The following is a 143,838-nucleotide window of genomic DNA, read 5'->3' on the forward strand; positions in this document are numbered from 1 at the left end:
ATGATGCCCTGACTGATCCGCCAGCCAACCTGATTTGAGAGCCTTCCAGGAAAGAGCCCTCTTGAGTGGTCCACACCCCATCCTGCAAAGCTGCCCCTGTCTGCAGTGTGGGTTGAGTTCTGAGATGGGTCAGACTAAGGGAGGGGATGGTAAGTCTAAGAGGAGAACTGGGTCAGAAGACTGGTGGTGATATTGTGTAAATCAGGAGCATGGCCCCCGCCAACCTCTAGTCCAGTGGCATAAATGGGGGCAGGGGGTGGCAGGAGGGGACTGACCTGGCAGGGCCAGCTTCCAGGGATGCTGAGGCGTATGGTCCACTTGGAGCACAGTGGTGACATTGAAGTGGGAAGAGTGACTGGGTCAGGGGAGTTTTGCCCAAGTCTTAGAGATGGTAGGGAGCCAGAGGAAGCTGAGTGAGAAGCGAGGGCTGATGTGGGCCGAGAAGAATCAGGGGGCAGTGTGTGCTGCCAGAAGGAAGCACAGATGGCAGCTGGTAGTGACTGTGGCCTGTGAACTGTAGGTGTGAGGGGAGTGGTAAAGTGGAGGGAGAAGCTAACTCACTGGGACATGGATTCAGACCTCAGGTGTGCATCCATCTGGCTGGGACTCATCCATCCTGGTCTTTGCCTGATGAGGTAGGACAAGAAACTGTGAAGATGGAGTCTGGAGCAGGACCCACCCAGCTCCACTCCCTTGTCATGGGCTCTTGTGAGTGCCCCTGCCACTTTGGCCTGGGAGTCCCCCGTGGCCCCTCTGCCTGTATCATTGGGCATGTGCCTGCACCTGCCCTGATTTGGGAAGTAAGTGGCTTGTTTGGTTCTGATTTGACAGAAAACTTCTAGGCAGCATGACCAAGATGCTTATCAAGGGGAAACTGATGAGTTTCCAACCAAGTAGTGGGAGGTCCTGAGCTGAGGCCCAGAAGAGGTAAGGGCCCACCCCCCCAAGGCCTGTCAGTCAGTCACCAGCCTGAGACCAAGATCTCAGATGGCTAAATGGGCTGCTCCTGGGGCTGCTGGGATGGGTCAGTGGGCAGTGTGGTCCTAGGATCACCTCCGGAGTGAGCTGTGATGTGGCAGCCTTAGTGCAGGGCTAGGCACGCAGGGCTCCCACTCGCAATGATGAGGTGCCATTCCTGGCACGCGGCAGGCTCAGGCCTCCTTGGCTGCTCAGTCAGTGCAGTTTATGGGAAATCCAGCCCTTGCTGACATGGCAAATTTGGTTTGCTCTTGGCGCCCTGCCCTGCCCTGCCCATGTTACTGTGCCCCTGACCTTCGTGAAAACATGTCCTGGACTTGCCAGCTAGCAGCATGGCCCAACTGCTCAGGCCCTGGCCCTGCAGGGGCCCAGAAGATGGCGGGCCTCTAAAAGGGAGACCCTTGTGCCTAGGGCTGTGTGGGCAGAGCCAGGGGCTCTGCTTCCTGTCACGGCCACTCACCGAAGCCTCCTGACCCGCTCCTGAGGCCCAAGGGACAAGCTGTGGTGGGTCAGTGCTTTGACTCAAGCCATCTTCAGTCAGTTCCATCCTGGAGAGCTAGCTTCCCTTCTCCAGCCCCTCCTGGACCTGGGAGGCCTCAGAGACTACCATGGCCTAGCCCTCACAGGCCACGGAAGGGCAGCACTTGCCTCAGGGGCAGAAAGGCAACAATGAGGCTAGAAGACAAAGTGAGGAAGAGAAATCAGAGCACAGAACACCTCACCTGGTGCCCAAGGGCTTGCCCATTGGATACAGAGCCTACCCTCGAGCCACACAGGGCTGACACCTCCAGGCCATGCTGACTAAGGACAGGCTAAGAGTCACTATGATCACTGTGCTAGGTTGTGCTGGGCAGTTGCAAGAATATTGGTGTCTTCTGTCCTCACAGCAGTCCTGAAAGATAGACTTTTTTTTTAAATTCCCATTTTATAAATGAGGACACTGAGGCAAGTCAGAGGGAGAGGTTAGATGACCCCTTCAAGGTCTGTCAGATGGCCACTAAGGAGTGAGAGAGACAGCCCAACCCCAAAGAGACTGTCCCCCAGCCTCTATCCTTCCCCCATCCCTCTTCCTGGATCCATCCCCCCAACAGACAGGCCATGCGTTCCCCAAGGTGAGTGGCCCTGGGCAGATGTACGATGTGCTGCCCAGAGGGGCCCTTTGGCCAGACTTCACCAGCTCTGGCTTCCCCATGCCCAGAGGACAGTCTGGAAGGTCTCAGTGTGCCAAGGACCTTATGGTGATAAGCCATTATAAATACAAGAAGTAACAAACCGTGTGCTTGCCTTTGCCCCCAGGAGCCCTGTTGAATCTACTGAGAAAGGACGTTCAGAGTGAACGCCATGAACATCTCAGCTCTTGGAGGAAGCAGCAAAGGTGAGGTCTGGGTGCCCCCTGGGCCTGGACTTGGCCACAAGTTAGCAGAGTGAGAGCAGTGTATGGGGAGGGCTGCAAGCAGGCCTCAGGGCCCTGGGGTGGGGCGCCCCTGCTGAGGCTGTCTGGCCTTGCCACCACCAGGGAAGCCTCTCCCAGCAGGCGAGGAAGAGCGCAATACTGTCCTCAAGCAGATGAAGGTTCGCACCACGCTGAAGGGGGACAAGAGCTGGATCACCAAACAGGATGAATCGGAGGGCCGCACCCTGTAAGTCTGGGAGGCTGGGAGGGCTGGCAGCAACAGGTTGGGCATGGGATGGCACTCCATGGGTTACATTAAACCAGTCCCAGGGTGGGAAGAGCCCACTGCCAGAGTGTGCAATGTGGACACGGGCTGGGGAAGGAGAAGGTGTGATGGGAATGGTGGGCCAAGTTCCTGAGGTACATGTAGCAGTCCTCTTTTGTGTTCCTTCTCTGCTCAGTGAGCTGCCCTCCAGCTGGACTCGTGCCACCTCGCCTTCATCAGCTGGGGAGGTCCCGAAGGCCAGGTGAGAGGTGCTTCCCAGATGGCAGGTGGGTGGGCCCGCACTGCAGTCTTCGGGGGACAGGGAGGCCTTTGAACTCCACTGGAAGGACGGCTTTTCCACTTCCTGGGAAAAGGAGCACAGGAATGACTGGATGCAGGTCCCCTGGGGCCAGCTGCCTCTCCAGCTACACCTCCGTGACTTCAGCTGTGAACTGAGACCAAAATTGTCACTGAACACCCCCAAAGGGGTGCAGACAATGTCTCTGAGATCCTCTGGGGTCTTCAAGAGTCACATATGACTCCATTGTATAGGTAATCAGAGTGCCAGGGCAGACTCAAACACTTGCTCCAACTGTCTCCACGTTCAAGATGACATGTTTTGACAGCTGGCTCTCCTCTCTATTTCAAGCACTTTTGCATAGAGGTGTCCAGGGCGGTTCTGAAGTGTCAGCACATCCTGCCCAGATCAGGAGGAACTACTCCTAAAAAGTAGGGGGTTAGCATTACGGGATAGAGAATTAGGGTTAGGGTTGAGGTTGGCAGGGGGTGGGGGCGCTAAATTCAGCCTTGATCCTTGTTCCAAAGAGCCAGCGGTTGGCAGTTGAGGACAGTGGCCACAGCTGGAAGGGTGGGGTCCAAGTTCAGTGGTAGCCCAATGGGCTGCCTCTGGTCATGGTGGCCTTGCCCAGAATCTCTCAATGACTCAGCACCTGTCACCTACCAGGTCCTGTACTGGGCACAGAGGACACAACCCTTTCCTCAGGGAACTGACATCCTAGCAGGGTAAATGGGCCTGACCCAAGTAGAGAGATGAGCTTAAAGGATAGAATTGCCGACTGTGATAGCAGTTGGCAGTTGGCAAGAGCCTGAGCATAGTTCAAAGATAATCTACTCATTGTGGGGTATGTTTACTTTGAGGGTGCAGTTCTCAGCCTGGGCTTTGGTTTGGTAGTATGTTTGGAAAACACATGCGATAAGTGACATTTTTTGCTCTGCTCCCAGCCCAAGTGAGTTGTGGGGATGGAGGGCAGTACCCGTGCCACCTGCCTATGTAGGTCCCTTTAAAGGGGTGGTCTTAAGACCATCCCACGCTACTCCAGCCTAATCTTCCCTGCCCACATCCCTCACCCGACTCCTCTGAGTACTCCTGGCCGCCGAGGTGGGGAGTGAAGGCATCCCACTGGAGCTGGAGGAGGGAGGCCGGAGCTGAACGGGAAGTAAAGGATAGCTGGCCTTCACTGGCTCCTGGTTGGGCTCCACCCCTTGGGTCCTCATGAGTCTTCTTGGAGAGTACTGGGCAGATTGGGGCATCAGATCAGGTTAGGGGTTCTACCTAACATGGCTTCAGCCCACAGCCTCTGACCATAGAGCCTCCAGCCTGAGCTGGGTCAGCTCTGAGGGTAGAGGTAGGGAGTGTTGTCATCCATCTCAGAAGAACACCTGCTCAGGGGAGCACTGGGGCCCAGCAGAACAGGGAGAAACACGACTTTGGATGGGATACCTCTGTGTTCATGCCCAGCCATGGAACATACCTTCCTGGGCACCAGCGGTGAGCCAGGGCCCAGAAGAATCAGCCTTTCCTGGGGAGCATGAGGGAGACAGGCAGACCAGGACAGGCATCCTGGCTAGGGATGCAGATGTGGCTGGCTGTCTTGAGAAGCAACCGGCACCTCTTGCTCCCCTTGTTCTGACCACACTGGGACACCCACCAGCCCACCCCTTTTACTGTCATCGGGCAGCCTGGGCCCACCCATGAGACTTCAGTTTACATCCTACCTTCTCTTCCCTCAGCAGGCCCCTGAGCACGAGGGCTCCCACGGGCTATATCATCCGGTAGGTGACCGCAGGAGCCTGCCCGCCTCCCCATGCCCACCCACATGGCCCTGGCTTCTCCCAGGGGGCTCACCAGGCTGCTTCTCCCGGACTCTCTTTCAGCGGAGTATTCACCAAGCCTGTGGACAGCTCGTCCCAGCCTCACCAGCACTTCCCCAAGGCCAATGGAGCCCCCAAAAGGTATGTTCACAGGGTGCTGGCCAGTTGTCCAGTGGGAGGTATGGGAGTCCACTGCCTGTCACTGGGGGTGGTAGGTGTTAGGTCTCTTCCTGTGTAAGGAAGGGCCCTGGACCACACGACCAATGCCCTTGTCCTTGTGCCAGTCGTGGCACAGGGTCACCAGGACAGAGTCACAGGGAAGAGGCTGTGCAGAGCCCAGACTTGCTGATCAGCTGTGTTGAGTTGTGTGCTTTGGGCCGCCATCTTCTCAACAGGCTGAACCTGGTGTCAGAAAAGCAGGACCAAGGGGGCTGGGCCTGTCTATGGCAAGAGGGTGGCCTTGCTCAGGGTGGTGCACATGTCCAGGGTATCTGGCAGGGCTTAGAGCAAAGAGGAAAGGGCACCAGCACCCACTTGTCCACCTGTCATGTGCCTGCTGGGCCATGGAGGCAAATGTGGAAGCAAGAGGGGGCCTGCGGGTACACACCTGAAAACTCCTTGTCTCTCTAGCATGGCCAGTCTGGGGAAAGCAGCTCCCACTGGCCCTCCCCGCCCCTCCTCCTCTGGCTACAAGATGACCACAGAGGATTACAAGAAGCTGTGAGTAGGCAATCGCAGACCCAACTTGGTTCCCTCTTTCTAGGGCCCAAACATGGGGCCCGCTGAGGGCAGCTGCCTGCTTGCCTCTGAGCACAATGCAGACTGCTGCCCTGCCACTCTGACCTCCTTGCCAGTTGCCACTGTGCCCTGGACCCCACCAGAGGGTGGCAAGCCCCGGAAAGTTGGACATTGTACACCTTGTACTTCTGATCTCAGGCAAATCAGGGGCTGTAGGAAGCTTGCAGAAGGAGCTGGTGGGTCTAGAGAAAGCGTTTTGGGTCATGGCCCTGACTGTTTTCTGGACTGGGCCAGGCTGGCCTAGCACCTGATGTGTCCAAGAGTGCTGCTGGCCCTGGCAGCCTGTCAGCTATGGGCACTTTGTAACTAAATGTGGGTTGCTTCTTGTATGTCAATCTTTGGGGTCCCCCTTGGAGCTCCCCATGTGGCCCCACACAAGGTCCCCTCCTGTAGACCTAGCAGGGCAGGGTCTGGACAGATGTGGATTGTGCCTGCATTCCCAGGGGCCCAACATCTTGCTTGTCCCCTGTCACCATCATCCACTGACATGGAGCAACTAGGGAATCTCTCTGCAGAAGGGGATGAGGCTTGAACTGGGTCTTGGGGGACAATCAGGGTGGGAACAGGGAGAGATAGCAAGTCTAGCTTTCCAAGAGGGAGTGGCTTGAACAGAGTCCAGGGGCAGCCAGGCTAACACATGTTGTTGTTCTTATAAGTTAGGAGGCCAAGCTGCAGAGGGCATGACAGAGAATGGTGTGAGGGTGGTCGAGGGAGGAGGGGCCATGACTGGCAGCATCTTCAATCCCCCACCCAGGGCCCCCTACAACATCAGGTGCAGCTCAGCATCAAGAGCTGCTGAAGAGGAGGAGGTACGCTTCTCTTCTGATGAGCAGAAACGGAGGTAACGGTGCCTGCTGGGTGTCCCATGGACAGGGCAGGGCCCAAGTCTCCACCACCTGGGGAGACAGGGATCGTGCATGACATATGGAGCATCTGTCTTGTCTGTTGTTGGAGGGTGGCCGCCAGCAACAGGGAGCATTCCTGGAGTCCCTGAACCACCCACTCAGCGCTGGGCCTGCCTGGGGGCCCCCTCTTAGGAACTTTCTACGAGGGCAGAACCGAGGTAACGAGGAATTTCTCTATTAGTTTGTTCAAAAGGGTCCTGAGCAAATTGGACCAAAGTAGGCAGTGCCTGGTGCCCAGGGACAAGCCACCTGCATATGGCTGGGGAGAGGGCCAGGCTCTAGAGGGGCCTGTGCCCCTTGTCCCAAAGTGAGGGCTGGGTGCTTGGGCACAGCTAGGTCCCAACCTCAGCCTGTTGCCCCCCAGTGCCAACATCTGCTGGCCTGTCCTTGACATTGGAAATGCACCGAAGGCCCCCATGCTGAAGGCCCAGCAGACGGGCAATGCTAAGGGCAGAGTCAACAGTAGCAGAGGGAAGAGCTAAGAGCTCCAGGCCAGGCTGCCAGGCACTGATTTCCCACTGTGCAGCCTGCTAAGTGTGGGCTCTCGGGTAGGTCACTAAAGCTTTTTTCTGCTTCCTGAGTAGCTGCCCTGCCTCATGCATTAGCTGCCCCCTCTCTGTGCCACCCCAGGTCCGAGGCTGCCAGCAGTGTGGTGAGGAAGACAGCTCCCCGGGAGCACTCCTACGTCCTGTCAGCGGCCAAGAAGAACGCTGGGTGAGCTGCTCAGCAGGGGACCCAGCAGGGCCACCCACCTGCTCCATACTCTGGGCCAGGTCCTTTCCCCTCAGGGCTCTGCTCTTTCTCTGCCTGTGACAGTGGGTTGACAGGGACCCCACGTGTACTTTCTGGGAACCTGAGAGGTCTGGCTGCTGCCATCAGGGCAGGCAGGGTGCTGGGGATGATGTCACATGTTTGTGGCTTCTGCGAACACGTCACCTTTCTGCCTCCTTCAGCAGCCCTGCCCAGGAGACACTGGCCCCGTTCATTGCCAAGAGGTAAGTGTGGGCAAAGGGAGGTGAGCTCTTGCATTCATAGGGGTGGAGTGAGCTGAGAGTGGGTGCAGGGGAGATGGAGTTGCTATACCTGAGCAGAGGGAGTTGTGCAGAGTTGGTGGCTTCTGTTTGGAAGCCAAGGAAGCCCATGGTTGGCCATGGTGGCACAGAAGACCCTTGCAAGCAATGCTGCATAGGCAGGAGCGTGACTCAGAGAACACGGCTGGTGACGAGAAACTTCCATTTGCCAGTGGCCAATAGGACCAGGTCCCTGACGCAAGATGGAGCTATAGTGTTTCTTGGAAACACTGGGGTTTTGCACACTGGCCTCTGGGGTTTTGCAGCAACAGTAGGTACCAGGGAAGAAAGCAGTTGCTCCTTGGCACTCCTTCCCACCCTACCAGAGGTTGGCTGGACAATGCCTTGGCAGGAGGGGTAATTGAGAATCCCTGGCTGACCAGGCCCTTGGAAGTGACCATGACATTGGAGATGGGTCCTAAAGGCTGAACAAGAGCCAGTGGGCCACGATCAGGACATCAGGATGCTTCCGCTGAGTGAGGGGACAGGACATCTTCTGGGAGAGGAGAGTACTTGGGGAGGACAGGGGAAAAAAACTTCTGGAAAGCTGAACTTAGGGCTATTCTGTTGGATAGAGAGGGAAGACATCTATGACAAGCTGAGGACTGAAAAACAAGGGGAACTTGGCATGCCAAGTGTTCCAGGCAGAGGGACCAGCTGTGCAGACTCAGAGGTGGGAAGACCAAAAATGCTGACCAGAATACAGCCAGCATGATCTTAGAGACAAGTTCCCACCAAGAGTCGGTTTGTAGTACTTTGTCATGGCAGCCTCAGGAACCTCATAGAGCCGTCCCAGGCCTCTCTCCCACCTTCTGGTGTCGCTGGCAGGCCTTGCCTTGCAGACACATCACTCCTACCTCTGCCTCCACTGTCACAACACCTTCTTTTCTCTGTGTGTCTGTGTCCAAGTTTCCCTTTTATAAGGACACCAGTTGTTGCATTTAGGGCTCCCTCTACCCCAGTATGACCTCACTGTAACTTGATGATAAATTGATTGCAAAGACTATTTCCAAATAAGATCACGTTGCCAGGCTCCAGGCAGACATGAATTTTGTCAGGACACTATTCAACCCCATGTCCTGTCCTTATCCCAAACTGCAGTCACTCAGCCACCAACATGACTGAAAGAAAGCATGTCATTCAGGCCCCAAGTGTATCTGTTTCTCTTCTTTCCCAAAGGGTGGATGAGGATGGGTCTTCTGAGAAAAGCCAGGACCCACCTGCTCTGGCGAGATTCCCTGCTGGCTCAAGCAGGTAATCAGTTGCTCACCTCTGCCAATGGCTGGTGACTGCCAGGTCATCTCCTTACAGGGCCTCAGGGTCAGTGTCCCCATGTGCCCAGTGACAGGATGGGACACTGAAATCAGTAAGGGCCTGTCTGGCTTGATGTCCTGAGGTTGAAAGGAGCAAAACAGCCTGGTCTTCTGGGAGAGAGTGCTTCAGTCTTGTCTGTCTGGTGCTTATCTGTGTCAACTTAACCCTTGCACCACTGAGCACTGTAGTGGCCAACTGTGGGATGTGAGGTGGTCTGCAGCCAGGGTACTCGTCTAAGGCTCTCCTGTAAGTTGATCAAGTTTACCCTGCCAACGCTGTCCTCCGCCTCCTTCTTTGCCAGTGCAGACAGGGGCAGAGCCAAAGTGTCACGGGCCATTTGGGTGGAGCTCATGCTGAGCCCAGGTGGGTGCCAGGAACTGGCTCTGGCCCATGAGCCCATGAGATGGGAGGCTCTGGCAGTGGGGTGACAGGGCAGGGAGTCTGATTGCGGGTGATCTCACTCCAGGCAGCGCTTTGATTTGCCCTGATTTCAGAGCCCTACAGTGTTGGGCAGATAATGGTGCTCTCTTTTGTCTGCAGGCAAAAGGCAATCAATACCTCTTTGTACTCTGAGCTGAATCATGCTAAGTCCTGTGAGAATGCCACTGCCCCTGGAGCTGTTACGGGTCTTGTAATGCCACTGCATGTCCACACGCCCCTCCTTGACTCGAGCCCCTCAACCATTTGTATGTGACCTTGGTCCTTGGGGCCATCTCTTCTGTGCCAGGAGAGAGATATGATAACCTGCTACAGCCCAGATTGGTGGAGGACAGAGAAAACTGCAGGAGTTCAAGGCCAGTCGCAGGTCACAGCCAGAGCAACAGGAAAATTTAAGAGCTCTTCACGAGGTAGCATTGATGGAATACGAGGGCTTAGTATGCCAGCGTTGCTGGAACAAAGGGTCACAAACTGGTTGACACAAATAGCCAAATGTATTGTCTCCCAGTTCTGCAGGCTGGAAGTTTGAAATCAAAATGTCAGTAGGGTTGATTTCTACTAGGACCTCTCTATTTGGTGTATAAATGGCTGTCTTCTCCCTGAATTTCTTCACAAGGTCTTCCTCAGTGTGTCTGTGTCCTGACCTCCTCTTCTTATAAGGACATTAGTCATATTAGACTAGGAGCCACCCTACTCCAATATGACTTCATCTTAATTATATCTGAAACATCCTTATTCCAAATAAGCTCACATTCTGAGGTACTGGGGATTACGATGTAAATATATAAATTTTGGAGGGGACACAATTTACCAAAAACAAAGCACATTTTTGAAAAGTGAAAGTGAAAATCTCTCAGTCCTGTCTGACTCTTGTGACCCCATGGACTATACAGTTCATGGAATTCTCCAGGTCAGAATACTGGAGTGGATAACCATTCTATTCTCCAGATTCCCCAACCCAGAGATCTCCTTAATTTCTGTTTTGGAAAAAAAAAAAAAAAAGCAATTAATGTTGGTTTCACATGCTTTCTTAAAGCACAGAGAAGGAGAACTAGGTTGTGTTATCAATTGACAGGCATTTTAGCATTTATTCCAGAAAACTCCTTTGGATGTTTACTACCTACCACCTGGCTGTCACAGCAAAGTGGCTGTCTGTCTTGGTCGGGCCGCCATAACCAAGTCCCCCACCATAAGTATGCGATAGTGGTTGGTCAGGAAGGCTCTTCCATTAGTGTTTGCAAACCACAAGGTACCTTTGCCATGAACTGCTGGCTGGTCCCAGGCAGCCTTCCTGTCTGACGCTTCCCCCATGAGGCCCTGCAGTGACTCAGGGGGTCACCATCAGCCCCCCATGCCCGGCTCCTGCCTGCCTAGTTATCTAGAATTCCAGGTCTGGTTGTATCCCTGAAGGAGCCCAGACCACTGGGGAACAGGGATTGAACCAAAATAGCTGGTTTGTGGCCAACTAGGAGGGGCACCCCTGTCTCAGGCGCCAAACCCTACAGGGGAACAAAAAGAGTGCCACAGCAGGATGCCCCATCCCACTCTGGACCCCTGACCTGCCTGGGTGCCCCAAAGGCCCCTCAGTACCAAGTGTCCAAATCTGAGCTCCCATCTCCATCATCTCTTCCGTCCCTTTCCCTCCCCACCTCAACAGCCCACCTATGGCAGTGGCCCTGGCTCCATGTACCATGTGGCCTAGTTTCTTGGGTTCATCTCATTTCCCCACTCTTGATGTGAAGGATAACTCCTGCCCATCTTCCAAAGTGCACATTCTCGGATACCCCCTCTCATTGACACTAGCCTGTGTGAGAGCCCCAGGCCTGGCTGCTGCCCCCATCACAGCACGGCTCAAGCTTTCTTGCCTCTCTGCTTCACCTGATCAGGTAAGTCTGGGCCCCAGCATGCTGCCTGGCAGAGGAACTAAGGAGCCGTCAGTAAGAGCACAGCTTCTGGTACGAGGCAAAACCCTTGCATTGCCCTCTATGGGCTGTGTAGCCTTGAGTAAGTCCCTTTACCTCTCTGTGCCTCAGGGTCCTCATATGTAAAATAGGGAGCAATAGGGAGCAGTGATACCTATCTCCAGAGGCTGTCCAAAAGACTAAATGGGATAATGCACGTGAAGTCCTTTGTGCAGTGCCTTGGTGCTGGTACGGTTGTGTGCTTCTTGAGCTGCAGAAAAAGACAGTGAAAGAAAGTGAAGTCGCTCAGTCGTGTCCAACTCTTTGCAACCCCATGGACTGTAGCCCGCCAGGCTCCTCTTTCCATAGAATTCTCCAGGCAAGAGTATGGGAGTGGGTTGCCATTTCTGTCTCCAGGGGATCTTCCTGACCCAGGGATTGAACCGGCTCTCCTGCATTGTAGGCAGACCTGTCTGAGCCACCAGGGAAGTCCATCATCAAATGAAAAGGCCAATATTGCCCTCTATTGGTGTCAGAGGGAAATGCTACCATGGGCAGCCGAGAAGGAGCTCCTCTGTCCTCCCTCTCTGAATTCTCTCCCTCTTTAAGCTGGATGAGTCCTTTGGCACAGGCCACTTGCATTCCCACCTGCAGCTGCGGCCTCACTGGATAAGAGCTTCTGGCCTCCAGCAGCTCTCAACCTGGCCGACCACTTCAGATTGAACTAGAGCTGTGGGTGGTTGAGGGTCTGGAGAGGGGCGAGGCTGCTGGCTGCAGAGGAGGAGAGGCTGGAAGGCCCCTGTGTGAATTTGCTGGGGCTTCCCTGAAAGGGTTCTAGAAACTGGGTGGATTAAACAACAGAAATGCATGCTTTCAGAGTTCTAGAGGCCAGAAGTCCTAAATCAAGGCAGGTGTCAGTGGGGCTATGTGCTCCTCCGAAGGCTCTGGAGTAGAGTCTGTTCCAGGCCTTTCTCTCAGCTTCAGTCCTTGGCACCTCTTAGCATGTAGATGCATCACTCCGACCTCTGCTTCTGCCATCACATGGCTGTCTTCCCTCTGTGTATTTGTCCCCTTTCTATAAGGCACCCTCTCTACTCCAATACAATCTCATTGTAAATATTTACCTCTGCAAAGACACTATTTCCAAATAAGGTCACATTCACAGATACCAGGGGCTTTAGCACATCTTTTAAGATGGACACAATGCCACTCATAGCAGGATCCATGGGGGCTGAGCCTTTAAGTCAAAATCGCTCTGGAGGCAAGCGTTGAGGAAGAGGCGCCAGCTGAGGCAGCGCTTGGTTCCTGTTTCCTGTCTGACAGAACTAGAAATGCCAGGGAGAAGGTATGCTTTACTTGCCTGTGACATCCCCAAGTGGAACGTGTCCTTGCTCCCTGGCACAAAGGAACAACAGGCTGTCTTCATGGTCATCACGAATGGAGATGGGCTGAGATCAGAGCTACCCATGTGCACCAGGCCCCCTCTGGGCTTTCGTGTGTAGAGAAGCCCTGTCCGCCGGAGCCCTTCCATTTTCTCTCGTCATCTCAGTGCCCAGAAGGTACAGAGATGAGCAGTTCACTGACCTGCCCTCCAGGGGCTCCCTGTCTCCATCCTGCCCCCCACGCACCCCTCCTCCTCCTGGGACCCCCGAGTGTCCTTCCTGATGTGCCTGATCATGTCAAGGCCCCACCCCCACCTCAAGCACATCTTGTGGACTTTCTTTGCCACAGTCGATCTGGTCTCTGTCTTTAAGAGCCCTGCTGGCCTCTACCTCCTCCCTTCTCCCTCTGTCTCCCTCCAGTGAGTTTGGGCTGAGCTACTCCTCCATGGAACTTTCCAGGTGCCTTTGGGGCTTGATTTGGGCATGGCCCTACAGGTTACTTGTGTCAGCACCCATGCCACTTGGCCCTCATCCCCTGTTCCCCAGGGCAGGCCTGGGACTCACCCCTACCTGTACCCCAGTGGCCAGGGACAACCAAAGGAAGGAGTGAGTGGCTGTAATGTGGACATAATAGGTGTGGTTTGGAGTGAAGGGGAACCCCACAAAGCCAGAATGTTCTAGATTCTCTCCAGCCCTAAACATCAACACAGCCAGATCCTCCTGGGTGTCAGGCCCTGCAATGGGGACACAAAATCCAGTGGAATTGGAGGGCTGTGTGCAGTCACTCTCAACCAGGCTCTAAGCAAGGGAACGCTCAAAGGGACCTTCTGAGGGCTGAGAATGTCTGATCCTGCCCGGGCTGCTGCTCATGGACACCTGCTCTCTGACCTTCAAGCCCTGAGTCTCCCCTTTCACTGGCTGTCACTCCAGATTTGGTGTGTAGGTTTCCTGGGCATCTCGCTCACCATGTGTTCCCATCAGCCCATGAACTAACAAATTGCCACTTTGGATGCTGCAGTGCGGCCACCAACAGGGCTCACCTCTGTACCCAGAAGGCCCCTCACTGTGTCTGAAGGAGGCTGGGATCAAGAATACAAGACTGCTAAGAGATCCTTTGGTCCCCTTCCTCTGGGACATGGAGGTCAGTGGCCCAAGCTCAGCTGCAGCACCAAGAAGACTCAAGTCTAAGGAGGAGACAAGAGAAAAAAAGGGAGGGGCAAGGTCTGGGTGTCCCACTGCACTAGCCAGGACGCTCCTGAGAGAGGACAGCCTGGGACCCCCAGCACAGATGGAGAAGGGGAGGCCTTGCTTACCAGCAACTCTCTACCTCTCTCTTTTGGCTGCAGTGCAAGAGGTGAGGAGACTGTCCGCCTGCAGATCACAACACTCGGAGCAGGACTCCACCTGGTGGCCCCACACCTGGAAGGAATGAGGTACACATGATTCTAGAGATGGGCGCAGCAGGGCCAGGCTGCAAGTGATGAGGTTTGTGGGCTTGTTGGTGGGAGAAATGAGCAACCTGGATTCTTTGCCCCATCCCATTTCCCTCCAGAACTCCTGGGAGCAAGCACTTGGTTCCATGGGAGAACAGATGAAGCCCTGGGGACCCCCTGTCTGGAGTTGCTGACTGTCTGCCTGATGGGGGGAGGCAGACACAGACACATGTGTGGTCAGGCCTGAGATGCCGACCTAGCCATGTGCCAGGAGCCCCTGGAAGTGATGGCTCACCCAGCTGGACCCTGAGGATGGGAACAGCCAGCTGTACTGGGTGGGAATCTGGGCTTTGTGGAGCCCCACCCCCGCCCCCAGGCCACTAAGGAATGGGGCAGGGTCACTGGATCAGCCTCAACAGTTCAGGAGTAGGGCGGTTTAGGGAAATGCACAACCAGCAGGGAGCACAGTGGACTCAGGCTTACTTGGAGGTAGGGGGCAGACAGTCAGGTGACATGCAGGCAGGGCTTGGGGGATGGGGGGATGGGTCCAGCAAAGCTGAGGTGGGAGCAATTGGAAATCTGAGCAGGGAGGAGAGACCTGCAGAGGGAGGGAGACTTCTGCGCTTCTCTGTGGCACTTTGACTCCTGCTCATTTAGCTACTCACCTGCCTCCATGCCAGCACCTGGGAGGCTGAAATGAAGCAGACAGATTGGGACCCCATCTAATGAGGCCAGAGTCTGGAGAGTGATGCCAGACTGGACACCCAGGCTAATCCTTGGGGCAGTGGGAGCTCCAAGCAAGGGCCTCTCACCCTCATGGTGGTGGGGGTGGTTAAGGAAGGCTTCCTGGAGGAACTGACATCCAAAATGACTCCTGATGGATCTGTGGGTCCCTTGACTCTCTTCTTTGGCTCCTCCCTCTCTACACCCCAGGCCCAGTCAGGCACTGAGTCCTGTCCATTCGTTTTAGAGATATTTCTGTCCCTACTCCCTTCCCTAGGGCCTGGCCTCCTCTATCACTCACCTCATCCCAGAATCTTCATATTTCTACCTGGGTGCCATTTCTAAAGGGCAGCAGTAGTCCTCTGCCAGGCCTGGCGAAAACCCCTGCAACACCCCCTTCCTTTTAGGCGCTGCAGCCTGAACTCTACTTTGCCTGATGGGGCCCATCCACCCCCTCCTGGCTCCTTTTATATACCCTCTTCCCTGGACCTTGCCCTCCAGCCTTCCCCAGCCCCACTTGGCTGTGCAGGTTGTAGGCTCTGCTGGGGATGCCCTTCCCATTTGCATTGTTCAGTCTCAGCCAGGACGTCTCCCATCTGCTGCACCTCCTTCACCTGTGTGTCTTTCTGTGAAGGGCTTTCCATGCTGAGCTCACACAGAGAGTCTTCTACAGAGTCACGATTGTCCACACACAGATGGCTCTGCCCCAAGAACCCCGATTTCCTGGAGAGCCCAGAGCCTGTCCCAGAACAGGACCACAGTAGCATTTATTGCTGGAATAATTGAGAACCACCCAGTGTGACAATGTCTTTAATATGGCAACACTGGAAGCTGCTTCACTGGTTTCCTTAAGGTGACCAGTACCTGGGAAACAAGGGCAAAGTGACCCTGAGAGACACAGAAGGAAGCCAGGCTGTCTCTGAGGAAGGTCTGCACTGTGTGCCCCTTACGACCTCTGACATTTTGTCTGAAAGTGGCAAAGCTATAACAGCCCACTGAGATCCCCTGGAGTGCCCTCTCCCACTTTCCAATAGAAAATCAAGTTGGAGAAAAGGAAGAAAGAGGGAAAACTCTTAATCGAATTCACTAAGCCCTGCCCTGCCCTAAACAGCCCACGTCCCCATGCAGGATGTAGATGCAATCACTGTGTCCATTTTACAGATGAGAAAACTGAGACCCTGAATGGTTCAGTAACTGCTAAGTCCCATGGTCAAGAGCAGGCAGATCCACAATTCCCACCTAACCTGCCTGACTCCCACCCCACACTTTTTGCTCCATAACTCACTACAGTAGTGGGGCTAGGGGTAGAGGGCAGGGTAGGATGCTATACTTAGTACTTTACAAATCACTGTTTATGATGACCTTACTAGGAGGCCTTTCAGAGTTTGTGGTTGAGCTTTCAGAGAGAGGTCAGGGCTCAAGAGATTTCCATGTTCTATGCAGAGGGATGAGAGTGGAAATAATGGGGTTCAAGTTTTATGTTTACATGGGGTACAATGTCAAGGGGCTCGAGGAGAGAGGAGCCAGCAAACTGAGCACAGACCATATTGTGGAGGTGGTGGCTGCCTGGTCATTCCCCTGGAGGCAGCTGGGGAGGGTGGTCAGTTCTGGCCATGTCGAGGGTGAACTTCCTGAGGGCTAGTCCAGGAAGTAGTGAGTATATGGAGAAGTGGGGAAAGGCAGATGTCATTGGCTTCAGAATGACAGTTGACACCATGGGAGCAGAGGAGGTGACCAAGGTCAGTGGCAAAGCATGCAGATGGTGAGGAATGCCAGAAACACCAACATTTAAGGGGCAGAAGAGGAGAAATAGGTGGAAGAGATAAGGAAGGTGTGGCAAGGCAAGTAGGAAGCAGTGACACAGAGTCATGATGGATGGATGGGGGAGAAAAGGTGGAAGTTACCCACTGGGTCAGTGGTCCTGAATGGTCACAATGACGGGAGTGTTTCTGTTGGAGTTGGCACCATGAGACTCCCTGATGACCTCAGAGAGAATGCAGGGAGTTTGAATCAAGAGGGTAGGATCAATTTTACCCCATAGAAGATTATAGTCCAAAACTCTGAAGAAGCCAGACTGCTTGGGTTCAAATCTCAGCTCTTCCTCTTGTTACTTGTGGAACGTGGGAGGAGTCACTCCAAGTCCTCTGTGCCTCATTTTGCTCATCTGGAAAGTGGGCATGGATAAGAACAGTGACCATGTTGTGGGGTTGATGTGAAGAGCTAATGCACGCAGTCATGAGAATGGGGTCTGACAGTCAATCAATAGTAGTTGTTAGTAGATTTTGATAATGAGCCAATCCTGCAACATCAGGATTTAAGCTCTTTGGAGAAAGTTAGCATTTGGGGATGAGGTAGCTGCCCCCACTTAAGTGTGGGTGCTTAACTTCTGTTTCTTTCCACTATAGGTCTTCCTCAGGTTCCAAAGACAAAGAGGTCCCTCACCCCAGAGAGCCCAAGAGAAACTTGACTGGTGAAGGAGCCTTCAGGAGCCCTGATGCAGACTCTGAAAGGTAACTCAGTGCAGGGACCAGAGCCCATGTGGCCCCCCCATCCAAGGTCAGTGGATGGAGCTGGGACCAGGGCTGTTCCATTCCTCACTGTGTCCCCAGTGTCTGGGGTGCAGGTCCACAATGAATATCTGTTGAAAGAATGAATGAAGGAATGCATAAGGCCTGGAGAAGGTTTGGCCTCTGCCAAGATCCCTCAGGGAGCCACTTGGACAAAACTCTGCTGCTGCTGCTGCTAAGTCACTCAGTCATGTCCGACTCTTAGCAACCCCATGGACTGCAGCCTACCAAGCTCCTCCACCCATGGGATTTTCCAGACAAGAGTACTGGAGTGGGGTGCCATTGCCTTCTCCGGGACAAAACTCTAGAGGAGGACAAAACTGTAGGCCAGGCCACCCCAACCCCAGCCCTCAGCCCAACCTCATTCTGCCTTTACTCTATGGAAAGCAACCCTGTGGACAGCCATGGCAAGCAAGGCCACTGAGCTGGAGGTTTAGGGAAGTCAGTGATCAAAGGATGTGTGGGCCCTTGCAGAACACCTCACAGGGACTTCCAGGATGGCCGGTGGACAAAGGGAGATGTAGGAGGGGTGCAGGGATGGGAGGCAGAATGATAGAAGGGAATGATGAGTCCAGAGGGGCTGGTTGTGCCCAGCATCATGCAACCATCCAACTCACCTCTCCCTGAAGTCCGACCAGGGGAGCCTGGGTGTGGTGGGCAGGGACTGAGAGTTGGGCACGTCCTCAGTGAGAAGCTGGTAGCTAGTAATGGAGAAGAGCCTACAGGCTTGTCCACCTGCCATCGTCTTCTTATTGTGGAACCTCAGCCCTGAGCTCTGTGGTTTATTAGTGGCCCCAACCATTTTGCCCTTTTTTCTGTTGGTCATCCCCCCACCCACCTCCCATTGTGCCCCCTTGCTCTGTTTCTTGGCTCCCAGCCCATCAAGTTTGGGATGAAAGCTAAAATAGTGCTGGTATCATCCTGGTTTCCGTTGAAGCAGTACAGCGTGGCAACTGAAGGCCTGGGCTTCTGGTCCTTGAGGACTGCTCTCAGGATGCCTGAAAGTGAAGGTCACTCAGTCGTGTCTGACTCTTTGCAACCCCATGGACTATATAGTCCATGAAATTCTCCAGGCCAGAATACTGGAGTGGGTATCCTTTCCCTTCTCCAGGGAATCTTCCCAACCCAGGGATTGAACCCAGGTCTCCTGCATTGCAGGTAGATTCTTGACCAACTGAGCCACAAGGGAAGCACATTAAATTAAATTAATTTATGTTAATTTGAGTAAAATTAAAGCCCATTTTTCCAGTGGTCATGTATGGATGTGAGAGTTGGACTATAAAGAAAGCTGAGCGCCAAAGAATTGATGCTTTTGAACTGTGGTGTTGGAGAAAACTCTTGAGAGTCCCTTGAACTGCAAGGAGATCCAACCAGTCCATCCTAAAGGAGATCAGTCCTGGGTGTTCATTGGAAGAACTGATGTTGAAGCTGAAAGTCCAATACTTTGTCCACCTGATGCGAAGAGCTGACTCATTGGAAAACACCCTGAATGTTAGGAAAGATTGAGGGCAGGAAGAGAAGGGGACAGAGGATGAGATGGTAGGATGGCATCACCGATTCAATGGACATGGGTTTGGGTGGACTCTGGGAGTTGGTGATGGACAGGGAGGCCTGGCGTGCTGTGGTTCATGGGGTGGCAATGAGTCGGACACGACTGAGCAACTGAACTGAACTGAACTGAATTAAATTACATCAAATCAAATTTACATTAAATTACATTAAATCAAGACCCAGTAAATCAGCAAATGTTTATTTTCCCATCCAGATCAATTGCACAGTCAAGTGATGGCAACATGGGATCGGAAGCCATGGGCGCCCCAGATGAAGACTTGGTTGGAGCAGACGTCAGCTCTGGGAGAGGAAGGTGAGCTACCCTGGGGAGGCCAGTGGCCCCAAGTTGCTGATTCTTTCATGTTCCTGGTGACAGTCCAGGGTCAAACCTCCACAGCTGCTTGGGTTGCTGGGGGCGGAGCACTGCTCATTTTCCATAGTCCTGCCCACTGCTTCTCCCATCTCCAGCACTCCCACCACCACCACATCCTTTGTCCCTGGACTTTCCACTCTCGAGATTTACCTCTCTTTGAATCTTGCTTCTTCTCCTACTCTCTTCCACTGGCTCTCAAGTTCCTCCCAAGTAGGCACAAAGTAGACATGGGGAGCTAGGTTGATCTGTGGGAAGGAGAGAATGATGGGTGAATCACTGCCTTCTTGCTTCTTGGCTGAGCTCTAATGGTAAGCTAGAAGGAAGTCCTTCATCTCTGCTTTTTCCCTTCCCTTCCAGAAGCCCCAAAGCCTCCTCCCTACCCCCACCTTTCTCCTCTGGCCAGCTCTGCTCTCAGGTTCAGTGAATGGAAGAGCAGTGGCCCAGAGAGAAAAAGTGGGAGACGAGTGTATCCACCTGGGCTCTGACTTCTTGTACTTGGATGGAGTCAGGGCCCATTTTCTCAGGTGATTTGTGGAGTGGCAAGGTTCCACCTGTCCCCAAGTGGTTCCAAACCAAGCATAACTCTTGCTGGGGGGAAAAGTCCAGGTGTGCAGATGTTGGCAGAGATAGTTCAGCTCCAAGCTGTACTACAGCCCTCATGGTTCAGAGCAGATGGCCACAGAGGAACTGCGAAAGTGATGCCTGCAGAGAGCCACTAAAGCACTTGCCAGCCAGCACCCCTGCCCTACAGCAGTCTGTCTGAGGAGGGACTCCTCTGCTTTCCCAACTGGCCCTCTCAGCTGCCCCTACTTGTCCGAGCCCACCAGGAGCTGCTGCCCTCCCTATGGTTACTAGTTTGCAACTGATGCCTGAACCCTGACCCCCACTTCCAAATCAGGAGCACAAGACCACCTGGGAAGAGGGTGGCAGGCTGGGGCTTCTGGTGCCAGGAAATCCCACGGGGCCAGGGCCTTGGTTCTCTGAGCTTCCCCTAGTGGGGAGGGCTGTGCAAGAGCCCCACACCCACAGCCAGTATCACGGTGCTGGCCAGCATGGTCCTGCAGGTTGACTCCATTCTCTTGTCCAACATTACTGGACTTGGTTCTTGATTACTTCATCTTTGGATGTTTATCCAGATCATCCTTCTTGTGCATGCCCAGTGATAAATTGAAGTCTTTGATTTCTGTTTTCAGTTTCCTTAAAATGAAGCTGAAGCTCATATTAACTTGCAGAATTATCTGAAGAATCTTCTAGATTTTTATGACTTTTAATGCAGTGTTTTACACTGTTTTTTCTATAGTTATAAATTTTGACAATGACTGTTAAGAGACTTGCTTTTATGATCTTTCCAAAGAAAAAGTTGTTTGTCATGAACAAAAAAGCGCTCTCGTTTTCCATTCATTTTCCTGATTTTACTGATTATGGTGGGTTTGGAAATAAACATAAGGTGGAGTGTGCAGGCTAGTACAGGTGACCAGGTGCTCCATGAGCCCTGACTTTGCAGAGTGCTGTGATTCATGCAGAGACAGAGAACTCAACCTATACCTGGGAAGGCTGCATAAGACAGCACCCACTGAATCTGTATCAGACTGATGGGCACAAACAGACTGCAAACGGTTGCTGCTTCTACAAATAGCCACAGGGCCCAGTAATAATCACAAGAGCATTTTAGCATGTGTTAGGGCCCAGACTGATGCTGAAGCCGAAGCTCCAGTATTTTTGTCACCTGATATGAACAGCCAACTCAATAGAAAAGAGCCTGATGCTGGGAAAGATTGAGGACAGAAGGAGAAACATTGAGGGCAGAAGAAGAGGGCATCAGAAGATGAGATGGCTGGATGGCATCACCAATGCAATGGACATGAAATTGGGCAAACTTCAGTAGATGGTGAGGGATAGGGTAATGCTGGGAAAGAGTGAAGGCAGGAGAAGGGGATGACAGATGGTTGGATGGCATCACCTACTTGATGGACATGAGTTTGAGCAAGCTCCGGGAGTTGGTGATGGACAGGGAAGCCTGGTGTGCTGCAGCCCATGGGGTCACAGAGAGTCAGACACGACTGAGTGAGTGACCTGAACTGAACCGAGGGAGGCTTGGCGTGCTGCAGCTCATGGGGTCGCAAAGAGTCAGACATGACTGGGCAACTTAGCATACTTGCACACATGCTGTTCTCAGAAAACGTATGAGGCAGACACAGTTATCACCCCATTTCAGAAGCCACTCTCTTGGGGGAAGTAGACATAAAGACACAAAGTCCTGAACCAAGACCAGGCTTGGCCTCCTTCCACAGGCCGTGCTCACCTGCTGGCTTCACCCCTCTCCTGGATGATCAGGAGGTGCCCAGTGCCGACTTACAACCTTGCAAGCCTGCACCAGCAACCACCAGGTAAGGGTGGGCTAACTGCCCAATGATCAACCTCTTTGCCTCTGGCACCTCAGGTTTCCCCTCGCACTTCTCAGCTCTATGACATCTTCACATCAGGCAATCATCACAGGACAGGGAAGCCTAGAAGGGGCCCTGACATAGCCCACCCACCGGGGGCAGTGGGAGAGGAGGTACAGGTGATAAGTCAGGTGACCCAGACAACTTAGCACATAGCCACAGGGACTCAAGCTGAGGTGGCAAAGAAGAACACATTGGAAGGTGGAGGTTAGAAAGAGACCCTGCTCTGGAGTAGTCAAGGGGAAGGATCCCAGGGACAGCCAGTAGAGGGCTCAGTCCCAAGGAGCCTTTGGAGGTGGCTGGGGAGGTGCAAAAGTGCAATGGGAAGAGGTTGTACATTCCCAGGCTGCACCCTTCTCTGCCCTATTTGATCTACCAATCCACCAGTGGAGAGAAGCCATTTTGCTATGGATTTGTGGAGCATTTAGTAAGTAAAGATCTTTCTGGATTTCCACAGAGCCCTAGGAAATGTAAGTTGTGCAAAGATGCTGGAACCCAAAACTAGCAGGACACTTCCCTAGGGATTTCAAGCTGGTCATGACTAGTGCTTAGTCTTGAACTGCAGTGTTAAGGCCACAGCCAGGGCTCACAGGATGCTCTTACTCACAGCAGCCTTTATTGGCACATGTAGGTCCCCCTTTCCTGTGAGAATGCAGCCAGGAAAGGGAAGACCCGGGCCCCCAGTCTTCTTTGGTCTGAGGCTTCAGCAGGCCTGTGTGCTTCCTCCCTCAGCTCTGATGCCATTTCAGCCTCTGCTATCCTAGCCAACAGGAAGAGCAACAGCCTGGCAGACCTGGAGGATACGGAGACAAATCCAAAGGGGTAAGGCATCAGCCAACAGTGCTTCTGTGGTGGAGAGACACAGCTCCGGTATGCATTAGCCCTTGGCTGGGAAGGTGAGATCAGTGATGCCTACTAGCCAAAGGGATGTGGCGAGGGCTGAAGCTCCAGCTACAAACCTCTGGCCTGTGCCTCCAAGGCCACAGAGCCTCCCAGTACACCTTGTTGCATCTAGCCAGAAAGTCCTCCATAATCAGGAAGTCACCCACTCTTTCAATCAGCACCCACTTGGACGGCACCTGCCCTGTTCTGGAGGTTGGAGCACACAGACAAAACCCAGCCCAGACTGGAATAGGGGAAGTGGGGCTGAACACAGCCTTATGCAACAGGTGATTTTGAGCTGAATTTTGAAAGGTGAATAGGAATCCTCCAAGCAAAGGTAACAGTATATACATAAGACTCCAAACAACCTGGTATTTACTTGGCACTGTATGTAGCTGAGTGTGGAACAGGCTTATCACAGTAGGCATGGGCTGACTGGCCTTTATTACCAGATATCATTAATAATCACAACAGCCACTTCACTTTGGGGAACCTCATGTGTGCACAGACCTGTACTTAGTTTCTCATACAGTCCTCCCCACAATCGTGAGCTTTGCACCTAATTATAATGAAGAACAAAGGACTAGAAGTCACATCTCTGTGACTCCTGGGAAGAACAGTGCTCTGAAAGAAATAACAAGGTTGCTAAGATAAGAGAGTAATGGTGGCGAGGAGGGTACTACTTAGATGAGTGGAGTGGAGCGATGACTCAGGAGAGCTCCTCTAAGGAGGAGAAGGAACCAACAACTCTAGGAAGAGCAAGGAGAAAAGAACTGGAGATGGGGAAACATAAACTAAAAAACTCTGAGGTGGGAACACACTTAGCAGGTTCCAAAGCATCGAGTAGCTGGAGCCAACCTGGTGAGGGGGATCACAGATGAAACTGGGCCCTGGTAAGGCATGAGAGGGAGACTGCATCTTATTTCAATTTTTAAGCCAGAGAGGGATGTGGTCTGATTTAGGTGTTTAAAAAGTGAGTGAATTCCTGCAATGCCACACCTCATTACAGCTACATTTTTTTTTTTACATTTGTCACCCCTACATAAACCACAATGCTGTGGGGTGGGTGGGTAACAGATCTCTAAGGTATGAGGACCTATTATGTGACTTTTTAATGTTTTGAATTGCACTGAAAGTTAACAGAGTGAAAACAAAAACTGACACCTGTTACCAGATTTGGGGAGGGTTAAAGAGGACCTTCTTGTGGGGCTCGGTTCTTGGTAAGGAACCAAAGAAGAATCTGAGGTCTTACCCATGGCAAAAGAAAGTTTATTAAGGAAAAAAAAAAAAAAAAAAACAGAAAGTACACCTCAACTGAGACATGGGCCAAACCAAGAGAGGCACTGGCAACAGAATGATGAAGTACAGGGGTTTTTCAAGAGAGAGGGCTTTTACATATTCACCTAGGCCAGCATGGACTGACAGCTTTGATTGACAGTTGGAAGTTGCATAACAGCAGGCTCTATCACACATTCTTTCCCATAATTCAGTCTGTTATAATCATGTATGTATGTATAGATAGATGTAGGTATGTATGTATAGATGTATGTATGTATAGAATATTTATGAACCCTCAATGGACTCCTGGATCCCTTAGGTTACTTGAGGACACACCTGCACATCAAGGGCACATGTGCAGGAATTGAAAAAACCCCTGTGGGTTTTGTATGGACTGTCTGCCTAGGGCACATGTGCTAGAGCTGGAAAAGTGTGGTTATTTTGTAGCATATTGGTGAGCTCTCCTGGGCCACAGTGGCACATGTCTGGGGGTGGGGTTTAGACATCAGCTTGAATTATCCATTATCTTATGTAATATTCCTCAAACCTAGAGAAGGATCTTGCTTCTTGCTATGCAATTTGACAGTGGAGGAAACAGAGGGTTCCTGTGAAGAGCAGAGCTAGAGATAGAGCTCAGATACAGCTAACTCTGGGCTTCCCTTGTGGCTCAGTGTAAAGAATCTGCCTGCAATGCAGGAGACCCAGGTTCAATTCTTGGGTCTGGAAGATACCCTGGAGGAGGGAATGGCAACCCATTCCAGTATCTTGCCTGGAGAAATTCATGGACAGAAGAGCCTGGCAGGCTATAGTCCATGGGGTCGCAAAGAGTCAGACATGACGGAGTGACTAACACTTTCACATGGCTAACTCTAGAGCCCAGGTTTGCAACTACTTTACTCTGCTTAAAAGTTTGCAAAATCAAAACAAACTTTATTTATCAGTGTTTCACAAATCTGGCTGCACTTGATAACCACCTGTGAAGTTTTTTTTTTTTTTTTTTTTTTTTTAAGTATCCAGAACCCATGCAGAGATTTAGACTTTATTGTTCTAGGGTAGCCGTTCAGAACACGGGACATCTCCCCCACCTCCAGCCCCCGAGTCGCTTGGCAATGTTTGGAGACACTGTTGATGGCTACAAATGGGAAAGGGTGTTACTAGCAAGTAGTAGGTGGAGACCAGGGATGCTGCCCAATGGCTGACAGTGCACAGGACAGCTCCCATCACAGTTATCCAGTCCAAAATTTCAATAATGGCGAGGTTGACAAACGCTGTCCTAAAGCTGATCTCTACGGAAAGTCAGAAGATAGGGGCTGGAAAGAAAAAACGGCGCGCAGACTCCTCACCTTAGCTGAAGATATCTGAGCAGTGGGCACAGAACGTATGCGCCTGCACATGCGCACACCTGCACACCTTTGGCTCTAGGCCAGCGAGAGGCCTTCCTGTGTGCGCCTGCGCGTGGGTGCCCCGCGGGGGGGGGTGGGGGGGAGGTGAGAGTATACGTCCAGTTCCTGTGCGCCTGCGCGCGCCGCCATTTCCTGCGGCCGTGTGCTCGCGTCGCGGTGCTTATCGGGAAATGAGACAGTCCACACTTCGAAATGGCTACCCTGGGCGAGAGAATCCTTGCGGGCGGTTCCTGGAAACGCCGCCAGATGGCGCGCGAAGATAACAATTCTGTCTGGCCGCCCGTCTTGGCGCTTTGGGCTCTCGCTCCTCATCCCGCGATGGGCTGGAGGATCTGGGCGGTCCCACCCGCATGGAGTTGACCCAGCACCGTCACCACAGTGCAGGCGGAGGCGGGAGAGAGGAAGGGAGCTGGGTGCCCGCAAAGATCCAAAGGGGCTGTTTGGCGAGCTGCCCTGGTGATCTCTGGACGCCAGACGCTGGTCTTCAGAGCTGGCCGCGGCCAGGACCCATGGACACCAGGGGAGGGCGGCTCGACTCTTCAACCCCGAGAGACCCTGGGCGGACCTGCCAACTCAGGGTGCTGGGGCTCCGTGGGGAGAGGACGTCATTATCAAGAGGTCTAGGAGGGAGGTGAACAGGTTGGGTGGTCTGATGCGCACAGCAGTGCCTTTGTCCCAAAGTTGAAGAACTGCGCTAATGGGACTTTGGTTTTTCTTCATCACGGTACATGACAGGTACAGGAAGAGGTGGTATAGTGTAATGAGCATGTACGTACTCCTGTGCCTGGGCTCTAATGTAAGCTCTGTCCCTTACTTGCTGTGTGGCCTTGGGTATCTTACTCATCTCTGTGCTTCAGTTTCCTTACCTGTAGAATAGTGGCAAAAATACATCCTACGACGCAGGGCTGTTGTGAGGGTTAAATGGTTTTGTGTGCAGGTCATTTCCTGGCACAAAGTACTACATACATGTTGGAGTCTCGTTTTATTAAAAGTTAAAGCTAAATAACCAGCCTCAGAAGAATACCTCTTTCCACCAGAACTATTTAAGGACATGAGGAATGCTGGCCTCTGTTCCTCTTTTCCAGATTTATTGGCTTGACGTCATTTAATAAGACACAGAGTCGATCACCCCTTCTCCAGTAAATTTTTGTCATTAGACTTTACATTTAAAGCATATGCTGTTTTCCTCTGTGTTGCAAGTCTGGGCCTTTCAGGTTTATGTTCTCTCTGCATTAGGAACAGGTGAACTTTAAACACATGTATTCACTGTGGACAACTGCTGTCAATCATTGGAAGAGTCTAATGGAGGTACCACAAGAGTGGAAGGAGCTGTTGTCTTCCATGTAAAGAGTATGACTGTGTCCACGATTGGCAGTAGCTGGACTAGGCTTCCAGATTTTTGATCTAGTTACAGCCAGAAGTATAATACCTTTCCTATCTCTAAACACTTGACTTCTAGGCAATTTATTAGGGGCCAGGAGGACTTCTCGGTTGTTACATTGCTCAGCAAGACTTCTTGTGACTGTTTTACTAACATTTATTTTTCATGGGTCAGGTGGATTATACCTTCTATAATTGTAGTGACTCTGCTCTGAGGCCTAGGGCAAAGCAGCTTTATTCATCTGCTTGTCCCTGTGTCACAGTGGACATTCAAATTGCTCTTTGCTGAGAATCTTGGCTTTATTCGCAAACTTGGTGAAGATAATTTCTATTATCATAATTCTACTGGAGCCATGGGTTGGTACAGGACTCTGATTAAGTAAAGTTAGCTCATGGGGTTCTCAAGGCAAGAATACTAAGAACTAAAGAGCCTCTTGATGAAAGTGAAAGAGGAGAGTGAAAAAGCTGGCTTAAAACTCAACATTCAAAAAATTAAGATCATGGTATCTGGTCCCATCACTTCATGGCAAATAGATGGGGAAACAATGAGACACTGTTTTTTGGCCTCCAAAATCACTGCAGATGGTGACTGCAGCCATGAAATGAAAAGAGGCTTGCTCCTTGGAAAAAAAATAAGACCAACCTCGACAGCATATTAAAAACGAGAGACATTACTTTGCCGACAAAGGTCTGTCTAGTCAAAGCTATGGTTTTTCCAGTAGTCGTGTATGGATGTGAGTTGGACTATAAAGAAAGCTGAGTGCTGAAGAATTGATGCTTTTGAACTGTGGTGTTGGAGAAGACTCTTGAGAGTCCCTTGGACTGCAAGGAGATCAAACCAGTCAATCCTGAAGGAAATCAGTCCTGAATATTCACTGGAAGGACTGATGCTGAAGCTGAGGCTCCAGTACTTTGGCCATCTGATGTGAAGAACTGACTCATTTGAAAAGACCCTGATGCTGGGAAAGATTGAAGGCAGGAGGAGAAGGGGATGGCAGAGGATGATATGGTTGGATGGCATCATCAACTTGATGGACATGAGTTTGAGCAATCTCTGGGAGTTGGTGATAGACAGGGAAGCCTGGTGTGTTGCAGTCCATGGGTCACAAAGAGTCAGACACGACTGAGACTGAACTAAACTGAACTGAAAGCTAGCTCAGGGCTTCCAGAGTCAGGAAACATGCTCTTTAGGCCATTTTGGTTTGTCATTGACTCAAGCCTATATGTCATAATGGGATGAGTGTGTCAGGGTATTCTGGCTAAGGGAGTGGCACTTTTGGAGAAGAGCATACTTTCCAAAAGTTATGAGTTCCGCTCCTCTTGTTATTCCAGCTTGAAGGCAGTGAGTCTGCCTACTATGCAATTAACTTCCATGAATAAAGAGCCCCAAGGCTGGAGGTAGCTGGTGGTATGAACTTCTTGCACTAATATAGCCCCCCCAATATAGCCCTCAGCAATTGGAGGCAGGCTGCTGATTGGCAGGGTTGAGTTCAGGATGGACCAGGATCAAGGTGATGGTGGACTAGATAGTCATTTTCTGGAATGCTAGGCTCATGTTCTCAGTAACCTGACTCAGTCTTGGCCACTGGCCTAGTGGGCATATGACATCTTTGGTGCCTGAGGCCATCAGGCACCAGCATCATCACACAGAATGTGGAGGAGGCACCAATGATGAGAACAAGGCCCTTGGAAGCATGCCAGGATGGGGATGGTGATGGGAGGGAAGTGCAAGTATAGGTGTGATGTCAGGCCAGGAAGGATGGAAGATCTCCCAAAGAACTTGATACTGCGGACAGCTGGGAGGCCACTGCCTCCTTGCTGGATTCAGAGGGTGGCAAAAGCATCTGGTCTCAGGCTTCATCTTATACAGGGACAGCCTTTGTCAGTTGGAGGGGAGCAGCGGTGCTGGGGTCCTCCTGAGGAGGACATGAGCACTCCCTGAAGTGGGGGCCACGCCAGGCTCCTTCCCCGCCCCCTCCGGGAGAGGAGCCTGCTGTGGTCACAGAAGGTGATATGGATGTGCAGTGGATGATCAAGGACTCATTCTTCCTCAGCACCTTGGTTGTTTTTGAGGAGAAGAATGTGGTTACCAAGGTGGGAGAGGCGTGGCAGGGGAGGCCCCGAGTCCTGCAAGATGATCAAGGAGACGCAGCTGTGCCCACCCAGCAGTGCACAGACCCCAGCACCTCAGAGCAGAGCAGCCCCAGAAATCCTGAGCAGCGCCTGGAAGTGGACAGCCTGGTCAACAGGTAAGGGCTACTCTCTGCCGGGCTCCTGCTAGCCTGCTTGAACTGGAGTTTTGTCGGGGGCCATGACCAAGGTAGGACCCACTTTTGCCCCACATCCATGCCAGTGCCTGGCACATTGCACACCTAGATACTCAGGCTCCTGCCTGATGAATGCAGTTAAAATGGTGAGTCCCGGGCACAGAGCAGTGTCAAGGGGCTTCTTTTGGCATAAGGAACTGAGATGGAGCCTGTGATTGGAGCAGTCATCTGTTCCCAGAGGTAAGAAACCCTGGCTAATTTCTTATATGTGGAGGAGGAAGGAGGTCTCCCAGAGTATAGGAGCACCACAGATTGGGGTGAGGGTGGTCCCAGGTAAAATGAGGGTGATATGTGTGTGTAAAAAGCATCTGTCAGAGAATTAGAAAGGATGGGGGGAAGGGGAGACTGTGAAAGAGTACAACAAGGTGGAGCAGAGAGAGAAGGTCACAGTGACAGGGAGAAAACAGGAGAGTGCAAGCATATTAGAGAGGTGCCCTGATACTGGCAGTAAAGGTGGGAGTGGGATTATGATTGGTGATGTGTTGGTGTGTGGTATGCATGAGTGACAGGGCAAGTGTAATTGTCACTAGAGATGACCTTGTGGTGTGGGTGTGAGGTGTTCAAGTCAAGGCTTTCCTGATGGCATCTGCCTGGCTGAACATTACATTCATGCCCTATAAAGCTTATGGATGTGCTGACATTGTATTGCTTGGAAATTTCATGGAGAGCAAATATGCTTTCATAAGCACTTATCACTTCTACAGATCCAAGCAAGAGCGAAATGCTAGAAGGGAACACAGGAGTGTTTCACCAACCCAGGAAACAGGGAACAGTAGCTGTGGCTCCTATTGCAGAGACAAATAGAATAAAAACTTAAAGCTCAACTTTGAAAAAACTAAGATCACGGCATCCAATCCCATCACTTCATGGCAAATAGATTGGTAAAAAATGAAAATAGTGGCAGACTATTTTCTTGAGCTCTGAAATCACTATGCATGGTGACTGCAGCCATGAAATTAAAAGACACTTGCTCCTTGGAAGAAAAGCTATAATAAACATAGACAGTGTATTAAAAAGCAGAGACATTGCTTTGCTGACAAAGGTCCATCTAGTCATGATTATGATTTTTTCAATAGTCACGTAGGGATGTGAGAGCTTGACCATAAAGAAGGCTGAGTGCTGAAGAAGCCTCTTGAGAGTCCCTTGGATAGCAAAGAGATCAAACCAGTCCATCCTAAAGGGCATCAGTCCTGAATATTCATTGGAAGGGCTGATGCTGAAGCTGAAGCTCCAATACTTTGGCCACCTGATGCAAAGAGCTGACTCATTGGAAAACACCCTGATGCTGGGAAAGATTGAGGGCAGGAGGAGAAGGGGGCGACAGAGAATGAGATGGTTGGATAGCATCACCAACTCAATGGACATGAATTTGAGCAAACTCTGGGAGATAATGAAGGGCAGGGAAGGGTGGCATGCTGCAGTCCATGGGGTTGCAAAGAGTTGGACATGACTGAGAGACTGAACAACAATCTTCACGATACTGGGGTTTTTATACATGGAGGTTCCATACTTAAATAGGAGGCTATTTTTAGTGCCAGGTTCATGTGTTAGATGTAACAGGTTTTTTATTTAAGAACATCCAACTGGTCTTTGTGGAGAAGGCAATGGCACCCCACTCCAGTACTCTTGCCTGGAAAATCCCATGGACGGAGGAGCCTGGAAGGCTGCAGTCCATGGGGTCGCTGAGGGTTGGACATGACTGAGCGACTTCACTTCACTTTTCACTTTCATGCATTGGAGAAGGAAATGGCAACCCACTCCAGTGTTCTTGCCTGGAGAATCCCAGGGATGGGGGACCCTGGTGGGCTGCCGTCTCTGGGGTCGCACAGAGTCGGACACGACTGAAGTGACTTAGCAGCAACTGGTCTTTGATTCCTTTTGTCCATCTTTGACTCGAGGCCCTGTAGAGGCCCAGACCAAGATACTGAATGAACAGCTTTGGACTTTGTGCTACAGTACTCAGTGTGCTCTCTGGTTAGACAGGGTGTAAAAAATGCAACCTGTAGGTAAAGGAGGATGTGATTGGGCTTTGGCGGGGGGAGTTAGGGTGGATGTCAGGAGAGTCTTTCTTTATAGGTGGGATGAGGTTGAAGCCTGAAGACTTTGACAGAAAGATAGATACATTGTGATGGAAATATAGACTCAGGGTGGCTGCAGTGAAGGAAGAATTAATGGTTGGCTTGGTGAGAAGTGATGAGAGAGGCTGTGCAGGCACCTACTCCTAGACTGACAAGCATGACCCACCTTCTGAGGGCCCCAGGCACCACTGACAGGTTTTGCAAAGGAGAGTCTAAAGACCAGACATGACAGGCAGGGTGGATATACAGCAACACAAGGGAGGAGACCAGTCAAGAGGCTGTTTTCCCAGCCAAGAGATAGCCGGCAAGTTGCTTTATCAAAGGTGAATGAAAGTGGTAGCCAAGGCTGCTCCCGAGATTTCACGTTTGAGCAACTGTGTGTAGTGATGGCCCCAAGGTTTGATAGGAACTAGCTGATGGCTGGTGAGGTTAGTGGGGGTTGGTGTGCAGAGATGTGATAAGGTCATTTGGGCCTGTGAGGATGACTATATGCTGAGTCCTGGGAGTTCTAGTGAATCATTGACCCTGAGGGTGGCCTTAGAGATGCCAGCACACTACACACTACATCAATCCAGTAAAGGACAAAAACTGTGATCACAAGCACAGGTGGGCAGGGTCAGAACCTTATGCCGTAAGGACTTGGACTTTTTGCAGAGGACAAAGAGCCAAGAAGATTTCTTTTTAAATTGTTATAAAATACACATAACATTAAAATTACCTTCTTAACCATTTTAAAGTATGCAGTTAAGTGGCATTAAGCACATTCATAGTGTTGTACAGCCAATGTCCAGAATTTTTCCATTAAACAACAGCTTCCCAGCCCCTCTACTCCCAGCCCCTGGCACTTACCATCCTACTATTTGCCTCTATAAATTTTCTACTATAGATACCTCATAGCAGCGGAATCATACAGTATCTGTCCTTTTGTAACTAGCATCTTTCTCTTAGTCTTAATGTCTTAAAGGTTCATCAGTGTAGCATATCAGAATTTTCTTCCTTTTTAAGACTGAATAATATTCCACAATGTGGACATACTGCTTTTTCTTTGTCTATTCATCTGTCAGTGGACACTTGGGTTGTTTCCACCTTTTGGCTATTGTGAATAGTGCTGCAGTAAATATGGGTGTACAAATATATTTTCAAGATCCCGCTTTCAGTCCTTTTGGGTATATACTCAGAGGTGAAATTGCTGGATCATATGATAACTTTAAGTTTTTTTAGAAACCACTGTACTGTTTTTCCACAGCAGCTGCAGCATTTTCCATTCCCACCTGCAGAGCCAGAAAAGTTTAAAGCAGATGATTGATGTGGTCAGATTTGTGCTTTACAGTTATCTCTATAGTGTAAATGAAAAGATTGGACTTGAAATGGGCAGGTACAGGCAGGGAGAAGAGCTTGGAAGTTATTCCAGTCCTCCAGGTAAGAGATGATGGGGTGCTAACTAGGATAGCAGCTGTGGAGATGGAGACAGAACTGTTCAATAAGAATAATGAACCCAGAATTTGGGGAGCAATGAGGAAGAGGGAAGTGTCAAGTCAGAAAGTACATGGCTAGGTGCAGTATGTGACCCCTCCTGGCTCATGTGGTGGGGCAACTCTCCAAGTTGCCGCTGCACTTCCTGGAGCCATCTGAACAAATGCCCACTTTACAGACATACCAAACCAAGGCAGCAGTCTCAAATGGGCCAACAGAGAAGGGCACCTGAGGCAAGGCTCTGGCTTCCAGGTGTGGCTGTGGACAAGCCCTCTTGACAAACCCAAATAATTCTCCATTTCCAGTCTTTGGGTCTAATCACTGGCATGGTATCTCAACAGACTAGGTTTATCAGAAAATGTGGCATTTGGAGTGTGTGGGCCAGGGAATTAAGGGCTGCTTACTCCTCATAGTCTCAAGTAACAATCAATTCCTCAGCCCCAGCCTGGACATATGTCAGAAGGAAAGGTAGTTTATGCACCCTTCTAGTGGATGAGGCTCGACCAGCCTGGGATTCCAAGAAGCACAGAAGAGGGCAGAGTGAGAACTGCAAGGACACAGGCAACAATAACAGCAGAATTGTGAGGGAGAGTTGGATGGAGGATAGAAAAAACTCCAATCAGCATCTTAGAATGTCTGAATTGGCCAAGTTAGAGTAGTTGAGAGCTGAGACAGAATAGAGAATTCTTATATGTGGGTTGCATATAATTTCACATAAGGACAGTTGGTATGGCCCAGCAGAAGAGGACCAGAGGACAGTCACTGCCAAGGCTAAAATCTCGGGCTGTGGGAGATTGTTTTTCCATCAGTTTAGCAAGCTTTAATTTTTATATTTTATAATTTTTATTATCTTCATTACCTCCACCATAGTTAGGTCTCAGGTCAAACAACAGGGAGGAAACACAGTCACACCATGAACAGAAAATTGGATTGAAAATTTACTGAGCATGGCCCCACCCATCATAACAGACCCAGTTTCCCCCACAGTCAGTCTCTCCCAACAGGAAGCTTCCATAAGCCTCTTATCCTTTTCCATCAGAGGGCAGAGAGAATGAAAACCTCAACCACAGAAAATGAATCAAACTAATCACATGGACCACAGTGTTGTCTGACTCAATGAAACTATGAGCCGTGCCATATAGGGCTACCCAAGATGGACGGGTCATGGTGGAGAGTTCTGACAAAATGTGGTCCACTGGAGAAGGGAATAGCAAACCACTTCAGTATTCTTGCCTTGAGAATCCCATGAACAGTATGAAAAGGCAAAAAGATAGGACATTGAAAGATGAACTCCCCAGGTCTGTAGGTGCCCAATATGCGACTGGAGAAGAACGCAGACATAACTCCAGAAAGAATGAAGAGGTAGAGCCAAAACGAAAACAATGCCCAGTAGTGGATGTGGTTGGTGATGGAAGTAAAGTCCAATGCTGTGAAGAGCAGCATTGCATAGGAAACTGGAATGTTAGGTCCATGAATCAAGGTAAATTACAAGCGGTCAAACAGGAGATGGCAAGAGTGAACACTGACATTTTAGGAATCAGCAAACTAAAATGGACTGAAATGGGTGAATTTAATTCAGATGACCATTATACCTACTACTGTGGGCAAGAATCCCTTAGAAGAAATGGAGTAGCCATCAAAGTCAACAAAAGAGTCTGAAATGCAGTACTTGGGTGCAATCTCAAAAATGGCAGAATGATCTCTGTTTGTTTCCAAGGGGAACCATTCAATATCACAGTAATCCAAGTCTATGCCCCAACTAGTAATGCTGAAGAAGCTGAAGTTGAACAGTTCTATGAAGACCTACAAGACCTTATAGAACTAACACTCCCAAAATATGTCCTTTTCATCATAGGAGGCTGGAATGCAAAAGTAGGAAGGCAAGAGATACCTGAAGTAACAGGTAAATTTGGCCTTGGAGTACAAAATGAAACAGGGCAAAGGCTAATTAGAGTTTTGTTAAGAGAACGCACTGGTCACAGCAAACACCCTCTTCCAACAACACAAGAGAAGCTCTACACATGGACATCACCAGATGGTCAACACCAAAATCAGATTGATTATATTCTTTGCAACCAAAGATGGAGAAGCTCTATACAGTCAGCAAAAACAAGACTGGGAGCTGACTGTGGCTCAGATCATGTACTCTTTTATGCCAAATTCAGACATAAATTGAAGAAAATAGGGAAAGCCACTAGACTATTCAGGTGTGACCTAAATCAAATTCCTTATGATTATACAGTGGAAGTAACAAATAGATTCAAGGGATTAGATCTGATAGAGTGCCTGAAGAACTATGGATGGAGGTTTGTGACACTGTACAGGAGGCAGTAATCAAGACCCCAGAAAAAGAAATGCAAAAAGGCAAAATGGTTGTCTGAGGAGGCCTTACAAATAGCTGAGAAAAGAAGAGAAGCTAAAAGCAAAGGAGAAAAAGAAAGATATAGGCATCTAAATGCAGAGTTCCAAAGAATAGCAAGGAGAGATAAGAGAACCTTCCTCAGTTTGAGGAAGAAATGCAAAGAAATAGAGGAAAACAATAGAATGGGAAAGACTAGAGATCTCTTCAAGAAAATTAGAGATACCAAGGGAACATTTCATGCAAAGATGGACACAATAAAGGACAGAAATAGTATGGAACTAACAGAAGCAGAAGATATTAAGAAGAGGTGGCAAGAATACACAGAAAAACTATACAAAAAAGATCTTCATGACCCAGATAACCTCAATGGTGTGATCATTCACTTAGAGCCAGAAACTCTGGAATGCGAAGTCAAGTGGGCCTTAGGAAGCATCACTATGAACAAAGCTAGTGGAGGTGATGGGATTTCAGCTGAGCTATTTCAAATCCTGAAAGATGATGCTGTGAAAGTGCTGCACTCAATATGCCAGCAAATTTGGAAAACTCAGCAGTGGCCACAGGACTGGAAAATGTCAATTTTCATTCTAATCCCAAAGAAAGGCAATGCCAAAGAATGTTCAACCTACTGCACAGTTGCACACATCTCACACACTAGCGAAGTAATGCTAAAAATTCTCCAAGCTGGGCTTTGATAGTACATGAACTATGAACTTCCAGATGTTCAAGCTGGATTTAGAAAAGGCAGAGGAACCAGAGATCAAATTTCCAACATCTGTTGGATCATAGAACAAGCAAGAGAGTTCCAGAAAAATATCTACTTCTGCTTTTACTACACCAAAGCCTTTGATTGTGTGGATTGCAACAAATTGTGGAAAATTCTGAAAGAGATGGGCATACCAGACCACCTTACCTGCCTCCTAAGAAATCTGTATGCAGATCAGGAAGCAACAGTTAGAACTGGACATGGAACAACAGAATGATTCCAAATTGGGAAAGGAGTACCTCAAGGCCGTATATTGTCACTCTGCTTATTTAACATATATGCAGAGTACATCATGCGAAGTGCCAGACTGGATGAAGCACTATCTGGAAACAAGACTGCCAGGAGAAATACCAATAACTTCAGATATGCAGATGACCCCACCCTTATGGCAAAAAGGGAAGAGGAACTAAAGAGCCCCTTGATGAAAGTGAAAGAGGAGAGTGAAGAAGCTGGCTTAAAACTTAACATTCAAAAAACTAAGATCATGGCATCCAGTCCTATCACTTCATGGCAAATAGATGAGGAAACGATGGAAACAGTGAGAGACTTTATTTTGGGGGGCTCCAAATCCCTGCAGATGGTGACTGCAGCTATGAAATTAAAAGATGCTTGCTCCTTGGAAGAAATCTATGACCAACCTAGACAGCATATTGAAAAGCAGAGATATTACTTTGCTGGCAAAGGTCTGTCTAGTCAAAGCTATTATTTTTCCAGTAGTTATCTGTGGATGTGAGAGTTGGACTGTAAGGAAAACTGAGCGTTGAAGCATTGATGCTTCTGAACTGTGGTGTTGGAGAAGACTTTTGAGAGTCCTTTGGACTGTAAGGAGATCAAACCAGTCCATCCTAAAGGAAATCAGTCCTGAATATTCATTAGAAGTACTGACGCTGAATTGAGGGTCCAATACTTGGGCCACCTGATGAGACGGACTGACTCATTGGAAAAGACCCCAATGCTGGGAAGGATTGAAGGCAGGAGGAGAAGTGGATGGCAGAGGATGAGATGGTTGGATGGCATCACTGACTCGATGGACATGAGTTTGAGCAAGCTCTGGGAATTGGTGATAGACAGGGAAGCCTGGTGTGCTGTAATCCATGGGGTCACAAAGAGTTGGACAGTAATGAGCGACTGAACTGAACTGAATAATTTTATAGTTCTGTCATTCCCGATGCCTGAGTATAACAAAGACAATGTAATTTGAGGTATAAAGGAAGACCTAGGATTTCTTGGATGACTTAACTGGTGAAATTTATTCCTCAGTTACTTGAAAGAATCAGAATTCCTCATGAGGGAATACTTGTTCCAACAAAAGTTTAGCAGCAGTAGTTGCAATGGCCCTTTTAAAAGGGAAAGCTTCAAGCCAGTGAAGGAACAGACATGGTAGTAAGAACATATTTAAAATCATGAGATTTCGGAGATGAGTGAAATCAAATTGCCAGTGAAGGAAAAGGTCTTGAACATATGTATATTAACAAAATTCCATAGGTAAGTGATAAAAATTTCCAGTAGAAACCCACTGGCTTAGAATACCAGAATTTAAATTTAAAAAGTAAAATTGCAACCAAATTAACAATTTAAAAATAATTGAAATTATGACTGATAACATTGTGCTGTTGTTTTCTAACATCGGGCAATTCAGGGCAGCACTGGGACTCTGAGAAATAAAAGCATACCATGGACAGTGAGAGCACTGACAAATCTCTAAGAATTTTATATGATTTCTGAAATATTTATGTAATTAACATTTTACCCATTAAATTTAGGAAATGCTCTGCATTAGTATTATTGTTATTTATTATTATTGGATTGATGCTTCTCATGTAATTTATATAATATAAAATATATTGTACACTGTACAGTATAAAATACAAATATACAACTCACAAGACAGCTGTTTTTATTAAATTAACAATATTAGACTAGCTTTGTTTGCCAAGGATTTACCTAAATTCTTTGAATTTGAATTTTTAAAAAATTAATGTTAGTTTATAAAAAAATTCTTAGAATACTTTTTCTTCTGTATATTCAAAGTACTAGAAAATTTTTAATGAGTTTTAGAAATATTTAATTTATATAAGTATCCCTAAGTCAACTGGAATAAAGGATAAGTGATCTTGTAAGTTTACTTGGTAATTCTATTCAAAAATAAAGAGATATTACACATATATAACATACACGTGTACATAATGTTCAGATAGACTCAAATGGAAATCTTATGGCTTTAATTCTAAAATTTCAACCATGTGTCAAGTATAAACACAAATTAAAGACTCATTGGTTTGTATAAGAGCTGGTTCTCCTTTTTGCCACATTTTATATTTTTATCAGAATTCTGTTTCTGGCACATGGGACAAGTTGAGGTCACCTGCTCAACATGAAGGCTAAAGCTTCCTGCTAATATTTGTACAGGAGGCTTTAAATTTTTTTGCCCTAATATATAATCTTATGGAGACTGTAGACTAAATTTTGGGTGAGGGACCAAGGAGAAACTAGTCAGTTGGGGTACCTTAAAAGTTATCTACCTGGACAAAATATCGAGAACATTTCCAATTAGGTTTTTCAGCATATTGTTTTTAAGCTTTGTGACCACGGAGAGCTCCCCGCCATTGAAGGGAGGACCTAGAAGGCAATATATTTGTCCTAGACACTTAGGGGAAGAGAAGTCCTTAATCACAGTTACTTTGGGATATTGGGAAGCAATAGTAGCTTCTGTGGAGAGTTGACAGGGAGATGGGAATGAAGAGACGAGAAGAGCTAGTGCACCCAGCTCTTTCAAGAAGCTTGGCTGTTGCAGGGGGGAGAGAAGCCATGGAGTCGGAGTAGGGTGGGACGTTTGAAGTTAAGAAAGACCTTTTTGTTTGCCTTTAACGGGCCGTCTAAGTTATTAGCCCATGCTTCTGCTTTTATCCCACTTCTATCTGCAGACTTAGTGATGGGAAGTGTAGTGGCAGCTACTTGGTCAGACTAGGGATGGGAAGGGCAGTCGAAGTTACATCCTGAGAGCAATTTGTGACCTGCAAGCAGACCCTCTCCCCATAATTTTCACGTGTAGGGGGAAAATGAAAATGCTGTTACTTCGTTAAAAATAACTATGACTGCTTGGCAATAAAAAAGACAAGGAGATCCTAACTGCAATCAACAAACGTGCAACAACGGTACGTCTGTGCTTGAGCCTGTGCATGTGCCTCGGGCTCATGCTCAGTGGAGTTTGGCAGGTGTGCCCCTTCAACAGCAGCCATTTTCTGCATCTGAGAGCTCTGACCACGATGTCTGTCGTGAAATACGACTATCAATAAAGAAAATGGCTGTCCTGGGCGTGCTCAGCTTTGGCAGGGCTTATTCTGGGCTTTTCCCATGTTAGCCAGCAGATGGCAAGCAAGGATCACCAGTGGGTTGAGCCTCACCTGTTGGGCATGCTCAGAAGCCTTTTGATTTTCATGGCCCTTCCCCGCGCATTGCAGGGTGTTTGAGAATGTAGAGAGCCCTGATGATTCTCTTCCCACTCCTTTGCCCTCCTACCCACCCCGCCCGCCCCCGCCCCCCACCCCGCCCCCCACCCCGCCCCAGCCAGCCAAAGCAGGACATCCCTTTAGCTCAAACAGTAAAGAATCTGCCTGTGATGCAGGAGAACAGAGTTCCATCCATGAGTCAGGAAGATCCTCTGGAGAAAGGAATGACAATCCACTCCAGTATTCTTGCCTGGAGAATTCCATAGACAGAGAAGCCCGGTGGGCTACAGTTCATGGGGTCACAAAGAGTCAAATATGACTGAGCTACTAACACACACAGCCAGCCAAAGCAGCTGAGGGGAGAAGCCTCTTGCCAGAGAGCTGGTGCCCTGCTGGATTTTTGTGCACAGGCATTTTGAGCACCTCAGCCTGGGGAGAAGACAGGATGGCTTGGGACTATTTAAGCAGGACAGGTGAACTGGGACTGGGGAAATTTGGAGAAAGGAGCGATGGTAACAGGATGAAGGGGACAGAAATGCCACTGTTTCCAGCTAAGAGAGGTCTTTGTCTTTTAAAACATCACTGAGGTCATCCGTAGTCATTTCCAGTAGTCATGTATGGATATGAGAGTTGGACTATGTAGAAAGTTGAGCACTGAAGAGTTGATGCTTTGAACTGTGGTGCTGGAGAAGACTCTTGAGGCTGCAAGGAGATCAAACCAGTCCATCCTAAAGGAAATCAGCCCTGAATGTTCATTGGAAGGACTGATGCTGAAGCTGAAACTCCAATACTTTGGCCACCTGATGAGATAAACTGACTGATTGGAAAAGACCCTGATGCTGGGAAAGATTGAAGGCAGGAGGAGAAGGGGATGACAGAGGATGAGATGGTTGAATGGCATCACTGACTTCATGGACATGAGTTTGAGTAAGCTCCAGGAGTTGGTGATGGACAGGGAAGCCTGGTGTGTTGCAGTTCATGGGGTCACAAAGAGTCGGACACAAATGAGCGACTGAACTGAACGGAAGTCATCAGGTGTTCTTGGGGACTGTGTTTGTGATGGGAGGGGAGCAGTGGTGCTGGGGTCCTCCTGAGGAGGACATGAATGCTCCCTGAGGCGGGGGCGATGCCAGGCTCTTCTGTGCCCCCCAACCCCACCTCCTGGGAGAGGAGCCTACTATGGTCACAGGAGGGGATATGGGTGTGCAGTGGATGACCAAGGACTCATTCTTCCTCAGCACCTTGGTTGTTTTTGAGAAGAATGTGGTCACCAAGGTGGGAGAGGCGTGGCAGGGGAGCCCTGGAGTCCTGCAAGATGATCAAGGAGACGCAGCTGTACCCACCCAGCAGTGCACAGACCCCAGCACCTCAGAGCAGAGCAGCCCCAGAAATCCTGAGCAGTGCCTGGAAGTGGACAGCCCGACCAACAGGTAAGGGCTACTCTGTGCCAGGCTCCTGCTAGCCTGCTTGAACTGGAGTTTTGTCAGGGGCCACACTCCAAAGCAAATCCTAACACTAGTCATGCCCATTACCTTCTGCAGGTGTGATTGGCTAGGAGTCCTTGTGAAGCTGATCAGCAATGAGCATACCAGGGGTAGGTCTCTGTGGGCTTGAGTATGAAGCCACAGCATCAAATCTGTTACACCAAGCCTGACAGCCATTTGTAGCATGAAGATCTGGGTTGGCAGAGGGATACAGAGTGCCTTTGCCATTCATGGGGGTGGAAGATTCCTGAGGACAGTGTGCTACAATGTGAATAAATTCTTCCACTGCCACAGCCACCAGGATGGCCTTGCATGGCAGCATATCCATGTTCCTTAGCTCCCCAGAGATCTTTCCCCAGAGTGGCCACAAGTTTGGGAAATGATATACAAATGAACTTCCGTGGTAGCTCAGATGGTAAAAAATCTGCCTGCAGTATAGGCAACTTAGGTGCAATCCCTGGGTTGGGAAGATCCCCTGGAGAAGGGAATGGCAACCCACTCCAGTATTCTTGCCTGGGGTATTCCATGGACAGAAGAGCCTAAATATTCCATGTGATCCAACTGTAGGTAGCAAACAAAATGGCCAGCCCTCTATCCCCACCCTCATGAAGCACACAGTGAACCAATGACCAACTACTACAGCAGTAACACCACAGTAATAGGCATTAGCATTTGCTTCGAGCTGAGAATGTGCAGGCGTCCTTCTGATGCTTTATGTGTACTCACTTAATTCTCACACCAACCATATGGGAAAAGTGCTATTATTATTTGTTCTATAGATAAGAAACTGAGGCAGAAGTAGGTTGAACAGCTGGTCAGTAGTCATCCAACCAGGCAGTGGCCTAATAGGGATTAAAACACAGTCAGCCCAGGGCCTGTGTTGCTAATCACCATGTCATATCTGCAGCCTCTCCATTTTTGATAAACTGGCTCATCATATCCTTCAGGTCTCCTTGCTGCTTCAGCTCTTTTGTCGCCTGAACTATTGTGTTAGGTGTGGATAAGTGGATGCCAGACACTTGCTAGCTGCTCAGTCAGAAATGGATGCTGTTTCCTTCCTCTTGTACTCAGTCTTCTTTCCACTGTCTGGTTTTGTACTTTATCCTCCCACCTGTCTTTCCAGGTTCCCACGGGGCTTCCCCTCCCAGCCAGTCCACCTCCTCCAGTCTCCATGGTGCATTCCTATGTCCTAGAGTGATATAGGAGTAGCCCAGGGTGACTGGGCACATTGAGGCAGGGAACCTCGTCCAGAGTGGGGTGAGAAGGCAGGTACCCTGGAAGGGCTTCCCAGAGGAGAAGGTGGTGTTGTGTGCAAATGTACCAGAGAGGTCAGGTGCACGTGACATAGTCCCTAAAGATGGGGCTTGGGATCTGGGCAGGTGCTAGATTATGATTGTTTCCTACAATCCCCACTCTTAAACTAGTTGAAGTCCTGTGCACTGGATTCTCTGGCAAAGGGGTGGTAGCCCAGAGGCTAGGGCAGGTGGATGAAGCCACAAACTCAGGACATGATCTGAGTGGCACCATGTTGGAGAGAAGCCAGAATTAACCCAGGGCAGTGTGTTCCCATAAAGCTGGGCTGAAAGTGTTAGACAGGGAGTTGACATGAGGTGATGGCACAAATGGGGAAAGCTCAGGGATGGAACCTAAAAGAATTTCCTGAACTGTAATAGGCAGGCAGCTGCAGCAGCTTTTGGTATGAGACTGCTGATCCAGGAACAGGCAGAATAAAAGCAAGTAATGGCCTGGCCAGAAAAACACCTTGTGAGCTGGCTAGGAGGTCCAATTCCAGGCCAAGGGTTGTGTGTTACACCAAGGGGTTGAGATTCAGAAAAACCATTATGCCCGTAAGTTTTCTTCCTCTTCTTATGGCAGGTGACTTCCAGAATAAGGTCCATCCACATCTCTTCCTTGGTGATGCCTAAGTTAATTTGCCCCTCTCTTCCTCAGCTTTGTATTCTCCAGAGACTTCACTGGAGGAAGGGGGCAGGGAGCTCATTCCAGGAAGGGGCTGTTTGTCAAGTCTGTGCAAGCCCTATAGCTATGCTATAACCAAGTGAGTCACAGGCCAAGGCCCTTGGCTGTAGGAGTGCTGGAAGGCTGGGGTCTTGCCTCTGACTTATAAAATGAGTGCTTCTACCCATTGATTTCAGGAGCCTCAAAGAACAGAAGCTCAGTGATCTTCAAGGTTTGTTTAAAAAACATTGGCATTCTTTTAAACTCCTTGACATGGCAGTTTGGGCATTAACCCCTGATAACCCTGTGTGACTCTGCAACACATCAGTTCTCAATATTGATGTACTTGCCCCTCCCTCCACTTCTTTCAAGGACTTCCCTGGTGGCTCAGACAGTAAAGTGTCTTGCTTACAATGTGGGAGACCTGGGTTTGATCCCTGGGTCGGGAAGATCATCTGGAGAAGGAAATGGCAACCCACTCCAGTACTCTTGCCTGGAAAATCCCATGGACAGAGGAGCATGGTAGGCTGCTGGGAGCCAGCACGGGAGATCCCACCCATGACAAGGTCATGCGGAGGAGACCTGACAGGCAAGGCGGGACTTCCTGGACCTGCTCAAGCATCTACCCCAAATCAAAATCTGTCTGTCTACTGTTTACTATATTATGCCTTTCACCAACTCTTCTGACATTAACAGGGGGCTATCCCCGACCACCTTTCTCTGGAGAAAATCAACTTAGGGCTCTAGCTGATAAGTCTCCTGGGCATAAAAGGAACATTTCAATTCAAACCCCCTATTAGCATTCTAGCTTGCTTGGCAGGTTTATCCAGACTCTTGCAACTATGCATATGATTGTTCACAAACCATGACACAGGAAGCCGAAGCATTCTAAAAATAAAGAGCCCTTCGAGGGGTGAAAATGTTTTATTAAAATAATACTGGTGACGGGTTTCATTGTTGAGCCAATGCTTGCTGCCAAGTTCCCATATCCCTTATCCATTGTGTGCCTGGGAGTGCGTTAGTTAATATAGCTGGGATGTAAGAAAAACAAGTAGTAGCCTTGGTATTAACCACATCAGACCTTTGAGCTAATAAGTTCTCTTTTTTTGTTGTAACCCACTGCACCTTTGCTCCATGAGAATGTAACTCTGTTTAGTACTTTCTGAGGCTGACACAGAATAGAGCTATAAAGGAAAAACACTTCAAGGGAAAACAAGTTTTCTGGTTGATCAACCTTTATCAAAAAAGGGTCATAAAATGTCAACAGGCCTCCAAGGCCAGAAGATAATGTACACAACATAAGACCCTTGTTTATGGGAAACGTATGCAGAAAAAATCCTGGTTTCGATAAGGGCAAAACTGCTGGAATGTTTGAGCTGACTCTGCATGACTTTGCATCTTTCACTTTCCTCTATGTACAAGTCAGGATATAAAAGCTCCTTTTGAAAATAAAGTTATAGGCCTCGCTCACCGAAGCTTGGTCTCCCTATGTCATTCTCTTGTTCGCTGATACCATTCATCCTGAGGGTATCCCTGGACTCTACTGAGGCTGGACCCTGGCAGTAGGCTACAGTCCACGGGGTCGCAAAGAGTCAGACACGACTGAGCGACTTCACTACACTTCACTTCACTTTCACTTCTTTCAGGATGAGAAACTCCTCGAGCTGTATGGTCTCTGTTCCCAGCCCTGCCCCTCCTGAGCAGCATCCTTTTCACATGCCAGCCTCCCCAAGTGAACTGGAGCCCAACTCAACCAGGTAAGAAGAGACCATCTGGGAGATGTCCTCTGGGCTATTCCCTGGAGCTAAAGGACTCAGCTTTTGTCTCATGCTACTTCCTTGACATTAGTTCTAGTGCCTCCTGCAATTCCCAGCAGCCTGCTGGTTAAGGGGCCACAGAGTGTAGCCTAGGTTCCCCTAGTATAAACTCCTGTGTGGAGGCCTGAATGGAGTCTCCCAGTGAGAAGGTGATGTGTCACTTTCTAGGGCTCTGCTATCCTTTGGACCTTGCTAGTGTCTCTTGGGGAACATGATTGAAAAGGCCAAAGAAATACCTCTGAGGCCAGGGCCTATGTCATCTATCTCTCACACATTATCTGTTGTGAGAAGAGGCACATACCTACTGCCTCACCTCTGCTCCTGGCCCCCATGCCATGTTAGAGTTCAGGAAGAGAGTCATTGCAAGGAGGCTGAGTGAGGTAGGGGTGTGTGTGTGTGTGTGTGTGTGTGTGTGTGTGTGTGTGTGTGTAGGAGAGATCAGAGGAGCCTCTACTGCCATCAAGCCAGCAGGATGGAGTGCAGAGCATGGAAATGGGGCCAAATTTGGGGTCATTATGAGTCTATCATGAAGTAGACCTTGTTTCTAATGATGCCAGTGGCTTGTCCAGGGCGAGGCAACTTCTCGACCTCCAGAACTCCATGAGTGAGAAGGGAGAGAAGAGAGAGATTAGATTGCAGGTAGAGATTTGAAAATCTAGGATTGAGGCTTATAAGCAACCTCAGTCCCAGACAAAACAGAAACAAAATGTGATGAGAAAGTAGGATAGAAAATCCACTGGACTGAAGTCTCAGGAGAGTAGTGTACCACCACTGGCTGTAGGGAGCCTCTTTCTAGCACTTTCAAATCTGCACACAGCCAGCTATACCCATGAGCTTTGATTTCAGCCCAAGTCCACTAAATGGGGGTTCTTCCTGCCCTGGACCCCTACTTTAGATCAGGCCCAGTCCCCTGGAATCTTCCAGTATACCTATTTCTGTTCTGTTATGCTTTTTCTACAGCAAAGGGATTCTCTTTGTGAAGGAGTATGTGAATGCTGGTGAGGTATCTTCCAGGAAGCCACTGTCTTCATTCTATGGCCCGTAAGAAGTCCCAGATCTTTCATATCATGGCCTTCTCCTACCAGGCCCTGTGCTGTTCTCATTCCTGCATCCCCAGTACCTCACTAAGTACATGGCCCAAGTACCTTCATTTATCATATAGATGGATGATTTAATTGCCCATGGACATGATATACCTTTCCAGCTGTTCTACCTAACTTGATGTCTTGTGCTCCCCTTTTATCATTACTTCATCCTATGCTCCACTTCCAGCCTCATCCATTTCTACCTGTCTTTCTCAGTAGACTACAAACTTTCTTTTTGTGAAATCCTGAGAGTATCACTCTTGATAGAGCTGTTGAGGCCCTTAAGAACTGTCTAGTTAAGTCCATCCTTCCAGAACTCAGAGCTCCTCTCTTCAGATCCCAAGCTCCTTCCAGCATGCCTATTTGCTTCATTTGAACACACATTTGACTGTGTGTGTTCACACAGATACATGCATAACTTTTCACTCATCTTCTCTTTGCTTGCTTCCTGATGCTGTATTGAAGTCTACCTCTGTGCCACCTCAGCTAAAAACTAACCCACACTGAGACAGTGTTCTCCTGGGAATTTTAAAAAATGACACATCCCCTCACTTCTGTGGTTAGGATTTTAGTAACAGAAAGGAACATCCTGGCTTTATTTCAGGATTCGGCCTCTGGGGATTCCAGGCCAGCTTTCACTGCTGCTGTGGAATGATGAGCATGGGCATGGGGATCAAGTTCAAGTACACACTCAACCCTCATTTGTTAGGTCATTTTGGGAAAGATGGTCAACTTTTATGAGTCACAGTTTCTTCATTTGTAACTCTTTAGAATGATTTTTCCCCAGTAGCTTTTTTGAAATACAATTCATATATCATAAAATTCACTCTTTAAAGTGTACAGCCCAGTCATTTTTGGTACATCCACAATGTTGTGAGATCATCACAGCTATCCAATTCCAGAAATTTTTATCACCCAAAAAGGGAACTGCAGACCCATTAGCAGCTCTCCCCCTCCTCCTGCCTGCCACACACACCACCAGCCACAGCCCTTGGCCACCACTATTTTCTGTCTCTATAGACTTTTCTGGGAGGTTTCTATATGAGAAATACTGTTTACTGTTATAAACCTCCAGCACCCTCAAGAGAGCTATCTTTGCCTCTATGAACACTGTCCATCTGGTATTTCTTCTTCCAGTCTCACCAGTACTTTGTTTAATTGGACACTTAGAATTGTGTAGTTCAGTGTGTTTTCCCCTTTTGCTTTACATTCCAGGAGGTTTAGAAATAAGCTTAGTGCTCAAAAGAAATCAAAAGCTGGGCTGAAATTCTAGTTCACTCCTTTTACTGCAAGCATGACCTTAGCCAGGTTACTTACCTCAGGAGGTCATCGCACAGCTCCTATGAGAATGGAAGCTTCACCAAAGCATATCCTAGAGCTTGTAGCTAGTTTTCCTTCCTTGGAAATAGTTTTTAATCATTAGTTTTATGTAAGAAGTCATATTATTGAAAAATAAAGACATAAAAAGGAAAAAAAAAAAGCCACCCTGAATTGCACTCTGTAACTCAAGCACAGGTATGTTGGAATGTTTCCTTCCTTTTTTGTTCCTATTCTTAGTGTCTGATTTCTGCTGTGAGTGGGCTTCTGGTGACTGTCACATTATAACCCAGGTATATATGTGGGGAGAAAAGTCATGGTCCTTTCCCCCTGGTCAGTGAAAGTGACAGTTCTGGTATGCACAGCCTCCAGAATCCTAGCCACACACTTGTCATCTTCCTCATCATGGCAGGTCTTCTTTGCCCCCAAGGCAAAGGATCTTCTCTGCAAGAATTATGCCTTGGTGGCACGAGGTTTAAAGCTTCCCTTACCATTTAGCATAACAGACAATGGCAAGTCAGGCAGTCACGTCTCAGCTTGTGGCCACAGGGTTAATCAGAAAAGCATTCTCCACTAATGACTGCAGTAGTGATCTGCCTCCCATTTTTTTCCCTCCTCTCTCCCATCACACTCCCTGCAGCATTGGCAGCAATGAGGACTCATGCAACATGGAGGAGAAACTCCCATATGATGGTACTCCATACTCTGAGAGGTAAGTCTGCTGTTACCAGGGAGCACACAGGTCTACAGACGAGAAGCAGCTGAGGGAGATGTAGCCATTAAGTCCATTTGCTTTTGTCTACTGCTTTGCTACTTCTGATCCATTTCCAGATGTGATGTGTCACACCACAGCATAGGGCATGCTTCCCTCATCCAGGTGTCACACTTGTGGCAACCAAAGCCTTTGAATCCAGCTAAGACCAGAAGGCAAACACAGTGAATCAGTGACAGAGCTAGGATGAACCCCAGGGCCCTGACTGCTCTGCCGTCTAACTGTGAGCTGGAACTGGTGGTGGTAAAATACGAGGGAGGAACAGAGCTGTGATGAGGGCAGGAGTCTTTAGTAACAATATCAAGAAAATGAGCCCTGGGCCAGCAGCGGGGCAGGCAGGGACATTCAGCAAGTTCTGTCTGAGGGGGAAAAGCAGGGGTGACTCCAGGAACAAAGGCAGAAATCCTGGAACTGGAGAGATACTCAATCTACAAGTCGGTATCTAGGACTCCAGTATGAGGTCCCAGCAGGCTCCACAGCCACACTGACATTGTGATAGTCCTTGCTGTCCCTGTGATATTCCAGGCAGGACCCAGTGGTCCCAGGCATGTATAGAAGGATCATGAAGACAGGGAGCCAGATAGGGCATATAAGAACATGTCTCCTGTAGGAGAAGACATGGGTCTTCCCATTCTAGAGGGGAATAGCCCACCATGCAGATATGTTTGGCAGGGGGAGAGGGAGAAGCAAGCTGCCTGGAATAAGAATCACATTGCAGTGTCCCCGTGTACGATAGAGTAGGGTGAAGATATGTGACTGGTTTCTGGAAACAGTGTGAGGGTCTACAATGGGCTGAGGTCCAGCGTGGCCCAAGGCTATACATGGCCAGTTGCACACCACAGGTAAAGGTGTCAGGCTGCCTGCATCAAAGCACAGAGTCTGGCTGTATCACATCAGTAGCCTGTATACCAGCCTAACCGTGGATTCTTCTTTTTCATTTCCCAGAACAAGTGGAGGGATCTGTACATACTGCAACCGGGAGATCCGAGACTGTCCAAAGATTACCCTAGAACACCTTGGCATCTGCTGCCATGACTATTGCTTTAAGGTAAGGAAGAGGGGTCAGAGAAGGCAATGGCACCCCACTCCAGTACTCTTGCCTGGAAAATCCCATGGACGGAGGAGCCTGGTAGGCTGCAGTCCATGGGGTCGCTAAGAGTCAGACATGACTGAGTGACTTCACTTTCACTTTTAACATTCATGCATTGGAGAAGGAAATGGCAACCCACTCCAGTGTTCTTGCCTGGAGAATCCCAGGGACGGGGGAGCCTGGTGGGCTGCCGTCTCTGGGGTTGCACAGAGTCAGACACGACTGAAGCGACTTAGCAGCAGCAGCAGTAAGGAAGAGGGATGGTGTTGCCGAGAACATCATCCAGAGCTGAGGATTCCTTTTGGGTTCAGAGAGTGTGGAGAAGGCTTGATTTCTGAATGCTCATGCTCCATCTCAGGGGCTTTGCAGAAGTGGGAGCTGAGTGAGCTCTCAAGTCTAAAGGAGCTAATGAGTGTTGGCAATTCTATGTGCTTAATACTGTGAGGGAAACAAAATCAGTCTTATGGGGAAAGTCTATTCCCAACAGAGGGCCAACAAGTGCAAAGGCCTTGGGGCAGGAGCACGGAGTATTTTAGCTCACATGGCCTGAATAGCATGAGTGAGAGATTAGTGGTAGGAGATAAAGTCACAAGGATGCCAAAGAACTGGATCATGTAGGTGTTGGAGGACACAGAGAGACTTTAGATTTCATTCTAAATGAAGCTGGAACCTACTAGAGGGTTTGGGTGGTAGAAACACAAGGTCTAACTGAAGCTAGAGAAAACAAAACAGTCACTTTATTAGGGAGTTGGCATGGCAGATGTCAAGATGGTGGCTGGATTGGGGATACTGTTTGAAAATAGAGCTGGCAGTCTGTGGGGTGTGAAAAAATGAGAGGAGTCAAAGGATACTCCAAAGTTTGGGGCCCAGCTGTTACCTGAAAGGATAGTGGTACCTTTTACTGAGAAGGGAAATACTGGAGGGGAGCAGGTTGGAGCAAAGGGGAGGTGTAGATGAATGAAATTTCAGGGAGAGCTACATGGGGAGCACCTGTGGTCATATGGATATGTGTGTTTGTGTTCCAGGGAAGGGCCAGGGCTGATGAAATCATCTAGGGTGTGAGTAGGTGGGGATGAGGGCTGATGTTGAGCCCTTGTGTCTTTCTACCATTTAGAGGTTGGGAAGAGGAGGGGGTCTACAGAGGAGGATGAGAAGTCACACAGAATATAATGCCCCAAGTGACACAGTTTCTACAGAGACTCCAGTGGTCTCCAGTGTCAGTGGTTGCTGAGAGATTGAATGGGATGAAGCCTGAGGACTGCCCTTGAACTTTGCAGCATGGTGGTCGTTGACCTCAGTTGGAACAGTTTTGGTGGAGTGATGGGGATAGAAGCCTGACTGGAGTGGGCTCATGTGGGAATGGACAGAGTCACTCTGAAACACTCTCCTGATGGGTTGGCTTTATAAGAGAGCAGTGCAAGTGGACAGTGGGGCAGAGGTGCCAGGCATGGGTTTATGCTAATGGGAGTAGTAAGAGTAGCAAGAAGACACTGATGATGCAGGAGAAATGGATGCTGATGGTGATCCTGATGTACATCTGGAGGAGAGAAAGATGGGCACCAGTTAACACATGGCAGGGACAGAAAAGGCTGAATCTGTGGGTCATTATGGAGAGGTTCCCAGGTTGATGGGTGGAAGAATGAGGAACTTCTTCAGTAGTTGCCTCTGTTTTTCTCAGTGAATGAGAAAACAGGATCACCTTTGAGGGGTGGGGAGGAGTGTTGGACATTTGAGAAGAAAGGAGAGGATTTGAAAATTGTCTCAGAGACAAGGATGGTGGATGGGCCCTGCAGAGCCTGCTTGAGGCGAGGACTCGTGCATTACTTTGGAGACCAGTTAGCATGTAGTGTGTTGTTACCCAGCCAGGTTCAGCCACAGAGGTGAAACAGGGACTACTAGCATTTACTGGGGCAGAGGCTATGCCAGGTGAGTTGGCATGGTTTAGTCTGTGCTCAAGGGAACAATAACAGTGAGGCGATGGCAGAGACTATCCAAGTGAGTTGGAGGACATGAGAGGGGCAAATGACTTATTGGTTGTGATGAGGTCTAGAGAGCAGTTCTCACACTGGAGCATGTGACTCACACTTCACTATCCCCTGAAGGGCTTCTTAAGACAGAGTGCTGGGCCCCAGCAAGGTTTCTAACTGAGTACGTCTGGGTGGGACCTGAGAATTGGCTTGTCTAAGAAGTCCAGACAATGCTGAAGCTGCTGGTCCACAGAGAGTCTGGCCAGAGCAGCGGCTGAGGTAGAGAGGGGCCCAGAACATTGGAGGAAAGGAACAAAATGCTAGGTGTTGGAAGCCCCTCTGTCTGTGCAGATGCAGAGTTGACTCAAGAGTAGAGGTGCAGAGAGAGACTGTGACAAGTGGTTTGGCAAAGACCCATCTGTTTTCATGATTCCTGGACTTAAGTGAAAAGTTATTAGAAACAGTTATCAACAATTAAATACCAATAAATTGGATAACTGGGAAGAAATGGATGCATTCCTAGAAACATACTAAGATGGAACCAAGAAGAAATTGAAAGCTTGGAGAGACCAATAATAAATTGATTAAATCAGTAACCAAGCACCTCTCAAGAAAGAAAAACTCAGGGCCAGGTCTTCACAGGCAATTCTAACAAATATTTAAAGAAAAAAATAATACCAATCCTTTTAAACTCTTCCAAAAATAGAAGAAAGAACACTTCCAAACTCATTTTATGAAGCCAGCATTATCCTAACACCACGTCAAGCATATTAGAAATAGGGCTATGCTATGATCCAGCAATCCCACTTCTATGTATATACACAAAGGAATTGAAATCAGGCTCTCAAAGCAGTCTCTGCACTGCCTGTTCTCTGCAGCATTGTCAACAATAGTCAAAACATGGAAGCAATCTAAATATGCAGTGACTGATGGATAAAGAAAATGTGGTATATACATTAAGATGGGATATGATCCAGCCTTTACAGACAGAAGGAAATCCTGTCATTTGCAGCAACATGGATAAAACTGTAGGACATTGTGCTGAGCAAAGTAAGCCAGACAGAGAAGGGCAAACACTTCTTAGTACCACTTATATGAGGAATCTAAAATAGCAAAATCCTTAGAAGAGAGTAGAACAGTGGTTGCTAGGAGCTTGGGGAGGAGGTGAAACGGGGAGGTGATGGTCAAAGGATAGACTGTCAGGTATGCAAGATGGGCTAGTTCTAGAGATCTACATGGCAGTGTCTGTAGTTAATAATATCATATTATATAATTAGAACTTGGCTAACAGAGGGAAAGAACGTTAAATAAAATATCCCAGAGTATTGTTCAACTTTTATTTATATACCTTAATCACAGCACTCCTGTTAAACACAGAGCAGAATTACTTAAGCAACTCTTGGCACATTTGGTGCCACAGAGCCCAGTGTTAGAGGAAAGGTATAGTTGGAGTGGGTGGGCATCCAGGGAAGGCTTTGTGAGGGGGGTGGGTCTGGAGTCAGAGATGAAGATGTATCCCGGGGTGTTTTCCAGGTGGCTGAACAGGTATCCATCATGCGTGCAGAGGGAATACGAATGAAGAGGCCAGCAGGAGGCTGGCAGGCATGGGAGGAGGAGGCCCACAGTGGCAGGAATTTTAAACTTGCCCAACTGGGTCACACACAGGGCAGGGGAACTTAGAATTGTGGCAAAACAGTGAGACCTGGTATTCTTGGGAAATTCTTAGAATGTGGGCAGGGTACCTGAGACCCACCCCTGGGGGCCATGAGCACAGAGGTGGAAAGGATATCAGTTTCACAAGATCACAGAGCTGCTCAGAACTGAGGGTCAAAATCCTGGCTCCAAAAATCAAAGTGAATGTTGTCCGAGCTGTACTCTGCGGCCTCTCAGGAAATGCCAGTCCACTGCTCAGGTTCATCTGTATAAATTTATCTGTCACTGTCCTTTATTGGAGATTTATCTTACCTCTGTTAGATTGGCATAACATTTTAAAACACTAATTTGTATTGCTACATTTAGGAATAAAGAGAGGACACTTAATGTCCACAGCATCATAACAGCCTTTTAGGCTCCTTGTTCTCCACAGTGTGAGGGACGTTGCAAGCCAGGGTTGTTGATTTTTTTTCTGTTTGCAGAGGTTATCCTCCAAATGCATCACCACCACTAGTTGGCTAAGTTGAGGTTCAAGCTCTGGCCTACAGTAACTAAAATGACAGAGGGCTCATTAATTTACAGTGAAAAAATGGCCAGGAGACAGGAACTGAAAGGTAGAAGAAGAAAGACGTTAGAGAGGTGCTGGGTGAGAATAAGCAGAGGGACTTAGGGATCCTAGCAGCTGATCTCCACTACTTTCAGCTGGAAGCAGAAGGCTTGTCCAGGGTGTGCCTGGAGATAGCTGGAGCCCCAAACATATGGGGATTCTTGGTCTCCTCTTATTTGAGACTGTCTGCAGGCCCCTCTGCTCTAACCTCTCAGAACAGGAGGGGCTGCAGCAGATGGATAGCCATTTCATCCTTTAGAAGTTGGCTGGAGAGGCAGGCCAGAGGGGCTGGACTGCTGAAATCACCTTCCCTCTCATTGCACCTTCATATCACCTTCATTTCACTTTCAACATCACAATTAAAGCTCTCCAATAGATGAGGAAAGAGCCTCAGTAACCCACCCAAGCTCAGCCAGCTAAGGAGCAGTCGATTTAGGGCTCAAACTCAGGCCCAATTCTGAAACCTGGGCTCCTAACGACCGTGTGATCATTCTGCCTATTAGTTTTTGTTTTTGCTTTACTGTTGCTTTTGTTTTGGTTTGAGATTTGTCTCTGTTTATGCCATTTTTAATTGTCTGCTTCAAAGTCCAGGATGTGGCATCAGCTTGGTGCCTGCGCACTCCACTCATTTAGATTGCTGCACTTGTATGTTGACCTCTAGCTTGTTTTCTCTTTCAGTGTGGGATTTGCAGTAAACCAATGGGTGAGCTTCTGGATCAGATCTTCATTCACCGTGATACCATCCACTGTGAGAAATGCTATGAGAAGCTGTTCTAGGTGGGTGCTGCTAAGCAGCGGGAAATTTACTAGGGAGAAGAAATGTGCCCTAGCGTCTCCCTGAGTCTTGACCTGAGGCACTGCTATCTCTCCTAGCCTTTATGTTCAGGGTGCCTGAGTCCTCATGTCCCTATGCCCTGTGACACTTTGAAGTCTTAGGTGGTACAGATGAAGACCTTTCCCATGGACATTTGCAAGCTGCAGAAGCCACTGTCTCTTCCTCTCAAGGAGCACCTTCCATGCAGCACCTCACCTAAGCCCCCTAGCTGCCCTGCTAGGTCATTGGCCCATCTGGGGACAAGGATGTAAAGACCTAAAGGAAAAGGACATGGAGAAGCACTTAGATGGTAGATGGCACAACTAGGACCTCAACCCAGGACTTCAGATTCAGCTTCTCTGCTGCAGTCCCCTGGGCTGCCTCCACTATTGCTCAGATAGCATCAGATCAGGACTCAACAGCCAAGATATTCAGTAAAACAAGATATTTAGCTGGGGACCAGCAGCAGGTAAAGGCCAGGATAAGTGGGCATGTGTGGGAAGTGATGGTGCTGTCCTGGTGCTTGGGCAGCTTCTGGTCCACATTGTCAACTCTGCTTGAACACAGGTTTGCATGCTAAAAACCAGTGGAATTGACCTCAGTGTTTGAGCTTCATGGGGACTGGTGATCCTGGCAGCCCCTCCTCCTTAGTACCTGTTCAACTAGAAGCACAGGACATAGTATCTCTCTTGAAGGCAATGGGAATGGGTAACAACCAGGCCCTCCACCACCTACGAGCCTGTTCTGCCTTTTCTCCAGAAGACACATCCAAACATTGATCTGGACTATTACTTCCCATGCCTGGAGCAGTCGCCCTCCCCAAGATATTCTGACTGCTCACTGGATTGGGTGTGTGTTTCCAATCTCATGGATACTTCTATTTTCTTTTACTTCCTCCAGGCTGAGAAGAAAGTGATGACTCCTGGACAAGTTTGACTATCCCCGGTTGCCCCAAGTTTCTGGTTCTTCCCTCACTTCCTTCCTCATGCTTTTGATTTTTCATGTTTTTGCCCTTATTAAGTTGAACTTGCTTACATCCAGTAGCATATCTTGATGATGCTATGATAATCCCTTGTGTGTGTACCTTTTTATAGCTGAAAAAGTACTTCCCATCCATGATCTTACTTCAGGTTCAAGCAAAGAGTGTTGAACCATAATTCCGTTTTGACTTCCCTAAGACTGGTCAGCTTCCTGATGAGTTTAGGTGGCCTGAGTGTGACTTTGGGACTTGAAAGCAGAAGGAGACCCCCCTGAAGCTTCTTAGGGACCAGGTTAAAGAATGTCGATGATCCCTGCTGGGTAAATTGCACACACTGAATGCTAGGGATCGACATAGGCTAATGTTTAGCTTGTCTATTTACCATATATATATTTTTTGAACTTTCCATATCCTTTTACAACTAGTTTGTTGCTTTGAATTGAGTTACATAGAAGATTTTAGTTACCTCCTCCTACCTACCTTTCAATATAGCTGAGTTCTTCCCTGTAAGCATGGGGGCATGTATTAGAAAGTTTACACATTAGGTTTAAATTCTCTATGATGTAATTCTGAAGAGCCTACTGACCAAATGGACATCTGTGTCTGAATTTTGATAGCTGATTGATACATTTGACCTCAGTTTCCAACCCCTAAACTTTACACAGGGATCCCCTAAAGTAGGTCTTAGAGTGTATAGACTCCAGCAAGATTACGAAGGGGGGGAAATCAGCTAGTGTTCTTGAGGCCTTACTACATAGCAGGCATTATAACAGAGTGATGGCATTAATCCCCATTCTAATCTTGTGAAGAGGGTATTCTTCTCCCTAGTTTGCAAATAAGGATATTGAGGCTCAGATAAGCAATCAGAACCATTGCTGTGTCTCTCCAGTAACTGTAGCCATAGTCCTGAGCCTGTGTGGAGGTTACCTAGTCCTCCCGGGGAACCTGCCCCCCTCAGACCTTTCCTGAGGCACACTTTTACAAAGAGAGGCAGGTGGGAAATTGCACTCCTCCTCTGGGCATCCTGGGTAAAATACAAGAAGAGCCAAACTGGGCTCCCTCACCCTCCTTTTCCATGAAAACACTTCTGAACTGAAATAATCTTAGCTGGGAAGAGATTTGACTCACAGATCTTCCCAAAGAAGAGCTTGTCGACCCAGGGGAAACTCCAGTGGGCTCACTGATCTGAGCACAGGGCCCTCAGTGATGTCTCATTTTCCAGTCCAGACTCTGTCCCAAGCTAACAGCAACTACCAAGACCCTAGGAACTTGGAAGAGGGACTCCTGTTGGCCTGCTGGACAGATGTAGGCCAATGCAACTGGGCTTCTCCACCTTTGGGACCAGGATTACTGTGTAAATTGGGCTTCCCTGGTGGCTCAGTTGGTAAAAATATGCCTGCAATGCAGGAGACCCCAGTTTGATTCCTGGGTCAGGAAGATCCACTGGAGAAGGGATAGGCCACACTCTCCAGTATTCTTGGGCTTCCCCTATGGCTCAGCTAGTTAAGAATCTGCCTGCAGTGCAGGAGGCCTGAGTTTGATCCTTGAGTTAGGAAGATCCCCTGGACAAGGGAAAGGCTGCCCACTCCAGTATTCTGGCCTAGAGAATTCCATGGACTGTGTAGTCCATGGGGTCACAAAGAGTAGAATGAGACTGAGCGACTTTCACTTTCACTGTGTAAGTTCCACAAAAGGACAAACTGACAGTTTTTCTGATTAAATCATTTTTAATGATTGGCCTTTTTAAAATGACCTTTTCTCTTGATTCCGAAGAGTTTGGGCTGCCTTTCTGAGTGTCTGGTGTCCTCTACTAGCGTTCAGAATTTGTTTTGTGGATGTTTCTCCACATTCAAATAATCTTTTTTTTTTTTTTTTTTTTCTATGAGCCTGTGGGGGAGAAAGTGGTCTCCCCGTCCTATTCTTCCACCATTTTGGGACCACCCCTTCTCTTGACTTAATTAGAAATCTCTGTCCAGTTTCTGAGCTCTGTGCACACTGGATGGTGGACTTATTCTTTTTGCCAAATGATCAGAGAATATTCCATTTATTTACATGGATGTGCATCAGATTTGGTCTGGAGGGGAAAATTGGCACAGCATGCCATGTCCTGACACAAAATATGAGCTGATTTTCCTCAAGACTAGCCCTCAGCCTGGGACTTGGCACATGATAGGGATTGACACATAGGTGCTGAATGAATTAGTGAAAGGGAAAGAGGTCCAAGACAGGCTGGCTTCCCCACCTTCAAGATACACTCTGTCTTTAAGGGAGTTTTAGAACCAATGTGCAAGATACTGATTTTAATCTGAAAAAAATCTTTAATGGTTGAAATGGCTCACAATTCTGCAGACTTAAGAAAGAGAGGTGGTTGCATTACACTTTGCTTCTTTTTATTTGCCTAGAATTTTTAATCATACTTGCTTGACTCACAGAAATGTACACAAACATAATAAATGGTGAGATACTTTATGTGTAAATGTTAATGTTTCCTTTTTTAAATGTAATAACTTGGTGCATTTGGCTGTGTGATTAATTTTCTCCTACTACTTGAAGCCATTCTCTTTACAAAATCAAATAAATACTTTTAAAAGTATCAAATATAAAGAGCAAAAAAAGCCCCAGCATTATCTAGAAACTATACATGCACTGGAGGTGTGCAATTCTAGACTTGTCAGATCTCTTTTTTTAAAAAAATTATTTTTATTGGAGTGTAGTTGCTTTACAGTGTTGTGTTAGTTTGTGCTGTACAGCAAAGTGATTCAGCTATACATATACATATATCCCCCCTCCCTTTTGGAGTTCCTTCTTATTCAATAGACCTGTCAGATTTTTTTTTTAGACCTGTCAGATCTTAATGAGTAATGTTTTATTCTTTTGGGCCCATGCTTTCATTGCTGATAGGTGGCTGCTTTGTCCTTATTGAGTACTTGCAATCACCAGGAGCACAGTCCCTTACAAGCCCATTCTGTCTCTGGAAATGCATTCCTCAGTTGAGTTATAACCTGTTTCCTTTAACTATCATCCACTGATAATCTATAATCCCTCTCTTGTATGCTAGCCTCTAAAATATATTAATATGCTTATTGGATTCTTCCTTTGTCAACTCTTCCCATTTAAATACCCCTGTTCCCATCAACTCTGGCAGTAATTCTGAATAGACATCTCTCAAACCCTCTCCTCAAAGGTGCCCCCTCAACCATACATCCCAACCCATTCCTCCAGATGTGTACCAACAGGAAAGACTTTTCATCTTGTTCATTAGTGCCAGTGGCCAAGGCTGTCAGAATCCTATTGAACAGCCATTCTTCATATCAGGTGATCCATGCTTCCAAGTTTTGTACCCAAAAATATAATTTACATGCCATCTATGTCTTGATCCCACCTGGGGCCAAAAAGGGTTGATCAGGAAATCAGCTCAAAGATAGAAGACATGACAGAAACCCCTCCACTACTGAGTAGGGACTTTGGGATCCAGTATTCAGTAGATATTGAACTAGTATCCTTGTAGCTACATTCTCACCACAACCTCAGCCACCATCTTGGCTACATGAGTACCATTGGGAAATGAAGAAGATGCTTTACCAATTCAAAGGACAAGATCTATAACAATAGCTCCTAACCAGATATTTCCAGGACTCTATTGGTGATAATAAGTGACACAATCACCCCGCCCCCCCACCCTCCGCCCAAACAGGGTAGTGTTATTTTGAAAAATGACTTAGCAGAGCAGGTTCCCAGCAAGCCACTTGATCCCCATACTCAGCCTTTGCTATTCCTCCTCCCTCTTTACAGATCCACACCTATGAGGGCCCCCAACCTATACACCCCACATGGGGTCCTCTGGGGGACTCTACTTATGAAGGTATTTCACCTGTGAATTTCCACACAACACATTCCTCTTGTCCTGTTTTTCTGCACAATATCTTTTCCCCATGAATTTCCCAGTAGAGGAAATCTTCCACCAGGGGACCCAACAGTGGTTATATTGAATTTGAAGTTGAGATTGCCACCCAGTCATTTAGGGACCCTCTTGGCACTGAATCAACAAGACAGGTATTTTACCCGCTGGCTGACTGCTGCTGATTATTGAGGGGGAATGGAGTTACTACTACACTGTGGAGGCAAGAAGGACAATATTTGGAACCTAGGAGAAAAATATGAAAGTGTCTCTTAGGGTTCTCATATCCAATAATATAATATAATGGATGACTATAATGACTCACGCAGGCAGGAGTAGTAAGGGATCGGATTGGTTAAGAATAAAGATTTGTATCCTACTGTCACATAAACAACCACAATCATCTAGATGAGGTCATAGGGAACTGAAGTGTTAGTGGAAGAAGGAAGTTATAAATACTGAGTATGACCTCATGGCCAGTTGCCCAAATAACAACTATAGAAGCTACACATACTTTGTCTTGCTTTGTTATTATATGGTTGAATCTCATGCCCATTATTTTTTATTTCTCACATTTCCAAATGCTGTGTTTGAATTGTGTGGGTGATACTTAATAATATAATTTAACCTGTAGAGTACAGTATATCAAAGTGTAATTATAGCAGAACTAGAGAAGGAACAGACATCCCCCAGAGAATGAGAGTGTATCTAATGGGACTTTTGCCGTCCCGCCTTCCTGGAGAAGACAGAAGTGCATTCACCTGTATGAGGAATGGTTGCATCATGCTAAGCAGAAGCATGGTGTTGCTACTGTTACCATTTGGAAGAAAATCATGGAGAGAAAAGTATTATGGATGATGAATGGTCAAAGAGTTGGACCGTGCTGGATTGGCTGTTAGCAACTAGGCCACATCTCTGCCCCTTTGTACATTTTCTACTCAATATAAGGGATAGTCCTAGGAACTACATGTTCTAGAATCCCTCATCAAAGTGCCTCCAGGTTTGATTATCCAGCTACTAGAGTACTTTGAGAGAAGAAGAAGCCCTTATTCTCTGGCAGCAGCACTGGGCACTAAGGAGTCTCAGAAAGAGGTTATACCTGGTTTCTTTCCCAGTGACTTATGGGAAACCTCCTGAGAATCATCCATGACAGTCCTGCCTGCAGCTGAAATCAGTGGGGGCTTTTTCCTAGTGTATCAGCAGCAGCCTCCCTCCCCTTCACTGCTCCAACCTTCTACTGGTTGTGAAAGCCACTGATTTCCTGTTCTCAATCCTTCCTGCTTAGGAAAGAGTGGCACTGCTTTTCTGATGGGCTACCCTGTAAATGCTGTCTCCACCCAGCCTTCCTCTGCACCGTATACGCTGCCTGTGAGTGGCTTCTGCACCATGCCATCTGTCCCATGAAAAATCCCTGCACCAGGCCTTCCTCACTGTATACACTGAAGACCTTCCGCACAGTGCTGTAGCCCAAGAAGCACCTTGTGTGCCAGGCCCATTATCTAATGACATCTGCAGGATTCTTTTTTCTCTGAACATCCTCTGAACACAGCTTCAATCATGAATGCTCCCTGTGTTCCCTCCTCATCCCATCCCCTGCTGCCCAGGAACTCCTGTCTGCTGACCTGCTCTTCTGGGTGCCTACTATATTGTTAAGAGTTATAGATAGGTTAAGATAAATGAGAAAGTGTTTCTTTTATCCAGAATATAGAGCATGAAAGCATCAGCAATGTTCCAAACAAAACCCATAATCGTCCTTCATCAGTTCATTCAGTCCTATGTAATTAATTCTTGTTCTGCTCAGTCTCAGGTTAGCAGTCTCATGAATCTATCAGCTTATACCCTAGAGTTCTGGAAACTCTGGCTCACTGCAGTGATAGGATTTCAAAGTTATTTAAGTAATGGCATCAGAAACTTGTGCCTCAGAACATTTGGCAAAGTCCTTTACCTGAGGATCTGAGACAGTCCCTTTTTCTTGAAGATAAAGCATTGTGGCCTATAGGTGATTGCAAGCGCTTTTGGGGAAGCATAAGTGCAAGACAAAAGATTTAAAATGCCATAGTTAAAGATCTGATGAGAGTTCAACACAAAAATAATGCAACTGACAAGGAAATTTGGTTGTTTCTGTGGCGTGCAACATTTTAAAAGATAACTAGAATTATGATTGATAACACTACACTGTTTGTGGCTGTTCAATCCTAAGTCGTGTCTGATTCTTTGCAACCCCATGAACTGCAGCATGCCAGACTGCCCTGTCCTTCACTATCTCCCAGAGTTTGCTCAAACTCATGTCTATTGAGTTGGTGATGCCATCCAACCATCTCATCCTCTGTTGCCCCCTTCTTCTACTGCCCTCAATCTTTCCCAGCATAACGGTCCTTTCCAATCAGTCAGCCCTTTGCATCAGGTGGCCAAAGTATTGAAGCTTCAGCTTCAGCATCAGTCCTTCCAATGAATAGTCAGGGTTGATTTCCTTTAGGATTGACTGGTTTGATCTTGCAGTCCAAAAGATTCTCAAGAGGCTTCTCCAGCACCACAGTTTGAAAGAATCAATTCTTTGGTGCTCAGCCTTCTTTATGGTCCAGCTCTCACATCCGTACATGAATACAGGAAAAACCATGGTAGTAATAGTGTTAGTCACTCAGTCATGTCCGACTCTTTGTGATCCCACAGGCTGTAGCCCGCCAGGCTCCTCTGTCTATGGGATTCTCCAGGCAAGAATACTGGAGTGGATTGCCATTCCCTTCTCCAGAGCATCTTCCCAATCCAGGAATTGAACCCAGGTCTCCTGTGTTGCAGGCAGATTCTTTACTGTTTGAGCTACAAGGAAGATCAGAAAAACCATAGATTTGACTAAATGGACCTTTGTAAGCAAAGTGATATCTCTGCTTTTTAATACGCTGTCTAGGTTTATCATAGCTTTCCTTCCAAGGAACAAACATCTTTTAATTTCATGGCTGCACTCACCATCCACAATGATTTTGGAGCCCAAGAACATAAAATCATGGTTTCTAATTTTTCCCCTTCTATTTGCCATGAAGTGATGGAACTGGATGCCATGATCTTAGTTTTTTGAATGCTGAATTTTAAGCCAGCTTTTTCACTCTCCTCTTTCACCTTCAACAAGAGGCCCTTTAAGTTCTATTCACTTTCTGCCATTTGAGTACTATCATCTGCATACCTAAGGTTATTGATATTTCTCCTGGTAATCTTGATTCCAGCTTGTGATTCATCCACCCTGGCATTTTGCATGATGTATTCTGCATATAAGTTAAATAATCAGGGTGACAGTATACAGCCTTGACATATTTCTTTTCTAATTTGGAACCAGTCCGTTATTCCATGTTCGGTTCTAACTATTGCTTCTTGACCTGCATACAGGTTTCTCAGGAGGCAGGTAAGGTGGTTTGCCATTCCCATCACCTGAAGAATTTTCCACAATTTGTTGTGATCCACACAGTCAAAGGCTTTAGTGTAGTTAATGAAGCAGAAGTAGATTTATTTTTTTTTCATGCTTTCTCTATGATCCAACGGATATTGGTAATTTGATCTCTGATTCCTCTGCCTTTTCTAAATCCAGCTTGTACATCTGAAAATTCTTGGTTCATGTACTGCTAAAGCCTAGTGTGAAGGATTTTGAGCATTACCTTGCTAGTGAAATAAGCACAGTTGCATGGAAGTTTTAACATTTGTTGGCATTGGGATTGGAATGAAAACTGACCTTTTCCAGTGCGTGGTCACTGCTGAATTTTCCAAATTTGCTGGCAAATTGAGTGTAGCACTTTAACAGCATAATCCCTTTGGATTTTAAACAGCTCAGCTGGAATTCCATCACTTCCACTAGTTTTGTATGTAGTAATGCTTCCTAAGGCCCACCTTACTTCACACTTGAGGATGTCAGGCTCCTGGTGAGTGATCACACCATCGTGGGTCATGACTTATGACTTATGCGGGTCATTAAGACCTTTTTTGTATAGTTCTGTGTATTCTTGCCACTTCTTCTTAATATCTTCTGCTTCTATTAGGTCCTTGCTGTTTCTGTTCTTTTATCGTGCCCATCTTTGCATGAATTTAAACAGTTTAATATCAGGCAAAGCAGCACCAAGACATATCATAAACAGTAAGGGCACTGACAAACCTCCAGGAAATTCATACTGTTTTTGAAACATTCATTTCAATAACATTTTGTCCACACAAATGTAACCTAGGTTAGGCATCTCTTGTGATTTGACAAAGCCTCCCATGAAACTCAATATATCAAATAAAATTTTTACAAGGTGAAGGATCCTTTGTGATTTTCCAGGGTCTTTATGGGAAAACTCAAATAGGGTTTCAGAATAAAGACTATATCACTCAGGGGAATTTCTTGGTTGTCCGGTGGTTAGGACTTGGCCCTTTCACTGCCAAGGGTCTGGGTTCAATCCCTAGTCAGGGAAATCAGATCCCAGAAGCCTCCTGGCATGTCGGGGGAAAAAACCAAAGAATATATCACTTAGGATTTGAGTGTGGGGAAAGTAAAATAAAAGAGTTGTCAGGAAATTTGAACACTGGGTTAAATAAGATCATAGGTCCATAACAAACACTATTTGTCTATTTAACCAAAGTGACAAAATATTTTGAAAGTACATATTGAATGAAATGCAATTATAAAGAACCTTAGTGCTTTCAAAATTGACAACAAGTCTTGATTGAAGGCCATAATAAAGTCAACATAAAGGAAAGAAAATTATTCTGATAAGAAAGAATCTTTGCTTTCTAGGAAGATGACTCAAAAAGTAAAGAAAAACATTTTACAACCTTAGTAATTTTACTACCAATAATCTAAGGAAATGTTTCCAGTTTAACAGAGAAAATCAAATTCTAGTTTTGCATTAGTGTACTATTTGATATCATAGCTCAGTTTTTAAAATATTATATACAAATCAGTTGATCTTTAGCCAGCTTAGACCACAAGAAAGAAAATCACTTTTCTGAGAACCATATCCATTCAGGTTTTGTCCTGCCCCTTCATCTTTTTCATTCAGGAACAACCAGTCATTTTACTTTAGGAAAAAATTATTCTTTTTCCTTAACAAAAACATATCCTGCACATCTTGTATAGTTAGTTTAAGTTCAAGTTTTAAGTTAGCAAAAGATCTTGGAAACTATCTTTAAGGCTGACATAATATATATAAAACATAATTACTGCTAAAATAAAGTTGTGTGAGAGCAAATTCACTTTCATTAATTTCTGAGAACTTTAAGAATATTCAATTCATAAAAAGCACTTTATCTCTAAACCAATCATAACGGAGCTCCTTGAAGGGCTTTCATAATCTAATTTGGTAATACCATCAGGGTAGGACATATTATATACACATACACACACATAAACATAAATGTAAGATAAATAAGTCCTAGGGATGTAATGTACAACATGGAGACTATAGTTAAAAAAACTGTAATGTACTGTGTATTTTTGAAAGTTGCTGAGAGGGTAGATTTTTAAAAATTCCCATTGCAGGAAAAAAAACTATGTGCATTGATAAATGTTAACTAGACTTATCATAGTGATAATTTTGCAACATGTACAAATATCGTTATGTTATGCACTTGAAACCAATATAATATAATATGTTTTCAGACATGTTTCTTAACCTCCACTGTTTTCTAGGATGGCACTAAGAACACCTCTTCCCATGGTATCACCTTTTGTGATACCTATCATACCTTTAATGCCATGTGGCTGAGTGGGGGTTTCACAGAGCCACAGTGGATTTGTGTTATGAGAGCCCTCAGGTAAAATGCCCCACTTCAGGGTCTGTGACTTTCTGACACCAGCAGGTAACCACTTTTTCTTGGCATGGGGAGGAGACTGATTTAACAGGCTTTCAATAGTACTTTCTAGTGAAGTCAGGCATATTTAGGTCTGTGTTCCCCTTCTCAGACATAGGAAATACCTGCACTTAAAGGGGATTCTGCAAGTATCTTGCTCAGTAACCACCCAGCTTTCTAGAAAGGAGAAACACAGAATCTCAGTCCCACTCCAGTCCTCCTGAATCAGAACTTGCATTTTTATCAAGATCCCCTGGAAGTGGGATCCCACTATATCAGGCCTGATGCACCAGGACCATGCCGTTTATCAGGCCTGGCACACACCAGTACTGTGCCATTTCCAGACATTGTGACCAGCTTTGGAATTGCAAGGGAACCTCTTGCACACCTAACCCTGCTCACAGCCATTGCGGTCAGGACTGGTAGCTCTGGGCCTTACCCTGGAGGGGAAGTGGCTTCAGGCCTTTCTCTCCTGGCCTCTACCAACTTCCACTGATCAGACGTATTCCTGCTCTGGAATGAGGGGTGTTTGAGGTAGAGAGTGTGTAAAGGGATTTAGGAAGGTGGCCCTGGGTGAGGGTGGGGACCACAGGGAAATGAAGGCGGAGGCTTTGGGACAGTAGTTGGATTTGAGTGAGGTCGGGGATTAGGACAGGCATTGTGCTTGGGAAGAGGTGGGGACATGGCTTGAGTGGGAGAAGGGATCGGGCTTAGGTAGTGGCAAGGCTTCCTTAGGGATGGGACTTGAATGGGGGTTGGGTCACGGGAAGGGGTGGGGCTTTGTGGGGGCAGAGATTGAACTTCCATTGGGGTGGGGATTGGCATCAGGGGCTGAGCTCAGTTGGGGGTGGGGCTTCATTGGAGGTGGGACTTGGACGGGGTGGGGCTTGGTGGCGACCTGGGTCAAACGTGCAGGGAGGCTCTGCGTCAGGGTTGGGACTTAAGGCCAGTTGCGCTTTGGTGGAGGTGGGACTTGACAGCGGGGGCAAGGTTTAGGAGCCAGTGAGGGACTGCAGTACTCTTGCCTGGAGAGTCCCATGGACGGAGGAACCTGGTAAGCCGCAGTCCATGGGATTGCTAAGAGTCAGACAGGACTGAGCGACTTTAATTTCACTTTTCACTTTGTGTATTTGAGAAGGAAATGGCAACCCACTCCAGTGTTCACCCGGAGAATCCCAGGGACGGGGGAGCCTGGTGGGCTGCCGTCTATGGGGTTGCACAGAGTCGGACACGACTGAAGTGACTTAGCAGCAGTAGCAGCAGCAGAGGGACTGCAAGTCGCTCAGTTGTGTCCGACTCTTTGCGACCCCACGGACTATACAGTCCATGGAATTCTCCAGGCCAGAAGACTGGAGTGGGTAGCCGTTCTCTTCTCCAGAGGATCTTCCCAACCCAGGGATCGAACCCAGGTCTCCTGCATTTCAGGCAGATTAAGGTTTAAAAGAGGGCTGGAATTGAGGGCAGAGTAATAATAATTGAGGGCTTCCCAATGGCTTAGCCATTGGGCAGAAGAATCTGCCAGAGATGCAAGTAGACACGGGTTCAATCCCTTGGTTGGGAAGACTCCCTGGAGGAGGAAATGGCAACCCACTCCAGTAGCCTTGCTTGAAAACTCCCATAGGCAGAGGAGCCTGATGAGCTATGGTCCATGGGGTCGCAAGAGTCGGACACGACTAAGCACACGCACTGCAGTAATAATCTTAACTGCACTAGCACTGAATGCCAGTTGAGCAGTTTCTTGTACCCCTGTACCAGAGTGCTTGTGAGCACTTCTGTAGACTCAGAATTGGCACAGCTTGAGTAGGGGCTTGTGAGGCAGAACCTCGGCCTTGCCCGGAACAGATCCAGTGAAGCAGTGTCCACCACCCCAGCACCAGGAACTGCCTGTGGTGAACAGCTGTGAGGTGGAAGAGGCCTCTGTAGCCCTGGCAAAAAGCAGGAAGGGTGGGGTTGCCTGCCAAGGTTTACAGGGTCTGCAGGGTAGGGACACACCTAGGGTCAGAGTCATCTGTTCCTGCAGTGTGGCACTGGAGACCCTTTTTGGGTCTCTTTTCTGCCTCTGATTCTAGCTTCCAAACAGCTAGAAACCATAGGTTCCTGTTTTCAGCTCTTGATACTTGCTGCCCACTCCCCATCTTCCCTCCTCCCCAACAAACAATACTTCTTTGGTTAGAGGCCAATGACATGACCTGTTGCTCCTTAACCTTACCTACCACATGACACCCCTCAGTGATGCAAACCCACGGCCCATGCTGTTCTCAGTATCCATGGCAATATGACAGCTTGTCACACATTCTCTTCACCCATCAGTTCATTGCCTTGTGCAGAGCTCCAGTCATCTTTCTCTTCTGTCAGGCATTTTCTAAGAAAGAAGGGAACTGTACCTCTTCATCCTCTAACCTTTGCCCCAACAGCCCTGAGCCAGGGCATGGGTGTGGACACACACACACACACACACGCTTTGTCAGGCCCCACCTCCTACCTCTACCTCTGGCCTTTTCACCACAGGCACCTCCAGGACAAACAGCAGAGTCCTGGGACTTTGAGGAGGAGCCCACAGCAAGTGGAGGTCAGCAGGGACAGGATGAGCTGGGGGAAGCTGGGCCTAAAGAAACCCTGCCACCAATGACTGGGGAAGCCCTGGGAAACAGGGGCTGAATCCCTGTGACCAGAAAGGGGAGGGGTAGTGGAGGGGGTTTGGTGGGGGGTTGGGAGGGTGGGCATTAATGATGTTCTCACTCCATTTGCATTTATAGGCTGTGGAAAACAGAGACGACTCTGCCTTCATACTTGGCATTGACCCAAAATTCCTTGTCTCCTCGTCACACTTTGTGAGCTGATTACTGCCTTTAGTATTAGATAGTCCATAGAAACTGGGAGCAATGGCTGTGACTGTTGGAGGACTGGTGCAGAGGAATGGACCTGGACCCTAGGAAGGACTTGCTAATCATGGGGATCCCCATGGAGTGTAGTGAGGCAGAAATTAAAGAGACCCTGAGGAGGGGCTGAGTCCCTCTGCACCTACAGGGTGCTGGGCACAATGTTCAGAAGGGAAGACCACGCTAAGGCAGTTTTCCTTGAATTGACTGACACCATCAATTATGCTACAGTGCCTAGCTGGATCCTACGAAAGGGAGGTACCTGGGAAGTGGTAAAACCTGTAGCCCAGATGAGGAATTTATCAACAGACTGAAGTACTTCCTAAAAGATGAGAGTCGAAGAATGGTAGATGTGGCCAAAACCCTGGGATACAGCACTCATTCTGAGGGTGTAGAGCTGGAGGGCGTGGATCAAGTCAGGCAACCAGTCTCGCAGCCTCTGAAAGAAAGCCTGTGGTACTGAAAACTCAAGACGTTTTCAGGAAACACTCTCCCAGGCCCAGGTGAAGAGAGCTTTGAAACCTGGCTAGAGCAGATGACTAAGATGATGCAGCTATGGCAGGTGTCTGAGATTGAGAAGCTGCGGCATTTGCTGGAGAGCTTATACAGCCCTGCCCAGTCCATCATGCAGGTGCTCAGGGTCAGCAATGACTCCATGACAGTGGAGGAGTGCCTGGAGGCCCTGAAGCAGATCTTTGGGGCTAAAGAGGCCCATAGAACCTTACAGTTTAAGTTAGCCCAGACCTTCCAGAAGTCTGGTACAGTTAAAGCCCCTGATTCAGAAAGCAGTGCAGCACAGCCCCTTATCAGTGAGAAGTGCAGACACGACTTGCCTGAAATTCATCCTAGCTCAGGCCTCCATGACCACTGCCCTCCAGGGCAAGCTTGAGCTACTGGATCAGTGAAAGTGTGCGCCCACTTTCCTGCAGTTAATGAAGCTCATTCGAGATGAAGAGGAGTGTGAGGCCACCATGGCAGTGACTGAGGAGAACCAGAGTCAAGCAGAAAGGGTCTGCAGGGCACCAGAAGACAATGTCCTGATCCCTCAGGTCATGGTGCAGGCAGGGACATTTGCTGAGAGCAGTACTCAGACCATCCAGGAAGGAATCGTCCCATTTCTGAAGTGTAGGTGGCTGTCCTCCAGCTGTGACACTGGGGAGGAAGGCCACAGCCAGGCATTATTTCCTAGGGCCGAGAACCAGCCTCCAGCAAAGCCCAGGCCCAGCTGACAGCAGAAGAGTTGGGGAACAAGAGAAGGGCTGGAGCCATTGAACCACCCCAAGGCCTAGGAAGCATAGGCTCAACATATCCAGGCACACCCTCTGCTAGCAGGCAACAGAAAAAGTGTAACGGGGGAAAAGGCAGTCCACACAAACAGCAGGGGCCTTGAGTGGGGCAGAGGGGCAGGGAAGCCAGGCCCAGCCCCCTCAGCCTCCACCAGCTGGAAGATGCTCCACCAATGAAGCCAAAATCAGTTCAGGGAGGCATGGGAGGCCCAAGTAGGGGGCCATCAGGTACAGCAAAAGGGGTGCCTGCACCTCAGACAGAGACCCCAACATAGCAGAGGCTGAAGAAGGGCAGTCCACACAAACAGTGGGGGCCTTGAGTGGGGCAGAGGGGCAGGGAAGCCTGGGCCAGCCCCCTCAGTCTCTACCAGCTGGAAGGTGTTTCACCAACCAAGCCAAAATCAATTCAGGGAGGTGCGGGAGATCGAAGTAGGGGGCCATTAGGTGCAGCAAAAGGGGTGCCCACGCCTCAGACAGAGATCCCAACATAGCAAAGGCTGAAGGTGTAGTCAAGGGCTCTGGCATTGGCCCTGGCTTTTGGCCACCTGCAAACGCCCATCCAGTGGGCTCTGAGCTAACAATGCTGATGGTCCCTCAGGTCACGTGGGACCTAGAGGAGCCTCTCTCGAGGCGATCTCTGCCACAAGGTGCCAGCACTGGCAAGGAAGAGCTGTGGGGCAGATGGGAGATGCTCCAGGGGGGAGACCACAGGATCCAGCCTGTCTTCAGGATCATCTGCCCTAGGGCGTCCCCTGGAAGGCAGAACCCTGGAGCCTTTCTGCAATTGAGGGCAGAGAACCCAGAGGCCCACGGGCACCCAGCACCAGCCTACAAGCAGTCTTCCCCCACCCCGGCCCCTGCAGCCTGGAAGGACTGTAGGGACAAGGACAGCAAAGACTGTGAGGAGATGATAGGGCCCTGGGTACCTGGTGGGCCAGTACCCCACAACTGGCTTTGGTGTGAGTGGGTGTGCGTGTAAACTTTTGTTCCAAAGGAGGAAAAGGAGAAGGAGGAAGAAAAGGGGGAGGAAGAGGAAGAGGAGGAGGGGGGTGCAGGAAGAGGAGGGGGATGGAGGAAGAGGAGGAGGAGGAGAATTCATTGGTGGGAAGGAGGGTTCTTTTGTTCTGCTTAGGTTTGTGCTTGGTCACTGGAGACCTGGGACTGGCCTGGAGAAGTACCACTCACCAGCTGCCAATGCCAAGGTCAGCCCCAAAGCCTGCAACTGGGAACAGCCCTTAGTGGGCAGTCCCTACCTAGGTGAAGGGTGCCTGCAAACAGCTGCTGCCCACACTGGCCTGAGAGACATTAAGGGCCATGTCATGGTGCCTGGGCCTCCCCCACCCAGAGGGGACCCCTATTCAGCATCCCCTGGGGCAGGCTGCTCCCTGTCCTGGGAAGTCCAGATGTGTCCCTGTAGGCCCCCTAGTGACCCAGGTCTCAAGGAATCCCTCCATGCCCCAGTCCCCTCTCCCCTCTCCAGCAACACACACTCCCAAGCCATCGTCCACTTCCCCTCCCACCCCCCCGCAGAGCCCTGCGGTGCCCATGAACCTGGGCTGGTTGTCCCCACCTACCCAGTCAGCCACTCCTGGGCCCTGCCATGTGTCCTGAGCTTCAGCACCAGCCAAGGCCCTACCCGCTGTGGTCCCGAGTCCTCAGCTCAGCTAGTGCTTTCCCGGTGCAGATTCAGGCCCAGTTCTGCTGGCTCTCCTGGAGACGTGCGTGTGTTCTTCTCTGAGCACTTCTCCCCACTGTGGTGCAGAGACACCGTAGCCCACTCTCAGGAACCGGTGGGAAGGAGGGGATGGACGAGGGCTCAGCCAGCATCCACCCCAGGATTCGTGGAAGGAAGATCTGCATTGGTGCCACAGTGGGGCTTCGGGAGGCCCCCAGGACCTGTGCTCTGCTTGGCCATCTTGTGCTTCCTCGGCATTCTGCGTCCTCGGCTTGGTGCACCGTGCCCTGCTGTGTGACTGATTTGTGCCCACCATAGAGCATGTGGGCCCAAGTGGGAGGAGCTGCCCTCGGGGGATCTGGCATTGCCAGCGCCCACCTTCCTGGCAAGACACCACCTGCGAGGCCCTCAGGAAGGGAGAGTGTCGGGGGAGGGAGGACTGCTGCGTGGGGGCAGTGCAGGTACCTCGTTAGGGACCCTGGGAGGAGAAGAGGGGCCAGGACCGTGATCTGTGGCCGTTAGTTCTCTGTGTTGTCATTCCCTGTCTTCAATGGTTTCAGTCAGTGCTGCTCTTAAATAGTTTCCTGAAAGTTTCAGCTGTCTCGTCTCTGCTCTGGACAGTGGAGGGGAGGGGCTGCCTGAGGTGGGGGTGCAGTGGCCTGGTACCCCGAGTCAGCACTGCAGTATGGTCCCGGCAGGGTCCGAGATGGTCTGTGTGGCCCCCTGGGCTGGACGGAGCTTGGCGACAGGGATTTGTGGGCAGGGACTGTGGCTGGTTGGATCCCCAGGAACCTCAGGGAGCCTCCAGGAATAAGTGAGTTAGATGTGGGGGGAGGGCAGGGTCAGCAGGTTAGGACGCCAGGCTCTAGGATCCCTGGCAGCTCCATGGGGGCTCCAGGCACCCAGATGGTTCAGAGAGGTCACATGTGCCATCCTAAGGACCAGCCAGCCACAGAAAGGTCCTGGTGTGAGATCAAAGGCCGCTCTCAGGAGTTGGTGCAGGATTCCAGGGCACGGGTGTTTGCCCACCTTCCTGAGATCAGTCTACCCCTGCTGGCCAGTGGTGGCCAGCCCTGCTCTGGGCACCCGGGGATGCCCACCTGGGTCGGGGGGTGGTAGTGTGATGTCCGAGGAAAGGAGGGTGGGCCAGCAGGAGTTCCACAGCCCCCTTTCCTCAGAGACGGGGAAAGGCTGGCAGCACTGTCCTCTACCTTGAGTCCAGGGTAGGGTGGCATGGTGACAGGCAGGGGCACCCCTCTCCCTGTCCCACTCCCCCGCACTAGTCCTGTGTTCTGGGAGCAGGCAGGAGGCAGGGTGCAGGGCTGTGAGTAGGAGGCTGCAGACAGGGGCCCATCGATGGCCCCTTCCTGCCCAGAGGCTGACTCGGGGTCTGTGGCTCCTCCAGAGCCCTCGGTGAGCAGTGCAATCGCCAGGGTGGAAGGCACTACTGATTCGGGAGACATCTTCTCTAGCGTGAGGCCATCCTGCGTGCGTCTGCGTGTCTGTGCCCCGTGAGGTTGCGCGTTTACGTCCGGCGCCTGTGCGCTTGCGCGCGCCGCCATTTCCTGCAGCCGCGACCTTGTGTCGCGGTGCTTATCGGGAAATGCGACCATCCACGCTTCGAATGGCTATCCTGGGCGCGAGAAGCTTCGGCGGCAGTTTCCACGACGGCCGCCAGATGGCGCGCGAGGATCACAATTCTGCCTGGCCGCCCATCTCGGCGATAGCCATCCCGGCGCCCTGGGCTCTCGCTGCCCATCCCCCGATGGCCTGGAAGCTCTGGGTGGTCCCACCGGCCTAGAGCTGACGCAGGCCCCCTGAACCCGAGTGCGCTATCACCACAGTGCAGGCGGAGGTGGGAGAGAGGAAGGGAGCTGGGTACCCGCAAAGATCCAAAGGGGCTGTTTAGCGAGTTGCCCTGGTGGTCTCTGGACGCTAGACGCCAGTCTTCAGAGGTGGCCGCGGCCAGGACCCATGGACATGCGGGGAGGGCGGTCGACCCTTCGACCTCGAGGGACCCTGAGCGGACCTGCCAACTCGTGGCGCTGGGTCTCCGTGGGGAGGGGACATCGTTATCAAGAGGTGGAAGAGGGAGATGGACTGGTTAGGTGGTTCAATCTGCAGAGCAGTGGCTGGCGCCTTTCGTTTTTCAGTGGTAGAAAGTGAGTAGAAGAGAACTGAGAGGATTACACTGGTTATCGAGTTGTAGAACTATGCTTAGATCTGCGACCTCTGTTACTTTCATCACAGTATATGCTGGTTCCAGTTTGTGGGTAGTTACTACTGCTAAGGGTTTGGTGAGCCTGGTGAGCATGGTGCTCAGGCAGTCGGTTCAGCCATGAGAGAGAGGTGCCTCTTCAACTGTCCAATTTGTTATCTAACCTCCTGCCTCCCAGATGCTTATGTGAGTGCCAGCTCTTCTATTTAGACATCTAACATGGTTATGCCTCATGTTGTCTTCCTTTCTGCAGTCAGGTTCTGCTTTTCTGCTTTAATTGATTTTTATTTCTTCTAGCAAAAGCTCTCCCTGAATTAAGACCAGGCACAGCACAGGCCATTTTGAAGTTTATATTTCCATATTTCCAGCCCTAAGGGCCTCCATTTCCCAGAGCCCCAGCAGTGCAGGGAAGAGTACCACTCCCATCCCTTATCATTGGTAGAATTTGGCCTTTCCTTTTTCAGCTAGCCCTTCCTCTCCCCCTTGTGCGTGATATCTGGGTAAACTGGGAAGAAAGCCTGGATGCTCCTTCCTTTAGCACCACAGGGAGATCAGAACCATGTATGCTGGTAACATGTGAGAACTCTCACTTTGGCCCCACCTGTCCTCCATGGTAAAATCCCAGGCCACTCTCTGTTCCTTGCTCTCAAAAGTCAGTTCACAACTGGTTGAGAGGCTTGTCCTGCTCTCTTCAGAACCCTTGATTCTGAAAGTAATGAACCATTTCTTGACTTCTTGATGTGGGTGGGATATGTGTGTGTGTGGGGTGGGGGGAGTTTCATTGGTCTCCACATCCAAACCAAATTTTAGGGGGTCTTTCATTGTCTTTACATTGGTGAAAGTTATGTGCAAGTCTATGGAACTGCACACCACTCACACCCCTTCCCAGCACCCCCCCCACCCCACCCCAACACACACACACACACAACCAAGAGAGTCAATTACAAACAATATCACTGGAGACATGACAGAGATTAGAACCACTTTTAAAGATTTAGGGGTGGTGGTCTCCATCATATCTACATTTGCATTGGTAGTCTGTTGACTGCAGAAATTGGTTGAATTCTATAGAATGACTGTATACTCCAGGCTTCACCAAGTAGTAATTCCAGTTGTGGATGCTGTGTGCTGGATGTGGTATAATTGCTCAAGCAGACTAATAGGCCCTTAGGTCCATGTTATGTGGCCATTGATTTGATGAGTACATTCCTTTCTATTCCAACCAATCAGAGAAAGAGGATGAGAAGTAGTTCACAATCATATGGACAGACATCTCTATTTAAAGTTTACTCCACTGCTATGTTAACTCTCCTGCCCTACATCATACCCGATCTCATAACAGTACAAAGAGATGTGGATCATCTAGACAGCCCATAGAACATCACTCAGATCAGTTAAACTGACATGATATCGATTGAAGAAGATGAGTAGAGGGGCCTGTAAGACACGTGCTCAAGAGCATGAGAAGTAAACCCTATGAAAATCCAGGGAGCTGACAATTCAGTGAAGTTTTTAGGAGTTCAGTAATCAGAAGCATGCCAGGATGTTCCCTCCAAAGTGCAAGACAGATAATTGCATCTTGAATCCTCCACCACAAAGAAGACAGCAGGGTTATTGCTACAGTCCATATGATGATGCAGAAGGCTCACAGCTGGGGTGCAGGAGAGGAACCTGCAGCAGGTCCAGGCTGCAATGGAAGCAGTTGTGTGGACCATCTTTTATGACAGTCTTTATGGTGTCAGATGTATCAGTAATGGGCAGGGATGCAGTGTCAAGTTCAAGGCCAGCCCCTGTAAGAGAATTGCAACCTAGGTCCCTGGGGTTCTGGAGGAAGGCCATGCCATCAGCATCAGAGATTATATGTCTTTCTAGAAATAGCTTCTGGTGTGCTTCTGGGCCCTGGTAGAGACATGCTTGACTATGGGACACCAAATGTTTTGGCTTTTCTCCTACTTTTGCCATGAAAGAGGAGAAGGAGAGGTACTCTCTACCCTCAGATGAAATGTGTCAGTTCAGGTCCTTCAGGAAGCCAAGCTGTAGTTGGAAAATGTGAAAGATGTATGTTTCACCATGAATTGCCTCAAATGTCAGAGATGCAGTCTATTAAAAAGCAGAGACATTACTGACAAATGTCCATCTAGGCAAAACCATGGTTTTTCCAGTAGTCATGTATGGATGTGAGAGTTGGACCATAAAGAAGGCTGAGCACCAAAGAATTGATGCTTTTGAACTGTGGTGTTGGAGAAGAGTCTTGAGGGTCCCTTGGAGAGCAAGGAGATCCAACCAGTCAATTCTAAAGGAAATCAACTCTGAATATTCATTGGAACGGCTGATGCTGAGGCTGAAGTGCCAAACCTTTGATCACCTGATGCGAAGAGCCAACTCGTTAGAAAAGACCCTGATGCTGGGAGAGACTGAGGGCAAGAGGAAAAGGGGGAGACATAGGATGAGATGGTTGGATAGCATCACCGACTCAATGGACATGAGTCTGAGCAAACTCCAAGAGATAGTGAGGGACAGGGAAGCCTGGCATGCTGCAGTCCATGGGATCGCAAAGAATCGAACATGACTGAGCGACTGAAAAACAACAGCAATGAAACACCACAGATGCTAGAGATACAAGGGACATTGAAACTACTCATGGTTCCTGCCATCATGGAGCTTAGAACTGCTGAAGGAATTGCAGAAATACACATGTAATCATTGTGTTAAGTGCTTAAGAAAAGCAAGTACTCCAAGATTGTATTAGAGAAGAACCTAACTTAGATGGGGACAGGAATCCAGTTGAGGTGCTGTTGGTGAAGGGACAGGAATGCTGAGACATGAAGGATGAGTAGGACTTGGCCAGGCAAAGAGTGAGGGAGGTTGTGCTCAGGCAAAAAGAAGAGAGTATGCAATAGGCAGAAAAATGACCTCTACCCCAGCCATCCACTTCCCCTGGTCACTTCCCAGGTGTTGTCATCTCGTATAACTGCCCTCTCCCACCTCAATCATCAGTGATTCAAGTGTCCCACTCTCTGATTACAGACTCCTCACTGTGGTCATTTTCCAACCTCTTCAGAGCCTTCAGGCATTTATTTTTTCTGTCTCTGTCAGCCATCTCCTTCTTCACTTAATCTTTTTATTTAAAAGACCTTTCTCAGGTATAATTGAAATGCACATTCTTAAAGAGTACAGTTTGATAAATGTTGATATCCGTATACACCCATGTAACCATCATGACAATCAATATAATAAATATGTCCATCCCCCCAAAGCTTTCTCATATCCCTTCAAAGTCCCAGACTTCCCTATAGCTCAGATGGTAAAGAATCTGCCTGAAATGCAGGAGACCTGGGTTCAATCCCTGGGTCAGGAAGATCTCCTGAAGGAAATGGAAATCCACTCCAGTATTTTTGCCTGGAGAAACCCATGGACAGAGGAGCCTGTCAGGCTACAGTCCATGGGGTCACAGAGTCAGACACGACTAAGCGACTAACACACATGTACCCTGCAACCTTGCTAAAGTCACTTATTACTTCTAGGTTTTTCTTGGTAGATTCTATGGGATTTGGGGGCTTGCCTGATGGCTCAGTTGGTAAAGAATCCACATGCAATGCAGGAGACCAAGGTTTGATTCCCGGTTCAGGAAGATCCCCTGGAGAAGGGAAAGGCTACCCACTCCAGTATTCTGGCCTGGAGAATTCCATGGACTCTATAGTCCATGGGGATTTGTACACGACTGTGTGACTTTCACTTCATGAGATTTTTATATATATAAACTGTTGTCTTCAGGTAATAGCAGTTTGACTTCTTTTCCAATAATGAATACCTTTTATTTCTTTTTCTTACCATGAAACAAATACTATTATCTGTCTTAGAAAGGCTTTCTGCTTAGCTCATTAGCTTCTGACTACAATGTGACAGACTCAGTCCCCCATCTCTTCTTTCTCATGGCTCAATCTTCATCTCTCAATCAGTAAAAGAACATTGCCTATCACCTAAAATATATAGTAGACTTTTTCTCAAGTCTCTGACTCCCAGGCTTAACCTTTAAAGCCATAACACTTTTCATTCATACAGAGATAAAAAGTTGCAGGACAGAAAATAGCATTTGTCTTCTTGAAGGTTTACAGGAACTTCATGACCTGACCTACCTGGACACCTGCAAGAACAAGGGATTATCACATTTCCTCCAGGGTCTTCCTGGCACCAAGAGGTCTACAACAACCAGCCACACTCTCCCCTTTTACTATAAAAGAAGCCTAAATTCTAACTCAGATAAAATGGTTCTTTTGGATACTAATGAACCATTTTCTTGATCTGCTGACTTTCTGAATAAAGTCACTATTCCTTGCTCCAACACTTTGTCTATTTATTTGGCCTGTCATGTGCTTAGCAGTATGACCTTGTTGTACGTGTGTGCATGCTAAGTAGCTTCAATCATGTGCGACTGTTTGCGATGCTATGGCCTGTAGCCCGCCAGACTTCTCTGTCCGTGGGATTCTCCAGGCAAGAATACTGGAGTGGGTTGCCATGCCCTTTTCAAGGGGATCTTCTCGACACAGTGATTGAACCCACGTCTCTTACATCTCCTGCATGGACAGGCAGGTTCTTTACCACTTACGTCACCTGAAGCCCCATGAGCTTGGACTTGGTAACAGATCCACCACACAGGTGAGCTTTAGGTACCCTCCTCATTTATAGTTAGTCCTAGTCCACCTTCATGCCATTATCATACATTATTCTTTTTTTAAAAAAAATCCTTTAAATTCAGATATAATTGACATATAACATCGTGTAAGTTTAAGGGAGTTGGTGATGGACAGGGAGGCCTGGCATGCTGCGATTCATGGGGCCGCAAAGAGTCGGACACGACTGAGCCACTGAACTGAACTGAAGTTTAAGGTATACAATGTATTGACTTTATACATTTATTAACACATCTGTCACATCACATAATTATCTTTTTTTTTGTGGTGGGAATACATGATGTTTTAATGGGGTGTTCCTGTTGTTCTCTGTAGGAGCATTTGTCTGCCAAAAATGACCCTGAAAACTGAAAAAAAAAAAATCAAAAACATTTTTAATCACAATAAACGGCATTTGCTGAGTTGTGATAATGCTCAATGAACCAGGCAAGCACTATGTCACTTTTCAGAGTAATGCAAATAATTATTTCCATTATTTCCCTTGTATATACCAATAAGTAAATAGAAATCTATAAAGTTTAATTTAATTGGTTGAGAACACAGAAGTGAGGAAGCTGGAATTCCCAATCAGGCCTTTTCGGCTCCAATGAATGTGTTTGAAACACAGACACACATATCTATATCCATATCTGTATCTATATCTGTATCTCTGAATTGTTCAGTACAAGCAGGTAGGCTGAAGATGCAGGGAAAAGTTACTTTTACAACTAGAGTCCAAAGGCAGTTTGGAGGCAGAATTTCTTCCCCTTTAAGGGACCTCAGTCTTTTTCTCTTAAAGCCTTCAACTGTATGGATACAGCCAACTTAGATTATGGAGAATAATCTATTTATAGCCCACTGATTTAAATGTTGATCACATGCAAAAATAACTTCACAGCAACATCTAGGGACATGTTTAACCAAGCAACTGGGCAGTATAGCCTAGCCAAGTTGACACATAAAAAGTTACTATGCTCCCTAACTATATTTTCTTTTTAACAGTTCAAACAATGGGAAGAATAGAGAAGAAATAGTGTCACACTCTCACCTCTGTCCCCTTCCCTTCAGAAAGAACATTGTCAACCTCTTAGTGAACATCCTTTCAGAACTCTGCCTATTCCTTTAACACTCATACATATATATATATATATATATATATATATATATATATATATATATATATGTATACAATATGGTTTATTTAAATGGGATCATTCTACAGGTATTGTTTGTATCTTGTTTGCCCTCTTGAATGGTAAGTCACATATATTTATCCTTTTACTTACTTGGACAAACATTTATCTAATATTTATAATATTAAATGATACAATTGAGTAAAAAGCAAAAGTCCATATTTGACCCTTTTCCTGAACCTCACTTTCATCCTTAAAAGTAAGTACTGTTATAATTTAAGGAAGCAGATCACTTAATTGGCTGCCTGTCCCAGGATCCAGATTCTAGAATCTCCAGACAGTATTTATTGGGCACCCCGACCCTGGTCTGAGAGGCCCTTCTGCCCTGAGCATTCACTGCTTGGGTAGAGAACTCTCCTGAGCTAGACTGGCTCCATGGCTAGTCAGAGTTCCCATGAGGCACAGGCAGCCCAGCTGGCCCCATCAACTGATGGGGAACCTGCAGCAGGGGACTCCTGTGATTCCTCCCCAGATTGAAACGTGGATTGAGGGGAGGTTTTGGAGAAGCAGGGTGAGCAACCCGAGAGCCAAGATCAACACCTCCAAGATAATCCGCCCCACAGGGCCTGAACCCAAAAACAGCCGAGGAAGAGAAAACGCCATCCTCAGGCTGTCCTTCCCCAGGAAGCTCTGGAGGATCGTGGAGGATGCAGCCTTCACTTCTACATGCTGGAACGATGAGGTCATCGAAGTAGATCTCTCCCAGATGGAAGTCCTCCAGCGCAGAGGCTTGGACCAGATCTTCAAGACAGACAGCATCAAGAGTTTCATCAGTGAACTGAACCTGTATGAGTTCAGTAAAATCCACCCTTCGGGTCGCTCTGCAGGGAAGATGATGATGATGGTAACATAGAAAGCCCTTCCAGGAAGACTAGACTAGACGAGCTGAGTGCTGGATGGGTTTCATTTCCCAGGAAAAATTTTTCTCATGAGAGGGTGGTTAAGGAAAGAGGAGAAAGCAGGATGTGTTGTGTTCCACCATCCCTCTTAGACAAGACCCAAACAGGACCCACCCCTCTTAGACAGGGGTGACCCCAAACCTTGAGGGGCCACTTGATGTCAGAGAGGGCCAGTAATACCTCAAGTAAAGACAGCCCTGGAGGGAGCTCTAGGGAGCAACATGCTAGGGCCTCATAACCTGCCAGGAATGAAGAGACCTTGTCTCCACAGTTAGGCAAGGCTGGGATAGTGGTGGGGAGGAGGGCAGCAAGGAAGGGCTCTTCTCCCACCTGATGGTTAAAGTGATTCGTTTCTTTCAGATCTATCCCAACTCCAACTTTCAGAGAGACAAGCCTCTCCTGCAGAACATCTGGAGGAAAGGCGACCCCAGAACAATTGCTCAGCGTACTGCCAGTGCAACAGCAACCACAAAGACAAAGAAGTGAATGGTGGCAACCGGACACTCTCCTCGACTCCACCGCAACCAGTACACCGGAGAGGCAGGCAAGAAAGTCCAGAAGGGAACACCACCTGCTCACAGAACCCCCAGCTGGTGCTCATTTGTGTTCTCTGGCCTTTGGTCTATGGGCAGTATAGTCAGGCGGGCTGGGAGAAACCATCTCCCCAGCGAGTAGGGCAGTCCCAGTGGAGAGGGCACATCCAGCAATGCCACGTCTGTGCCCCCAGCTACTTTTGGAAGGGATGGAACAGGGGAACTGCCCAAGAGCCCCTCTGAGTACCCAGATTACAATTTGGTAATGACTTTGCACAAGACCTGCTACTCCATCCTGATGGTGGCCCTTTCCATCATGGCTCCAAATGAGGCCCCTGAGGTGGAGGAGGAGCAGGGAGAGTCCTTAGATTACACGTGTGTCCTCTGTGTGCACTTCAAGGACAAGCCCAATCCCTGAACTGCTAGGTCCCTGAGTTCAGTTCAGTTGCTCAGTCGTGTCTGACTCTTTGTGATCCCATGAATCGCAGCACGTCAGGCCTCTCTGTCCATCACCAACTCCCGGAGTTCAACCAAAACTCATGTGCATCGAGTTGGTGATGCCATCCAGCCATCTCATCTTATGTCGTCCCCTTCACCTCCTGCCCCCAATCCCTCCCAGCATCAGGGTCTTTTCCAGTGAGTCAACTCTTCGCATGAGGTGGCCAAAGTATTGGAGTTTCAGCCTCAGCATCAGTCCTTCCAATGGACACCCAAGACTGGTCTCCTTTAGGATGGAACTGGTTGGATCTTCTTGAAGCCCAAGGGACTCTCAAGTCTTCTCCAACACCACATTTCAAAAGCCTCAGTTCTTTGGTGCTCAGCTTTCTTCACAGTCCAACTCTCACATCCATACATGACCACAGGAAAAACCATAGCCTTGACTAGACGGACCTTTGTTGCCAAAGTAATATCTCTGCTTTATAATATGCTCTCTAGGTTGGTCATAACTTTCCTTCCAAGCAGCAAGCATCTTTTAATTTCATGGCTGCAATCACCATCTGCAGTGATTTTGGAGCCCAAAAAAATAAAGTCTGACATTGTTTCCACCATTCCCCCATCTATTTCCCATGAAGTGATGGGACCAGATGCCATGATCTTAAGTTTTCTGAATGTTGAGCTTTAAGCCAACTTTTTCACTCTCCTCTTTCACTTTCATCAAGAGGCTTTTTAGTTCCTCTTCACTTTCTGCCATAAGGGCGGTGTCATCTGCATATCTGAGGTTATTGATATTTCTCCCAGCAATCTTGACTCCAGCTTGTGCTTCTTCCAGCCAAGCATTTCTCATGATGTACTCTGCATATAAGTTAAATAAGCAGGGTGACAATATATAGCCTTGATGTACTCCTTTTCCTATTTGGAACCAGTCTGTTGCTCCATGTCCACTTCTAACTGTTGCTTCCTGACCTGCAGATAGGTTTCTCAAGAGGCAGGTCAGGTGGTCTGGTATTCCAATCTCTTTCAGAATTTTCCAGTTTATTGTGATCCATACAGTCAAAGGCTTTGGCATAGTCAATAAAGCAGAAATAGATGTTTTTCTGGAACTCTCTTGCTTTTTTGATGATCCAGCAGATCTTGGCAATTTGATCTCTGGTTCCTCTGCCTTTCCTAAAACCAGCTTGAACATCTGGAAGCTCATGGTTCACATATTGCTGAAGCCTGGCTTGGAGAATTTTGAGCATTACTTTACTAGCGTGTGAGATGAGTGCAATTGTGCTGTAGTTTGAGCATTCTTGGGCACTGCCTTTCTTACGGACACTCAAAAGTACTCTCCTGTAATCAAATAGATTTCTGGCTGTAATAAAGTAGAGCAAACTCCATGGGAGTAAATAAAGAATTGAACGAGAACTGCGAGTCTGTGTTCTTTCTGTCTATGCTATTCACACATGGCACACAGTGGGCCAGGTAAGGCTGGAAGCCCACACTCCAAGCAGGCTTCAGTCTGGGCCCCATGGTTCCTTTTCAACTGAAGCAGCAGCATTTCACACGCTCGGCCAAGGGTCTGACCCCCAGGATGAGCGCTGAGGTGAGCCCAGGACAGGCTGGTCCCTGGGCCTTGCCTGCCACTCAGCAGATGGCCCAGCCAGGCTCCTGACCTTGGGGGTGTCACTTTCCCTGAGTCTTGCACCCTGAAGCAGAAGGGGCTCCTCAAGGGTCCCCCAATGATGCCACAAGTTTCTGATCAGCAGCTGAGTATCTCTAGCTCCCGATCCAGGGGCCTGTTTCTGGGCCTGTGGGCCTCTCTGTGTGCTGCATGCCTCTCCACCTGCTGACGCACAGCCCAGTCCCCAGCCTTCCCCCATCACGCCCTGGTCACTGTTACAACATCGGGGAGTTTGGACCAGAGCAGAGAGGAAAAACACTAAGCAGTTTCCTAACAACACGTTTCTCTCAACCACCCAGACACAGCAGGGCCAAAACAAGTGGTGACGCCATCTTATCTATCGTAAAGGTCAAATTCCTGCAGACTCTCACTGAGTCCAGAGCAGCACTGCACGAGGGGTGTCCTGGCACCCCGACCCACACCAAATTGGCAGAACACCCCAAGATGGGGCCAATTCAGACTGAACCAGATGGGCACATCCAGGGTGCAATGGTGACTGGATAGTGTCACCATGTGCTGGTCTCTTGGTCACCTTTTGAAAGCCCAGCTTGGACAGGCCTCCTGCCCAAGGGGGATCAGGTGCTGGGGGATGTCCACCAGGAAGATGTCCTTCCCGCCCCTTCCAGGGATGGGCTGCAACAGCCAGCGGGGATTGGTGAGCACAGTCAGGTACTTCTGTTGCAGGTCGGACAACAGGGCTTGATTCTCCAGCTCCTCCACCTCTTCAGGATCTAGGTTTTCTGGGCACAGCAAAGTGTCCCCAATGTCCACGAGACCTGTGTACAAAGACAGGACACAGAATGAGAACAAGGTCATTGAAAGTCTTGCCTGCTAGAGACTAAAATGTATCATAGCAGGGAACCAGGGTGAACTGAATCCTCTGGCTGAGCATTTCAGATGGGCTCACCTTGGCAAAGGGAATTTGGGGCAAGGGCAAGTGAGGGAAGGAGTGAAATGAAAGGGAGAGGTCTGGTGCTTCACGAACCCACCAGGCCACAGGCAGCTCTCAGTCTGCCCACTGCAGGCCACAGGGACAGAGCAGAAAGGCTCTGACAAGGAACCTGTGGATATCAGGCCCTGAAGCGATTCACCAGCGGAGTTGTTGCTGTGGGGCCTCACCCTGGGGAGTCAGGGGACTTGCTCAGGCCTGGCTGCAGGCAGTGGCAGTGGGGAACCCAGGCTGGGTGCTTTCCTGCCTCTTATGGTCTCTGCTGGGCACACAAACACGTGGGGACACACACACACACAGAGACAAGTGTCACATGCAGACCTGGACCTGCCTCTGCCTCAGAGCACAAATGGGGATTGAGGCCCAGACTGGTGGTAAGGGACCTTGGGCCATCGTCTCCCAGCCAAGGGACCCTTGCTGCTCCTCTGAAGAAACCTCAGCTCCCCCCCACCCCTCTCATCAACTGGTTCAACAGAAAACAATGCAGGGCAGCATCAGGGCCACGCAGACAGCATGGGGCAGGGTGTCACTTGCCTGCGATCACTCCGCGGCCGAATTTGTCCCCGTCCTGCAGCAAGGCCTGGATCTGGGTGGGGCTCATCCCCAGCCTCTGCTCCAGCAGCTCCCACCAGACTGCATCCTCCCAGTCCCGGTGAGCGATGTGGACTGCCAGGGTACAGTGCTGGTGGCCGCGTAGCACGGGCCGCCACCGCGTCTCCAGGGTCTTGACACCGTTTAAGATGAAACCTGCATAAGGCTGTCGAAAGGACAGACAGCCGAACTTCATCTTCCAGAGCTCCTAGGGCCTCACGTGGCTGCGGAAACACAGAACCACAAAGGTCAGGAGCCTGACACAGTGGCCTGCAAGTTCATAGCCATGGGCTGGACCTCAGCCCCACGTGCCCAAGCATCCTCCAAGCCTGCTGACACAGAATCCGGGGGATCAGAGAGGGCTGGCTCTTTCCATCCGTCTCCACCTGGTCCACAGATAGGGAGGTGGTGACCTAGAGGACCCATCCATCACATGGAGTTTGTGGGGAGGTCAGGAAGGAGGGCAGGGCAGTGGGAGAGAGGTACATGGTGAGAGGCACATGGTGAGTTCCAAGACAGAGGGACTCGAAACCCTGGGAGCACTGAGGAGGGAGGGCAAGCCCCCTGGCTTCACAGCCCAGTGGCTGGGCTCTGGTCCTCTCCCAGCACGGACAGGCACTGTCCTGGGCTTAGCTTCCCCTACCCCCGGCCACCATCCCACCCCTTAGCTCCTGGTCCCATCGCTGCCCATGCTCTGGAAATCTCCATCTTAGCCCAGAGCTGCTGAGGGCAGATCCATGCTAACCAATCTGGCCTTGGCCCTGGGGCGCCCTGGACCTCAGACAGCCCTGCAAGGTATCTTCCCCACACCTTTGGCAGCCACATTCCTCTCAGTCCTTCCCACATCACTGCCTCCACTGTCATCAGATGCCCCAGCCCTTGCCCAGAGCCTAGAGAAAGAACGGAGAGCAGAAACTACTGGGACTGGCATGCTCCCTGTCCTCGCCAGGGCCTGGGACGGCATCATGCAGGGATCACAGAATTCAAAACCCATATTATCTGCTATGTTACTGTCACCTTGTTTGACACCTGAGGAGGCGCTGAGGCACAGAGTCACAGTCCATGACTGCAGGGGACCTGACTACACGTACCTCCAACCTTACTTCTTTCCTTGTACCTGGAAATGGGTCCCTGTTCTCTGTAGGGGAGTGGAGGCAGAGGATCAGAGCCATGGGCCTGAACCTCACTATTCTCAGCACCTCCAAGGGAGCTTCCATTTCCACGTGGCTGTGAGGATGGGGACAAGGTCCTGGAAGCACCCAGCCCAGGGCATTCTGGGCCTTTCCTTCTCCTAGCATAGGAGAGCCACAATTCTCCCAGGCCCATGAGGAACCACATGATATGGTTCATAGCCTGATGGCCTGCTCTCCTCGCCCCTGGATTCACCCCTGGTAGCCATGAAGGCCATCCTTCCATCCTTGGAACACTCCAGTATGTTCCTACCTCAGAGCCTTTGTAGGGTGTGAGGTGTCACATTGTGTCCCCTCAAATTCAGGTACTGGAGTCTCAATCCCAAGTACCTTGGCATGACCTTACAGACAAAAGAAAGGTCTTCACAGAGCTGATCGAGGTCAAGTGAGCTCATTAGGATGGACCCTCCTCTTACAGGACGGTTGTCCCTATACAAAGGACACATTTAGAGACAGACAGGCACACAGGAGAACTGAGGTGAAGAGGAAGGCGGAGCTCTTCAAGCCCAGACATGCCCACCATGGCCAGCAATGCCTGGAAGTGAGGGAGTGGATGGGACAGACTCTCTCTATAGCCCTCACGAGAGCCAATCTCAGCTGACACCTCGACCTCCGCTGCTGGCCTCCTGAACCAACACGGTTTGTATTTGAGCCAGCCGGCCTGTGTGACCCTAACATGACTGCCAGCAAATGAAGCCAGAGGGTCAGCCCTGTGTAGACATCTCTCCACAGGGGCAAGGGGGGATGGCTTCTCCACTCCCAGCACCTTGGGCACACTCCTCCACGTCTGCACATCTATTTTTATGCATTTGTTTTCACACTTATATGGTGTCTGTTTACATCTCCCAGTGTTGGGGGTCCCACAAGTTACTGATGCTTCCCTCCTGATGGAAGGGTAGGGAAAACTCATTCTGCCAATACAGCCACTGGACATGACCACACACTCACTGACTGAAGAGTCATGCAGGAGGTGGCCCAGGGAACAGGGCACACACCCGAGGTGCTAACACACACTAGCAAATGGCCTTCCACAAAGGCTCCCCTTTGTCTACTTCACCAACCACAGGCAAGGGTGCCATGTCCTCATGCACTGGCTAGCCCCGAGCATCATCATCCTGCTGAACTTCTGTCGACGTGCTGGGTGACAAAGGGTCACCCTCTTCACTGGGTCTGGCTTGGTTACCAGGGAGCCTGGCTGTCCCCCTGGGGCATGGCCATTGATATGTCTTCTACTGGGGTATGTGATTGGATCCCAGGCTTGCCCAGGTTCCGCCACTCAGTGTCTCAGCCAAACCAACCCCTTCCTCCTGGGCGCTTCTGAATCTCACCTGTGTGGGTGGAATCCCTGAGCAAGAAGGGGCTCAAGCTTTCCCACCACTCGAAGCAAGGGTGCCTGCTTGGTGGCCAGAGGTGAAAACACTCTTCCGCCTGCTTGTCTGTGCGTCTTCACCTGCACGAGGACCAGAGGAACAGGGAGAAAACCACCAGTGAGAAGACAGCAATGTTGGACAACAAGCCACCATGCTCTCCTTGGCAGGGGCCTCAGACCACGGGGACCCAGGAGGGCCCAACTGATGAGAAACACACATGCAGGTTCCCTCAGGGTAGGTTCTGCTCATCACAGCAGCTGGCCTGTCCTCGTGTGACTGGGACAGGGACCCCCACAGTGCCTCAAGGGTCAGCACAGAAACCCATCCCCCAGGAGTGATGGTGATTTACAGCCCAGGAGACTGGAGCAACTACGAAGAGAAAATGATTCCTCCCCTCACACTGCCACTCTGGAAGGATCCAGAGGCCGGCACAGTCAGTCGGCCGCCCTCCATGGACTCCTGGTTTGGCCCCACCAGGAGGGGAACACGTACAAGCAGCTGAGCTCTTCAGGTCAGGGCCCGATGTGGGGAGCTCACAGAGGGCGGGGAGAGGAGGCTCCTGTAAGGTCACAGTCCAGGGGGCAGGAGCAGGAGGCTGGAGGGCAGGTCTGCTGGCATCGCCAGGACACATACGTGGAAGAAAAGCAGGCGGGGACTGTGGCCGTGGAGGGAACCGGAAGGTCCAGCTCGGTCCCCTGGCAGGGGCTCCTGGTCCCAGAGCCTGGAAACCCCCGCCCGGAGGTACCGTCTGCGCACGAGGCAGGTTCCACCTTCCTGCAAGTAGAGCGAGTCGCGGGCGCTTTTTTGGGATGGCCGGGCAGCGGCCACCAGGCAGGACAGTAGTCCGCCACCGGGACCGCTGTCAGGTGACGGCTCCCGATGGCCTTAGTCCCGTCGCGCCCACAAACACTGAAGCCCTTGATTTCCGGTGTGTATGGCTTCCGTACTCACGTAAGCACGCAGTTACATAGACACGCACGTACGAACAAAGGCGCTTTCTCTCGCCTGCCCTGTCTGCTAGGAGACAGAATAGGAGCCGTCAGGCGGAAGCCGTCACGCCGACCCGAGGGAGGGCCAGGAAGAGAGCGGTCAGGCGGAAAAAGGGAGGAGATGGGAGGAGCAGGACGAGGAGTCTGGGGCTGGGTGAAGAGGAGCTTCGGGAGAAGGAGGCGGGGCGGGGCGGGGTGGAGCGGAGCGGGATGGAGCCACCGGGCGAGCGGAGCGGGGCTTCCTGACCCTAGTGCTTACTGTGGGCCTGGGGAACCCACGGAGGCTGGGCTTGTCCAGTTTGAGTCCGTACCATAGGCGTCCAGTCGGCGAGACTCGGCGAGAGTCAAAGTGACCGCGACCCAGTGTGCTCAGCGACTGCATCCGAGCTTCAGGGAAGCGGGAAGAGGCGCAGCCTCTGGGCGGAGTTCCCCAACTCTGGGCTGAAAGCCCAGGCTGGCTCCCCTCCAAGCCACTCTGGGGCTGCTGGCCCATTGCTGAGCAACAGTCTGTCTTTTTGCAGATGCGAAGGAAAATCCTCAGTTTCCTGCTGCCCCTGGGACCTGAGATGTCCCAGATAAAAGAAGCTTCGCTTTCAAAAATGTTTCCTGTCCTCTTCCTTTCGTCTGAGGGCTCAGCCCACCCAGGGCAGCCCCCTGACTCTGCTCCTGACCGCCGCCCTCCCTGCTGTGCCCCAGCCTCCCAAAGTGCCTGATCAGAGTAAAGGATCCTCTTCCTGTCCCCACTGCTACTAGCTGAGTTCAGGCCTCATGGCCTGGGGCCAGTGCTGTCAGCCTAGCCCCCCACTCCACCCCCGCACTCGCCTGGACCCCTGCTGTCTCTCCTGCTCCAGCCGGAGTTGCACACACTGTCGGTTCTGAGTCACATCGCACACACATTCATCCTCATCAATCCCGGGTTGAAAGCGCAGCTGAGCCCTCTCCTGTTTTAAGTCTCAACTCGTCCATGGTGCCCTGGGGGTGTTCTGGTGGTCTGGGGTCTTCTTCCTCCTCACCCAGCACTCTGGGTGGCTGTGCTGGTCCTACACTCTGTGCAGAGCTCATCCGGGACCCCACACTTTCTCATGCAGTTCTGCCCCTGGACTACTGGCTCCTCTTATCCTGACAACCTACTGTCCTCCTTCCAGGCATGACTGTAACATCCCTTTCTCCGTCTGCCCAAGTGTCAGCTGCTCTCATCTTGGAGTTTTTGGGCGCCCTGCCTCTTCCTGCTGCCCACCTTTGCCCCCCTCTTCTTCCCAGGCTGTGGCTGCTGGGCATGAGTCTGGACCCCTGAGTGTCACCAAGCCCCAGGAAGGTAAGGTCAGTGTCTACCTGGTTCCCATTAGCCAGGCACCCACATAACTGCTGCCATGGGAATGTAGAGTTGGAGCAGTGCTTTCTCTTCCAGCGTGCAGCCTGCTGTCTCCTTGCAGAAGCCTGCCAGCCATGAGTTGAGGGGCGAGGCTGCCTCCTGGATCTGAGGCCTCAGCACTGTGGGTACCCGAGCAATCACCACATCCAACTCCCTCATGCTGGCACTCTGCTCCTCACCCTGAGAGTGGTTACCAGCTGCCTCCAGAAATCCCAGAACCTCCTGGTAGTGGTTTCAGATCGTGAGGGAGGGTCCTGTGAATGGTGGGTGGGATCCTGCTGATTCTCCCGAATCCTGGTTTTGAACTAGACCTTGCCCAGTAAACTGGACTCCTATGAAGTGTGGCTGCTGATGGGGCAGCTGTGAGGCCCTGCTCCGTGGCTTTTCTCCACACCTGTCCCTTCCCTGCTGCTGGCCCCAGCTGTCCTCACGCGCCCACATGTGTGAACCGAGCCACGGGGAGTGCTGCCTCCCACCCCACCTGGGTCTCTGAGGCTTGGTGAGGGTTCCACTTTCCTCCTGCTGTGCATTTACAGGCAACACTGACATGGGACAGGCTCTACCCAGATTCTCAGTTTTCCTCATGTCCTCCTTGGCCTATGTGTTTTCTTCTCTGAAATGCCTGTTGCTCATCTCTCTGCTGAGCCAAGTGTCCTTTCTGTGCCAAGTTGTGGGCGCTTCTTTTGGGGTCTGAGCATTCATCCCGGCCTGGTGTTTGTATTGCAGATTCGTCCTCTTCTGTTTGTAGGCTAGCAATGAACTCAGTATTCACCTGGTCTCTTGGAGCCGTAAGTGCCCCACAGGTCAGCGTGTGTCTGTCAGGCCCTCCTTCTGGGAGCCACCATCCACCCCCTCATAACTGGGCCGAGCAGTCCCCAAGGAGACGCTGCCCTGGCGTCCAGCACTCTGCCCGTGAGAGAGGGCTCCTTCACGTCCATGTCAGTCCCTTGGTCCCTGCCTGGCTTTAGTTCCAGGCCTTGGACTCCTGCACATGGGACAAGCCCAGGGGCAGCCATGTAGCTCTGGGAGGTCAGCCAGACCTATTTCCTCTCTGTTCCCAGGGCAGGTCCTGTTGTTTGCACCCCTCTCTATACCACCCAGATGGAGGGGCCAGCCTGAGAACCGGACGTGTTTCTGATTTCATCTCAGTTCCACTGCAGTTCTTTGAGAGGACACGGCACGCATGGGACCTGCGGACATGGGTGGCCACTTTGCTGCTGCTACTCAGGGTGCTGTATGCCAAAGGGCTGGGGCACTGCCCAGGGGGACCTTCTGTGAGCCTCTGGCACTGCCCTGCTCACATTGACATCACAGGCCTGTATATCACGTTTGACACAGGGGTGGGAGATGCTGGTTTATGCGTGCCCATCATTCCTGAGCTCTTGGGTCTATGTGCTCTTCACTGTCCTCTGTCTGGGCAGGTTTGGCCAAAACCCGAATGCCAGACTGCCCAGCACTGGAAGAGGCTTCCAGATCAGGCTGCAGCCCACTGAATGGATCCAGCTATTTAGTTTGTGAGATCAAGGAGTAGGAAGGGAAGACTGGAGTGTGCATTGCTATCCCATACCCATGGTGAGAGGACTTCCGTGAGTGGACTCTCGTGCTCTGGGCGGGAGCCCCGTCTGGCTACCCTTTGAGTACTTATGTGCCCACCGTGGCGACTTGGCCAAGCACAGAGAGGGTGTGAGGAGTTAGGAGCAGAGAACACCCGTGAGGTGCTACCAGAAGTGAGAAGGTTCTCCAGTTGATGAGTGGGGCGTGTACCACCCCCCACCCCCGCCGCCGGCATTTTCTGTGCATTTCTCTTTTACTTAATGGAGTTCACTCGATGGAGTTCTGTTCAGCCGTACCATCTTTTCCTCACATCACATGTTCCCTCAGGTTCTGAAGGACTCCTCGACAGACGTCTCACTAAGTCCTGCACCTGTCTCTGGGGGATACTGCATTCCAGGCTCTCTCAGCTCAAGACCGATTGACAAATCCTCAGGACTGGCCCTGTGTCCCCTGCCCCTTGAGCCCCTGTGCCCAGAAACCCCAGCACAGTGGGTCCTTTCAAAGTGGTTGCAGAGTCAGAGTTAACCGTGTCTCTCAGGTTGGTGTCAAGTTGACCCTGTCTGGCAACCTCCACCCCTCTGGTGGTTCCACCACCCCACGTGGGGTCACCAAGACAGAGCCCGACGTCCCTTTGGGAGGGGCTGGGGTCATCCCTGTGTCTGTTTGTCCCTATTCCTCAGTGCGACCTGAGAACTGGCTCGGGGGCTGAACCTGGACGAGGGATCTTGACCTGTTTACTGGGGCAGCTGCCCTTGGCCTCAGTGTAGTTTTGGACTGTACCTTGGTCAGCTGCCCACCTCTTGAGCCTCTGTGAGGCCACATTTTACTGACCACCTGCCCTGCTCTGTGGGTCCAGCCTCCTGGGTGGCGGCAGACCTTGTCATGGTCCCTGGGTCCTGGCTGCTCAGAGCGACCACGTGACCTCTGCTGCGGCCCCTGGGTAGTGGTGATGGTGGGTGGAGGGTGTCGTCTGTCTCCTCCACGAGGCCCATCAAGCCAGGCCTGTGTTGCACAGTGACTTCACTCTGCTTGGTGGCCAGGCAGTAGGTGACCAGCTCTTCCCATGGTTCCTTGGTTCTCGTGCTGGTAGTGCTGTGGGTCCTGCCACAGATCGGAGTGGCCAGCTCCCGTGCTTCCTGGGACAGAGGGCACATGTGGGGGAGGACTCTGGTCCTGTTTGTTCCCTTGGGGGTGGGGAGGGACACCAACTCTTAATGGGGTGGAGGAGGTGGGCTGCTGCTGCAGGCTCAGAAGTTTAGACATCTGGGATATCCCAGTCTTCTACACCCTGCCTCCTGGTCTCCTTGGCCCTCGTGTCAGGGATGCAGGTTTTCCCAAGAGGACCTCCAATGCCAGTGGTTCGGGCCTGCCTTGGCAGAACGTTCAGTCTCTTTGAGGTTCAGCCACTCCTGTCGAATCCTGGGCTGATGTTTGTCCACTGCCTGAAGCTTTGTCAGCTATTGGGGAGACCCTGCCACCCGCCTTGGCTCTCACTGTTCTTCACCCTGAGCTGGTCATCTGCCTGTAGAGAGCAAACCAAAGAAGTTACTTCACTGTATTCCTCCCACGTTCCACACACCTGGATCTTCTCAGTTGCTAGGAAATTCCTCTCCCCCTGCCAGCCCAGCACAAGTTCTAGCAGCTGGGCTGTGGCCTTGAGCCCAGGGCTGAGTGCACACCAACTACCCCCAGGATAGGTCCTCATAACCCGTGGGGCAGGGCATGTCAACCATGTACCAAGGCCCCATCTCACCACCTCTCCTCGGACCACTCCAGGGCCAGCCTTCTCGGGATGGGTCCTTCATGAGGCTGTTCCCACGAGTTGAGGGTGGGGGGAGTGGTGCCAGACACTGGCTGGGGACTCACCACTAAGGGGACAGGGAGCAGGCAGGGGTGGGCAGGGCATCCGTTCACCTGTGATGTTGACCTGACAGTTCCTGCCAGCCTGTCGGGAGATGCAGAGCACAGACGGGTGTTGGAGGTGTCCATGGTGGGCTCCAGTTCTCGGGCCCTCACAGTGCCTGAGGCCTTGTGATCGCTATTGACCAAATGGGAGAAGTGACACCAGGAATTGGTGCCTGAACGGTGGCTATGTGTACACACAGGACATCAAGTACCTTTCCTTGGGTGGCACTACGCTCTGCCCTGCACGCAGCCTGGTGGGAGGGGCTCTTGGTGTCTTTTGCACTAGACAGCTGCTGGGTTGGCAGGAGAACTGCTTCCAGTGCACTGGCCACCCGGCCATCTGCTAGCCCCAGTGTAAGCACAGGCTGATGGGAGAGGGCAGATCTGGATGTCAGACCTTGCAAGGCAAAGCACATTCAAGACCAAGGATACACGTCCTGCAAGAAACTCCTCCACTGTGCAGGGTGTCAGGTGTCCACTCACCCTTGCATCACTCAGGGCTGGGAGGTGAGGAGGCTGGAGTGCATCTTCCAGGCAGACATGTAAAGAGCAGAGCCTGAAATGTGTCAAGAGGTTGGGGAGCATTAAGTGTGGGGAACCAACCACTGATTCAAAGGGACGGACAATGGAGGGCCATCTGGGCTGGGTCTTATAGTGAAGAGGGTCTCCTTGGCTGGGAAATGGGGGAAGGGCCCCCAGAAGGATCAGACCCATGAAGGGAACAGCCCAGGAGTGTAGCTGGACCAGACAAGTTTGTAGGAGGGCCCCCAGCCTGACACCATCTGTTCAGGTCCCCAGAGGGAGCTTTGGCAAAGGATTTCTAGAGACTCTGATGTGCTGTGAAGTTTCATCCATTGCTTGCAGAGGCAAGGCTGCGTGCTGGTATGTGTAATGCTACCCAGGTAGGCTGGGCAGACTCTGGTCCTCCACAGAGGCACTGTGAGAGGAAACACACACTCTGCTCTGCCATCTCAAACCTGGATTGATCCGCAACCCCACCACTGCTGGAGCATGAGTCTTAGTAAATCACTCCCTCTCTGAGTCTCCATTTCTTTATCTGAAGGATGAGCGCAGTGTGAAATGTCCCCATTAGGAGTAATCCTATTTGTTGGTGTATCTGATGGGAGTGAGAAGTCACGGGATGATTCACATGAAAGCAATCTGTAAACCAGAAAGCACCTGCTATGAGTAGTGATTGAAGAGGCATCTCTTTTCCCAAGAGAGCTTTCCCCAGAATGAGTGGGAATGCAGGTGTGTACTTTGAAGCCTGCAGCTGGGAGACAGGGAGACAGTGAAGAGCCTCCAATTAGGAAAGGAGGAGAACATGGACACCATCGGCCCCCAGTCCCAAAGGTCCTTTAGGATGTGGCCTAGGTTGGGACTTGAGGGCCATCAGTGGATTTCGAGTAAAGATGTATATAGTGGCCCCTGGGGACAGAAGGCAGTGTGAGCTGAGTCAAACTGACAGGCTTTGTGAACTGGGGGCTGTAGCATGACCAAGAATCCATAAAGCTGGGAGCTTCTTCCCTGAACTGCAGGAGTCAACATCTGCATGTTGCCTCAGGTCCATGATCTGCTTTCCACCATTCCGTCTCCCAGAACACTTCAGCAGCCAAGTGTTTTCACCAGCTTGACCTAAACACTTTTGTTAGTAAATCCAAAAGTGGATGATATGAAGAAGCTATTTATAGTATGCCGAGTTTTCCCTATGTAGCCCACTTGGTATTAACAGTCTCGTTGTTCACTGCAGCCATGTCAGTGTGTTTGCCAGCCCCTGCCAGGGTGTTGATGATCTCTGCCTCCCTGTTAATGATTTCTAAATCCCTAAACTCTTGTGGCCCCCAAGGCTTTTGGACAGCATTAGGCACAAGTGATCCTAGCCCCAGTAAGAGCCAACATTTTCAGAGGACTGATGGAGGCCCAGGGGTACTGCATGTGTCACCTTCCTCCAGCCTTCGGCCTGCAGGGGTGCCCTTCCTGGGACAGGCAGGACTGAGGGCCAGCCCCAGGTCAACCTGGGTGACTACACACCCCACCATCTGCCAAACTGCCTCAGGATGTGAAATCTTTTGGTGCAAGCCGTGGTCTTCTGTGGTAGAAATGGGAGGAACCTAGAGCTAAAAAGAGGAAGGAGCCTTGGCAAGCACATGTATTCACTAGTTTGTAATTCTGGGCACCTGTCCACCATCTTATTTCAGGACATCTGGAGCCTGGTGCGGTCTCCCAGTACAGACCCACAAAACCTGGGTCCACCCACACAATTCTGGGGTGTTAACATGATTCAGGAGTCTCTGGTTTGGGGATACAGGCAATGACACCAGAAGCTCAGCAGCATTAGGCTCACCTTGTTGACTTGCTTTCATAGCACACTTCTCAAGCACCAATAGGAAATGCAGGTAGAGGAGACGAGCAGAAAGGGCATTGTGCTGCTGCTGGTGCTGCTTGCCCTGCTGGGCGGCCCCCTCTGTCTCAGAGAAGCCTGTGCATTAACTTTGGACAGGATGGAAAGCTGCCTTCAGGGAGTGGCACCCGGGCCTCACTTGCTCTGTGCTTGGTAGCTAGTCATATTCTTAGGATTAACCTGGACCCTAAATTGCAAAGGCCAGGTTTTGTTGAGCAAAATTGTGGCTTTTCTGCCATCCCATGATCTGGAAGCTGTCTCTTGCTTGCCCACCCCGGCTTCTGTGTCCCAGTGACCCTCCAGGTTCCCTGGTTACCCCTGAGGGTGTATGGCCAATTAGCCTCCCAGCACAGGGCTGAACAGCTCAGATCAGTGTCCTTGCCTGGGTCTGTCCTTTGCATTGTGGCGTCGTGGCTCAGAGGCCAGGGTTTAAGATCTTGAGCCAGTGATGACCCTTTTCCAGCCTCAGTTTTCACATCTGTATGCTGGGTGTAGTAACAATGCACAGTCGCTAGGACAACAGGGATGGTTCCATGAGTTGAAAGGCTGGGATAAATTTGGTGTGCAAATATGTTATGGAGAAGAGAACCAGGAATACTGCCAGGATTTTTCATCTGCTTTTGGGAACTACCATTGGCTGACAAGGGCAGAAAAAAGTACTCCATGCCACTTTTCTTCAGCCTGCTATTGCAACCCTCTGGGGTTTTGGGGACTGTTTTTAAGCAGCTTGCTGTTGGCATAGCAACATTGCTGGGAGACATATCAATAACCTCAGATATGCAGATGATACCACCTTTGTAACAGAAAGTGAAGACGAACTGAGGAGTCTCTTGATGAAAGTGAAAGAGGAGAGTGAAAAGCTGGCTTAAAACTCAACATTCAAAAAACTAAGATCATGGCATCTGGTCCAATCACTTCATGGTAAATATATGGGGAAACAATAGAAACAGTGAGAGACTTAATTTTTTTGGACTCCAAAATCACTGCAGATGGTACAGCCATGAAATTAAGAGACACTTGCTCCTCGGAAGAAAAGCTATGACCAACCTAGACAGCGTATTAAAAAGCAGACATTACATTGCTGACATAGGTCTGTCTACTCAAAGTTATGGTTTTTCCAGTAGTCATGTATGGATGTGAGAATTGGATCATAAAGAAGGCTGAAGGCCGAAGAATTGATGCTTTTGAATTGTGGTGTTGGAGAAGACTCTTGAGAGTTTCTTGGACTGCAAGGAGATCCAACCAGTCAATCCTAAAGGAAATCATTCCTGAATATTCACTGAAAGGACTGATGCTGAAGCTGAAACTCCAATACGTTGGCACCTGATTCCAAGAACTGACTCATTGGAAAAAACCCTGATGATGGGGAAGATTGAAGGCAGGAGGAGAAGGGGGTAACAGATGATGAGATGCTTGGATGGCATCACTGACTTGATGGACATGAGTTTGAGCAAGCGCTGGGAGTTGGTGATGGTCAGGGAAGCTTGGCATTCTGCAGTCCATGGGGTCACAAAGAGTTGGACACGACTGAGTAACTGAACTGAACTTATGGGCCCAGATGCTATGCTAAGCAAATTACACATACTGAGTGGTTGCTATCGATTTGAGTATACTATTATGCCCACTTAACAGATGAGGAAGCTAAGGTAACAGGTAGTTAAATTGTAGTGACAAGATTTAAGCCCAGAACCTGTTGACCTTTTTAGTCCTCTGACTCACCATGAGACTCAGCCAAGTGACAGTGTCCCTGCTGCTCCAGGGCCCTGGCAGGCAACTTGAAGAAGCGAGGTCAGCGGGTGCAAACCACAAGGAGTGAGAGGGCTGGAACACACGGAGAGAGCATGATCTAACCCAGGAGGAGCTGCCACTCACAATAGGAGGGTGTGCAGGTCAGGTGCCAGGCCTTTTGATTTGTCCAGAGTGGCCCAAAAAGCTGAAGTTCAGTAAGAGGTCTCCTAGTTTTTGAATGTTGGCTCCTTATTTTGTAAAGGCACTCTCCACGCCAGTTGCCTACACCTGCACTCATGCAGACCTTACAGGTGCTCCTCTCTTTCCTCCACTGCACTGTCTCCACACGGTGTTGCCCCTGCCAGGGGTTTGCTCTCAGACGTTGATCTGTCTGAAAGTGCTCCCGCCTCGGCTCAGACTGTCTGCTTGTTTTCATGAAAGCATACTGTTGAAGAACAGAGACAGACTCCGGGAACCCACATGCTTCCATGTCTCCTCCTGCAGTTTACTCAGCTCAGTGCAGACTGCACCTCCAAGCTTTCCCATGTCCTCTCTGTAGGGATCAGTGTCCTCTTGGCCAAAGTTCTCCCGAGGCTTTGTACTATGCCTGGCTGTATCCTTCCTTCCTTTTACCTGGTCCATTTCTCCTCTCTCCCAGTTACACAGTCAGCCTCTTGTGACAAGTCCAAAGTCTAATTACCTCACTCTTCCCATCTTCCCCCAAGTCTGATCTCAGTGCTTAATAGGTTTAACTTCCAAATATTTGCTGAATTAAATATAAAAATTTCAGTAAAGATGAGGCTTGTCCTCGTATTCTTATTAATGACAAGGCAGGTTTGGTTGTTTTAATAAAGAACTAAAAATGCAGTTACTTTGCCATTTTAAACCTGCATTCTCATCTAATAAGTATTGTCAAACCCATAGGAATCACTTAATAGGTGTAGATTGCATAGCATAGCGCCTGATGCAGAGAAGGCACTCAGGAGAGGTCAGTTCATCTTGTCACAGCTTTCATGACTTAATACAATTGTATAGACTCTTTTTGATGCCATGAACTGTAGAACTCCAGGCTTCCTTGTCCTTCACCATCTACTGGAGCTTGCTCAAACTCATGTCCATTGAGTCAATGATGCCTTCCAACCATCTCATCCTCTTCAGCTTCAGCATCAGTCCTTTCTATGAATATTCAGGGTCTCTGAAGAGTTTTTTCCAACACCATAGTTCAAAAGCATCAATTCTTTGGCACCCAGCCTTTTTTCTGGTCCAACTGTCACATCCATACATGACTACTGGAAAAAACTATAGCTTTAACTAGACGGACCATTGTCAGTAAATTAATGTCTCTGCTTTTCACTATGCTGTCTAGGTTGGTCATAGCTTTTCTTCCAAGGAGGAAGTGTCTTTTAGTTTCATGGCTGCAGTCACCATCTGCAGTGATTTTGGACCCCAAGAAATAAAATCTGTCACTGTTTCCATTCTTTACCCATCTATGTGACATAAAATTATGGGACTGGATGCCATGATCTTCATTTTTTGAATGCTGAGTTTCAAGCCAGCTTTTTCACTCTCCTCTTTCAATTTCATCAAGAGGCTCTGTAGTTCCTCTTCCCTTTCTACCATAAGGGTGGTGTCATCTGCATATCTGAGATTATTGATATTTCTCCTGGCAATCTTGATTGAAGCTCATGCTTCATCCAGCCCAGCATTTCACATGATGTACTCTGCATAGAAGTTAAATAAGCAGGGTGAAAATATATAGCCTTGATATACTCCTTTCCCAATTTTGAACCAGTCTGTTGTTCCATGTCAAGTTCTAACTGTTGCTTCTTGACCTGCATACAGGCTTCTCAGGAGGCAAAGAAAGTGGTTTGGTATTCCCATCTCTTTAAGGATTTTCCACAGTTTGTTGTGATCCACACAGTCAATGGCTTTATAACATGGTCAATGAAGCAGAAGTAAATGTTTTTCTGTTTTTTATGATCCAACAGATGTTGGCCATTTGATCTCTGGTTCCTCTGGTGCCTTTTCTTAATCCAGGCTGTACATCTGGAAGTTCTTGGTTCACATACTGTTGAAGCCTAACTTGAAGGATTTTGAGCATTTTGAGCATTACCTTGCTAGCATGTGACATGAGCACAATTGTGCAGTAGTTTAAACATTCTTTGGCATTGCCCTTCTTTGGGATTAGAATGAAAACTGACCTTTTCCAGTCCTGTGGCCACTGCTGAATTTTCCAAATTGGCTGGCATATTGAGTGTAGCACTTTCACAGCATCATCTTTTAAGATAGAAATAACTCAGCTGGAAATCCATCACCTTCACTACCTTTGTTTTTAGTGATACTTCCTAAGGCCCACTTGACTTTGCATTCCAGGATGTCTGGCTCTAGGTGAGTGATCAAACCATCATGATTATCTGGGTCATTAAGACCTTTTTTGTATAGTTCTGTGTATTCTTGCCACCTCTTCTTAATCTCTTCTGCTTCTGTTAGGTCCTTACCATTTCTGCATTTCAGGATTTAATACAATAGAGCTAAGATTTACTGAAAGGCAAGGCTGACCTTATTGCAAGTGATCCTCACATCCTGAACTGAGATCCCAAGAAACTCATGAAAGGTCTCTTCCAAATTAAGGCAGCAGTTGAAGTTCTACCTATTCATTTTTTGCCTGCAATTGTTTGCTTGAGCCTGGTAAAAACACTGCTTTCCTTAATAGACATTTTACAAATCTAAGTGTTGAATATGCTCATTACTCTCTGTCATAGGCTGAATTTTGTGCCCCTCTCCAAATTCACATGTTGCAGCCCTAACGGAGAAGGCAATGGCAACCCACTCCAATACTCTTGCCTGGCAAATCCCATGGATGGAGGAGCCTGGTAGACTGCAATCCATGGGGTCGCTAAGAGTTGGACACGACTGAGCAACTTCACTTTCACTTTTCACTTTCATGCGTTGGAGAAGGAAATGGCAACCCACTCCAGTGTTCTTGCCTGGAGAATCCCAGGGATGGGGGAGCCTGGTGGGCTGCCATCTATGGGGTCGCACAGAGTCGGACACGACTGAAGTGACTTAGCAGCAGCAGCAGCAGTGGTCCTAACCCTGGCACTTCAGAATGTGCCTCTGTTTGAAGATAGGGACTTTAAAAAGGTAATTAAGGTTAAATGAGGTCATATGAGTGGGCCTTAATTCATTCTGACTGTGGTTATTATCAGAAGAGGAAGTTTGGAGACATAAAGGGACACAGGGTTGGGCATGCACAGGCAAAGTGCCATTTGAAGATTCAGGATGGAGACCACCATCTACAAGCCAAGGAGAGAGGCTTCAGGAGATACCTGACCTTCTGACACCTTCATCTTGGACTTCCAGCCTTCAGAACTGTTAGACAATGAATTTCTGGGGCTTTCCTGGTAGCTCAGTAGTACAGAACCCACCTGATAATGCAGAAGACCCAGATTCGATCCCTGATCTGAGAGGATCCCACATGACATGAAACAACTACCCCATTGCCGGGAGCCAGCGTGAGGAATTCCACCCGTGACAAGGTCATGCGGCAGAGCTCTGATGGCAAGGCTAATCAGACCTCAGGTTTCCCCCCTGGAATTTCCTGAGCATCCACCCCCCAAAAAATAAGAATCAGCCTGCTTTTCCACTCTTCTGACATTCTCTGGAAAAAGTCAATTCAGGGCTTTAGTCTTCTGCGTTTGAAAGTGTTTCAATCCAAAAACCCCTCTGATGGCTTTCTAGCCTGCCTGCAGGACTCGTACAGCTGCGCATGTGATTGTTTGAGGCCTCCTGACCGCAGGAGGCACAGGAAGCTTAAAACATCCTAGGAATGTAGGGGCTTCGAGGAGTCAAAATCTTTAGAATAGGACTGATTAAAAGTTTCATTTGTTGAGCCAATACTTGCTGCCAAATTTTCATATCCTTTATTTCTAGATATAGTTGGTGTATAGAAAAACAAGTAGTAGGCCTGGTATTAGCAACGTTAGATCAAGTACCTTCTTTGTTATAACCCACTGCACCTTTGTTCTATAGAGATGTAACTTAAATGCTTTAAGGAGATGCAGATTAAAGAAAAACACTTCAGGGGAAACGAGATTAACATTCATTAAGAAAGAGAGCCAAAAAAGTGTTAGCAAGCCTCCTAGCCAGAAGATAATGTTAATCACCTGAGACCTTTTTTATACAAAAAAGATATACAGAAAGGGTCTGGACTGCTGCCCCTGCATGACTTTGTATCTTCCATTATGTAAAATTTAGGGTATATAAACACCTTTTAAATAATAAAGTTGGAGGGGGTTTTTGCACAAGCCTGGCCTCCCCCGTGTCGATTCTTTCTCTTGCTCCCTCCCTCTCCTTTTCAGGCTGATCCCTTGGAACGTGGAGGCTCACTGTGTCTACTTACTTGTCCCGGCTTCTAAGATCCAGATCCGTAAGAGAGAGAGCCCAAGGCGGGGCACTCTCCGATATTCAAACGGGCGCCGGCGGCCTAATGTAGACGGTGCAAGCTCCTTGTCTGGAACTTTATTGGTTTTCCACATAACCCAAGTTAATCAGCCTCTTCTCTCCACTTAATTTTCTTACTACACTATTTCTTCCTAATCTAATCTTATATTAATAAATAAATAAGTCTTTCCTCGCCAACGCTGTCCCCGCTTCAAATTCTCTGGATCCACCAGGGCTGGACCCCGGCACCCCATGCACCACAACTGTTGAGCCTGTGCTCTAGAACCCAGGAGCCGAAACTGTTGTAGGCTGTGTGCCCTAAAACCTGTGCTCTGAAACAAGAGAAGCCACCACAACGAGAAGGTTGTGCACCACAACTAGAGAGTAACTGCCGCTCTACAACTAGAGAAAAGCCTGTGCAGCAACAAAGACCTAGCACAGCCAAAGTAAATAAATAAAATTATTTTTTAAGAAAAGAAAATAAATTTCTGTTGTTCATGCTACCCAGTCTGTGACACTTTGTTCTGGCAGCCCTAGAAAACTAATACCTGTTTCTCCTCCTTTTAGACTTTTTCCTCTTCCTAGTGATGTAACTCCAGAAAATGGGAAATGGGGATCTGTTTGAAGGAAATGGGAGAAAAATATACTTTGGGATAAATAACATGTTTGCCTAAAAACTCTGTCTCCTGGCCTAATATTTGGGAGATTTTCTGATTAAGACTTGTGTACCAGATCCTGCCCATGTCTCCTCTCCCTTGTGGCTGAGGCACATTCCAGCCAGACATTAAATTGCCAGCATCTCGTCAGTGGCTTGGAGGCTTTTTCCTCATGCCTGAAACCTAGTTTGTCAGTGCTCAGGGCAGACTGAAAATGTCAGAGAATTGATGTTTCATGACCCTTAGGAACTGGAGTATAAATAACCCAGCTCCCTCATCCTCAAACATGATAAATCAGATAACTCTCCATAGGCTTTCAGAGTTCTCCAGCAGGATTAAGCTCCCATAATCTTTCTTGAAATGCACCTTTTCTTGGCTCCCTCCCTATCTCTATGGAAGCTCTCCATCCTTCCTCTGCAAAGCACATCTCCCAAGGAAACTACTTGCTCTAGAATTCTTATTTTAGGCTGTGATTCTGGGGGAACCAAGACTAAGGCCACCTGCTTCTACCTACCTGTGTGTGCATATGAAACGCCCATATTTAAAGACACTGCTGTGGTTTCTAATTTAATGAGATGATATACTGGATTGGGGCTTTCCTGGTGGCTCAATGGTAAAGAATCTGACTGCCAATGCAGGAGACTCAGGTTCAGTCCCTAGGTCAGGCAGATCCCCTGGAAAAGGAAATAGAAACCCACTCCAGTATTCTTGCCTGGAGAATTCCATGGACAGAGGAGCCTGGTGGGCTACAGTCCATGGGGTCGTGAAAGAGTCAGACACGACTTAGTGACTGAACAACAACACTGCAGCCAACTCTTTCTGTGGTAAGGTGGTAAGTGGTTTATCGACTGGTGAACCCTGGGGCCTTTTCTGGCACGAAAAGATGTTCTAAAGTCCTGCCTTGTGCAAATGCCTTTGCATCAAATCAACTATGCTGCCTTTTTTCTTCTATGAACACAAAAGCCCAATCTTTTCAGCACTTATGGGCTTTTTAAATTTTTTTTAATTGAAGGATAATTGCTTTACAGAAATTTGTGGTTTTCTGTCATACATCAACAAGAATCAGCCATAGGTACACTCATGACCCCTCCCTCCTGACCTCCCGCCCATCTCCCTCCTCATCCCACCCTTCAGTCTGTTGCAGAGCCCCTATTTCAGTTTCCTGAGTCATACAGCAAATTCCCATTGGCTGTCTATTTCACATATGGTCTTGTAAATTTCTTTGTTACTCTCTCTATACATCTCACCTTCTCCCTCCTCTCCTCCCACCATGTCTTTATTGGCTTTGATTAGCCTGTGCTCTTGTATCACATCTCTGTGATGGGTAGGTGTGTTTGCATCAGGGTGGGGTGGTTTTAATAAGTTGTCTTGTGCCTGAGCCACATGTTTCCTTATGGGGCTGCTCTAATACTTGCTGTGAAGTTTTCATGGTCCATGGGGGTGCAGTTGGGGGTTACTTCTGAATAGGAGTCCAAGCGACTATGAGAGAGACAGCTTTCTGAGGAACAATGCAAGCTGCCCTGGGTGTGCAGTAAAGCTTCTGCTAAGCCCGTTGACCCTAAGCCCTTTCTCATTACTTTCAGCCTGCTGTTGAGTATGTCAGAGGTTGAGGCCCTCTCAGTGACTACTCAGAACAATGCTAAGGATGTTCTAAATTGAGTAACTTTCAACCTTCTAGGCTCCCTTAACCCCCTGAAACTGTTTACAGCCAGGCCCACATTTCTGGAATGAGGAGCCCTGGGACAAGTCTGTGGTTGAATGCATTAGCCATGCCTCACCTGACCGTGCATGTAGCCTCTGCAGCTGGTTTCCTGACAGGATCACTTGTCTTTGCCCCGAGAGGAAAGGTTTTGTCACATAAGCTATTTCTCTGCCACATCTTTTGTGAATCTTTTGCTATTAGCACATTAATCCTAAGGAGTATTGATGGCTTAAAGGATTTATGTGAGTCAGCCAGGGGTCTGCCACCATCGAGTTTAATCCCTGCCTGAATCTTTTCTCATCTTCCATTCCCATCTGGTCAGGTTTTCCTTCCAGATGTTCATCTCTTCTTTGCTTCTCCACACCTGAGGCAGGTGTCATCACCTCAACTGGGGGTCCCTGTGGTTACCTCCAAGTCTGCCTCCTTGATCTTAATTCTACATATCCCAGGCAACTCCGGAGAAGGCAATGGCACCCCACTCCAGTACTCTTGCCTGGAAAATCCCATAGATGGAGGAGCCTGGTGGGCTCCAGTCCATGGGGTCGCAAAGAGTCGGACACGACTGAGCGACTTCACTTTCACTTTTCACTTTCATGAGTTGGAGAAGGAAATGGCAACCCACTCTAGTATTCTTGCCTGGAGAATCCCAGGGACGGGGGAGCCTGGCGGGCTGCTATCTATGGGGTCGCATACAGTCGGACACGACTGAAGCAACTTAGCAGCAGCAGCAGCAGGCAACTCTGCCTCCTGTTTCTCTGCTAAGTATCCCCAAACATGCTTCCACCATATCCGTCCCCAACTAAGAAACATACTGTGCTCTCTATGGATTACCACACACCTTCCATTTTTCTCTACTGCACTTTCAAGGCCTTCCACAATCTAGCCTGTCCCACACAGCCCAGCATGCTCACATTCTCCATTGGTCAATGGGCTTTACTTTTTCCTCTTACCATGAGCAAGTCAGGACCATTTCCAGGGCCAGTGGGTATGGGTGTCCAGCTTGTGTACTGCCCATGGCCCTGGGCATCATGCAAAGCTGGTCATTTCTACCTCCATGATCTTCTTTTTTCCAAATGCTAGCCTGTCTGAATTATCCTTCAAAACATCCCTTAGCCACAATGTCTTCCTTAGTTGTGCCAAGTTTCATTAGCCTCCTCTTCCTTTGAAGTTCTACAAGTCTTAGAAGCTCTCTCCCTACTCCCCAATAAGAAAACACCTCTGTTATGGAGGGCACATTGTTTTTGTTATTTAGTTTCTAAATTGTGTCCAGCTCTTTTGTGACTCCATGGACTGTAGCCCATCAGGCTCCTCAGTCCATGGAATTTCCCAGGCAAAAATACTGGAGTGGGCTGCCATTTCCTTCTCTAGGAGATCTTCCTGACCCAGGGATTGAACCCATGGCTGCCACATCTCCTGCACTGCAGGCTGATTCCCGAGGGCATGTACACCAACTTATCTTCCCATCTCAACAACAGAACACAGTAGCGTTTAGTGACTATTGAATAGTTTTCTCTCTTTTCAAATGTGATTATTTTAACTCTCCCAACTACTTTCTGTGTTCCTGGAGGGAATGAAGCTCCCATTCACATCTGTAGCTCGCACAGTGCTGAGCACAGGATTGGTGTTCTATAAATATTGTCACTTTGATTCCTGAGAATGATCTATAATTAAGACAGAAAGGAGGAAGAACATCACATGTTGATATGCTTATTAGGCAAAATCAGCATCATTCTTAGTCTGAACTCTTGAGTGTGACCCAAGAGCTAATAGCACATTAATCCTAAGAAGTATTTATGTGAGTCAGCCAGGGGTCTACCACCATCGAGTTTAATCCCTGCCTGGTGTGTGATTTTCAAGTAATAAGGCCTGTTCCAGGAAGTTGTCCACATTGTCCAGAAACAAGAAAGGATGAATTATTTTTCACCACTGACAATATAATTGATTTCAAGCAAAGCAGCTTCAATTATTTAGAATCAATTCAGTTCAGTCACTCAGTCGTGTCCGACTCTTTGCAACCTCATGAATCACAGCACGTCAGGCCTCCCTGTCCATCACCAACTCCCAGAGTTCACTCAAACTCATGTCCATCGAGTCAGTGATGCCATCCAGCCATCTCATCCTCTGTTGTCCCCTTCTCTTCCTGCCCCCGATCCCTCCTAGCATCAGAGTCTTTTCCATTGAGTCAACTCTTTGCATGAAGTGGCCAAAGTACTTGAGTTTCAGCTTTAGCATCATTCCTTCATATCCACTTTTTAATATGCTGTCTAGGTTGGTCATAACATTCCTTCCAAGGAGTAAGCATCTTTTTATTTCATGGCTGCAGTCTCCATCTGCAGTGATTTTGGAGCCCTCAAAAACAAAGTCAGCCACTGTTTCCACAGTTTCCCCAGCTATTTGCAATGAAGGGATGGGACCCAGCACCATGATCTAAGTTTTCTGAATATTGAGCTTTAAGCCAACTTTTTCACTCTCCTCTTTCACTTTCATCAAGAGGCTCTTAAGTTCTTCTTCACTTTCTGCCAAAAGGGTGGTGTCATCTGCATATCTGAGCTTATTGATATTTCTCCTGGCAATCTTGATTCCAGCTTGTGCTTCCTCCAGCCCAGGATTTCTCATGATGTACTCTGAATATAAGTTAAATAAGCAGGGTGACAATATACAGCCTTGACGTACTCCTTTTCCTATTTGGAACCAGTCTGTTGTTCCATGTCCAGTTCTAACTGTTGCTCCCTGACCTGCATACATATTTCTCAAGAGGCAGGTCAGGTGGTCTGGTATTCCCATCTCTTTCAGAATTTTCCACAGTTTATTGTGATCCACACAGTCAAAGGCTTTGGCATAGTCAATAAAGCAGAAATAGATGTTTTTCTGGAACTCTCTTGTTTTTTCCATTATCCAGCGGATGCTGGCAATTTGATCTCTGATTCCTCTGCCTTTTCTAAAGCCAGCTTGAACATTTGGAAGTTCACGGTTCATGTATTGCTGAAGCCTGGCTTGGAGAATTTTGAGCATGACTTTACTAGCGTGTGAGACGAGTGCAATTGTGTGGTAGTTTGAGCATTTTTTGGCATTGCCTTTCTTTGGTATTGTTCCTTACTGTTCAGTTCAGTTCAGTTGCTCAGTCATGTCTGACTCATTGCGACCCCATGAATCACAGCATGCCAAGCCTCCCTGTCCATCACCAACTCCCAGAGTTCACTCAAACTCATGTCCAACGAGTCAGTGATGCCATCCAGCCATCTCATCCTCTGTCGTCCCCTTCTCCTCCTGCCCCCAATCCCTCCCAGCATCAGAGTCTTTTCCAATGAGTCAACTCTTTGCATGAGGTGGCCAAAGTACTGGAGTTTCAGCTTCAGCATCAGTCCTTCCAGTGAATACCCAGGATTGATCTCCTTTAGAATTGACTGGTTCCTTACTGTAAGCTTATTTAAAAACTGAGATGAATAGAAATTATGACACAGAGTGTTTCCTCTTTTTCATATTTTAAAATTTTCTACTTGGTTTGATTTGTGTTTCCCATTAAAAACAACTATATTGTCATCTCAGGCTTCCATGAAATAGTTTTACCTATTTTATTGATGTGAATGTTTTTCCGTATGTCTTTTTTTAATTTTATTTTTATTTAGTTTGCAATTTGAAAGATGTTAAAGTCAGGTAAAATAAGATAAAATTAATTCATCCATTCCAGAAATATTTATGGATTACCTACTTTGTGCCAAGGATTCTCCTGGGCACATCAATCAGGACAATAGAGAAGAACTCCTGGTTTTGTGGAACTCTGTTAGAAAGAGTTAATATCATGCATGTTATGAAGCAATCCTTCACTTAATCCTCTTGATAATTATATATTTTAAAAACATTTTACTTAAGGAACTGAGCACTAGAGCAAACAAATGACTTGTGAACATCACATATCCAAGAAAAATCATGGCCAAATTTATAACCTAATTTTCCATTTGACTTTCTAGATAACGTCAGGAAATGGCATTGTTCTTGTTACAGAATGATGATGCTACATTTGAGTGAAGAAAATTTCTAAAGCAAATGGGAAAATAACCAAGCAGAGCCCCTGTCCTGCCGGTTCAATTTTTCTAGCATTTAATAGGCAATCAATGATTTCAGATAAATCCTCTTTTCTCTTCCATTATTTAGGGCAGACATATCATCTTAGATGCTGGAATTTGTATGAGAGTCAGAATACTTAAGGCACTTAGATCCACTATTTTAGACAGGGCTTTGTTTACAGAGATCCTAACATAAATAGATGAATATCTATAGTGCATCTTAAATCATAAGAAAAAAAAGCCCATAGGAACAAAATATATGAGAATGAAATAAAGCAGTACATCTTCTTACCATGTAAGGTCATGTTCTAATCAGAAAACAGTTTTTCTTATAATCTGTCCCTTCCTGTGCATATGTATTCAGTTGAGTCTGACTCTTTGTGACTCCATGGACTGTAGCCCATCAGGCTCCTCTGTCCATGGGATTCTCCAGGCAAGAATACTGGAGTGGGTTGCTGTTTCCTACTTCAGGGGATCTGCCCAAACCAGGGGTTGAATCCGCATCCCTTACATCTCCTGCTTTGGAAGCATATTCTTTACCACCATCCAACTGGGAAGCACCACAATCCATCCCTTTGGAGCTATGCAATAAATCCATATTTTAGAAGAATTATATAGCTTGTTATTACACAGTTAAATGTATCTCTATTTTTCTATAATTTCCCTCTTTGGAGAGAGAATTAGATAATAGTATGTTGACTACACACTGTAATTAATATCAATAAAAATTAAAATAAAAATAAGCCAAACATTCCCAAAGCAGATTTTATTTTGATCTCAATGTAGTCTCTTCTTTTTGTTCTGTTTTATATGGTTTACCTTAAATGATTTCCTTCACTCATATGGAATTAACTTCCTTACTGTATCTTCAGTAACTTCTGTTCTGAACTTTCTTCTGAGGTCTTTGGCCATATTTTTTGGCTACTAGCTGGATATCCCCATCTGAATGACACAGAGGCAATTAAAACACAATGGGACTGGAAGCACATTATCTTCTTCCATACAAATGAATGTCCCTTCTCGTATTCACTTAAGCCAGTTAATGTCTCCACAATCTATACTCCATGTACCAAGATAGAAAAATAGAAGTCATCCTTAGTTACTTATTGTTTCTAATCTCCCATCGTCAATAGGTCTTGCCAGTTCCATTTCTGTAACCCAGATGCGCCCTCTCTAATACATCCACAATGCTTAGTTCATGTAGTACTGGGAATTTTGAAATATTAACCTATCATAGTAATGATTTACCCACATGAGAACAACAGTGCCATTGGAAAGAGACATGCATGCAATTACTGATTCTGATAACTGACTGTAAAATAATCTGAATAATGAGGAATCTGAGGATATAAGTGGAGTGACAGATAACAAAATGTTGTAGGTTCAGTGTGTTACAGATCATAGAGTGATTGAGGAATGTTTTAGACTTTATTCTTTCCAATAACCAAAACTCTTCCACAATTCCTATTTCCAAAAGCTAGGAGGTTACACTTAAGGAATAGGACTGTGAAAGAGTCATCATTATTGGAAAGAATAAAGTCTTAGGATATGGCCATGGGAATGACTGGGCTTCTCAGGTGGCACTGGGTTGAGAAGATCCCATGGAGCAGGAAATGGCAACCTGTTCCAGTATTCTTTCCTGGAAAATTCCATGGAGATCGGAGCCTGGAGGGCTACATCCATGGGGATGCAAAGAGTCAGGCACAACTGAGCAACTGAACACACACAGATGGGAATGATTGAGTAAGGGGGTGGAAAATAAGTTCACTGGCGTAGAGGAAAAGGAAGTGAGAGGACAGGGGACTGTTTGGACCATATTTGCTTATATTGAAATTGCCCATAATTAAGACAAGAGTTGTGTGTGAGACAGTGATAGCCAGCCAAGGGTCTGTAAATGCCTGCAACAAGGATGACGGACAATGAGGTCTATGCTGTGAAAACATGAGATATTTTGCAAATGGAGTCATTTGTTTTGATGGTGATCATTTCCAAGGTTTCCAGAGAATGAGTTTTAGGAGTTGAGGGCAGGTCAGACAAATCGTCAGAAAATAGGATGCAGAATGCCTTTCAGAGTCCAGGAAATGAAGAATGGGTGAGTCAGGACTCTTGGCTTCTTTTCATAACTGTCATTAACATATATAAAAAGCAGGAGGATATGTATTTTTTTCTTTTTCATTCTGGTAAAAAACATATAACATTTAAACTCAAATTTTAAGTGCACAGTGCACTCTTGCTAAACAGATGTCCACTGTTGTACAGCAGACCTCTAGAAATTGTTCATCTAGGTGCAGAACTCAGTACCCATTGCAAAGCAACTCCCAAAGCCTGGCAACCACCATTCTACCATCTGCTTCTCTGAGTCTAACTAATTTGGATAACTTATATAGATGGAATCATCCAGCATTTCTCCTTCTGTGACTGGTTTATTTCACTTATAATGATCTCAAGTTCCAACCATAGTGTAGCATATAACAGGGTTTCCATTCCTTTCAACGTTGAATAATATTCCTTTGTATGCATATCTCCTACTTTCTTTAACCATTCACCTGTTAGTGGACATTTAGTTGGTTTCCGCTTATTGTCTGTTGTGAATAATGCTGCAATAAACATGAGATTGCTTGTATCTATTCTAGATCCTGATTTTATTTCCTCTAATACATACCTGGCCATGTCCCTGGTGGCTCAGATGGTAAAGTGTCTGCCTACAATGCGGGAGGCCTGGGTTCAATCCTAGAATTGAGATTGCAGGATAATATAGTTGTACATATTTTTAATTTTCTGAGGAAACTTCACACTGTTTTCTCTACTGGCCACACCAATTTACATTCCCACTGGCAATGCAGGAGGGTTTCCTTTCTCCACACCCTCTTGACAGAACTTACTTTCATTTGTCTTTTTGAGGATAGCTATTCTGATGGGTGTGAGCCTCCCTGGTGGCTCAGGTTTGATCCCTATATGAGGAAAATCCCCTGGGGAAGAGAATGGCTCCCCAATTCCAGTATTCTTGCCTGTAGAATTCCATGGACAGAGGAGCCTGGTGTGCTGCAGTCCATGGGGTGGCAAAGAGTCAGACACAGCCCAGCAAATGACACACACCCACACCAGCATTCCAAAAAAAGAAAAAAAAAAAGCATTGATGATTTTGAACTGTGGTGTTGCAGAAGACTCTTGAGAGTCCCTTGGACTGCAAGGAGATCAAACCAGTCAATCCTAAAGGAAATCAGTCCTGAATATTCATTGGAAGGACTGAAGCTGAAACTCCAATACTTTGGCCACCTGATGGGAAGAACTGACTCATTAGAAAAGATCCCGATGCTGGGAATGATTGAAGACAGGATGGGAAGGGGATGACAGAGAGTGAGATGGTTGGATGGCATCACTGACTCAATGGATATGAGTTTGATTAAGCTCTGGGATTTGATAATGGACAGGTAGGCCTGGACGCTGCAGTCCATGGGGTCGCAAAGAGACAGACATGACTGAGCGACTAAACAACAACAATAACAATGCCTCATCAGATGTATGATATGTAAAACCTATCTCCATTTCTTTAGGTTGCATTTTCACTTTGTTTTTTTTAATTGAAAAATAATTAGCTTACAGTATTAGTAACAATATACAGCATAGTGATTCACTATTTTACAGATTATACTCCATTTAATGTTATGAAAAAAAAGGCTCTATTTCCCTGTGTTTTGCAATATGTCCTCCTTGCTGATCTATTTTACACGTAGTAGTTTGTACGTGTTAATCCCATACTGCTATCTTGCCCCTCCCCACTGATAAACACTAATTTGTCCTCTATATCTGTAAGTCTGCTTTTTGTGTTGTTGTTACATTCACACAGTTCAGTATTCAGTTCAGTCGCTCAGTCATGTCCGATTCTGTGCCACCCCATGGACTGCAGCACGCCAGGCTTCCCTGTCCATCATCAACTCCTGGAGCTTACTCAAACTCATGTCCATTGAGTCGGTGATGCCATCCAACCATCTTATCCTCTGTCGTCCCCTTATCCTCCCACCTTCAATCATTCCCAGCATCAGGGTCTTTTCAAATGAGTCAGTTTTTCGCATCAGATGGCCAAAATTTTGGAGTTCCAGCTTCAGCATCAGTCCTTCCAATTAATATTCAGGACTGATTTCCTTTAGGATGCACTGGTTGGATCTCTTTGCTGTCCAAGGGATGCTCAACAGTCTTCTCCAACACCACCGTTCAAAAGCATCAATTCCTCGGTGCTCAGCTTTCTTTACAGTGCAACTCTCACATCTATACGTGACTACTGGGAAAACCATAGCTTTAAATAGATGGACATTTGTTAACTCCTTGCTACAAAAATAAGATTCCTTTCTGGCGGACTAGGAGACACTTTCAGATTTTGTTCATTTTACCTATTGTAATAGTCTTTTCAAATCAACTCCCTCATTTCTTTAGAGCATATTTATTTTTTATCCAACAAAGCTCACAATAAAAGGCAATTTATAAACTTCAGTCCCTGTCATGGTTAACTTTATTTGTCAACTTGGCTTAGCCATAGTGCCTGGATATGTGGTCAAATTTGTTAAGTTCATGTAACTACCAGCATAGTCAAGATGCGGAGTTATTTTGTCACGGAAAAAGATCTTCTTTGTGCTTCTCTTTTATACTTTCACTACCCCCTGCACCCTGAAACTATGAGAGAATTTTAAGTAGAAGAGTACAAGGACCTGAGAGTAGTCAATTGGATCAAGGATGTAGCTTATCCAACTTTGGGTGCCCTAGAAGCCTTAGAAAAAGTAAGTGACCCATGAATGTATATTGCTTATTTATTTCATTTTTAGGGTCATTATTTTTAGAGCAGTTTGATTCACAGCAAGATTGTGAGGAAGGTATGGATATCTCCCATATATTCCCTGTGTCAACTCATGTATAGCCTGCTCCATTCTCAACATTTTCTCCAAGATGGCAGAGTAGAAGGACATGTGCTCAACTTCTGAAAGAACTCCAAAGTTACAACTTGCTGCTGAATGACCATCAAGAGAAGAATGTTGGATCCCACCAAAAAAAGATACCCCATGTCCAAGGGCAAAGAAGCCCCAGCAAGATTGTAGGACGGGCAAAATTGCACTTAGAATCAAACCCCACATCCATCAGAGACTCTCTGAGGGCTCAAACAAACCTTGTGTGCACCAGGACCCGGAGCATCCACACAGACTGAGACAGAACTGTGTTTGAATGTCTCCTGCAGAGGTACGGGTCAGCAGTGGACTGCTGCAGGGGCTGGGGCTCTGGGTGCAGTAGACCTGGGTATGGTATAAGCCCTCTTGGAGGAGGTCGCCATTAACCCCACCATAGAGTTGCCAGAACTTAGACAAGACTGGGAAAACAGACTCTTGGAGGGCAGAAACAGAAACATGTGTGTACCAGGACCCAGGAGAAAGGAGCAGTGACCCCAAAGGAGATTGACCCAGACTTGCTTGTGAGTGTCCAGGAGTCTCTGGCAGAGGCATGGTTCAGCAGTGGCCTGCTGCAGGGTCGGGGGCAATGAGAGTAGCAGTGCCTGCATGAGACTTTTTGAAGGAGGTCCCATTATCTTCATTACCTCTACCATGTTTTACCTCAGGTCAAATAACAGGAGAAAGAAATGGCAACCCACTCCAGTGTTCCTGCCTGGAGAATCTCAGGGATGGGGGAGCCTGGTGGGCTGCCGTCTATGGGGTCGCACAGAGTCAGACACATCTGAAGCAACTTAGCAGTAGCAGCAGATAACAGGGAGTGAACACGCCCCGCCCTTGAACAGAAAATTGGATTAAAGATTTACTGAGCATGGCCCCCACCCATCAGAACAAGACCCAGATTCCCCCTCAGTCAGTCTCTTTCATGAGGAAGCTTCCATAAGCCTCTTATCCTTCTCCATCAGAGGGCAGACAGACTGAAAACTTCCAACATCAGTCACATCCACACCTGGATGTTGTTTTTTCATTGGCTCCGCCTCTTCATTCTTTCTAGAGTTAGCTCTCCACTGATCTCCAGTAGCACCTGCTGACCTGGGCAGTTTATGTTTCAGTGTCCTATTTTTTTGCCTTTTCATACTGTTCATGGGGTTCCCAAGGCAGTAATACTGAAGTGGTTTGCCATTCCTTTCTCCAGTGGACCACGTTTTGTCAGAGCTCTCCTACTTGACCTGCCCATGTTGGGTGGCCCTACACTGCATGGCTCATAGTTTTATTGAGTTAGACAAGGTTAGAACTGGACATGGAACAACAGACTGGTTCCAAATAGGAAAAGGAGTATGTCAAGGCTGTATATTGTCACCCTGCTTATTTAACTTATATGCAGAGTACATCATGAGAAACACTGGACTGGAAGAAACACAAGCTGGAATCAAGATTGCAGGGAGAAATATCAATAACCTCAGATATGCAGATGACACCACCCTTATGGCAGAAAGTGAAGAGGAAGTAAAAAGCCTCTTGATGAAAGTGAAAGTGGAGCGTGAAAAAGTTGGCTTAAAGCTCAACATTCAGAAAACGAAGATCATGGCATCTGGTCCCATCACTTCATGGCAAATAGATGGGGAAACAGTGGAAACAGTGTCAGACTTTATTTTTTTTTGGCTCCAAAATCACTGCAGATGGTGACTGCAGCCATGGAATTAAAAGAAGCTTACTCCTTGGAAGGAAAGTTATGACCAACCTAGATAGCATATTCAAAAGCAGAGACATTACTTTGCCGACTAAGGTCCGTCTAGTCAAGGGTATGGTTTTTCCTGTGGTCATGTATGGATGTGAGAGTTGGACTGTGAAGAAGGCTGAGCGCCGAAGAATTGATGCTTTTGAAGTGTGGTGTTGGAGAAGACTCTTGAGAGTCCCTTGGACTGCAAGGAGATCCAACCTGTCCATTCTGAAGGAGATCAGCCTTGGGATTTCTTTGGAAGGAATGATGTTAAAGCTGAAACTCCAGTACTTTGGCCACCTCATGCGAAGTGTTGACTCATTGGAACAGACTCTGATGCTGGGAGGAATTGGGGGCAGGAGGAGAAGGGGATGACAGAGGATGAGATGGCTGGATGGCATCACTGACTTGATGGACATGAGTCAGAGTGAACTTCGGGAGGTGGTGCTGGACAGGGAGGCCTGGCGTGCTGCAATTCATGGGGTCACAAAGAGTCGGACAGGACTGAGTGACTGAACTAAACTGTGGTCCATGTGATCAGATTGGTTAGTTTTGTGTGATTGTGAGTTTCATTCTCTCTGCCCTCTGATGGAGAAGGATAAGAGGCTTATGGAAGCTTCCTGATGGGAGAGACGGACTGAGGGGGAACCTGGGTCTTGTTCTCATGGGTGGGGCCACGCTCAGTAAATCTTTAATCCAATTTTCTGCTGAAGGACGGGGCTGTGTTCCCTCACATTTATTTGACCTGAGGCCAAACTATCCTAGAGGTAATGAAGATAATGGGATCTCCTTCAAAAGGTCCCTTGCTTGCACTCCTGCAATCAGTGCCTCCAACACTGCAGCAGGCCACCACTGACCCATGCCTCTGCTGGAAACTCCTGGAGGCTCATGGGCAAGTCTGGGTCATTTACATTCTGTAGTTTGCTGTATTTTAGATTCCACATATAAATATTACACATATTTGTCTTTCTTTTTCTCTAATTTGACTTATTTCACTAATGAAAATTCCTGACAAGGCCATTCATGTTGTTGCATGTAGCAGATTTTCATTCTCTTTTGTGGCTTAGTAATATCCCACTGTGTGTATGTGTGTGTGTGTGTGTGTGTGTGTGTGTGTCTGTCTGAGGCCTGGCATGCTGCAGGCCATTGGGCAGGTATGATAAGGACACAACTGAGCAACTGAACTGAGTAGTTCTTTATCTTTCAATTCTGAATTGAAAATCTTACTGGGGAGATAAACCAGGTTGTAAGTATTTCTCTTTCCACAATTTAAATATCAATATATCATGCCACTCCATTCTGGCCTGCAATGTTTCTATACAAAATTCAGCAAATGGCCTTACAGGAGTTCCCTTTTATATGATTCTGTGTTGTCTCTTGTTGCCTTTTGAATACTCTCTTTACGTCTTACTTCTGCCATTTTAACTATACTATATGTTAGTGTGGGTTTGTTTTGGTTCACCTTGTTGCATACTCTGTGTTCTTTCTGTCCTTGGTTGTTCCCTTCTTCTGGTTTAGAAAGTTTTCAGTCATAATTTCATTAAATACATTTTACCATCTTCTCTCTCTTTTCTCCTTCTGAGATGGCTATAATATGAATGCTGATATGCTTAATGTTATCCATAGGTCTGTTAAAATGGTCTCTATTTTTGTTGGATTTTCTTTTAGCTACACTGATTGGTGATTTCCATTATTATGCATTCTTATGTATTATCTGGTCTGCTGTTTACTTTTTGTGTTTCTCGTATCAGTTACTGTATTCTTCAGCTCTGGTTCTTTTTTCTAGTTTCAAGTGCCTTGTTAGAATTTTCACGGTGTTTTTTTCTTGTTTTTCCCAGTTCAGATAGCATTCAGTTCAGTTCAGTTCAGTTCAGTCGCTCAGTCGTGTCCGACTCTTTGCGACCCCATGAATCGCAGCCCGCCTGGCCTCCCTGTCCATCACCAACTCCCAGAGTTCACTCAGACTCATGTCCATCGAGTCAGTGATGCCATCCAGCCATCTCATCCTCTGTCGTTCCCTTCTCCTCCTGCCCCCTATCCCTCCCAGCATCAGAGTCTTTTCCAATGAGTCAACTCTTTGCATGAGGTGGCTGAAGTACTGGAGTTTCAGCTTTAGCATCATTCCTTCCAAAGAAATCCCAGTTAGCATTATTATTACTAATTCTTGTACATCTTTACCTAGTATTTTATATACCTCTGTTTTTTGGTTGTTTTGTCGGAGGTTGTCTCGCAGTCTTTCAATGGAGACTAGTCCGACTGTCTTCCCATTTTTCACAGTTCAGTTCAGCTGCTCAGCCATGTCCAACGCTTTGCAACCCCATGACTGCAGCATGCCAGGCCTCGCTGTCCATCACCTACTCCCAGAGTTTACTCAGACTCATGTCCATTGAGTCTGTGATGACACCCAACCATCTTATTCTGTCGTACCAGTCTCCTCCTGCCTTCAATCTTTCCCAGCATCAGGGTGTTTCCAAATGAGTCAGTTCTTCGCATCAGGTGGCCAAAGTATTAGAGTTTCAACTTCAGCATCAGTCCTTCCCATTTTTTTTCTGCCTCTCTGAATTTAAGTGCATCAATTATCTATTATGGTCTTGATGGGATGTTATTGTGGGGGAGCACGACTGTACAGTCTGTGTGGTACCCAGAGTGGGGCTGGATTTGATGGATCACAAGTCACATCTTCCCTTAGGGTGTGCCATCAGCTATCGCCTTGGGAGGAGATCTGTGGTGCCAGGGCTAAAGCCACATGTGAGGCACAGACTTCCTGTATTCTCAGGGCCTTCTCAGCCATACTGGGGGCAGAGTGGGGTCCCAATTTTCTGGAGCAGAGGTCCTGATTATCAGGCCAAACCTGCCTGTATTCCCTCTAAGTGTGTGCCCTCCCCTCTCCCAGCACTGCAACCCTTGCCCAAAGAGGGACACGAGGGTCCTGTGCATGTTGGAAAAAGGAGCCAATCTACAGGCTGGCTGCTGACAGAGGTCCCTGCTACCTCCAAGGTACCACCTGTGCCAGCACCAGAAGTAGCTTCTCCCACCCTGCTTAAACATAGCTTCTGGTCTGAGACCCCTTGGTCCCTCACAACTGAGCAGTTCCCCCTGCCTCTGCTGCCTGTTGAGAGGGTTTCTATTGGGCAGGTGAGGCCCTCATGGGCTCTGGGCACATACTGGGTCATCTTCTGTGGCAGTCTGGCCTCCATCAGAGATCAGGACATCTCCCAATGGGCTGCCTGTGTAAGTGCCCTCCATGAGCATGGCTCCAGCTGTCCCACCCAGATGCCGCCCTGGGCCAGATGCACCTCTGCTTCCCACATCCCAGCTCTTTGCCTCATCATGGCAGCCCTTGCTCCAGTGCAGAGCAGCCACATGAAGTAAGCAGGGCATGTGTAGGGGTGGGTAACTGTGGGGAAAACGGAAAGCCACAAGTGTGGTCTCAATCAGTCCTCTTTACGCTGACTTGGGAGCAAGCCCTGAGCACATGCTCCTGGAGAGGGGAGTCCAGGCTTCCCACAGTCCCCCTGTTAGTCCACATGGCCCTATAACCAGGTAAGGGTGCTTGTCTTCCCTGTGCCAGACTGGAGGACTGGCATTTCCAATATATGGCTCAAACCACTCACACCCATGGCAGATCTCCACCCATGTAATCTCCCTTATATTCTGAGTCCTCTCCCATGGGCACAGGTCAGGACTTGAATGCTCCTTTTCCCTTCTTACTTTATTCCCTGTGGATCTTTATTAGAGCCTACGTTTAGGAATCTTTCTCCATTTTCCAATTAGTTTTTTGAGTTAATTTTTCCACATGTTGATGTATTCTTTTTTTTAAATTTGAGTATAGTTGATTTCCTATGTTGTGTTAGTTTCAGGTGTACAGCAAAGTGATTCAGCTTTACATACACATGTATTTGGGCTTACCACTTGGTTCAGTTGGTAAAGAATCTGCCTGCAATGCAGGAGATGCAGGTTCGACCCCTGTGTCGGGAAGATCCCCTCAGGTGGCCACGACAACCGTCTCCAGTATTCCTGCCAGGAGATTCCCATGGAGAGTGGAGCTTAGCAGGCTGCAGTCCATAGTGTCACAAAGAATCAAACATGAGTGAAATGACTGAGCGCGGGCACGCATGCATACATATACCTATTCCTTTACAAATTCTTTACCCATTTATGTCATTACAGAATGTTGAGCAAACTTCCTTGTGGTTTTCTAGTAGGTCCTTGTTGGTTATCTATTTTAAATATAGTGGTGTGTATATGTTAATCCTCAACTCCTCCCTCCCAACCTCCCATTTGGTAACCATCAGTTTGGCTTCTGTGTAGATGTGTTTTTGATGTGTTCTTTGGGGGAGGCCGCTTTTTCCAGGAGTCATGTATGGATGTGAGAGTTGGAGTATAAAGAAAGCTGAGCACCAATGAATTGATGCTTTTGAACTGTGGTGTTGGAGAAGACTCTTGAGTCCCTTGGACAGCAAGGGGATCCAACCAGTCCATCCTAAAGGAAATCAGTCCAGAATATTCATTGGAAGGACTGATGCTGAAGCTGAAACTCTGATACTTTGGCCACCTGATGGGAAGAACTAACTTATTTGTAATGACCCCGATGCTGAGAAAGATTGAAGGCAGGAGGAAAAGGGGACGACAGAGAATGAGACGGTTGGGTGGCATCACAGACTCAGTGGACACTACTTTGAGTAAACTCCGGGAGTTGTTGATGGACAGGGAAGCCTGGCATGCTGCAGTCCATGGGGTCGCAGTCAGGCACGACTGACCGATGGAACTAAACTGAGCCCTACTTTTTCTATTTTTCCTTTTGTTGCCTGTGTTTTGGTGTCACATACAGTAAATCATTTCTAAGATGGATGCTATATAACTTCTCCAGTATGTTTTCTTCTAGTAAATTTATAGTTTCAGATCTTACATTTAAGTCTTTAATCAACTTTGAGTTTAGTTTTGTGTATGGTATAAAGTAAGGGTCCATTTGCATTCTTTTGCATCCAGATGTCTAGTTTGCCCACTGTGATTAATTGAAGAAACGGCAAGGTGACATTTAATCATGGGCATCTCAAGGCAGAAGTGTGTGACAAGCCTGTAGGAAAGATAATGGGGTGAGGGACCTGCCAGGACCATGTAGAGTTTGGAGACTCCCACTTGATTCCTGCTGCTATGTGGATGTGGTCCTGTGTAGATGTGTTCTCACTCTTCGAACATAAACCTCTGGCAAACAAGAGAAGCGTCTGGGCCAGCAGTATTGTGCTCTTATCATGAGTCCATGGGCACTCTTTTGGCTTTTGCCTTCAGTGTCATTCAAATGGCTGGCCTTAACACAAGGACATGATGTTCCTCTTGAGGAACTTCTCATTTCAATTCCTCATTTAAATTAAAAGAAGCTTCTCATTCAAATTCCTTTGGCTTCTGATCCACTTTATGGTTTATGGTTTTTACTACATTTTCAAACAAATTCTTAGACATACTTGGCAGTGAGAGTGGTTCTCTCCCTTACAGTCTTAGATAATTCAACTTCTGATAATACTTTATATCACCACACTGTTGATTTCTAATCCGTTTACCTCTCTGGCATGTGTTTCTGATAAGATACATACTCAAAAAACTATCATAAAAGCTGCATGTAATAAACAGTAAGTGATTAGAAAACATGAAAACATTAATACTCAAGAGAATGATTGAGGACATAGGACATTTCTTTGGGAGGTGACCATTAGGCTGGCCTCAGATGGTTGTTAGTTTCTGAGTCACAGAAGATACAATGGATACAGGCAAAAAGGAAAGCAGAAGGGAAATCATTGTGTTAGTCCATTGAGGTTGTTATGGACAGAGCTAGAGAGGTCAGTTGGAATCTATTCATAGGGAACCTGTAAACGTGGAAGTCTAGGAAGTTTGTACTACTCTTTGTAAGTGCTAATGAGCAAAAACTGCCACCACAAAACCCAAAACAGCATTTGCAATAAGACTTGACATGTCTGAATCACAATATACCGTCCTTTTCCAGGAGAGCTACAGGCGACCGATATTACCGATATTGATATTCTGTGTCATCCTACTTGGATATATCCTTTCTCAACTCATGACTTATTATTTATGTTTTTCTCTTTTAACCCTAGGTGTCCTTGGATCCTTTTTAAACTTTATGCATCCTCACCTCTTTCTGGAAAGTGACAGTGTATCAGTGTATTTTTAAATATGTACCAGGGCTACTTTGGGGAAACAAGGCCCTCTACATCAGCTTTTGGTCCCCCTCAGGGCTTCCCTGATAGCTCAAAATTGGGAAAGAATCCATTAGCAATTCTGGAGATCCCAGTTCGATTCCTGTGTCGGGAAGTTCCGCTGGAGAAGTGATAGGCTTCCCATTCCAGTATTCTTTGGCTTCCCTTGTCGCTCAGCTGGTAAAGAATCCAACTGCAATTTGGGAGACTTGGATTCGATCTCTGGGATTGGAAGATCCCAAGGAGAAGGGAAAGGCTAACAACTCCAGGATTCTCGCCTGGAGAATTCCATGGACTGTATAGTCCATGGGCTTGCCAAGAGTCTGACAGGACTGAGTGACTTTCATTTTCAGCTCTTCAGGCCTAACAATCTGTTACCTTCCCCTATAACAGCAAGCATTTCAGTAAGTCCAACAGCAGGGTGTTAAAGTGTGATAGTGTTAAATGGTGATTATATATGCAGATCTGAAATCACAGTACTGACCTATATGTAGATATATGGTCTCTCTATCCATATCATCCTGGTAGCCACTTTAGGTAATTAATTTTCTGCAGGCAAGGCATGAAAGTGCTTCCACTTCCTCTGAAAGCACAGCACACCCAGGGTGTCTTTCATTCTTACTGATTTTAAATCACATTCAGTGACTGACTTTGGATCATCAACTGGGTCTCCCAGGAGTTAAAGTGCCAGAAAGTTTTAATTAGGGAGCTGCAGTACAGATAAAAAATACCATATCATTGACTTAAAATCTGAACCCAACTCTTTTGATGCTGATGGTGAAACTCTGTGTTTTAGTTTTTTTTCTAAAAATTTTTCTGAACACACACAGGATTCCTCTGGTCAGAGACTCAGCCTTATATATTTCTACATTTGATTGACTACACCTGGAACCTTTTTAAACATTTCAAAATGAAAGTTAAGACCAAATTAAATATTCCATACTCTTACTTTCAAACCATGATAAACTTGTAGAACATGGACTAATGAAAGACTTTATTGCAGAAGAATGTTTTACCATTGTTGTTATTTAGAAATTATAGGGTATGGTGATAAATAAAAGACCAGCTTTTACTCAGCGTTATATTAATACTTGTATCAAAAGTTTCTGTACAAACTTCCGTGGCTGTCCAGTGGTTAGGACTCCGTGTTTTCACTAGAAGGGTAATGGGTTCAATCCCTGGTCAGGGAACTATGATCCCACAACCTGCATAGTGCCTCCCCCAATAAAAAAAATTATCTGTGTGTGGTGATCCTGTCTGTCATCTGCACTGGGATTGGGCCACACCCACTGCCCTGCCTTTGGGAACACACTTCTCCCACCAATTTCTTAGCATAACAGTGGCCTAATTGAATTTGATTTGTTCCCTCCAAACATCATTTTAGTCCTTGGGAGTGCTAGTTGTGGGTTTTAATTGTATCAGCATTTTGTGCCTCCTGAGCACCTTTAGCTGATAGCATAGGCGAGTGATGCAACAAACCCCATTATGAGGTAGGGGGCCAGGAGGTGATTTCTGCCCCTGCTGGGGCAGAGTTTCACATTCACAGTCAGAGTTTCACATTCAGGAGGAGCTTCACATTTACCATCCCCATGTGAAACCCTCTTCCCATCTGGGTTCTGGGAATCTAGACCCTATTGTCATTCCACATCCCAAACAAAGGCAATAACACCACACCACTACTCCTTGCCCCTGAGATCAACTGTTAAGCAGGGTTATCCATCTTCAGTGCAGACTCCTGACTCAGTCCAGACCTCTACTCTCTGGCTAACTGGGGACCTCAGGGTCTGTTCCCCAAACTCTCAGGACCCCATATCCCTCCCTTTTCAGGTGCCCACCTCTTCTTGTCTTTCCCTCCCTTCCATCAGAAAATTCTCACACACACACACACAAATATCATCTTTTCACTGTTTGATCTTTATTTTAATTGCAGCTATCAGTTTACTATGTTAGTGTGAGAGTCAGTCTTTTCCCGGTTGGCCATTTCTAAGAAAGCAGACCTCTGGAGACACAATTCTAAACTGTCTGACCTTTTCTATTCAGTTACTGGCTGCCCAGGTTGTACTTCTCCAGGGTCTCTCATTCTGGGGCGGCTGAGCTTATCTTCTCTTTTGACTCTGCTTCCTTCTATGACTCTGCCTCATATTTCGGTAACTTTTTTTGCTTTGATTCAGTTTCTTACCTGCACAGGAACATAAAAAACACTTTGGCTTTCTTGTTTTCCTCACCTTCTTAAATTGAGTGGCATATGATCGGATATTCTTTTTCAGGGTTCCTTGTAGAGGTCTTCTGAACCTCATGGTCATCTTTCGTGCCTGTAAAGACAAGGGCAGGTTACTAGTTTTGAGGAAAGAGCATAAAAACTGAATTGGGAAATGCTTTCAGTTTTTCACCATTGAGGATAATGTTTGCTGTGGGTTTGTCATATATAGCTTTTATTATGTTGAGGTATGTTCCTTCCATTCCTGCTTTCTGGAGAGTTTTTATCATAAATGGATGTTGAATTTTGTCAAAGGCTTTCTCTGCATCCATTGAGATAATCATATGGCTTTTATTTTTCAATTTGTTAATGTGGTGAATTACATTGATTGATTTGTGGATATTGAAGAATCCTTGCATCCCTGGGATAAAGCCCCCTTGGTCATGGTGTATGAACTTTTTAATGTGTTGCTGGATTCTGATTGCTAGAATTTTGTTAAGGATTTTTGCATCTATGTTCATCAGTGATATCGGCCTGTACTTTTCTTTTCTTGTGTCATCTTTGTCAGGTTTTGATATTAGGGTGATGGTGGCCTCATAGAATGAGTTTGGAAGTTTACCTTCCTCTGCAATTTTCTGGAAGAGGTTGAGTAAGATGGGTGTTAGCTCTTCTCGAAATTTTTGGTAGATTTCAGCTGTGAAGCCGTCTGGACCTGGGCTTTTGTTTGCTGGAAGATTTCTGATTACAGTTTCAATTTCCGTGCTTGTGATGGGTCTGTTAAGATTTTCTATTTCTTCCTGGTTCAGTTTTGCAAAGTTGTACTTTTCTAAGAATTTGTCCATTTCTTCCACGTTGTCCATTTTATTGGCAAATAATTGCTGATAGTAGTCTCTTCTGATCCTTTGTATTTCTGTGTTGTCTGTTGTGATCTCTCCATTTTCATTTCTAATTTTATTGATTTGATTTTTCTCCCTTTGTTTCTTGATGAGTCTGGCTAATGGTCTGTCAATTTTATTTATCCTTTCAAAGAACCAGCTTTTGGCTTTGTTAATTTTTGCTATGGTCTCTTTTGTTTCTTTTGCATTTATTTCTGCCCTAATTTTTAAGATTTCTTTCCTCTACGAACCCTAGGGTTCTCCATTTCTTCCTTTTCTAGTTGCTTTAGGTGTAGAGTTAGGTTATTTATTTGACTTTTTTCTTGTTTCTTGAGGTATGCCTATATTGCTATGAATTTTCCCCTTAGCACTGCTTGTATAGTGTCCCACAGGTTTTGGGTTGTTGTGTTTTCATTTTCATTCGTTTCTATGCATATTTTGATTTCTTTTTTTATTTCTTCTGTGATTTGTTGGTTATTCAGAAGCGTGTTGTTCAGCCTCCATCTGTTGGAATTTTTAATAGTTTTTCTCCTGTAATTGAGATCTAATCTTACTGCATTGTGGTCAGAAAAGATGCTTGGAATGATTTCAAGTTTTTTGAATTTACCAAGGCTAGATTTATGGCCCAGGTTGTGATCTATCCTGGAGACGGTTCCGTGAGCTCTTGAGAAAAAGTTGAAATTCATTGTTTTGGGGTGAAATGTCCTATCAATTAGGTCCAACTGGTCTATTGTGAAATGCAAATCAAAACCACAATGAGGTACCATTTCACACCAGTCAGAATGGCTCCGATCCAAAAGTCTACAAGCAATAAATGCTGGAGAGGGTCTGGAGAAAAGGAAACCCTCTTACACTGTTGGTGGGAATGCAAACTAGTACAGCCACTATGGAGAACAGTGTGGAGATTCCTTTAAATATTGCAAATAGAACTGCCTTATGACCCAGCAATCCCACTGCTGGGCATACACACTGAGGAAACCAGAATTGAAAGAGACCCATGTACCCCAATGTTCATCGCAACACTGTTTATAATAGCCAGGACATGGAAGCAACCTAGATGTCCATCAGCAGACGAATGGATAAGAAAGCGGTGGTACATATACACAACGGAGTATTACTCAACCATTAAAAAGAATACATTTGAATCAGTTCTAATGAGGTGGATGAAACTGGAGCCTACTATACAGAGTGAAGTAAACCAGAAAGAAAAACATCAAAACAGTATACTAACACATATATATGGAATTTAGAAAGATGGTAATGATAACCCTGTATGAGAGACAGCAAAAGAGAGACAGATGTAAAGAACAGAATTTTGGACCCTGTGGGAGAGGGAGAGGGTGGGATGATTTGGGAGAATGGCATTGAAACATGTATACTATCATGTAAGAAACGAATTGCTAGTCTAGGTTCGATACAGGATACAGGATGCTTGAGGCTGGTGCACTGGGATGACCCAGAGAGATGATATGGGGAGGGAGGTACGAGGGAGGTTCAGGGTTAGGAACTCATGTATACCTGTGGTGGATTCATGTCAATGTATGGCAAAACCAATACAGTATTGTAAAGTAAAAAAAAAAAAAACAAAACAAAAACAAAAAAACACCTGAATTGGAAGGGAGATCTCATGAAAAAGGGATGTGGGCTGATGAGGGCTTTTTTGCCAGGCAAGGGCAGTGTAGAGGGCTTGGGCAGCAAAGTCAACGAATAACATGGGGAGTGTAGATGGAGTCATCTTACCTTCACACTGCCTCTGTATCTCCATTGACAAAGGGTCTTCTTTTTTCTTTTCATCCTTGAAGCAAACCGCATTGCAACTCTTCTTGGCTGCCATGGCTTCCTGGTTACCTTAGTCATGATGATACCATGAAGTGGCCTAACCCAGAATCTCTGCCTCTGACCTCCCTATATATACCTTCTCAGGACAAGGAGGAGCCACACCCTTCAGTCTGATTGGTCAGCTAGGCACTCCCCCAGTCAATGGTGGCTTGGGGGAATTAGACATCACAATGTACCACTTTGCCCATCAACATGGGCTAGTGGATGCTAAGGGAGGTCATGATATAACTTTCCCAATCCTGACATCTCTGTGTGTCTGATTCTGGGGAGTGGTGATTCAGGGACATGGTGTTTCTTCTCATGACCTTCAGACTTTCCTTCAGCGCCCTTTATTCTCTGACTTATATGTCTGCCTTCAACACTCCTGACTCTTCCATCCCTCTATGAACCTCTGAAAAACACTTTCCATCCCACTTCAGAAATTCAGAGTCCTCTAGTCACTTCAACTCTAGACCACCCTCTTCTTGTTGTGTATTCTTCAGGGACTTAAGGAACTTAAGAGCAAGAGCTTAAGGTGAAAAAGATAATTAAGAACAGGTTGGATGTTTTTCTACTCCAATGAGCTTTAGAGACCCCCAGACCTTAAGAATCCTCAGTCTGTTGCCCCAGGGTCAATACACAGTCTCCATAAGAGTACACATCAGAACAAAGAAAGTGTTAAATGTCTCCTCCACTAGTATTGTTGGGGACACTTCAACTCTCATATTGAGTAAGGAAACTCAACTTGCCCTATCTACCAGAAATATATTCCTGAATTTTTTTTAAAAAAAACCGTAAGGTCCTCAAAGGCAAGAGTCAGATCATCACCGCACCACTGACTCTTGACTGAATCATTTCCCCAGTGGTCCCTCATTGACAGTTACCAGTAGGCAGGACCCACTGCGGTGCTGACCAATAGCTGAACAAGACAAGTACCAGTAGGTAGCTCACTGATAGTTGGTTGCTTGTGGGCGGGGCCCAGTGAGGCACTGACCAATGGCTGAGCAAGACCCATTGCCTAGTAACAGGATGCAGAGTAATAAGGCACAGTGATGGGTACCTGCTAAGGGCTGTGCTCATGCTGCTCTGTTACATAAGGACACTTTGAGTCTGGCATGCTGGAATCTTCTTGATTGACTCCTTTCCAACCTGAGATTTTGATTTCACATGCTAATTTAACTTTTGCACATCACTCTTTTCATTGTATTCCCAGGCATACCTGTCACCAGTGCTTATCTCTATTCCACTCCAACAACTGTCACTTGACCACATTCTCAGCATATAGTATAGCTAATAGTTCAAAGCCAACAAGATTGTGAAGGCCAGACCACCTTTAAAACTATTTTGACCAACCTTAACCTTACAGTGATTCTTATTCTATTCACAGTTGAACAGAGCAGGATGAGCACAGTCCTTAGAAGATAGCCTTTAATGTGCTTCCTTTCAACCCACCCTATTCCTAGGCAACAGAGGGCCCCATTCACAAGCAGCCAATTGTCAATGAGTGACCATTAGTTGTCCTGCTCAACTATTGGTCAGCAACACATTTGGCCCTACCCACAAATTGCTGTCAATGAGGGACCAGTGGGGAAGTGATTGAGTCAAGGGTGGTGTGGTGGTCATCAGGTGGAGAGTAAGCCAAGAGGCAAACTCAGGCCTTCTTCTACAGGCCTTGAAGCTCATCCAGCTTTGGGCCAGCAGGTGAGCTCGAGTGCCCAGGGAACAGACTGGGCACTATATCCTGTAGTGCTCCAGAGCCCTCACTAAGGCCCTCCACTAGCCTTGGCCCAGGCCTTGAGGAGCGATAAAGCTCTCCCCTATCCCTGTCTCTGCGACCTACTAGCAGTGGACCGCTTTCTGGGTCTCAGTTTGTGAGAACTAGTCTCCCTATTTGGACAGCCTGAGGAGACTGAGGACCTACTGGGTTGGGTGCCTGGCTCCATCAGGAATGAGACCAGGAGAGAATGTGGGAACTTGGCCCTGAAGGAGCTGCAGACTGAGATCTGCTTCCCCTTAACCAGGACTGGGACATTTCAGGGTGAAAATTATGCCTTGAGACTTTGCCCTTTCTTGTTAGCACAGAGAATAAAATTCATCTGATAGAAATTTACAGGAACATCATTACCTGACCATGACCTGACCTTAAGAACAAAGGCCCTGACACCAAGAAGTCTGCAACAACTAACCTCAACTCTCTCTAACATTTGTTTTTGAATGGACCTGCTGAAAGCTTTCAATAACTTTGGGTACTTAGGGCATAAGCCACCCATCTCCTAGAATGAATTTGTAATAAACCTTTCTCTGTTCCAAACTCTAACGTTTAGTTTTGAAGGGCCTCATTTTGCATCAGGCACATGGACTTGCCAATTCAGTAACAAAAATACAGTCTAAGGACAGACTGTGCCTCTTTTAAACAACAGCAGAGACTGGCCAAGTGCTCACAAGGATCCATAACATATCCACTGACTTGGCTTGGCTAAACTTTAGCCAAGCTTCTCTCCTCTGAACTTCAGCTTTCCCCTAAGCTTGAGCAAGCACTAAGAGCCAGACTTTTCTGTCTCCCTTAATAGCTCATTTTGGGAATCAACTCACTACAGAGAGGACACTTCCTGTTAAACTGCTCCATCATGCTGTCTGCTCATCCATAACCACCACTTGCCCCATCTCACACACACACACACACACACACACACACACACACACACACACACACACACACAGTTGCTGCTTGCCCTGCTTATCCTTCCATGTTAAAGAAACATCCTTTTCTGTTTTATTTTGAGACATGTGAAGAACGTGTAGTCAAAGCATTCTCCCTATTGCAAAGAGTTCAATTCAGTCACTCAGTATTGTCTGACTCTCTGTGTAACATGGACTGCAGCACACCAGGCTTCCCTGTCCATCACCAACTTCCGCAGCTTGCTCAAACTCAAGTCCATCAAATCGGAGATGCCATCCAACCATCTCATCCTCTGTCATCCTCTTCTGTGCCCTTCAATCTTTCCCAGCATCAGGATCTTTTCCAATGGGTTACTTTTCACATTAGGTGGCCAAATTACTGGAGGTTCAGCTTCAGCATCAGTCCTTCCAATGAATATTCAGGACTGATTTCCTTTAGGATTGGCTGGTTTGATCTCCTTGCAGTCCAAGGGACTCCCGAGTGTCTTCTCCAACAGCACAGTTCAAAAGCATCAATTCGGCTTTCTTTATTGTCCAATTGTCACATCAATACATGACTATTAAAAAAACCTTAGCTTTGACATGCAGACCTTGGTCAGTAAAGTAATGTCTGTGCTTTTTAATATGCTTTCTTGGTTGGTCATAGCTTTTCTTCCAAGGAGCAAGCATCTTTTAATTCCAAGGCTGCTCTCACCATCTTCAATGATTTTGGAGCCCAAGAAAATAAAGTCTGCCACTTTTCCCGTTGTTTCCTCATCTATTTGCCATGAAGTGATGGGACTGGATGCCATGGTTTTCTTCTTCTTTTTCTTTTGAATGTTGAGTTAAGCTAGATTTTTCACTCTCCTCTTTCACCCTCATCGAAAGGCTGTTCAGTTCCTCTTTGCTTTATTCCTTAAGAGTGGTGTCATCTGCATATTGAGTTTATTGATATTTCTCCAGGCAACCTTCATTCCATCTTGGGCTTCATCCAGTCCAACATTTTGCAAGATGTGCTCTGCATTTAAATTAAGTAAACAGGGTGACAATATACATTCTTGACGTACTCCTTTCCCAATCTGGAACCAGTCTGTTGTTCCATGTCTGGTTCTAACTGTTGCTTCTTGCCCTGCATACAGGTAAGATGGTCTTGTATTCCCATCTCTTTAAGAATTTTCCACAATTTCTTGTGACCCATACAGTCAGATGGTTTAGCGTAGTCACTGAAAGAGATATTTTTCTGCAATTCTCTTGCTTTTTTTATGCTCCAAAGGATGTTGGCAATTTGATCTCTTTTTCCTCTGCCTTTTCTCAATCCATCTTGAACATCTGAAAGTTCTTGGTTCAAGTATTGTTGAAGCCTGTCTTGGAGAATTTGCAGCATTACTTTGGTAGTATGAGAGATTACCCTATCACCATAGTAATTTCAAATCAATTTCCTCTTATATTAGTCTGGATTTGCTTTTATTAATTTGTAAAAATGAACATAAATTCTTTGGTGTAATGTTTATTTCCAACTTAACAGGTATTAATTAACCCCCTGCCATGTTGCAGGCACTGTGTGGGTACAAGGGGCACATTGCTAACCAATATCCATGAATCTGCTCTCATGGCGCTTACCTTTTCATCAGGGAAGATGGAAGGTTAACATTAACGACAAAATAGTGAGTTATAAAATATAGAGAGAACCTTATGAGTTATGAGAAATGGGGAGTTTTTCCTCCCTAATCATTAGTGAGGGAAGGCCTTTTTAATCCAGGACATTTGAGCAAAGACTTAATTAAAGACATGAGGGACTGACCTTGTGGTTATCTTGGGGAAATAATTCTGGGGAGAGGAAATAGCCAGGGCAAAAGTCCCTGATTGGTATTGTCTGTGTCCTTCCAATAGAACAAGGAGGCTGGTGCATGTGGGACCACGTGAGTGAGGACGAGACTAGGAAGTGATGAGCTGCTGTTGAGAGAGAACAGGGCAGGAAAAGGAGGAAAGTAATATTAAACATATCATGCCATTTCTGTAATGAATTGGTTCACAGTACCCAAACCACACTGGGCTCTGGTGGTAAAGAGGAGAGGCATTTGTCATAGTCTGATGGCAAGGAGGTGGGGGAAGGGTACTTTTAAGTAAAGACATTGAAGATGAATTCTGAACCACCTAAAGTAGATAGATCGCCAAGTGAAAAGGAGTGAACGTGCTTCCCAGACAGTGGGGGAGAAAATGCAAAGGCACTGAGACCCAAGAAAGCTGGTTATATATGCATTGAATATGACTGGAATAAGGTATGATCGGGAAATTGTGAAGAAACATGGCCTTGGAGGTAGAGAGAAGAACTTGAAGGGACAGCTGGGCATATGTTAATTTAATGTCTGGGTTACGCTGCTTTGAAGGAGCATTCTTAACGTTTTCTAACTGTAAATATATACTCGAGGCAAAGCAATATGGAAATTCAAAAAGAAGTATACAAATGAAATTAGAGAACACCAATAAGTGTGTCAACAGAAATATATACTGTTAATATTTTGTCTTTGTTGTTCTATCTGGATATTTATAACACATATTATATATGTTGTATAATGCTAAATATATATGTAATACACTTATATTAAGACTTCCCTGGTGGCTCAGATGGTAAAGTGTCTGTCTACAATGCGGGAGACCCAGGTTCAATCCCAGGGTTGGGGAGATCCCCTGGAGAAGGAAATGGCAATCCACTCCAGTACTATTGCCTGGAAAATCCCATGGACAGAGGAGCCTGGTAGGCTACAGTCCGTGGGGTCGCAAAGAGTCAGACACGACTGAGCGACTTCACTTTCACTTTCACACTTATATTTGGATGAGCATATAGACATCAGTGATTTTTTTTTTTTTTTTAGTTTATACAAATTGAATGAAAACTATATGCTATATTGTAGCCATCCTTTTCTATACAATATGCTGGGAGAATTTTTCCATCTCAACGAACATGTATCTGCCATTATTTCTAAGGATTACTATAGTGTTCAAATGCTTGCTTATCCCATCCTAGTGCTAAGAAGACAGGAACCATGTGTGTCTTGTTCACTGGTTGCTTCCATATCTTTTCGATTGTAAATATGGTTGTAATACGCATTGAGGTTCATGTATCTTTTCAAATTAGTGTTCATTTTCTTCTTATATTTACCTAGGAGTAGGATTGCTGGGTCGGAGAAGGCAATGGCACCCCAATCCAGTACTCTTGCCTGGAAAATCCCACGGACAGGGGAGCCTGGTGGGATGCAGTCCACGGGGTCGCGAAGAGGCGGACACGACTGAGCGACTTCACTTTCACTTTTCACTTTCATGCATTGGAGAAGAATATGGCAACCCACTCCAGTGTTCTTGCCTGGAGAATCCCAGGGACGGGGGAGCCTGGTGGGCTGCCGTCTATGGGGTCGCACAGAGTCGGACACAACTGAAGTGACTTAGCAGCAGCAGCAGGATTGCTGGGTCACATGGTAGTTCTATTTTTGGTTTTTTGAGAAACTTACATGATATTTTCCTTAGTGACTGCACAAATTTACTTTCCTGCCAATTAAGCACAAGGGCTTCCTTTTCTCCACATCCTTGCCAATACTTGTATTTTCAGACATTTTGATTTGATGATAGCCATTCTGATGGGTGTGAGGTGATATCTTCTTGTGATTTTGATTTCCATTTCTTTGATGTTTCGTGATGTTCAGCATTATTGTATTTGCTTACTAGTCATCTACTTATCTTCTTTGGAGAAATTCAGATCTTCCCATTGTTTAGTATTTTTTGCTTTATATAATTCTTTATATATTTTGTATGTGGACCCCTTATTATCATGTCATTTGCAAATATTTACTCCCATTCAGTAGATTGTCTTTTCATTTTGTCAATGTTTTTGCTTGCTGTGGAAAAGCTTTTAAGTTTAATTAGATCTCATGTTTTTCTTTTGTTTCCTTTGCCTTAGGAGACAGATGAAAAAAAATATTGCTATGATTTATGTCAGAGTGTTCTCCCTACATTTTTCTTCTAGGAGTTTCATAGTTTCCAGTCTTTCATTTAGGGCTTGAATTCGTTTTGAGTTCATTTATCAATTCTAATAGTATTTTGGTGGTGCTTTATAGTTTTCTGCAAATAGTATCATGTCAACTGCAAGTAGTGAGTTTTACTTCTTCCTACCAATTTGGAGGACTTTTATTTCTTTTCCTTGAATGATTACTGTGGCTAGAACATCCATCATTTTAGCCAATTTTTTCACTCTCCTGTTTCACTTTCATCAAGAGGCTCTGTAGTTCTCCTTCCCTTTCTGCCATAACGGTGGTGTCATTTGAGGTTATTGATATTTCTCCTGGCAATCTCGATTCCAGCTTGTGCTTCATCCAGCCTAGCATTCCGCATGATGTACTCTGAAGAGAAGTTAAGCAGGGTGACAATATATAGCCTTGACATACTCCTTTCCTGATTTGGAACCAGTCCGTTGTTCCATGTCTGGTTCTAACTGCTGCTTCTTGACCTGCATGCACATTTCTCAGGAGTCAGGTAAGGTAGTCTGGTATTCCCATCTCTTTAAGAATTTTTCACAGTTTTTTGTGATCCACACTATCAAAGGCTTTGATGTATTCAATAAAGCAGAAGGAGATGTATTTCTAGAAGTCTCTTGCTTTTTCTCTGATCCAGTGGATGTTGACAATTTGATCTCTAGTTCCTCTGCCTTTTCAAAATCCAGCTTAAACATCTGGATGTTCATGGTTCAGGTACAGAAGCTTCACTTGGACATATCCCCCCAGGGTAATGCAATTGGAGATTCATTCCCTATTGATTTAAACTCCCAGAGGATAACAGGAAGACAATCAAGGGAGGAGGCTTGGCCCTACCCAGGCCACGTATCTGTCCTTCCTGAAGAAGTCAGGAGATCTCCCTGCACCACACATGCATAGAAAAGGCTCTTTGCAGGCTGAAAGGGGAATAAGGTTAAGGGATGCTCTCTCTACCCAGACACCTTTTCAGTAAAATCCATCTTGGCTAAGAGAAGCATGCACACACGTGGAAGGATCCTGAGATATACCAAAAGGAACTGTGAACCACACACACCAGAATGATTGGCACAAAGGATACCCAGAAGAAATGCCCCATAAAAGTAATTGAAACTACCATGAGGGCACAAACTCAGGAACTCTCCTTCTGTGTCTGCCTTTGTGCCTGTCCACACATACTCTATGCCTTTCCTCTTAATCTGCATTGTAGGCAGACTCTTTACCAACTGAGCCACGTGGGAAGACCAGATATACATAAATGTAAAGCTGAATCACTTTGCCATACACCAGAAACTAATGTAATGTGGGAAATCTGTTATACTCCATTAAAAAAAAAAATACATCAAGGAAGGAACAAGATGGAGGAAGAGTAGGTGGGCGTATATCTCTCTCCAGGGATACATCAGGAATAAACCTTCAGATACAGAAGTGATTGCAGAACACCTGCAGAGGGTGGGCAGGAGTACCTGACCACTGGAAAAGAATATATAGACCCACACAAAACTCAGTAGGATGAAGGAACTGGGGGTAAAACAGGAGGGTTAGTAGGACTAGACCTGCCCGCAGCAGGTGGGGGAACTGTAGAAGGGGTCTGATCCTCACATGAAGGCAATTGTCTAGGTCGGAGGAGAAACATTTGAGGCTGAGAGTGAAGCAGCTCATCTGTGACAGCCTAAATGGAATGAGAAACAGACAGTCCGTGCCACAGCCATACATACCCCAGACAAGGACACAGGTCCCCTAGAAGGCACAACAGCCAGGAGCTGGAGCATAGGATTTGTGGAGTAATCCCAGGGCCGGAGCTTCTGTTGAATGCTGGGAGATGGACCGAGGGGATGTAAGGGAGGAGACCCTGGTGGGAAATGCCTGTGTAGGAAAGCCAGTGAGCCAGGGAAACATGGTGATACTGCTGAGTCTTGCGGAGGGGATGGAGCCAACACCATAGCTTCTCTCCCCACATGCCAACACAGGCAGCTGAACAATAGGGAGGCTGCCCCATCAAGTGCCTGAGACAGACTAGGACACCACCCAGGATGTCCTTTTAAGTGTCTGAGGTGCAGAACAACAGAGTAGTATCTCAGCAAGGGGGGGGTGGTCACTTTAAGTGCCTGACATGCCAAACAACAGAGAAGGACCCCAGGCAGGGGAGCCCTCTAAGTGCCTGAATGGGTGGAGCTATGGAGTAAGACTAGCCAAAGAGGCCTGCTGATCGCCAGCTGCCAGAGGCTCAAAAAGACTCGGATAGGACCATAATTCCTGTGGCTGAGGCAGTCTGTGTCCCTGCACACTTGGTGCCACAAGGTTCCCCACAACTCAAGTAGCTGTGACACCTTCACGCTCAACCCACACTTGGGCAGAGCTTCCACTGGCAAAAAAAATGGCTTGTGTTTATGCACCCAGGGTCACTTCTGTCATGGTCAACTCTTTGAGACCCTGTGGACTGTGGCCTGCCAGGTTTATCTGTCAGGGGGCTTCTCCAGGCAAGAATACTGGAGTGTATTGGCCGATACTGGTTCTAGAGCACTATATTTCCTGCTTCCCTAGCTGCCACCTCCCCTGAGTACCTGGTGGTGCCAGAACCCCTGTGACCCAAGAAGCTGCCCGACCTCCAAACCTGGCCCTCACTGGGCCAGACTCAAGTCCTCCAGGGCAGTCTCAGGAGCAAATCCCAGTGGACAACCCACATGCAGAGGTGGTGATAAAACCACAATTGCAACCCAGGGGCAGTGTGGCTAAGGAAGAGGACCCAAAACCTTCCCACCCAGCTGTACAAGCTGCAGATTAAATCCACAAGATCAACCAGACAGACTCTGTGTCTATGGAATATATAAAAGGACCCTGAGAGCTCCTACAAAAGCAAACGGACTAGTTCTGACAGCTGTGGACATTGGAGCCAAGAACACACAGGAGTAGGACCAGATTAGAGTGTGAGCTGCCCCCACAGCAGAGCCAGAGTCCAGTGCAATGTTGGAGGGCATCCTAGGGAATTAAGGTGGACTGTGACTCCCAGCGAGGGAAAGGACACTGACAGCAGAGACTCAAGTAAAACATGTATTATTCATATATTTTGACTTGTTCTGTAGTTTCCTTTGGATCTTTTTTTTTTGTCTTTTCATTCTTTATTTCTCCCTCCCACACTCTGTTGTAGTTATCGATTTTATTAGCACTATGAAAACTATTTAAGTTTTTGAGTATTTTTTTTTTTTTCCGAATCACATTATTTATGTTGCAAACTTCTGCTTCTACTTTGGCTTTTTGCAGTTCTGTAGAGTTTTCCTTTTATTTTCTCTTTTTTAAACTTTATTTTTTACATTTTTAAACTTATTATTAGTTTTTCTAAGCTGATTTCTTTGTTTGCTTTTCCTCCTCTTGCTTTCCCCCTTGTACTTAATCTTTAATATATATAAATCTTTATCTACCACTATTTAGCTTTATATTTCTATTCTTTCTTTTCTTCCTTTCCTTTCTTTTTCTCACGATATTTGTTAGTTTTGTTTTCATTGCTTTCCCCCCCAGTTGGCACCTTATTTTAGTTTTGTTTTGTTACTACTGACAGTTCTGCTCCTGTATCCTCCGTGAAGTCAATGTTTTGGTCCCCCACTTTTAAGGTTACCATGGGCTCTCGGGGACCTGATATCTCTGAGCCCGAGCAGCCCTATTTAATTTCCAGTCCAGCAAGCCCCACACCTACGGGAGCTTCCTCTTCCTTCCTTGCCTTAGGACATTCATTCTTCCAGTGGCCAAAAGCTTGGCACCAGGCACACTGGTTTGGCTGTAACAGGGCCTGGGGCCTCCGTTGGGACCGGTTGAAGGACTGTCCTGTCCCTGGGGCAGAGGAGGTTTTCCGGAGGGCCCGAGATAGACTTTCCCAGAGCAGCAGCTAGCATTGCAAATCTCTTGTCTGTTCTCTTTTGTTCCCTCTGGTTCTCTGGCAAAGCGCAGTCTCTGCTTAATTCCAACGTCTCCCTCCCCTTCTTGTCAGTACTCACGGGAGAGACGGGTATAGCTTGGGTGGTTCAGCTGGAGCCAGATCCTGGAAGTGCTGGCCAGAGGCTTCTTTCACTGGGATCAGAGCCTGCCTAGGTGGCGGCTCTACGACCTCGGGAAGAGCTGGCAGAGGAGCAGTGGCTGCTGCAGGACTTCACCTGGCCCTGGATTGGGCATTAAGGCAGCCTCTGATCCTAGTGGAGCACTGAGGAAGGAATGTCATCATTCAGTATGGAGGAGGGGTCAGGTTGACCCGTCCAAATCCTGTAGAATTTCCTTTTTATCATCAGTCAATTTTTGTGTCATTAATATTTTTCCCTTTCCCTTCTGGATACAGAACCTTGTCCAAGTAGGAGGGTCTTGAGCTAACCCTAGCCATGAGTCAATATATGGATATTGATCAAGGTGTCCTGGCTCTCCTACTGTATAGACTGCTTCCACTATTTTTAATTTCATGGTGTTCTCTGGTGGCCAGCCTACTCCTATGGTGGGCCATTCAACCTCACAGAGAATGTGGAGGTGGTTAGGCTTCATCTTCACCCCATAGTGTCCTCCTAATCCCTTAAAATTTTTAATCATGCACTCCAATACAGTTGCCTTAGATTCACTTCCTCCCATCTTGCTTACCTTCTCGGACCTTCTTCTACTTTTCCTTTTCATTCTGTCTATGAAGTTCTCGGTACCCTATGTACTTCTGATATTTTCACTCAATGACACTTAAATTGCCATTCTGCCTCCTTCTTAACTGGGGTCAGAAGAGCCTTACCTGCCAGATCCCAGAGGGAGAAGGGGAATCGGCATGCCTTCACCTGCCGGTCAGCACAGCCAAACCAGAAACCACGTGGTCCAAGACGGTTTCTCCCTTAAAGTCCATTCTGCCTTGGTGGGCTTGATCAGGTGTGGATGAAAACACAGATGGGTTAAATATACCATGTCCCAGGCCATCTCTGGGAAAGCCAATTCATACTCACTTATGTATCCCCTTCCTTCCAGCCTAACAGTTCCGAGGGGGTCAAGAATTTCACAGCAGGCGGGACACCTCCTGGGGGAGGGCAGAATACAAGCATACAAGGGCCAGTTTCCTATCCTAAAAATCCCCTGGCGATCGCTGGTAATAATTTTCCCTGAGATGGCATGGACATACCTCCTAAATGACCTTCACAAATTTCCTTCCTAAACTGTAGCACGCTCGTCGACCTGCGTACCAAGCAATCGCTGCTGCCTGCCTATTCCAGGCCCCTGTGGGTCCGTGCCCCCTCTAGTCCCTCCCAGGAGGGTGATCGGGCCCCCTCTTCCACCCTGCCAGGTGGGTTCCTCCTCACCTGAGCACTCAGTTCCCATGCTGCCATTCACTACGTGCCAAAGAGAAGAAACTGGGCATTGAAAGGCTGAATTCTTCCAGAGGGGTGAGGCGCCTTCCCCCCTCTAGGAGATTCAAGCCACAAAGCCTCAGGGTGGCCTCAAATGAGACCTGTCTCCTCAAAGTGAGGAGTTTCCTGGCCCATGCACCAAATGTTGTAGACATGCATTCCAGGAAACAAACTCACTCAGAAGGACAATGCAGATAGTGGAGTGCAGTTTATTACACCGACGGGCCCAAGGTGGAGTCTCCTCTTAGCCAAGGACCCTGACCAGCATTTGTGAAAATCTTTTATACCCCATGTGTATGTGTCTGAACCCACCATTCCAAATTCCTTGAGGCTTATGTAAACCAAGGAAAATACAATCCCAATAACCCCATCATTCACATGCTATGTGCTCATGTGCTCCAACAGTCAAACAATTAGCCAATAATCAATTAACCCGAGGTTACACTCCGATTGATACAGAAAAATTTATGGCCTGTCTGGAGGAAGGGGTGATTAGTGTATGTTTTCTCTTAGGCGATGAGTAACCTAGATACGATCTTCAAGGTTCCCCTGTCTGGAGGGGGTCTTATCCTTCTGTGGTTGTTTTCATAGGCACTAAATACAGAGTTCAGAGTCCATTGGAAAGGTGGCCGAGTATAATCAGCATGAACAGGCCTAAGATGGAGTCCAGGCCCTATGAATTCCTTCTTCAGCATCATTAGGCAGGTTCACAGGAACCTGGGCGATTACAAAGAGCAGGACAAGGGTGAGTGAGATAAATTCCAGTTCCTAGTATTGCAAGTCCCCACTTTCTGAGACTACGTGACCTACATGATCCAGACTTTGCAAGGAGCAAGCTGAGTTACAGAAGCAGAACAAGCAGGAGGTTATGTAAAATTTTAATTTTTCCTCTTCATTACCAACATGAGGTGAGAGGCAAAGTGGGAATTCAGAAAGATTTTTCAAAGCAGTAATGGCTCACACAGTTAGTTACTCAGAACTTACCCATTGGTTTGTCTACTAAAAAAATCCACAACATAGAAGTTGAGAATTATGTTTTATTTGCTGGACAAAACTGAGGATGGAAGCCCCGGAGACATCCTCTGAGATGGCTCTAAGGGACTGCTCCAAAGAGGTAAGGGAGGAGCCAGGATATATGGGAATTGTGCAATGAAAACTAGGTAGCCAGAACATCAAAAGATGACTGTTAATTAAAGAAAACCAGACATCTCAAGTTAATAAATGTAGCACTTTTCTGTGTATAGGAAGATGCAACAGTCTGGGCTCATTGAAGTCATTGAAATCATTATTTTGATATGCATCTTAACTATCTAGGGCCAGATCATGCTCTTCTCCCTCTTGAGTCCCCTCAGGGTGCACAGGGTTGGGAGGGGTTGGCTGCTGGCTTAATGGGGGCTGCATCTTTTTTTTTTTTTTACTACTTTTTAAGATGGTTTTATTAGCCTTTCAAGGAACAAATTATCCTAATCTTTTTTTTTTTTTTTCAATTTTCATTTTTACTTTATTTTACTTTACAATACTGTATTGGTTTTGCCATACATTGACATGAATCTGCCACGGGTGTACATGAGTACCCAATCATGAACCCCCCTCCCACCTCTGTGGCAGGCAAGTTTTCATCCACAGGTTTGACCAAATGTTTATCAGGCTTCTCGCCACAAAACCCACATTTTGGCTCACCCTCAAGCCTAAGCAAGCACTAAGATGCAACTCTGAGTTAAATTCACCCATTCCAGTCCATTTTAGTACGCTGATTCCTAGAATGTCGATGTTCACCCTTGCCATCTCTTGTTTGACCACTTCCAATTTGCCCCGATTCATGGACCTGACATTCCAGGTTCCTATACAATATTGCTCTTTACAGCATCGGATCTTGCTTCTATCACCAATCACATCCACAACTGGGTATTGTTTTCGCTTTGGCTCCATCCCTTCATTCTTTCTGGAGTTATTTCTCCACTGATCTCCAGTAGCATATTGGGCACCTAATGACCTGGGGAGTTCCTCTTTCAGTATCCTATCATTTTGCCTTTTCATACTGTTCATGGGGCTCTGAAGGCAAGAATACTGAAGTGGCTTGCCCTCCCTTCTCCAGTGGACCACATTTTGTCAGACCACTCCACCATGACCTGCCCGTCTTGGGTTGCCCCGCAGGCATGGCTTGGTTTCACTGAGTTAGACAAGGCTGTGGTCCTAGTGTGATTAGATTGACGAGTTTTCTGTGAGTATGCTTTCAGTGTGTGTGCCCTCTGATGCTCTCTTACAACACCTACCATCTTACTTGGGTTTCTCTTTCCTTGAGGGTGGGGTATCTCTTCACGGCTGCTCCCGCAAAGGACAGCTGCTGCTCCTTACCTTGGACGAGGGGTATCTCCTTACTGCCGCTGTTCCTGACCTTCAATATGGGGTAGCTCCTCTAGGCCCTCCTGTGCCTGAATTTAACTCAGATGACCATTATATCTACTACTGCGGGCAGGATTCCCTCAGAAGAAATGGAGCAGCCATCATGGTCAACAAGAGTCCGAAATGCAGTACTCGGATGCAATCTCAAAAACGACAGAATGATCTCTGTTCGTCTCCAAGGCAAACCATTCAATATCACAGTTATCCAAGTCTGTGCCCCGACCAGTAATGCTGAAGAAACTAAAGTTGAAAGGTTTTATGAAGACCTACAAGACCTTTTAGAACTAACACCCAAAAAAGATGTCCTTTTCATTATAGGGGACTGGAATGCAAAAGTAGGAAGTCAAGAAACACCTGGAATAACAGGCAAATTTGGCCTTGGAATGCAGAATGAAGCAGGGCAAAGACTAATAGAGTTTTGCCAAGAAAATGAACTGGTCATAGCAAACACCCTCTTCCAACAACACAAGTAAGACTCTACACATGGACATCACCAGACGGTCAACACCGAAATCAGATTGATTATATTCTTTGCCACCAAAGATGGAGAAGCTCTATACAGTCAACAAAAACAAGACCAGGAGCTGACTGTGGCTCAGATCATGAACTCCTTATTACCAAATCCAGACTCAAATTGAAGAAAGTAGGGAAAACCACTAGACCATTCAGGTATGACCAAAATCAAATCCCTTATGATTATACAGTGGAAGTGAGAAATAGATTTAAGGGCCTAGATCTGACAGATAGAGTGCCTGATGAACTATGGAAAGAGGTTCGTGACATTGTACAGGAGACACGGATCAAGACCACCCCCATGGAAAAGAAATGCAAAAAAGCACAATGGCTATCTGGGGAGGCCTTACAAATAGCTGTGAAAAGAAGAGAGGCGAAAAGCATAGGAGAAAAGGAAAGATATAAGCATCTGAATGCAGAGTTCCAAAGAATAGCAAGAAGAGATAAGAAAGCCTTCAGCGATCAATGCAAAGAAATAGAGGAAAACAACAGAATGGGAAAGACTAAAGATCTCTTCAAGAAAATGAGAGATACCAAGGGAACATTTCATGCAAAGATGGGCTCGATAAAGGACAGAAATGGTAGGGATCTAACAGAAGCAGAAGATATTAAGAAGAGGTGGAAGAATACACAGAAGAACTGACAAAAAAGATCTTCACGACCCAGATAACCATGATGATGTGATCACTCATCTAGAGCCAGACATCCTGGAATGTGAAGTCAAGTGGGCCTTAGAAAGCATCACTATCAACAAAGCTAGCAGAGGTGATGGAATTCCAGTTGAGCGATTTCAAATCCTGAAAGATGATGCTGTCAAAGTGCTGCACTCAATATGCCAGCAAATTTGGAAAACTCAGCAGTGGCCACAAGACTGGACAAGGTCAGTTTTCATTCCAATTCCAAAGAAAGGCAATGCAAAAGAATGCTCAAACTACTGCACAATTGCACTCATCTCACATGCTAGTAAAGTAATGCTCAAAATTCTCCAAGCCAGGCTTCAGCAATACGTGAACTGTGAACTCCCTGATGTTCAAGCTGGTTTTAGAAAAGGCAGAGGAACCAGAGATCAAATTGCCAACATCCGCTGGATCGTGGATAAGGCAAGAGATTTCCAGAAAAAACATCTATTTCTGCTTTATTGACTATGCCAAAGCCTTTGACTGTGTGGATCACAATAAACTGTGGAAAATTCTGAAAGAGATGGAAATACCAGACCACCTGACCTGCCTCTTGAGAAATCTGTATGCAGGTCAGGAAGCAACAGTTAGAACTGCACATGGAACAACATACTGGTTCCAAATAGGAAAAGGGGTCCGTCAAGGCTGTATATTGTCACCCCGCTTATTTAACTTATATGCAGAGTACATCATGAGAAATGCTGGGTTGGAAGAGACACAAACTGGAATCAAGACTGCCAGGAGAAATATCAATAACCTTAGATATGCAGATGCCACCACCCTTATGGCAGAAAGTGAAGAGGAGCTAAAAAGCCTCTTGATGAAAGTGAAAGAGGAGAGCGAAAAAGCTGGCTTAAAGCTCAACATTCAGAAAACGAAGATAATGGCATCTGGTCCCATCACTTCATGGAAAATAGATAGGGAAACAGTGGAAACAGTGTCAGACTTTATTTTGGGGGGCTCCAAAATCACTGCAGATGGCGATTGCAGCCATGAAGTTAAAAGACGCTTACTCCTTGGAAGAAAATTTATGACCAACCTAGATAGCATATTCAAAAGCAGAGACATTACTTTGCTGACTAAGGTCCGTCTAGTCAAGGCTATGGTTTTTCCTGTGGTCATGTATGGATGTGAGAGTTGGACTGTGAAGAAGGCTGAGCACCAAAGAATTGATGGTTTTGAACTGTGGGATTGGAGAAGACTCTTGAGAGTCCCTTGGACTGCGAGGAGATCCAACCAGTCCATTCTAAAGGAGATCAGCCCTGGGATTTCTTTGGAAGGAATGATGCTAAAGCTGAAGCTCCAGTACTTTGGCCACTTCATGCGAAGAGTTGACTCATTGGAAAAGACTCTGATGCTGGGAGGGATTGGGGGCAGGAGGAGAAGGGGACGACAGAGGATGAGGTGGCTGAATGGCATCACGGACTCAGTGGATGTGAATCTGAGTGAACTCCGGGAGATGGTGATGGACAGGGAGGCCTGGCGTGCTGCGATTCATGGGGTCCCAAGGAGTCAGACACGACTGAGCGACTGAGCTGAACTGAAGATGCAACTCACTGCTGGCTGTACACACAACAATCATTTCCTGTTAAACTGCCCTACTCATGCTGCCTTCTCACCTCCGCAATCCCCTCACACTCCAGCAAAGTTACTGTTAGTCCTACTTATCCCTCTATTTAAAAAAAAAAAAAAAAAAAAACCCTTTTCTGTTTGATTTTGAGATGCCTGCAGCTTTTGTGGTCAGTGGATTTTCCCTATTGCAATGGTCATTTTGACTGAAGTCTTTCTGACTTAAGTCTGGATTTTTTTTTTTTTTTGACAGTTTCGTATGGCCAGGAGTTGGATCAGGATTGGACTTTCCATATGGGACTCTGTCATTCCTGGCCAGATAACTAACTGCACCTTGCAGATCCTTTGAACTCTCTTGTTCATGAATTTGGGAATCCAAGCAGTGCTCTGGAAGTCAAGTCTGTTACAGCATAATAAGGAATTATTTTAATACTTTTGAATAAAGAAGTTTTTCTTTGGCATTTTGAGTGAGGACTCATTCCTTAACTCTTGAACAGGAAACTTTCCCTACTCTTCAGTATGAAGACTCTAGTAGTTTTCCTTGACTCACCTAAGGGGAATTGGGGGAGGAAATATTTTTGGCACTTCAGACAGGGACTGTACAAACAAATAATCGAGCAGGACTTTTTCCAGGCTCCTTTAAGGTCTTATCTCTGATTTGATTAATAAATCTGATCTCTGGTAGCCTGGGCCTGCAATAACTTGAAGTGGGGCTTTGGTTCTCAGCTAGAGATTGAGGCCGGGTCACAGATGTGAGAGTACCAGATCCTAGCCACTAGATCAGTGGTCAGTGACAAGGGCCTGGACCTTAGGCTTGGAAGAAAAGAATTCCCATAAAGACAAAAAGTAGTAAAACAAGTAAAGTATTTATTAACAGGTAAAGCATAGAGTACGTATGGATAAGCACAAAGGCAGACACAGAGGGAGAGTTCCTGAGTTTGTGCCCTCATGGTAGTTTGAATTACTTTTATGAGGCATTGCTTCTGGGTTTCCTTTGGGTCAATCATTCTGATTTGCCTGGTTCACAGTCCATTTTGGCATATCTCAGGGTCCTCTCATGTGTCTTCACACATCTCTTAACCAAGTGGATTTTACCAAAAAGGCATCGGGATAGAGACAGCATCCCTTGACATTGTTCCCCTTTCAGCCTGCAAGGAGACTTTTCTGTGTGTGTGTGGCAAAGGGAGGTCTCCTGATTTCTTCCGGAATGAGAGATATGTAGTCTGGGCAGGGCCCAGCCTCCTCCCTTAATTGTCTTCCTATTATCCTCTTGGAGTTTAATTCAATAGGGAATTAATCTCCAATTGCTTTACCCTAGGAGGCCCATCAACCTCCTGACTCAAATCCTGTGGGTAAATCCTTACTCTATTCTGTTTGCTCCCTTTTCTTTCTCTGCTCTACCATTATGACTTTAGTTCAGTTCAAAATCTTTAAAAACTGGCAGAAGTTTTTGCTAAAGACAATTTAGAATTCCAGTGGCCTCAGAAACATGGGCTCTCTGCCTACTAACTTACCAAATACCTGCTGCTGCCGCTGCTAAGTCGCTTCAGTCGTGTCCGACTCTGTGTGACCCCATAGACGGCAGCCCACCAGGCTCCCCCGTTCCTGGGATTCTCCAGGCAAGAACACTGGAGTGGGTTGCCATTTCCTTCTCCAATGCATGAAAGTGAAAAGTGAAAGTAAAGTCGCTCAGTCGTGCCTGGCTCTTAGCAACCCCATGGACTGCAGCCTACCAGGCTCCTTCGTCCATGGGATTTTCCAGGCAAGAGTACTGGAGTGGGTTGCCACCTTCCCATTTCCCTGCACCTTCTCCTCCTTCCTTCTTCTCACGACCTTCAAATTTCCCTTCAGTTCCTTTTAGCCTTTGATTTATGTGTCACCATAAAACACTACTGCATCCTCCATCCCTCTGTGAACCTCTGCCAAACCCTTTCCATCGCACTTCAGTCTTTCAGAGTCCTCTGGTCACTTCATCTCTAGACCACTCTCTGCCTGTTCAGGATTCTTGAAGGGCATAAGGCACTTAAGAACAAGCATGTACAGTGGAAAAAACGAATTAAGAACAGGTTAGATGTTTTATCTACTCTGATGAGCTTTAGAGACCCTCAGACTTGGTGAATCCTCAGTCTGTTGCCCCACAGTCAATACACAGTCTCCATAAGATTACTCATCAGAGCAAAGAAAGTCTCAAAAGTCTCCACCACTAATATTTTTGGGGATGCTTTAACT

At 47.4% G+C, this 143,838-nt stretch overlaps 2 protein-coding genes and 2 pseudogenes across 2 annotated transcripts; 3 read left to right on the plus strand and 1 right to left on the minus strand.

The window, feature by feature from the left end:
* The first annotated feature begins 2,319 nt into the window (after positions 1 to 2,319).
* Positions 2,320 to 53,567, plus strand: ZNF185 (zinc finger protein 185 with LIM domain). Its single transcript, XM_052663372.1, has 22 exons — positions 2,320 to 2,353; positions 2,495 to 2,618; positions 2,833 to 2,898; positions 4,668 to 4,709; positions 4,812 to 4,889; positions 5,379 to 5,468; positions 6,301 to 6,387; positions 7,082 to 7,165; positions 7,405 to 7,446; positions 8,701 to 8,775; positions 13,903 to 13,989; positions 17,118 to 17,222; positions 19,045 to 19,143; positions 21,495 to 21,590; positions 22,380 to 22,469; positions 28,645 to 28,839; positions 40,281 to 40,472; positions 44,129 to 44,239; positions 45,260 to 45,340; positions 47,342 to 47,413; positions 48,419 to 48,521; positions 53,469 to 53,567. The coding sequence occupies exons 1-22, from the start codon at positions 2,320 to 2,322 to the stop codon at positions 53,565 to 53,567; spliced, it is 2,052 nt and encodes a 683-aa protein (XP_052519332.1).
* A 13,620-nt stretch (positions 53,568 to 67,187) lies between these two features.
* LOC128069460 (paraneoplastic antigen-like protein 5) lies at positions 67,188 to 68,400 on the plus strand (annotated as a pseudogene).
* Positions 68,401 to 78,588: 10,188 nt separating this feature from the next.
* Positions 78,589 to 80,063, plus strand: LOC128070080 (heat shock transcription factor, X-linked member 3-like; annotated as a pseudogene).
* Positions 80,064 to 82,268: 2,205 nt separating this feature from the next.
* On the minus strand, positions 82,269 to 86,734 carry LOC128070081 (EOLA-like protein). Its single transcript, XM_052663384.1, has 4 exons — positions 86,480 to 86,734; positions 85,805 to 85,926; positions 83,230 to 83,510; positions 82,269 to 82,522 (listed from the first exon to the last, which is right to left on the minus strand). The coding sequence occupies exons 3-4, from the start codon at positions 83,480 to 83,482 to the stop codon at positions 82,275 to 82,277; spliced, it is 501 nt and encodes a 166-aa protein (XP_052519344.1). The 5' UTR covers positions 83,483 to 83,510; positions 85,805 to 85,926; positions 86,480 to 86,734; the 3' UTR covers positions 82,269 to 82,274.
* Positions 86,735 to 143,838: the final 57,104 nt, after the last annotated feature.

Source organism: Budorcas taxicolor, chromosome X (genome assembly GCF_023091745.1).
Source record: "Budorcas taxicolor isolate Tak-1 chromosome X, Takin1.1, whole genome shotgun sequence".
Taxonomy (NCBI): Eukaryota; Metazoa; Chordata; class Mammalia; order Artiodactyla; family Bovidae; genus Budorcas; species Budorcas taxicolor.

Excerpts from the sequence above, each read along its gene's own strand:
- ZNF185 (XM_052663372.1), top strand. The coding sequence starts at position 2,320 with ATGAACATCTCAGCTCTTGGAGGAAGCAGCAAAG. Across the intron at positions 6,388-7,081 it reads TCTGATGAGCAGAAACGGAG|GTCCGAGGCTGCCAGCAGTG; the intron begins GTAACGGTGCCT and ends GTGCCACCCCAG. Across the intron at positions 7,166-7,404 it reads GCGGCCAAGAAGAACGCTGG|CAGCCCTGCCCAGGAGACAC; the intron begins GTGAGCTGCTCA and ends TGCCTCCTTCAG.
- LOC128070081 (XM_052663384.1), bottom strand. The coding sequence starts at position 83,482 with ATGAAGTTCGGCTGTCTGTCCTTTCGACAGCCTTATGCAGGTTTCATC. Across the intron at positions 82,523-83,229 it reads CGGCCGCGGAGTGATCGCAG|GTCTCGTGGACATTGGGGAC; the intron begins GCAAGTGACACC and ends CTTTGTACACAG.